General features: G+C 39.9%; 1 pseudogene; it reads right to left on the minus strand.

The window, feature by feature from the left end:
* Nucleotides 1–17351: 17351 nt before the first annotated feature.
* Nucleotides 17352–84645, minus strand: LOC129557908 (BCL-6 corepressor-like; annotated as a pseudogene).
* Between the last annotated feature and the right edge of the window lie 59534 nt (nt 84646–144179).

Consider the following 144179-nt stretch of genomic DNA (forward strand, 5'->3'; position numbering starts at 1 on the left):
AATGGGTAACCTCAGGAGAATTTAAAAGTATCTTAAGAGCATACACAAAACGCAAGCGAGAAAGGAAAAGATACATCCAACTAAATTCAGAGTTTCAACGAAGAGCAGGGAAGAGACAAGAATGACTTCTTCAATGAAGAGTGCATAAAACTAGAGGAAAATAACAGAAGGAGAAAGACTAGAGATCTCTTCAGGAAAACTGGGAATATCACGTGAACATTTTACCCAAAGATGGGAAATAAAGGACAGCAACGGTAGCAACCTAGTAGACGCTGAAGAGATCAAGAAGAGATGGAAGGAATTCAGGGAAGAACTGTTCAAACAGAGCCTAATGAACTGAATTATTATGACTGAGTTGTGAGCCAAACAGAGCCAGACATACTGGTGTGTGAATTCAAGAGGGCCTTAGGAGGTTCTGTTGTTAATAAAGCTAGTGGATGGGATGGGATGCAATTCCAGTGGAAATATTCAGAACCCTAGAGGATGATTCCATCATGATGTTGCATCCATTACATCAAGATTCTGGAAGATGCAGCAGTGGCCACAGGACTGGAAAAAGTAATCCTCATCCCAATAGCCTAGAAGGGTAGTGTTAAACCATGTGCTAACCATAGGACAATTACACTCATCTCCCATGATAGTAAGGTCATGCTTAAAAGCTTGCACGCTAGGTTTCAGCATTATAATAACCAAGAAATGCCAGATGACCAAGCTGGGTTTCAAAAAGGAAGAGGCACCAAAAATAGAATTGACAACCTTTGATGGATCACAGCGAAACCAAGGGTGTTCCACAAAATCATCTATCTCTGTTTCATTGACTACACTAAAGCTTTTGACTGTGTGGGTCCTCACAAATTGGAAAGCTGTTCAGTTCAGCTCAGTTCAGCCTCTCAGTCGTGTCCGACTCTTTGCGACCCCATGAATCACAGCACGCCAGGCCTCTCTGTCCATCACCAACTCCCGGAGTTCACTCAAACTCATGTCCATCGAGTTGGTGATGACATCCAGCCATCTCATTTTTTGTCGTCCCCTTCTCCTCCTGACCCCAATCCCTCCCAGCATCAGAGTCTTTTCCAGTGAGCCAACACTTTGCATGATGTGGCCAAAGTATTGGAGTTTCAGCTCTACCATCACTCCTTCCAATGAACACTCAGGACTGTTCTCCTTTAGAATAGACTGGTTGGATCTCCTTGCAGTCCAAGGCATTCTCAAGAGTCTTCTCCAACACCACAGTTCAAAAGCATCAATTCTTCAGAAAGTTGTTAAAGCAATAGAAATATCCGCGCATCTTACCTGGACCCTGAGAAACCTGTGTCTGGATCGAGAAGAGACAGAATCCTGAATGGTTCAATCAATAGGTTCAAGACAGAGAAAGTTGTTTAACAATGCTATCTTCAGTCACCCTGTTTATTTACACTGTACACTGAGCATATTATGAGAAATGCGGCCAGCATGATTTATAAGCTGGAATCAAGATAGGCAAGAGAGACATCTACCACCTCAGATATGCAGATACCATTCTAATGGCAGAAAGCAAAAAGGAACTAAAGAGCCTCTTGATAGTGAAAGAGAAGAGTGAAATAGTTGCCCTGAAACTAAATATGATGAAAACCAAGACTTTAGCATCTGGGCCTTACATTTCATGATAAACAGATGGGGAAAAGGGGGGAATAGTGACCAATCTTCCTTCTTGGGCTCTAGAATCACTGCAGATGTTAACAGTAGCCATAACATTAGGAGATGATTCCTTCTTGATATGGAGTTATGATAAGCAGAGACTTTAGTCTGCTGACATCTGTATAGTCAAGAGTATGGTCTTCTTAGTGGTCACACAAGTTTGTGAGAGCTGGAGAGTTAAAAGACAGAGCACCAAAGAATTGACACCTTCAACTATGGTGCTGCACAAGACTCTTGAAAGTCCCTTGGATTCCAAAGAGATGAAACCAGTCAATCTTAAGGGAGATGAATCCTGAATACTCGTTGGAAGGATTGATGCAGGATCTGAAGCTTCAGTATTTCACTCCTCTAATGTGAACAGCCAAATGTTTGGAATTCTCCCTGATGCTGGAAGGTCAGTGCAGCAGATTGACAGCAGAAGGAGATGAGGGCATCACAGGATGAGATGACTTGATGACATCACTGACACACAGGACATGAACTTTGGCAAGCTCCAGGAGATGGTGAGGGACAGGGAAACCAGAAGAGCTTCAGTCCATGGGGTTGAAAAGAATTGGGCATGACTGCCTGACCAAACAACAGCAGTGAAAGTGAGATATAGAAATGCTTTTCCTATACAGCTTTATCTCTTCTGCTTTTTCTGTGTTACCTTTGCTCACCAGCAAATCCTGTACTTCTTTATAGCACCCTTAAACTTGGACTTCCTTCGTCTCTGTTCCAAATATAGTTAGTCTATTCAGGGAGAGCTACACACCTTTCTTCTTAGGGTGTGACTCTCTCCACAGAACCTCTGTGCTCCTCCTTCAGAGATGGGACAGGAGCTTTATTCTTGCAGTGTTATTAAGATACAAGGAAGAGTCTTGGCTTGGGTGAGGAGTGGGTAGGACATCATTGATCTTCGTTCTTTTGCTCTCGCAGTATGGTATCTCTGCTCTACAGGGAATCTGGCCACGAGTATAATCAAGGCCTAGTATTCTCTGCTTACTATCCCCTAGGTAGAGTTTCTGGCCTATGAATGTGAGATGGTGAAGGGAGTCTTTGGTCTCTCTTGACCGTAAACATATTCTGCAATAGAGCTGGGAAGGATAAGTTGTGTTGGAACCAATCCCTCCTCAAAAGTAATCATTGTTTTGAACTGAAATCTGCTTTTAAAAAAAAAGCAAGTCTTATGTAATTATCTATACAAACGTGGAATAGTGATGCCGTTTTACCAAATTGGCAAAGTCAGGAATAGTCATACAGATATTTCAGTCACTCAGATGTGTCCGACTCTTTGGGACTCCATGGACTGTAGCACACCATGCTTCCCTGTCCATCACCAATACCCAGAGCTTGCTAAAACTCATGTCCATCGAGTCAGTGATGCCATCCAACCATCTCATCCTCTGTCATCCCCTTCTCCTGCCTTCAATCCTTCCCAGCATTAGGGTATTATCCAATGATTCAGGTAGTCATCTCAGTTGGCCAAAGTACTGGAGTTTCAGCTACACCATCAGTCCTTCCGATGAATATTCAGAACTGATTTACTTTAGGATTGATTTGATAGTAAAATGATCCAAAATCTTGAAAATAAAAATAGACTAGAGATAAGGATTGAGAAGATGCAAGAAATGTTTAACAAGGGCCTAAAAGTAATGAGTCAATCAATAAGGAATAGTGAAATAACCGAGATCAAAAGCATTCTGGAGGGAACCAACAGTAGAATAACAGAAGATAGGATAAGTGAGGTGGAAGATAGAACGATGGAAATAAATGAAGCTGAGAGGAAAAGAATAAAAAGAAATGATGAAAACTTCAGAGAACTCTGGGACAATGTTAATACCCCAACATTCGAATCATAGGAGTCCCAGAAGAAGAAGACAAAAAGAAAGACCATGGGAAAATACTTGAGGAGAAAATAGTTGAAAACCTCCCTAAAATGGGGAAGGAAAATAGTCACCCAAGTCCAAGAACCCCAGAGTCCCAAACAGGATAAACCCAAGGTTAAACACCCCAAGATACATATTAATCAAACTGAGATCAAACACAAAGAGCAAATATTAAAAGCAGCAAGGTAGAATCAACAAATAATACACAAGGGCATCCCCGTAAGGATAACAGTTCATCTTTAAATAGAAACTCCTCAAGCCAGAAGAGAATGGCAGGACATACTTGGAGTGATGAAAGAGAAAAACCTACAACCCAGATTACTATGCCCTTAAGGATCTCATTCAAATATGAAGGAGAAATCAAAAGCTTTACAGACAAGCAAAAGCTCAGAGAATTCAGCACCACCAAAACAGCTCTTCAAAAACTGCCAAAGAATTTTCTCCAGAAAGAAAACACAGAAAATGTTTATAACCTCAAACCCCCCAAAAAATAAAGTAAATGGCAAAGGGATCATACTTATCAGTAATTACCTTAAATGTAAATGAATTGACTGTCCCAACCAAAAAACAAAGACTGACCAAATGGATAAAAAAACAAGACCCCTATATATGCTGTTTACAAATCAGCCACCTTAAAACAAGTGACACATACAGACTGAAAGTGAATGGCAGGAAAAAGATATTTCATGCAAAAGGAAACAAAGAGAAGGCAGAAGTAGCAATACTAGTATTATATAAAATAGACTTTGAAATAAAGGCCATGAAAAGAGACAAAGAAGGATAGTAAATAATGAAAAAAGGATCAATCCAAGAAGAAGCTACAACAGTTATTAAGTATATATAATGGCAACCCACTCCAGTATTCTTGCCTGGAGAATCCCAGGGACAGAGGAGTCTGTTGGGCTGCCGTCTATGGGGTCGCACAGAGTTGGGCACGACTGACGCGACTTAGCAGCAGCAGCAGCAGCAGCAGCAGCACTGAACACAGAAGCACCACAACATGTAAGTTAAATCCTAACAAGCATGAAAGGGGAAATTAACAAGAACATAATAACAGTTTTATTATTGTAAATAAATAATAAGGGAGGAGATGAGTGGGGAGAGGAAATAAGTGGGGAGACTTTAATCCCGACTCACACCAAACATAGACCAAACAGAAAACTAGAAAGGAAACACACACTTTCAATGATACAATGGACCAGTTAGACCTAACTGATATTTATAGGACATTTCACCACAAAACAATGAAGTTCACCTTCTTCTCAAGTGCACACAGAATATTATACAGGATAGAACACATGCAGGTCCATAAACCTAGCTTGGTAAATTAAAAAATAAAATAAAAATCGTTTCAAGCATCTTTTCTGATCACAATAAGATTAGAAGTCCACTGGGGAAAAATATTAAAAACACAAACATATGGAGGCTAAACAACACGCTTCTAAATAAACAAAAAATCACAGAAGAAATTTTTAAAAGTCAATTTATGCATACAAACAAATGAAATGAAAATACAAGCCAAAACCTATGAGATTCTGTAAAAGCAGAACTAATTTTGCTTTGGAACTGCCCTTGGACTCCAAGGAGATCCAACCAATCCACTCTAAAGAAGATCAGTCCTGGGTGTACATTGGAAGGACTGATGCTAAAGCTGAAGCTCCAATACTTTGGCCACCTCATGTGAAGAGTTGACTCACTGAAAAGACTCTGATGCTGGGAGGGATTGGGGGCAGGAGGAGAACGGGATGACAGAGAATGAGATGGCTGGATGGCATCACCGACTCAATGGACATGAGTTTGAGTGAACTCCGGGAGTTGGTGATGGACAGGGAGGCCTGGCGAGCTGTGATTCATGGGGTCACAAAGAGTCGGACCCGACTGAGTGACTGAAATGAATTGAACTGAATTGAAGGCAAAGGTGCATCAGTTCAGTTCAGTTCAGTCGCTCAGCCATGTCCGACTCTCCGCAACCCCATGAATCACAGCATTTACCTCAATAAAAAAGAAGAAAATTTTTAAAAAATAACTTTACACCTAAAACAACTAGAAAAAAAAAAGAAATGAAACACCCCAGTGTTACTAGGAGGGAATAAGTCATAAAAATTCAGTTCGGTTCCATCGCTCAGTCGTGGAACCATCCAAACATCTCATCCTCTGTCATCCCCTTCTCCTCCTGCCCTCAATCTTTCCCAGCATCAGGGCCTTTTCCAATGAGTTAGCTCTTCACATCAGGTAGCCCTAGTATTAGAGTGTCAGCTTCAACATCAGTGCTACCAATGAACACCTAGGACTGATCTCCTTTAGGATGGACTGGGTGGATCTCCTTGCAGTACAAGGGACTCTCAAGAGTCTTATCCAACACAGCAGTTCAAAAGCATCAATTCTTCGACACTCAGATTTCTTTATAGTCCAACTCTCACATCCATACATGACCACGGGAAAAACTAGGGCAGAAATAAATGAAAAAGAAACAAAGGAAACAATAGTAAAAATCAACAAAACTAAAAGCTGGTTCATTGAGATGATAAAGAAAATAGACAAACCATTAGCCAGACTCATCAAGAAAAAAGGAAGAAGAATCAAATCAACAAAATTAGAAATGAAAATGGACAAATCACAACTGACAACACAGAAATACAAAGGATCATAGATAAGCAGCTATATAATGGTCAAGTTGGAAGAAACGGACAAATTCTTTAAAAAGTATAACCTTTCAAATGTCAAACAAGAAGAAACAGGAAAACTTAACAGACCCAGTACAAGCAAAGAAATAAAAACTGTAATTTTAAAAATATGTTCCAGCAAACAAAAGTCCAGGACCAGATGGCTTACAGGTGCATTCTACTAAAAATTTAGAGAAAAGTTAACAACTATCCTACTCAAACTCTTCCAGAAAATTGCAGAGGAAGGAAAATGGGCAAACTCATTCTATGAGGCCACCATCACCCTAATACCAAAATCAGACAAAGATGCCCACCCCCCACGCACACATACAAAAACAACAGCCAATATCACTGATGAACATAGAGGCAAAAATCCTCAACAAAATGCTAGAAAACACAATCCAACAACATATTGAAAATATCATACATCATGACCAAGTGGGCTTTATCCCAGGGATGCAAGGATTCTTCAATATTCACAAATCAATCAATGTGATACACTACATTAACAAGTAAAAAGAAAAAACAACTTACGAATATCTCAGTAGATGGAGAAAAAGCTTTTGACATAATTCAACATTCATTTATGATAAAAAAAAAAACCCTCCAGAAAGCAGGCATAGAAGGAACATACTTCTACATAGTAACTGCCACATATAAATCACAGTAAACATTATGCTCAATGAACAAAAATTAAAAACATCCACTCTAAAGTCAAAACAAGAGTAGGAACTTTTAAGGAACACGTCAGGAAAACACGCATCACTACTAATAAACATAGGTTTGGAAGTTTTAGCAAGAATCAGAGAAGAAAAAGAAATGAAAAGAATCCAGATTTAAAAAAAAGAAGTAAAACTCTTATTGTTGGCAGATGACATGATCCCCTACACAGAAAACACTAAAGACACCACCAGAAAATTTCAAGAGCTAATCAATGAATACAATAAACTTGAAGGATATAAAATTAACACAGAGAAATCCCTTGATTTCTCTACACTAACAAGAAAGCAGAAAGAGAAATTAAGAAAACAATTCCATTCACCACTGCAATGAAAATAATAAAATACTTAGGGATAAATCTACCTAAACAAACAAAACACCTAAATGTAGAAAACTATAAAACACTGATGAAAGAAATCAAAGATGACACAAATAGATGGAGAAATGTACCATGTTCATGGATGGAAGAATTAATACAATGAAAATGAGCATATTACTCAAAGCAATCTATAGATTCAATGCAATCACTATCAAGTAACCAAAGGTATTTCTCACAAAACTAGAAGAAATAATTTCACAATTTGTATGGAAATACAAAAAAAAAAAAAAAAAAAACCCTGGAATAGCCAAAGCAATCATGAGAAAGAAGAATAGAACTTAAAGAGTCAACTTTCCTGACTTCAGCCTATACTACAAATCAAGCCATCAAGACAGTATGGTACTGGCACAAAGACAGAAATGTAGATCAATGGGACAAAATATAAAGCCCAGAGATAAATCCACGCACCTATGGGAAATAGATGGAAAAACAGTGGAAACAGTGTCAGACTTTATTTTTTTGGGCTCGAAAATCACTGCAGATGCTGATTGCAGCCATGAAATTAAAAGACGCTTGCTCCTTGGAAGGAAAGTTATGACCAACCTTGATAGTGTATTAAAAAGCAGAGACATTACTTTGCCAACCAAGGTCCGTCTAGTCAAGGCTCTGGTTTTTCCCGTGGTCATGTACGGATGTGAGAGTTGGACTGTGAAGAAAGCTGATCGTCGAAGAATCGATGCTTTTGAACTGTGGTGTTGGAGAAGACTCTTGAGAGTCCCTTATACTACAAGGAGATCCAACCAGTCTATTCTAAAGGAGATCAATCCTGGTTGTTCATTGGAGGGACTGATGCTAAAGCTGAAACTGCAATACTTTGGCCACCTCATGAGACGAGTTGACTCACTGGAAAAGACTCTAATGCTGGGAAAGGTTGGGGGCGGGAGGAGAAGGGGACGACCGAGAATGAAATGGCTGGATGGCATCACCGACTCTGTGGACGTGGGTTTGAGTGTACTCTGGGAGTTGGTAATGGACAGGGAGGCCTGGCGTGCTGTGATTCATGGGGTCGCGGAGAGTCGGACACGACTGAGCGACTGAACTGAACTGAACTGATGGACACATTATCTTTGATAAAGGAGTCAAGAATACACAATGGAGAAAAGACAATCGCCTTAACAAGTGGTGCTGGGAAAACTGGTCAAACACCTCTAAAACACTGAAACCAGACACTTTCTAACACCAAACACAAAATACGCTCAAAATGATTAATGATCTAAATGTAAGACCACAAACTATAAGACTCCCAGAGGAAAACATAGGCAAAACACTCTCTAACATAAATCACAGCAGGATCCTCTATGACTTACTCCCAGAGTAATGGAAATAAAAGCAAAAATAAACAAATGGGAAATAATTAAACATAAAAGCTTTTGTACAATGAAGGAAACTATAAACAAGGTGAAAAGATAGCCTTCAGAATGCAGAAAATAACAGCAAATGAAGCAACTGACAAATAATTAATCTCCAAAATATACAAGCAGCTCATAAGCTCAATATCAGAAAAATAAACCACCCAATCAAAAAATGGGACAAAGAACTAAACAGAGATTTCTCCAAAGTATATACATAGATGGCTAAAAAACACATGAAAAGAGCTCAACATCATTCATTATCAGAGAAATGCAAATCAAACCACAATTAGGTATCATCTCATGCCTATCAAAATCAGTTCAGTTCAGTCACTCAGTCATGTCCAAGTCTTTGCAACCCCATGAACCATGGCATGCCAGGCCTCCCTGTCCATCACCAACTCCCGCAGTCCACCCAAACCCATGTCCATTGAGTCGGGGATGCCGTCCAAATATCTCATCCTCTGTCATCCCCTTCTCCTCCTGCCCTCAACCTTTCCCAACATCAGAATCTTTTTAAATAAGTCAGCTCTTCACATCAGGTGGCCAAAGTACTGGAGTTTCAGCTTCAACATCAGTCCTTCCAATGAACACCCAGGACTGATTTCCTTTAGGATGGACTGGTTGGATCCCCTTGCAGTCCAAGGGACTCTCAAAATTCTTCTCCAACACCACAGTTCAAAAGTATCAATTCTGCAACGATCAGCTTTCTTTATAGTCCAACTCTCGCATCCACACATGACCACTGGAAAAACATAGCCTTGACTAGATGGACCTTTGTTGACAAAGTAATATCTCTGCTTTTTAACTGTCTAGGTTGGTCTAACTTTCCTTCAAAGGAGTAAGCATCCTTTAATTTCATTGTTTCAATCACCACCTGCAGTGATTTTGGAGCCCAGAAAAAATAAAGTCAGCCACTGTTTCCTCAACTATTCACTATGAAGCGATGGGACCCGATGCCATGATCTTAGTTGGCTGCTATCAAAAAGTCAACATAAGAAAAGGGCACACTCTTATACTGTTGGTGGGAATGCTAACAATTAGTACAGCCATCATTGGGAACAGACAGTGTGGAGGTTCCTTAAGAAACTGAAAATAAAACTGCCACAATCCCACTGCTGGGCATACATACTGAGGAAACAAGAACTTAAAGAGACATGTGTACCCTAATGTTCACTGCAGCACTGTTTACAATAGCTAGGACATGGAAGCAACCTAGATATCTATGGACAGATGAAAGAATAGAAAGCCATGGCACCTATACACAATGGATTATTACTCAGCTATTAAAGAGAATGCATTTGAATCAGTTCTAATGAGGTGGATGAAACTGGAGCTTATAATAGAGAGTGAAGTAAATCAGAAGGAAAAACACCTACTTATTAATGCATATATATGGAATTTAGAAAGATGGTAATGATGACCCTATATGCAAGGCAACAAAAGAGACACAGACGTAAAGAACAGACTTTTGGACTCTGTGGGAGAAGGTGAGGGTGGGATGATTTGAGGGAATAGCACTATATAGTACCATATGTGTAACAGATCACCAGTCCAAGTTCGATGCATGAAAGAGGACACTCAAAACTGGTGCACTGGGACAACCTTAGGGATGGGATGGGGTGCGAGGTGGAAGAGGGCTTTAAGAGGGAAGACACATGTACACCCACGGCTGACTAATGTTAATGTATGGTAAAACCTACTAAAATGCTGTAATTAGCCTCCAATTAAATAAATTCTTTTTAAAAATGACAGAATGATCTCTGTTCATTTCCAAGGCAAACCATTCAATATCACATTAATCCAAGTTTATGCCACAACTAGTAACATCAACAAACCTAATTTGAATGATTCTATGAGGTCCAACATGACCTTCTAGAACTAATACCAAAAAAGATGTCCTTTTCATCATAAAGGACTGGAAGTTAAGAAATACATGAAATGAGAGGCAAACGTGGCCTTGGAGTACAAAATGAAGCAAGAAGAAGGTTACTAGAGTTTGCCAAGAGAATGCACTGCTGCTGCTGCTGCTGCTACTGCTAAGTCACTTCAGTTGTGTCTGACTCTGTGCGACCCCATAGATGGTAGCCCACCAGGCTCCTCCATCCCTGGGATTCTCCAGGCAAGAATACTGGAGTGGGTTGCCATTTCCTTCTCCAATAAATGCAGGCTACATCGCTTAAGTCATGCCTGACTCAAGAGAATGCACTAGTCGTAGAAAACATCCTCTTCCAACAATCCAAGGGACCACTCTGCACATGGACATCACTAAATGGTCAATACCAAAGTCGCCTGATTATATTCTTTGGAGCCGGAGATGGAGAGCGCTATATAGTCAGGAAAACAAGACTGGGAGCTGACTGTGCCTCATATGATGAACTCCTTTCTGCAAAATTCAGACTGAAACTAAAGTAGGAAAAAGCACTAGACCATTGAGATATGACCTGCCTTAAATCCCTTACAATGATACAGTGGAACTGACAGATAGATTCAAGGGATTAAACCTGATACGGAGGGTACCTGAAAAACTATGGATGGAGGTTTGTAACATATAACAGGAGGTGGTGATCAAAACTATCCAGAAATAAAAGAAATGCTAAAAGGCAAAAAGGTTGTCTGAGGAGACCTTATAAATAGCTGAGAAAAGAGAAGTGAACAGCAAAGGAGAAAAGGAATATATCTGTGTGCAGAGTTCCAAAGATAGCAAGAAGAGATTGAAAGCATTCCTAAGTGATCAATGCAAAGAAAGAAGAGGAAAAAAAATAGAACGGGAAATACTAGATTTCTCTTCAAGAGAGACTAAGGGAATATTACATGGGCACAATTAAGTACACAAACACTCTGAACCTAACAGAAGCAGAGGTGGCAAGAATACACAGAATAGCTACACAGAAGAGATCTTAATGACTCGGATAACCACAATGGTGTGTCACTTGCCTATAGGCAGACATTTTGGAATGTGAAGTCAAGGGGGCCTTAGGAGGCATCACTATGAACAAAACTAGTGGAGGTGATTAAATTCCAGCTGAGCTTTTACAAATCCTAAAAGATGATGCTGTGAAAGTGCTGTACTCAATATTCCAGCCAGACTGTAAATCTCACCAGTAGACACATGACTGGAATAGATTAGTTTTTATCCCCATCCCAACAAAAGGCAATTCCAGAGAATCCTCAAACTAATGCACAGTTGAACTCATTTCACACACTGGAAAATTAATGCTCAAAGTTCTCTAAGCAAGGCTTCAAGAGTACATGAACCAAGGATTTCCATATGTTCAAACTAGATTTAGAAAAGTCATAAGAACCAGAGATCAAACTGCTAACATCGTTGAACACAGACAGCAAGAGGACTACAGCAAAACATGCTTCATTGACTATGCTAAATTTAGCCTTTGACTTGTGGATCACAACCAACTCTGAAAATTATTAAAGAGATGGAAATACCAGACCACCTTATCTGCCTCCTGAGAAACCTGTATGTAGATCAAGAAGCAGCAATTAAAACCAGACACAGAACAACGGACTGGTTCCAAACTGGGTAGGAGTAAAGAGAGTGAAAAAGTTGACTTAAAGCTCAACATTCAGAAAACTAACATCCGGTCCAATCACTTCATGGCAAATAGATGGGGAAACAGTGACTGACTTTACTTTTCTGGGCTCCAAAATCACTGTAGATTGTGACTGCAGTCATGAAATTAAAAGACCCTTACTTCTTGGAAGGAAAGTTATGACCAACCTAGGTAGCATATTAAAAAGCAGATACAGTACTTTGTCAATAAAGGTCTGTCTAGTCAAGGCTATGGTTTTTCCAGTGGTCATGTATGGATGCGAGAGTTGGACTATAAAGAAAGATGAGCTTGAAGAATTGATGCGTTTGAAGTGTGGTGTTGGAGAAGATTCTTGAGAGTCCCTTGGACTGCAAGGAGATCCAACCAGTCCATCCTAAAGGAGATCAATCCTGGGTGTTCATTAGTAGGACTGATGTTGAAGCTGAAACTCCCAATACTTTGGCTACCTGATGTGAAGAGCTGACTCAGTAGAAAAGACCCTGATGCTGGGAAAGATTGAGGGCAGGAGGAGAAGGGGATGACAGAGGATGAGATGGTTGGATGGCATCACTGACTCAATGGACATGGGTTTGGGTGGACTGCAGGAGTTGGTGATGGACAGGGAGGCCTGGCATGCCATGGTTCATGGGATTGCAAAGAATTGGACACGACTGAGCGACTGAACTGAACTGAACTGATGTCAAGGCTGTGTATTGTCACTCTGCTTATTTAAACTATATGCAGAGTTCAGTTCAGTTCAGTCGCTCAGTCAAGTCCAACTCTTTGAAACTCCATGGTCTGTGGCATGCCAGGCCTCCCTGTCCGTCAAAGACTCCCAGTGCTTACTCAAACCCATGTCCATGGAGTCAGTGATGCCACCCAACCATTTCATCCTCTATTGTCCCCTTCAACCACCTTCAATCTTTCCCCAAACCAGGGTCTTATCATAGATGCAGAGTACATCATGTGAAACGCCATCCTGAATGAAGCACAAACTGGAATCAAAACTGCTGCAAGAGATATCAATAACCACGGATATGCAGATGACACCACCCTTATGACAGAAAGTGAAGAGGAACTAAAGAGCTGCTTGATGAAAGAGAAAGACGAGAGTGAAAAAGTTGGTTTAAAACTTAACACTCATAAAATGAAGATCATAGGATTCCGTCCCATCGCTTCATGAGAAACAGACAGAGAAACAATGAAATATTGACAGACTTAATTTCTGTGGCTCCAAATTCACTGCAGATGGTGACTGCATTCATTAAATTAAAAGACGCTTACTCCTTGGAAGAAAAGCTATGGCAAAACTAGAGAGAGTGTTAGAAAGCAGACACATTAATTTTCCAACAAAGGTCCATGTAGTCAAAACTATGGTTTTTCCAGTAGTCATGTTTGGATATGAGATTTGGACTATAAAGAAAGCTGAGTGCTGAAGAATTGATTTTAAACTGTGGTGTTGGAGAAGACTCTTGAGATTCCTTTGGACTGCAAGGATATCAAACCAGTCAATCCAAGAAAAATTGATCCTGAATGCCATCCAACCATCTCATCCTCTGTTGTTCCCTTCTCCTCTCACCTTCAAACTTTCCCAGCATCAGGGTCTTTCCAGTGAGCCAGTTCTTCACATCAGGTGACCAAAGTATTCAAGTTTCAGATTCAGCATCAGTCCTTTCATTGAATATTCAGGACTGAATTCCTTTAGGATTAACTGGTTTATTCTCCTTGCAGTAAAACGGACTCTCCAAGGGTCTTCTCCAACACCACTGTTCAAAGCCATCAACTCTTCATTGCTCAGCCTTCTTTATAATCCAACTCTCATACCCATACATGACTACTAGAAAAAACATGCCTTTGACTAGACAGATCCTTGTTGGAAAAGTTGTGACTCTGCTTTTTAAAATGCTGTCTAGGTTGATCATAGTTTTCCTTGCAGTCATCATCTGCAGTGATTCTGGAGCCCAAAAGGATAAAGGCTGTCATTGTTTGCCTGGTTTCTCCATCTATTCTCCATGAACTGATGGGACCAGATGCCATGAACTTAGTTTTCTGAATATTGAGCTTTAAGCCAACTTTTTCACTCTCCTCTTTCACTTTAATCAAGAGGCTTTATAGTTCTTTGTTGATTGTTGCTTCCTGCTGTTAAGTGTGGCGTCATCTGCATATCTGAGGTTATTGATATTTTTCTTGGCAATCTTGATTTCAGCTTGTGCTTCATCCAGCCTGGAGTTTTGTATGATTTACTCTGCATGTAAGTTAAATAAGCAGGGTGATAATAGACAGCCTTGACATACTCATTTCCGATTTGAAACCAGTCTGCTATTCCATGTCCAGTTCTAACTGCTGCTTCTTGACTTGCATACAGATTTCTCAGGAGACAGGTCAGGTGGTCAGGTATTCCCATCTCTTTAAGAATTTTCTACAGTTTACTGTAATCCACACAGTCAAAGTCCTAGATGGTGCTTCAGTTCAGTTCACTTGAGTCGCTCAGTCATCTCCGACTCTTTGCAACCCCATGAACCATAGCACGCCAGGACTCCCTGTCCATCAACAGCTCCTGCAATCTATCCAAACCCATGTCCATAGAGTTGGTGAAGCCATCCAACTATCTCATCCTCTGTCATCCTCTTCCCCTCCTTCCTTCAATCTTTTCCAGCATCAGGGTTTTTTCAAATGAGTCAGGTCTTCACATCAGGTGGCCAAAGTATTGGGAGTTTCAGTTTCAACATTAGTCCTTCCAACGAACACCCAGGACCGATCTCCTTTAGGAAGAACTGGTTGGATCTCCAAGGGACTCTCAACAGTCTTCTTCAACACCACGGTTCAAAAGCATCAAATCTTCTCTGCTCAGCTTTCTTCACAGTTCAACTCTCACATCCATACATGGCCCCTGGAAAAATCATAGCCTTGACTAGATGGACCTTGGTTGGCAAAGAAATGTCTCTGCTTTTTTAACATGCTGTCTGGTTGGTCATAACTTTCCTTCCAAGAAGTAAGCGTCTTTTAACTTCATGGCTGTAATCACCATCTGCTGTGATTTTGGAGCCCAGAAAAATAAAGTCAGCCACTGTTTCTACTGTTTGTTTCTCTACCTATTTCCCATGACGTAATGGGACTGGATGCCGTGATCTTAGTTTTTTGAATGTTGAGCTTTAAGCCAACTTTTTCACTCTACTCTTTCACTTTCATCAAGAGGCTCTTTCGTTCTTCTTCACTTTCTGTCAGGAGGGTGGTGTAATCTGCATATCTGAGGTTTTTGATATTTCTCCCAGCAATCTTGATTCAGCTTGTGCCTCCTCCAGCCAAGCGTTTTTCAAGATATACTCTGCATGTAAGTTAAATAAACAGGGTACTTCAGTCAGTTCAGTTCAGTTCAGTCGCTCAGTCGTGTCCGACTCTGCGACCCCATGAATCACAGCACTCCAGGCCTCCCTGTACATCACCAACTCCCGAGGTTCACTCAAACTCATGTCCATCGAGTCAGCGATGCTATCCAGCCACCTCATTCTCTGTCGTCCCCTTCTCCTCTGGCCCCCAATCCCTCCCAGCATCAGAGTCTTTTCCAATGAATCAAGTCGTCGCATGAGGTGGCCAAATTATTGGAGTTTCAGTCAGTGATGCCATACAGCACATGTATGGATGTAAGAGTTGGACTGTGAAGAAAGATGATCGCCGAAGAATTGAAGCTTTTGAACTGTGGTGCTGGAGAAGACTCTTGACAGTCCCTTGGACTCCAAGAATATACAACTAGTCTATTCTAAAGGAGTTCAATCCTGGGTGTTCATTGGAAGGACTGATGCTAAAATTGAAACTCCAGTACTTTGGCCACTTCATGCGACGAGCTGACTCACTGGAAAAGACTCTGATGCTGGGAGGGATTGGGGGCGGGAGGAGAAGGGGACGACAGAGAATGAGATGGCTGGATGGCATCACCGACTGTGTGGACATGAGTTTGAGTGTACTCCGGGAGTTGGTGATGGACAGGGAGGCCTGGCGTGCTGTGATTCATGGCGTCACAAAGAGTAGGACACGACTGAGCGACTGAACTGAACTGAACTGAGTGACAAAACAGAAACTTGTCGCTAAATGTTCCTGGAACACAACTGTCCTTTGAAGTAATTATTCTTCAAAACTAAAGAGCCTCTTGATGAGGGTGAAAGACAAGAGTGAAAAAGCTAGCTTGAAACTTTTCATTCAAAAAACCAAGATCTTTGCATTCAGTCCCATCAGTTTCTCCATCAAATAGAGGCAGAAAAGTGGAAACAGTGTCAGACTTTATTTTTTAGGCTTCAAAGTCCCAGCAAATGGTGATTTCAGCCATGAAATTAATATGCTTGCTCATTAAAAGAAAAGCTACAGCAAACCGCGACAGCATGTTAAAAAGGACAGACAGCACTTTGCCAACAAAGGTCCATGTAGTTAAAGCTATTCTGATTCCAGTAATCATGTTTAGATGTGACAGTTAGACCATAAAGAAGGCTGAATGCAAAATAACTGATACTTTGGAATTATGCTGCTGTAGAAGATTCTTGAGAGTTCCTTGGAGAGCAAGGGCCATCAACACTGTGATCCTAAAAATCCACCCTTAATATTTATTGGGAAGACTGATGCTGAATGTAAAGCTCCAATACTTGGGACACCTGATGCAAACAGACTCATTGGAAAAGGCCCTGATTTGTGAAAGATTGAGGACAGGAGGAGAAAGAGGCAGGAGAGGATGTGATGGTTACACAGCACCATGATTTTAACAAAATCCAGCCGACAGTGAAGGAAAGGAGAGCCTGGCTTGCTGCCATCCATGTGGTTACAAAGTTGGACACAATCCAGCAAGTGAAGGGCAATACTGTGATTCAGTGGGATTAATCCCAGAAATAAATTATGTTTATTGTGCATTAATAATGTATTAATACTACTAAAAAGTATCAATACTATCATATTATACAAATCAACCAGTGTGATGTGCCACATTAAGTCTGTAATTAGCTGTTTTGTTTAGGTGTAATTTTAATTTCAATTATTTTCCAGATAAAGCATATATATATTTTCATTTGTAATAATGTCTCCGCTTTAGAGAAATGGCTACACTTAAACAACTACAAACAGGATTAACAAAACAGTACACTTTGTATACAGTGAAACTATACTGTTCAGTGGTCCTCCAGGGCCATATCACTGGGATTTAACCATTCCACTGATGAGCCGAGAAAAGTTTGAAGTTCATTAGTGAATGCAACCAAATGTAGTAGCTCTTCGCTTTCAGGATTAAAGGCTTCCAGGACTTTGGAGCAAGAGAACAAGAAACTCACAGAAACTTGACGATGAAACTCTGACTCTACAATGGAAACAATTTCCAAATCTGGAAAATTGCAGCGGAATACACACAAAGACATTTTCAATTTTTTAAGCACATCTGAAAGCAATAACCAGTTTCGTGGCCTACAAAAGAAAAAAGGTAGTGTTTCAAGTTTCTGGCAAAAGTTACTGACTACTCTCCTGAATAAACCAGTCTACAGTCATAACAAGTGCCAGCTGCTTCCACTTTCACCCCAGGCCATTTTTAAGTATCCCCATCATTGACCAGTGTGCTCTTTTGAAGATAAGGGAAAGTATTTACTTCGAATATAACTCTGAACTCATCTGGCTTTAACAGAACCTTTAGAGACCAACTCGTTTTTAGATAGCAGAACATATCTTATTGAGATTCCTTAAAGGCACTCTTCATTGCTCTCCCTGCTAAAATAAACAGGTTAATTGCTATTCACTCATCTCTGATTACAACTCAAAGTTCTAATTCTCAATATGTTCCACTACATTCACTGGGCATGTATGTACCATAACCTAAGAGCACTGATTATTTTGATCCTCCTCACCTCACAACAGAACACATTTTGATATACATATTACACTGAAGTTCTTTTTATATATTTGCGCCTAAATTTTCATCTTTTGGGGGACTGATGATTTTTAGAAACAAATTATGACATTCCTTATGTGCACACTGCAATTCAACATTATGATTTCTGTGAGTAAAAAATTTCACTCATCACATGTCATTTTATCTACTAACTACCTTTGTTAACACTGTATAGCATTGGTTTTTACAGCGATATGCTACATAAAATCCCCAATAGCCATAAAAATATAACTGCTCTAATTCTACAAGAAAAATGAGACTTCCCCACAAGAAAATACTGACAGATATTTTTCAACCACATGATATCGATCCTTACCTCTGAGCAACAGACACTTGGATGTTATAACAAGGTAAAAGAGGACTGTCTGAAAATTCAAATTCAAATGCATCACTGACAATCTTATCCTCATCATCTTGGTCCTCCATTCCTGGAGGATTTGCCAAAACATTAAATCCAGCCTTAATATTTGGTTCTAATAAAAATAAAAATAAGGTGGTCAGTAAGCTCTATCAGAATTTCAGCTGTCAATAATTAAACACTTCTAAATAAAAATATAATTTCCTAATGATCCCTGCTTACAGGACCTAACCCAAACCCTCTCACCAGAGGCGAGATAAATGTTCTGTAACTCATTTACTTCCCAATGAACAAAAAAAAAAATGTTTCTTACCACATACAGAGCTACCATAGAATTCCCAAGGGTGATTGAGCTCATCATCACTGTGACCCTGTAGCACCTTTAAATAATCTACAGCGGGGAGAAAAGTAAAAAAATAAAATAAAATGTTAAATGATTTATACAGAACTGCAGGATATATAACATATAAAAATAAGTTGCAATTTTATTAACTAGGGTTTCCCTGGTGACTCAGAGGGTAAAGCACCTGCCTGCAATGCGGGAGACTTGGGTTCCATCCCTGGGTTGGGAAGATTCCCCTGGAGAAGGAAATGACAATCTACTCCAGTACTCTTGCCTGGAAAATCCCATGGACAGAGAAGCCTGGTAGGTCATGAGGTCGCAAAGAGTCGGACACGACTGAGCGACTTCACTTTATTAACTAACAAATAATTCAAAAAGAACTAAAATAATTCACAGTACTAAAGAATAGTCATAAATAAACTTAAAAACAAAAGGACAAAGACTTTTGCACTAAAAACTACAAAACTCTGCTGAAAGAAATCAAAGAAGACTCAGATAAATGGAGAGAGTCCAGATCCACAGACTAAACAGACTTTATTGTCAAAATGTTCCTATTACTCAAAACAATATACGAACTCAAGGCAATCTTTCTCAAAGTCCTAGCCTTTTTCCTTTTATTTTTTTGAAAAAATAGAAAAATCTATAGTAAAATTCACATAGACTGTTAGGGATTCTGAATTCTTGCAATCCTGAAAAAGAACAAAGTTTGTGGCCTCACTTTCCCACTTCAAAACATAACACAGAACAATATAATACTGGCATAAAGACAGAAATAAACACACAGGTGCATTTGTGCTAAGGCGCTTCAGTCATGCCTGACTCTTTGTGACCCCATGGACTAGCCCATCAGCCTCCTCTGTCCATGGAATTCTCCAAGCAAAATACTGGAGTGGGTTGCCTTGACCTCCTCCAGTGTATCTTTCTGACCCAGGGATTAAACCCATGTCTCTTAGGTCTATGGCACTGGGAAATGGGTTCTTTACCACTAGCACCAGCTGAGAAACTCAAAATGCACTGTTAAATAATACACAATATTTCAAAATATACTGTTAAATAATCTTTCACAAGGGTGCAAAGGCAACACATGAAGAAAGACAGAATCTTCAACAAATAGTGCTGGGAAAATTCCTGGGCCCTAGTGGTTTTGATTTTATGATTTACTGCCATACAGGTTAAATCCCTGGTCTGGAGACATATTTCAGAACACAGGGTGTGGTCAAAATAAAAACAAATGATGTTGGAAAAACTGTATACAGATAGGAAACACAGAGATCACAAGAGATTACAAGAAGAAACTATATGCCAATAAAATTGATAACTTGGAAGAAGTGGACAAATTCTTGGAAAAGTATAACCTTCTGAAACTGCACCAGGAAGAAATAAAATATCTTAACAGATTCACCACAAGCACAGAAAGTAAAACTATCAATAATCTTCCAACAAACAAAAAGCTCAGGGCCAGATGGCTTCACAGGTGAATTCTTCCAAAAATTGAGAGAAGAGCTAACACCTATTCTACTCAAACTCTTCCAGAAAATTGCAGAGAAAGATAAACTCCCAAACTCATTCTATGAGGCTGCCATACGCTTATACCAAAATCAGACAAAGATGTCACAAAGAAGAAAACTATAGGCCTATATCACTGATGAAGATAGATGCAAAAATCCTCAAAAAAAAAAAATTATAGCCAACAGATTCCAAAAACATATTTAAAAGATCATATATCATGACTAAGTTGGCTTTATCCGAGGGATGCAAGGATTCTTCAGTATTAGCAAATCAACCAATGTGATACACCGTATTAACAAATTGAAAGGTAAAAACCACATGATTATCTCAATAAAAGCAGAGAAAGACATTGAAAAAAATTCAACACCCGTTTATGGTGAAAATTCTCCAGAAAACAGGCATAGAAGGAACATATCACAATATAATAACAGTCATATACGACAAATCCACAGCAAACATTATCCTCAATGAAGAAAATTGAAAGAATTTCCTCTAAAAACAGGAATAAAAGAACAGTGCTGACTTTCACCACTACTATTTAACATAGTTTTGGAAGTCCTAGTCACAAGTAATCAAAGAACAAAAAGAAATAAAAGGAATCCAGGTTGGAAAAGAAGTAAAACTCTCACTCTTTGCAGATGACATGATCCTCCACAGAGAAAACCATAAAGATATCGCCAGAAAATTAATAGAGCTAACCAGTGAATATAGTAAAGTTGCATATTATAAAATTAACACATAGAAATCCCTTGCATTCCTATACATTAACAATGAAAAAATAGAGAAATGAAGGAAACAACCCTTGTTGCAGTGGTCAGGACAACATAAAGAATAAAATACATAGGATATATTTGCCTAAAGAAACCAAACACCTATATACAGAAAACTACCGAACACTGATGAAAGAAATCAAAGATGAGACAAGCATTTGAAGAAATATACCATGTTCATAAATCATAAGTATCAATATAGTGAAAATGAGTATACTACCCAAAGCAATTTACACATTCAACACAATTCCTATCAAGCCACCAATGGTATTTTTCACAGAACTAGAACAAATAATTTCACAATTTGTACGGAAACACACAAAAAAACTGGAATAGCCAAAGCAATCTTGAGAAAGAAGAATGGAACTGGAGGAATCAACCTTCCTGATTTTAGACTATACTACAAAGCAACAGTCATCAACACATTATGGTACTGTTCCAAATAAAGAAATATAGACCAGTGGAACAAAACAGAAAGCCCAGAGATAAATCCACACACCTATGAACACATTATCTTTGACAAAGGAGGTAAAAAGATGCAATGGAGAAAGGCAGTCTCTTCCACAAGAGGTGGTGCTGGGAAAACTGGTCAACCATATGTAAAATAATGAATCTAAAATACTTTTTAATACCATACACAAAAATAAAATCAAAATGGATTAAAGATCTAAATTTGAGACCAGAAACTATAAAACTCTTAGAAGAAAACATAGGCAGAACACTCTCTGACATAAGTCACAGCAAGATCCTCTATGACCCACCTCCCCGAGTAACAGAAATAGAAACAAAAGTAGACAAATGGGGCCTAATTCAACTTAAAAGCTTTGGCACAATAAAAGAAATCACAAGAAAGGTTAAAAGGCAGCGTTCAGAATGGGGCAAAATAATAGCAAATGAAACAATTGACAAAGGATTAATCTCCAAAATATACAAGCAGCTAAGGCAGCTCAGTATTAGAAATATAAATGATCCAATCAAAAGTGTACCAACGAACTAAACAGACATTTCCCCAAAGAAGATATAAAGAGGTCTAATAAACACATGGAAAGATGCTTAACATCACTTATTAATAGAGAAATGCAAATCAAAACCACAATGATGTTTAGTGATTCACATGTCTGTCAGAAATGCCGCCATCAAAAAGTCTACAAAAATAAAGGCTGGAGAGGGTTTAAAGAAAAGGGAACCCTCTTACACTATTGGTGGGAATGCAAACTGGCAAAGCCACTGTGGAGAACAGTGTGAAGACTCCTTTAAAAAACTGGAAACAGAACTGCCATACAACCCAGCAATCCCACTGCTGGGCATACACACCAAAGAAATCAGAATTGAAAGAGACACATGTACCCAGTGTTCATTGCAGCACGGAAGCAACCTAGATGTCCCTTGACAGATGAATGGATAAGGAAATTATGGCATATATACAGAACAGAATATTACTCAGTTATAGAAAAGAATGCATTGAGTCAATTCTAATGAGGTGGATAAAACTGGAGCCTATTATACAGAGTGAAGTAAGTCAGAAAGAGAAACACTATACAGTATATTAATGGACCCATACGTGTGTCTCTTTTGCTGCCTTGCATATAGGGTCGCTGTTACCATCTTTCTAACATATATTAACACATATATGCATTAATATTCGGTATGGTGTTTCTCTTTCTGATTTCCTTCACTCTATATAACAGGCTACAGTTTCATCCACCTCATTATAATTGACTCAATGAGAATAGCATTGAAACGTGTATATTACCATATGTAAAACAGATGACTAGTGCAAGTACAATACATGAAGCAGGGCACTCAAACCCGGTGCTCTGGGACAATTCAGAGGGATGGGTGGACACACCCGTGGGATCACCCGTGGCTGATTCCTGTCAAGGTATAACAAAACCATCCCAATATTGTAAAATAATTATCCTATTAAAATAAATTAATTTTTAAAAAGAATTACTTTTGGATCTTCTAATCCAAATATTAAAATAGACACCAATTTGACAAGCATTTTCCTAAACCACTGTTAAAGCAGCACCTATGTGAATTAGTCATGGGAAGATGTTGAATGATCACAAATATTAAATCTAGTTTTAACGTAAAAGTAAGAGAAAACAGTGGAAAGACAATGTACAAAAGTATGGTAGAAAATGCTGCAAGTCGTATATCTCATAGGGGTTTTTAACAAGGAGAATATAAGGAACTTCTGCAACTAAATATAAAAGAAATTTAATTTTAAAATGAGCAAAGAATTTGAATAAACATTTTTCCAAAAATCTAAAAATGGCCAGTGAGCATATTTTTCATTAGTTAGCACAATGCAAACATAAGCTATAAGATATCACATCAATTAGAACAACAACAAAATGCTAGTGAGGATCTAGACAAATTGGAAATGTTGCAAATTACCAACAAATTTTTAATTTAAAATGTTTAAAAAGATCCTTGAACTTTGTCATTATCATTCCTTCAAGTTACCTACCTGACAGAAACATTTCCATAAGCTTGCTCTGTGTCATATTCATGATGGTTCTACCTGAGTAAGTATTCAAAGTGGGGTCAGTACCATAGGAGAGAAGCAGTCGAACAAGCTTCAAGTAATCATTCACAACTGCATCATGAAGAGGCCTAGGAAGAGATGTAGAGTGGAATTAAAGTATCTGTGTGTAGATACTTATTTTTGAAGCAGTTTAACAAGAAAGTATGCAATTTCAAACCATTCTACATCAGATAGTGAAAGTGAGGCACGACGACTGAGCCAAGATGAAATAAATTATTCTTAGTTCTATACCAGTGATTTATAGGACAGAAGAATGAACAATTTCAGAAATAATTCTCAAATGAAAATCTATTTTAAACTAAGGTTTCACTGAAGACAATGATGAGAATATTTTCAAAGAACTTAACCAGTGACAATACTGATTAAAGATGAGTTCAGTAGGAAAAAAGAAATTCCAACATTCAGTTCAGTTCAGTCACTCAGTCGTGTCCGACTCTCTGCAACCCCATGAATCACAGCACGCCAGGCGTCCCTGTCCATCACCAACTCCTGGAGGTCACTCAAACTCGTCCATCGAGTCGGTGATGCCATCACATTATGGAATCCCAATACAGGTATTAATTGTTGCAAAAACTACTCCATTTTTAGAAGAACCAGGATACAAAATTGAGGGAGAGGTAGAAATTTGTCCTGGAACCTGGATCCTAGGAATTTAAGATTAACAATGAAAATTCTGCTTCAGAAACTCAGTAAGTGATAGGCAGAAAAGAAGTAGGATCGAAAATCAGCCCAGAAGCGGAGACAGTAAGGTGAGTTTTCATGAAGATTCAGAGTCTTCATATCCATTTCCACAAGAGGATAAAATACTACACGCATTCCAACCCGAATGAGTACTATTTTGAAACTATAAAATACCATACACATTTCAGTTTTGCTGTCAGAACAGTCCTAGTACACTGCCTCTTGATAGTGTTTCATGCACCTAAGCACAGGCTTGGACCTCAGGCCAATAAATTGTGATCATGTTGGGCATGGGGCCAACTCTGAAGATGGGGTTTTGAATATGTATTTTGAAAGCAGTGATTTAAAATTTAATATCACTATTTATTCATATAACACTTGGGATTATTTCAGGGACTAACCTAGAGGGCATCACTCACATGGCCAATATTTCTTTCCTTGACTCTATTAGCCGGTTAAGGAGGAGAAACAACCACACAGAGAATTAGGAAGAAGGAATACTGCAACTGGCCAATAAATGTCCAGGGTCTAGCCCCAAAATAAAGGCTGAGTGAGAGCTTGAAAATACTGAGAGACCACACATAAAGCCAGCCAAGTCTGACGGATTAGGGAGTTGCTTCTGCTGGACACAAAGGAAAGTCAAGCAAATTCAGGACGAAAAAGTGGCCAAGATAATGTCCCATTGTCCTGTATCTTTTTTATTGGTTTTGAATACGAGAATACCTTAATTACTGATTTTTGGAACGAAAAATATGGAAAGACCAAGAGATACAGGAAAAAAAAATCAAGGTTTTTAAAAACAATAAACAACAACTTGTAGAAAGGGAACAATAAAATAAGTTCAAGTCCATCACTGCAACATACCAAACTAGGCTGAACATGCTTGTGTGTGCACATACACGAATTTATCAACCTAGAAACTATAATCAATTTTATGAAGGTATTTATGTTTTTATAGAATCATTTTTATTAACTCCTGGTTACATACAAATTTTCAAATAATTTCACACATTCTCTTTACACTTCTTGATGTTATCTTTTGAAAAACAGACATAGTCCTATTTATATATTTTTCCTTTTATTGATTATGCTTTTGATGTCATATCCAAAAAATCAGTACTGAGGCAAATATCATAAAGTTTTATTCTTAAGTTTTCATCTTGAACATTGGTCTCCTGCATCGCAGGCAGATGCTTTACCATATGAACACCAGGGAAGCCTATTTGGTCTTCTAAAATTCATGCTAATTTAATCTTTGTATACAATGTAAGGTACAGATACACCTTCATTTTTTTGCATACGGATTAGCAAGTATCCTTCTACGTATGCTGAAGAAATGTCTATCACATAAATGACCTGGCACACTTGTAGAGGGTCATCTGATGATGTATGCAATGCTTTATTTATCTACTTTATTCCATAAAATATGGACAATATATTTTAATATATGCTGGTCACATGCTGCTTTCCTTACTATGGCTTTATACTAAATTCTGAAATCAGGACAAATGCAGTACATTGGGATTTCATATAAATTTTAGGATGGATTTTTTTTCTCTCCTCAATAAATACTGGTGGTACTATCATAAGGGGCTTCCCTGGTGGCTCAGAGGTTAAAGCGTCTGCCTCCAATGCGGGAGACCCGGGTTCGATCCCTGGTTCGGGAAGATCCCCTGGAGAAGGAGATAGTAACCCACTCCAGTATTCTTGCCTGGAGAATCCCATGGATGGAGAAGCCTGGTAGGCTACAGTCCACGGGGTCGCGAAGAGTCGGACACCACTGAGCGATGGAACGGAACGGAACTATCATAAGACTGCATTACAATTACAGAACTAAGTAACATCAACAAGACACGAGGAATCAGAAGCTTAGGCCATAACTCTCCGTACCCAGAGATACTGACTTAATAATAGACAGACTAACTTGTCTTTATGATAACATCAGAAGTCAATTAATAGAGGTATTATTTGGATGCTGTATTAATCTGTTCAGGCTCTTCAAACGAATAATGTGAAATTGGTGCTTTAAATAAGAAAAATTGAACTTCTGGAAGTTAGCAAGTACAAGAATAAGGTTCCAGTTGACTTACTTCTGGTGAAGAAATTTCTGATTTGCAGGTTGCTTCCTTCTCATTTGGGCACGAGTTTAAGCACACTACCAGAGATACTGAAGGACAGGGAAGCCCGGCATGCTGCATTGCACAGGGTCTCAAAGAATCAGACATGACTGAGTGACTAAATAACAAACTTTTCACTAGTTTCTCATTAATTAATCTCTTTCAATCTTTCAAAAGACTCCCCTTTTAATAAGCCCACAGGCCTAGTGTATTAGACCCATTCTCTTCCTTTTATTCATCTATTGTTTTTCAGTGCTTGATTCTCATGGCAATTATTATTTACATCTTCAAGTTTTACCATATCAAAAATGGATAATTTCTTAAATATCAAAAAAACTGAGAAATCTTTAATCAAAATAAAAATAAGAAAATATTACAACTGATGCTACAGAAATTAAAAATAAAAAGAAACAATTTTCTCTACAATTATTTAATATAAACATCCACAAATAGAATAGTCCAGAAAAAAGATAAACTCCTAGAAACATGCAATAGGAAATTTGAACAACAAATAATGAATAATCAAAAGTCTCCCATGATATAAAACCCCACGGTCAGATGATGTCACTGGAGAATATCAAACATTTAACACAATACTCAAACTATTTCCAAAAAATAATGGAAAAGAGGAGTCTGTTTCAAACTCCAAGGCCCAGCTCTGCAGAATTAAGAGAATAAAAACAAGCTTAAGAGTTCTTGCATGAGACAAAGGTTTATCTTATTCATTCAAGGTTAAAAAAGGCCTCAGAATCTATAGCAGGATAGACTACAATTTTCCAATGGTTTCCAACATGAAAACCACAACACAAATTTCCAAGTAACATGAAATCTCAATGATCTCACCAATCTTCTAAGTAACCAACCTGAAGACAAAAAACCTACTATGAATTAAAGAATTCAAATGAGCTAATTAAGGAAACTCAGTAAACTATAAGAAAATACAGAAAACAATTAAATAAAATAATAAAAGAAAACACAAAAGTGTGAAATATGTAAGACAGAAATCATAAAAAGAATCACAGTTCTGCATCTGAAAAATTCAATAAAGGAAATGAAAAATGCAATACAAAGTATCAAACTCAAAACAGACCAAAGAGAACAGAAAGTCAGAACAACTCAGTGAAAGGAAAAAAAAAAAAGTGACAAACACTAACATGATCAAAGGGACACTATAAAAATACCACCAACAACAATATTCAATTCACTGAAAAAATAGAAATCTTACTATTGAATCACTATGCTGTATATCTGAAACTTATAGTATAAATTAATTATGATTCAAGGAATAAATGAAAGGCCAAGTACATCCCAAAGTTTGGCTTGGGGGAAATTTGAAATCCAAAATCATGAAGACAAACATCACCCTATTATTTCAGTTCAAATCATCTTATCTGAGAAACATTCTGGTAAACAGTGAAGAGTCAAAAACAGATTCTAAAGAAAGCATGCATGTGCTTTCAGCAAGCCAGGGTTCCCTGTCCTTTATCAATTCCCAGAGCCTACTCAAACTCATATCCTTTGAGTTGGTGATACCACCCAACCATTTCATCCTCTGTCCTCCCCTTCTCTTCCTGGCTTCAATCTTTCTCAGCATCAGGGTTTTTTCAAATGAGTCAGTTCTTTGCATTTGGTGGCCAAAGTATTAGAGCTTCAGCTTCAGCATCAATCCTTCCAATGAACATTTAGGACTGATTTCCTTTTGAATTGACTGGTTCAATTTCCAGGCAGTGTAAGGGACTCTCAACAGTCTTTTCCAACACCACAGTTCAAAAGCATCAATTTTTTCAGAGCTCAGCCCTCTTTATGTCTAAGTCTCACATTCATACCTGACTAATGGAAAAACCATAGCTTTGACTAGATGGATCCTTGTTGGCAATGTAATGTCTCTTTTAATACACACTAGATTTGTCAAAGCTTTTCTTCCAAGGAACATGCTTTTATTTTAAAAAAATTTCACGGCCGCAGCCACCATTTGAAATGATTATGGAGCCCAAGAAAATAAAATCTGTCACTGTTTCTACTGTTTCCCCATCTATTTGCCATGAAGTGATCAGACTGGATGCCATGATCTTAATTTTCCGAATGTTGAGTTTTAAACCAGTTTTTTCACTCTCTTCTCTCACTTTCATCAAGAGGATCTTTAGCTCCTCTTTGCCTTATGCCATTAGGGTGGAGTCATCTGCACATCTGAGATTACTGACACTTAACCCAGGAATCTTGTGCTTCATCCAGTCCAGCATGTCACATGATGTACTCTGCATGTAAATTAAATAAGCAGGGTGACAATACAAAGCCTTGACATATTCCTTTTCCAGGCAGTTTTTTTCATGTCTGGTTCCAACTGCTGCTTCTTGACCTGAATACAGGTTTCTCATAGGTGAGATGGTCGGTTATTCCCATCTCTGTAAGAATTTTTCAGTTTGTTATGATCCAGACGTCAAAGGCCTTAGCATAGTCAGTGAAGCAAAAGTAGATGGTTTTCTGGAATTTCTTTGGTTTTTCTATGATCCAAAGGATGTTGACAATTTGATCTTTTGTTCCTCTGCCTTTTCTAAATCCAGCTTCAACATCTAGAAGTCCTCGGTTCATGTCCTGTTGCATCCTAGCTTTGAGGATTTTTAGCATTACTTTGCTAGAAAGAAGACTTCAGCTCTGCAGTTGTTTGAACATTCTTTGACATTCCTTTCTTTGGGATTGGGATGAAAGCTGACATTTTCCAGTCCTGTGGCCACTGTTACATTTTAAAGTTTTCCTGGCATACTGAGTGCAGCACTTTCACAGCATCATCTTTCAGGATCTGAAATAGCTCAGCTAGAATTCTATCACTTCCACTAGCTTTATTCACAATAATCCTTCTTCCTAAGGCTGACTTGACTTTGCACTCCAAGATGTCTGGCTCTAGGTGAGTGATCACACCAGAGTGGTTATCTGAGTCATTAAGATCTTTTTTGTACAGTTCTGTGTATTCTTGCCACCTCTTCTTAATATCTTCTGCTTCCGTTGGGTCCATACTTTTTCTGTCCTTGATTGTATTCACTGTTGCATGAAATACTCCCTTGGTATCTCTAATTTTCTTGAAGTTCTAATGTCGCTAAATTTCTAGTTTTCTCTTGTCTTTTCCATTCTAAAGTTTTCCTGTACTTCTTCTCATCACTTAAGAAGCCTTTCTTATCTCTCTTTACTTTCAGGACTCTGCATTCAGATGGGTATATCTTTACTTCTATCCTTTGCTTGTCACTTTTCTTCTTTTCTCATCTATCTGGAAGACCTCCTCAGACAACAATTTTGCCTTTTTGCACTTCTTATTCTTTGGGATGGTCTTGACCATTGCCTCCTATGCAATGCTACAAACCTCCACCCACAGTTGTTTAGGTCTATCAGATCTAATTCCTTGAATCTATTTGTCACTTCGACTGTATAATCGTAAGAGATTTGATTTAGTTCATACGTTAATGGTCTAGTGGTTTTTCCTACTTTCTTCAATTTAAGTGTGAATTTGGCAATAAAGAGTTCATGATCTGAGCCACAACAGCTGCAAGACTTTTTTTTTTTTTTTTTGACTGACTGACTGTATAGAACTTCTCCATCTTTGGCTGCAAAGAATATAATCAGTCTGATTTTGGAATTGACCACCTGGTGATGCTCATGTGTAGAGTCTTCTCTTGTGTTGTTGGAAGATGATGTTTGCTATGCCCATGAGTTCTCTTGGCAGAACTGTTAGCCTTTGCCATGCTGCAATTTTTACTCCAAGGCCAAACTTCCCTGTTACTCCAGGTATCTCTTAACTTCCTACTTTTGCATTCCAGTCCCCTATAATGAAAAAGCCAGGGCCTTTTTTGGTGTTAGTTGTAGAAGGTCTTGTAGGTCCACATAGAATCGTCCAACTTCAGGTACTTCAGCATTCTTTGCTGTGGCACAGACTTGGATTACCATGATACTGAATGGTGTACTTTGGAAGCAAAACAAGATCATTCTGTTGCTTTTGAGACTGCACCCAAGTACTGCACTTCACAGATCCCTTTGTTGACCATGAGGGCTACTACATTTCTCCTATGGGATACCTGCCCACAATGGTAGACATAATGATCATCCGAATTAAATTCACCCATTCTGGTCCATTTTAGTTCACTACTTCCTCAAATGTCTATGTCTTGCAGTCTCCTATTTGATCATTTCCAATTTACCTTGAGTCATAGACCTAACAATCCAGGTTCCAATGCCATATTGTTCTTTTTCTTCTTCTTCTTCATTAGTTTATTTAATTGGAGGCTAATTACTTTAAACATTGTAGTGGCTTTCACCATACATTGACATGAATCAACCAGGGGTGTACACGTACCCCATTCTTAACACCCCCCATCATCCCATCCCTCAGTGCACACCAGCCCTGAGCACCCTGTCTCATGCTTCGAACCTGGACTGGCAATTTATTTCACACTTCTTTACAGCATTGGACTTTACTTTCACCAAGAGACACAGGGAAAACTGGGCACTGTATCCACTTTGGCTCAGTCTCTTCATTCCTTCTGGTGCTATTTCTCCACTCTTCTCTAGTAGCATATTGGGCACCTGCCAAACTGTGGAGTTCACCTTTCAGGGGCATATATTTTTGCCTTTTCATTCTGCTCATGGGAGTCTCAAGGCAAGAATGGTGAAGTAGTCTGCCATTCCTTTCTGTTGATTACACTTTGTCAGAACTCTCCATCATGACAAATCCATGTTTGGTGGTCCCACATGCTATGGATTGTGGGTTCATTGAAGTATACAAGGCAAACCACTTAGCTATATTTAAAAAGTTAAAGATATCAAAAAATACCTAAAGCTAGTACATTTTTTTTTTTTAGTTCAACTCACTTCACTTCTGTCATACAGTCGTCTCTGACTCTTCGTGACCACTTGAACTGCTACACGCCAGGCTTCCCTGTCCGTCACCAACTTCCACAGTCCAGCCAAACCCATGTCATTCAATAGGTGATTCCATCCAACATCTCATCCTCTGTCATCTGCTTCTCCTCCTGCACTAAATCTTTCCCAGCATCAGGGTCTTTTCAAATGAGTCAGTTCTTCGCATCAGGTGGCCAAAATATTAGAGCTTCAACTTCAATATCAGTCTTTCCAATGAACACCCAGGACTGATCACTTTTAGGATGGACTGGTTGGATCTCCTTGCACTTTAAGAGACGTGCAAGAGTGCTTTCCAACACCACGACTCAAAAGCATCAATTCTTCTGTGCTCAGCTTTTATTATACTCCAACTCTCACATCCATACATGACTATTAGAAAAACAATAACCTTGACCAGATGGACCTATGTTGACAAAATAATGTCTCTGCTTTTTAATATGCTGTCTAGATTGGTCATAACTTTCCTTAAAAGGAGTAAGCGCCTTTTAATTTCATGGCTGTGCTCACCATCTGCAATGATGTAATGAGCAACAACCTCATTCAAATATGAAAGAGAAATCAAAAGCTTTACAGACACGCAAAAGATGAGAGAATTCAGCATCACCAAACCAGCTCTCTAACAAATGCTAAAGAAGCTTCTCTAGACAGGAAACACAGAAAGAGTGTATAAACTTGAACCCAAAACAATAAAGTATATGTCAATGGGATAATACGTAACAATAATTACCTTGAAAGTAAATGGGTTTAATGTCCCAACCAAAAGACAAAGACTGTCTGAATGGATACAAAAACAAGACCCCTATATATGTTGTCTATAAGAGAAACACCTCAAAATGAGGGACACATGCGGATTGAAAGTGAAGGGCTGGAAAAAGATATTTCACGAAAATAGAGACCAAAAGAAAGAAGGAGTAGCAATACTTATATCAGATAAAATTGACTTTAAAACAAAGGCTTTGAAAAGAGACAAAGAAGGACACTACACAATGATCAAACGATCAATCCAAGAAGAAGACATAACAATTATAAATATATATGCACCCAATATAGGAGCACCACAATATGTAAGAAAATTGCTAACAAGTATGAAAGGGGAAATTAACAATAATGCAATAATAGTGGGAGACTTTAATACCCTACTCACACCTATGGAGAAATCAACTAAACAGAAAATTAACAAGGAAACACAAACGTTAAATGATACAATAGACTAGTTAGACATAATTGATATCAATAGGACATTTTGCCCCCCAAAAATTAATTTCACCTTCTTCTCAAATGCACACGGAACCTTTTCCAGGATAGATCGCATCCTGGGCCATAAATCCAGCCTTGATAAATACAGAAAAAAAAAAAAAATTGAAATCATTTCAAGCATCTTTTCTGACCACAATGCAGTAAGATTAGATCTCAATTACAGGAGAAAAACTATTAAAAATTCCAAAATGTGGAGGCTGAACAACACGCTGCTAAAGCCCAGGTCAAGTGCAACTCAACTCCAACCCCTCCCCCACCCTGCCACAGGACTTCACTACCAGGAAGCCCAGCTCTTTACATAAAGCACGTGGCCCATTTTACAGAAGAGGAAACCAAGTCACTTGGAAAAGATGAACCTCACCCAAGGTCATGCACAGTTAATGGTGGGGCCAGTTCTGTGACGCAGCAGACAGAGAGACGCCCAGTAGGGAACAGAATTCCAAATCCCAGAAGGTAGGGACAATCCCTGAAGACTAAATGGGAGGGAATATCAGAGCCCTGCAGGCAAGGGTAGTCTTTGAACCCTGAGGGAATGACAGAAGCAATGTTTTCAGCACCCTAGGCTTATCCCTGCCATTGGCCCTCCAAAGAGAGCTGGCTGCGGGGATCACAGGCACTTCATTACCACATGAGACCAGGCCTCCCTGCTTGCTGGGAATAAGGTTGCGGTGAAACCATTTACCAGACTGGGACTTGAACCCATGTGCTGGAACTCGAACCCAGTCAAAACCCAGTTTGAGAAGCAGAAGAGAAGGTCCATCTTCTGTAATTCTGGATACCTAATCTAGGGGCCCCAGGGAAAAAGGAAGGTCCAAAATATACATAGAAATGAATGAAAATGAAAACAAAACAACTCAAAAATTCTGGGACACTGTAAAAGCAGTGCTAAGGGGAAGGTTCTTAGCAATACAGGCAAACCTGTATTGAAACAAGAAAACAAGTCTACTAAATAAACTAACTCTACACCTAAAGCAACTAGAAGAGGAAGAAATGAAGAACACCATGGTGAGTAGAAGGAAAGAAATCTTTAAAATTAGGGCAGAAATAAATGCAAAAGAAGCAAAGAGACCATAGCAAAATTCAACAAAGCCAAAAGCTGGCTGTTTGAGAGGCTAAATAAAACTGACAAACCACTAGCCAGACTCATCAGAAACAAACGGAAAAAAAAAAAAAAATCAATAAAATTAGAAATGAAAATGGAGAGATCACAAAAGACAACACAGAAATACAAAGGATCATAAGAAACTAATATTAGCAATTATATGCCAATAAAAAGGACAACTTGGAAAAAATGGACAAATTCTTAGAAAGTTCAGTTCAGTTCAGTTCAGTCGCTCAGTAGTGTCCGACTCTCCACGACTCCATGAATCAAAGCACGCCAGGTCTCCCTGTCCATCACCAACTTCTGGAGTTCACTCAAACTCATGTCCACAGAGGCGGTGATGCCATCCAGCCATCTCATTCTCGGTCGTCCCCTTCTCCTCCCGCCCACAACCCCTCCCAGAATCAGAGTCTTCTCCAGTGAGTCAACTCGTTGCATGAGGTGGCCAAAGTATTGTAGTTTCAGTTTTAGCATCAGTCTTTCCAATGAGCACCCAGGATTGATCTCCTTTACAATGAACTGGTTGGATCTCCTTACAGTACAAGAGACTCTCAAGAGTCTTCTAAAACACCACAGTTCAAAAGCATCAGTTCTTCGGCGATAAGCTTTCTTCACAGTCCAACTCTCACATCCATACATGACCACGGGAAAAACCATAGCCTTGACTAGACGGACTTTGGTTGGCAAAGTAATGTCTCTGCTTTTTAATATACTATCAAGGTTGGTCATAACTTTCCTTCCAAGGAGTAAGCGTCTTTTAATTTCATGGCTGCAATCAGCATATGCAGTGATTTTGGAGCCCCAAAAAATAAAGTCTGACACTGTTTCCACTGTTTTTCCATCTATTTCCCATGAAGTGATGGGACCAGATGCCATGATCTTCGTTTTCTGAATGTTGAGCTTCAAGCCAACCTTTTCACTCTCCTCTTTCACTTTCATCAAGAGGCTTTTGAGTTCCTCTTTACTTTCTGCCATAGGTGTAGTGTCATCTGCATATCTGAGGTTATTGATATTTCTCTCGGCAATCTTGATTCCAGCTTGTGCTTTTTCCAGCCCAGCGTTCCTCATGATGTACTCTGCATATAAGTTAAATAAGCTAGGTGACAATATACAGCCTTGACATACTCCTTTTCCTATTTGGAAACAGTCTGTTGTTCCATGTACAGTTCTGACTGTTGCTTCCTGACCTGCATACAGGTTTCTCAGGAGGCAGGTCAGGTGGTCTGGTATTCCCATCTCTTTCAGAATGTTCCACAGTTTATTGTGATCCACACAGACAAAGGCTTTGGCATAGTCATTGAAGCGAAAATAGATGTTTTTCTGGAACTCTCTTGCTTTCTCCATGATCCAGTAGATGTTGGTGATTTGATTTCTGGTGCCTCTGCCTTTTCTAAAACCTGCTTGAACATCTGGGAGTTCACAGTTAACATATTGCTGAAGCCTGGCTTGGATAATTTTGAGCATGACTTTACTCCACAACCAAGGTAAGAGAAACCCAAATAAGAGGGTAGGCATTGGGAGAGGGCATTAGAGGGAAGAAACATTGAAATCATAATCACAAAAACTAGTTGATCTGATCATATGGACCAAAGCCCTAACTTAATGAAGCTAAGCCATGCCGTGTGGGGCCACCCAAGATGGACAGGTCATGGTGGAGAGGTCTGACAGAATGTGGACTACTGGAGAAGGGAATGGCAAACCACTTCAGTATACTTGCCTTGAGAACCCCAAGAACAGTATCAAAACGCAAAATGATAGGATAGTGAATGAGGAATTCCCTAGGTCGGTAGATGCCCAGTATGCTACTGGAGATCAGTGGAGAAATAACTCCAGAAAGAATGAAGGGATGGAGCGAAAACAAAACAAATACCCAGTTGTGGATGTGACTGATGCTAGAAGCAAGGTCCGATGCTGTAAAGAGCAATATTGCATAAGAACCTGGAATGTTAGGTCCATGAATCAAGGCAAGTTGGAAGTGGTCAAACAAGAGATGGCAAGAGTGAACGTCGACATTGTAGGAATCAGTGAACTAAAATGAACTGGAATGGGTGAAATTAACTCAGATGACCACCATATCTACTAATGTGGGCAGGAATCCCTTAGAAGAAATGGAGTAGCCATCACGGTCAACAAAAGAGTCCGAAATGCAGTACTTGGATGCAATCTTAAAAACGACAGAATGATTTCTGTTCGTTTCCAAGGCAAACCATTCAATATCACAGTAATCCAAGTCTATGCCCCAACCAGTAATGCTGAAGAGGCCGAAATTGAACAGTTTTATGAAGACCTACAAGACCTTTTAGAACTAACACCCAAAAAAGATGTCCTTTTCATTATAGGGGACTGGAATGCAAAACTAGGAAGTCAAGAAAAACCTGGACTAACAGGCAAATTTGGCCTTGGATCACGAAATGAAGCAGGGCAAAGGCTAGTAGACTTTTGCCAAGAGAACACACTGGTCATAGCAAATACCCTTTTCCAACAACACAAGTGAAGACTCTACACATGGACATCACCAGATGGTCAACACCAAAATCAGATTGATTATATTCTTTGCAGCCAAAGATGGAGAATCTGTATACAGTTATCAAAAACAAGACCAGGAGCTGACTGTGGTTCAGATCATGAAATCCTTATTGCCAAATTCAGACTTAAATTGAAGAAAGTAGGGAAAACAACTAGACCATTCAGATATGACCTAAATCTAATCCCTTATGATTATACAGTGGAAGTGAGAAATAGATTTAAGGGTCTAGATCTGATAGATAGAGTGCCTGATGAACTCTGGACAGAGTTCATGACATTGTACAGGAGACAGGGACCGAGACCATCCCCATGGAAAAGAAATGCAAAAAGGCAAAATGGCTGTCTGAGGAGGCCTTATAAATAGCTGTGAAAAGAAGAGAAGCGAAAAGCAAAGGAGAAAAGGAAAGATATAAGCATATGAATGCAGAGTTTCAAAGAATAGCAAGGAGAGATAAGAAAGCCTTCCTCAGCGATCAATGCAAAGAAATAGAGGAAAACAACAGAATAGGGAAAACAAGAGATCTTTTCAAAGAAAATTAGAGATATCAAGGGAACATTTCATGCAAAGATGGGCTCAATAAAGGACAGAAATGGTATGGACCTAACAGAAGCTGTAGATATTAAGAAGAGGTGGCAAGAATACACAGAAGAACTGTACAAAAAAGATATTCACGACGAAGATAATCACGATGGCGTGATCACTAACCTGGAACCAGACATCTTGGAATGTGAAGTCAAGTGGGCCTTAGAGAGCATCACTATGAACAAAGCTAGTAGAGGTGATGGAATTCCAATTGAGCTATTTCAAATCCTGAAAGATGATGCTGTGAAAGCGCTGCACTCAATATGCCAGCAAATTGGAATATTCAACAATGGCCACAGGACTGGAAAAGGTCAGTCTTCATTTCAATCCCAAAGAAAGGGAATGCCAAAGAATGCTCAAACTACCGCACAATTGCACTCATCTCACACGCTAGTAAAGTCATGGTCAAAGTTCTCCAAGCTAGGCTTCAACAATATGTGAATCGTGAACTTCCAGATATTCAAGCAGGTTTTAGAAAAGGCAGAGGAACCAGAGATCAAATTGCCAACATCCGCTGGATTATGGAGAAAGCAAGAGAGTTCCAGAAAAACGTCTACTTCTGCTTCATTGACTAGGCCAGATTCTTTGACTGTGTGGATCACAATAAACTGTGGGAAATTCTGAAACAGATCGGAATACCAGACCACCTGACCTGTCTCTTGAGAAACCTGTATGTAGGTCAGGAAGCAACAGTTAGAACTGGACATGGAAAAACAGACTGGCTCCAAATAGTAAAAGGAGTACGTAAAGGTTGTATATTGTCACCCTGCTTATTTAACTTATATGCAGAGTACATCATGAGGAACGTTGGGCTGGAAAAAGCACAAGCTGGAATCAAGATTGCCGAGAGAAATATCAATAAACTCAGATACCCAGATGACACCACCCTTATGGCAGAAAGTGAAGAGGAACTCAAAGGCCTCTTGATGAAAGTGAAAGAGGAGAGTGAAAAAGTTGGCTTGAAGCTCAACATTCAGCAGACGAAGATCATGGCATCTGGTCCCATCACTTCATGGGAAATAGATGTGGAAACAGTGGAAACCATGTCAGACTTTATTTTTTGGGCTCCAAAATCACTGCAGATGCTGACTGCAGCCATGAAATTAAAAGACGCTTACTCCTTGGAAGGAAAGTTATGACCAACCTAGATAGTATATTGAAAAGCAGAGACATTACTTTGCCAACCAAAGTCCGTCTAGTCAAGGCTATGGTTTTTCCCGTGGTCATGTATGGATGTGAGAGTTGGACTATGAAGAAAGCTGATCGCCGAAGAACTGATGCTTTTGAACTGTGGTGCTGGAGAAGACTCTTGAGAGTCCCTTGGACTGCAAGGAGATCCAACCAGTCCATTCTAAAGGAGATCAATCCTGGGTGTTCATTGAAAGGACTTATGCTGAAGCTGAAACTCCGATACTTTGGCCACTTCATGCGACGAGGTGACTCACTGGAAAAGACTCTGATGCTGGGAGCGATTGAGGGTAGGAGAAGACGGGGATGACAGAGAATGAGATGGCTGGATGGTATCACCGACTCGATGGACATATATTTGAGTGAACTCCGGGAGTTGGTGATGGACAGGAGTCCTGGCGTGCTGTGGTTCATGGGGTCGCTAAGATTTGGACACGATTAAGCGACTGAACTGACTTAACTTACTAGCGTGTGAGATAAGTGCAATTGTATGTTCGTTTGAGCATTTTTGGCATTGTCTTTCTTTGGGATTGGAAGGAAGACTGACCTCTTCCAGTCCTGTGGCCACTGCTGAGTATTCCAATTCTGCTGGCATATTGAGTGCAGCACTTTCACAGCATCATCTTTCAAGTCTTGAAATAGCTCAATTGGAATTCCATCACCTCCACTAGCTTTGTTCGTAGTGATGCTTTCTAAGGCCCACTTGACTTCACATTCCAAAATGTCTGGCTCTAGGTCAGTGATCACGTTATTGTGACTATCTTAGTCGTGAAGATCTTTTTTGTACAGTTCTTCTGTGTATTCTTGCCACCTCTTCTTAATATCTTCTTCTTCTGTTAGGTCCATACCATTTCTGTCCTTTATTGAGCCCATCTTTGCATGAAATCTTCCCTTGGAATCGCTAATTTTCTTGAAGAGGTCTCTTATTTTTCCTATTCTGTTGTTTTCCTCTATTTCTTTGCATTGCTCATTGAAGAAAGGTTTCTTATCTCTCCTTGCTATTCTTTGGAACTCTGCATTCAGATGCTTATAGCTTTCCTTTTCTCCTTTGCTTTTCGCTTCTCTTCTTTTCACAGCTATTTGTAAGGCCTCCTCAGACAGCCATTTCGCTTTTCTGCATTTCTTTCCATTGGAGATGGTCTTGGTCCCTGTGTCCCGTACAATGTCACGAAACTCTGTCCAGAGTTCATCAGGCACTCTATCTATCAGATCTAGACCCTTAAATCTATTTCTCACTTCCACTGTATAATCATAAGGGATTTTACTTAGGTCATAACTGAATGGTCTAGTGGTTTTCCCTACTTTCTTCAATTTAAGTCTGAATTTGGCAATAAGGAGTTCATGATCTGAGCCACAATCAGCTCCTGGTCTTGTTTTTGATAACTGTATTCAGCTTCTCCATCTTTGGTTGCAAAGAATATAATCAATCTGATTTTGGTGCTGACCATCTGGTGATGTCCATGTGTAGTGTCTTCTATTGTGTTTTTGGAAGTGGATGTTTGCGATGACCAGTGCATTCTCTTGGCAAAACTCTATTAGCCTTTGCCCTGCTTCATTTCCTGATCCAAGGCCAAATTTGCCTGTTACTCCAGGTTTTTCTTGACTTCCTACTTTTGCATTCCAGTCCCCTATAATGAAAAGGACGTCTTTTTTGGGTGTTAGTTCTAAAAGGTCTTGTACGTCTTCATAGAACCATTCAACTTCGGCTTCTTCAGCGTTACTAGTTGGAGCATAGGCCTGGATTACTGTAATACTGAATGGTTTGCCTTGGAAACGAACAGAAATCATTCTGTCGTTTTTAAGATTGCATCCAAGTACTGTATTTTGGACTCTTTTGTTGACCATGATGGCTACTCCATTTCTTCTAAGGGATTCCTGCCCACAGTAGTAGATATAATGGTCATCTGAGTTAATTTCACCCATTCCACTTCATTTTAGTTCACTGATTCCTAGAATGTCGACGTTCACTCTTGCCATCTCCGGTTTGACCACTTCCAATTAGCCTTGATTCATGGACCTAACATTCCAGGTTCCTATGCAACATTGCTCTTTATAGCACCGGTCCTTGCTTCTGTCACTGGTCACATCCACAACAGGGTATTGGTTTTGCTTTTGCTCCATCTCTTCATTCCTTCTAGAGTTATTTCTCCGCTGATCTCCAGTAGCATACTCGGCACCTATCGACCTGGGGAATACCTCATTTAGTATCCTATCATTTTGCCCTTTGATACTGTTCATGGGCTTCTCAAGGCAAGTATACAGACGCGAGAGACGCCGGCCCTGGCGGCGGAGATGCGAGAGACGCCAGCCCCGGCGCAACCGACCACGCAAAGAAGCGCGGCTGACAGGAGCTTCCCCACGCCTAAGGCCAGGGCTGGCGGCCGAGAGGAGATACCCCACGTCCAACACGTCTTTGCGGGCGCAAGATGGCCGAGAGTAGCTACTCCACATTCAATGTCAGGAGGGGCAGCCTTGAGGAGATACCACTCGTCCAAGGTAAGGTACAGCGGCTGCGCTTTCTTGGAGCAGCTGTGAAGAGATAGCCCATGCCCAAGGTAAGAGAAACCCAAATAAGACGGTAGGTATTGTGAGGGGGCATCAGAGGGCAGACACATTGAAATCATAATCACAGGAAACTAGTTGATCTGATCACATGGACCACAGCTGAATGTGGTCCACTGGAGAAGGGAATGGCAAACCACTTCAGTATACTTGCCTTGAGAACCCCATGAACAGTATCTTAGAAAGTTATAACTTTCCAAACCTGGACCAGGAAGAAATAGAAAATCTTAAAAGACCCATCACAAGCACGGAAATTGAAACTGTAATCAGAAATCTTCCAGGAAACAAAAGCCCAGGTCCAGACGGCTTCACAGCTGAATTCGACCAAAAATTTAGAGAAGAGCTAATACCTATCCTACTCAACCTGTTCCAGAAAATTGCAGAGGAATGTAAACTTCCAAACTCATTCTATGAGGCCACCATCACCCTAATACCAAATCCTGTCAAAGATGCCACAAAAAGGAAAACTACAGGCCAATATCACTGATGAACATAGATGCAAAGATCCTTAACAAAATTCTAGCAATCAGAATCCAACAACACATTTAAAAGATCATACATCATGACCAAGTGGGCTTTATCCCAGGGATGCAAGAATACTTCAGTATCTGTAAATCAATCAATGTAATACACCACATTAACAAAACGAAAAATATAAAATCATATAATTATCTCCATAAATGCAGTGAAAGCCTTTGACAAAATTAACATCCATTTATGATAAAAAAAAAAAACAACCCTCCAGAAGAGGGGAAGAGAAGGAACATTCCTCAACATAATAAAACCTATATGTGACAAACCCTCAGCAACCATTATCCTCTTGGTGAAAAATTGAAAGCATTCCCTGTAAAGGCAGGAACAAGACAAAGGTACCAATTCTCACCACTACTATTCAACATAGTTTTGGAAGTTTTAGTCACAGGAATCAGAGCAGAAAAAGAAAAGGAATCCAAATGGGAAAAGAAGAAATAAAACTCTCACTGTTTGCAGATGACATGATCCTCTACAGGGAAAACCCTAAAGATGCCACCAGAAAATTACTAGAGCCAATCAATGAATATAGTAAATTTGCAATAATAAATCAACACAATGAAATCCCTTGCATTCTTATACACTAATAATGAAAAAACACAAAGAGAAATTAAGGAAACAATTCCATTCGCTGTTGCAACGAAAAGAGTAAAATACTTAGGAATACATCTATCTAAAGAAACAAAGAGTCAGACACGACTGAGCGGCTGAACTGAACTGAACTGAAAGAAACAAAAGACCTACATATAGAAACCGTAAAACACTGGTGAAAGAAATCAAAGAGGACACAAATAGATGGAGAAATATACCGTGTCATGAATCAGAAGAATCAATATATTGAAAATGAGTATTGGGAAAGAAGAATGGAGCTGGATGAATCAACCTGTTGACTTCAGGCTATACCACAAAGCAACAGTCATGAAGCCAGTTTGACACTGGTTCAAAGACAGAAACACAGATCAAAGGAGCAAAACAGAAAGCCCAGAGATAAATCCACTCACCTATGGACACCTTATCTTTGACAAAGGAGGCAAAATATATAATAGACAAAAGACAATCTCTTTAACTAGTAGAGATGGGGAAAATGGTAAACCACTTGTAAAAGAATGAAACTAGAACACTTTCTAAGATGATACACAAAAATAAAATCAAAATGGATGAAAGATCTAAATGTAAGACCAGAAACTATAAATCTTTTAGAGGAAAACATAGGCAAAACACTCTCTGACATAAATCATAGCAGGATCCTCTATGACCCACCTCACAAAGTAATGGAAATAAAAGCAAAAATAAACAAGTTGGACATAGTTGAAATTAAAAGTTTTTGCACAATGAAGGATACCATGCTGCTGCTGCTGCTGCTAAATCGCTTCAGTCGTGTCCGACTCTGTGCGACCCCATAGACGTCAGCCCACCAGGTTCTGCCATCCCTGGGATTCTCCAGGAAAGAACACTGAAGTGGGTTGCCATTTCCTTCTCCAATGTGTGAAAGTGAAAAGTGAAAGTGAAGTCGCTCAGTCTTGTCTGACTAGTAGCGACCCCATGGACTGTAGCCCACCGGGCTCCTCTGTCCATGGGATTTTCTAGGCAAGAGTACTGGAATGGCTTACCATTGCTTTCTCCAGAAGGATACTATAGGCAAGGTGAAAAGATAGCCTTCAATATGGGAGAAAATAACAGCAAATGAAGCAACTGACAAAGAATTAATCTCCAAAATATACAAGCATAAGCAATCCCTGCAGCTCAATTCCAGGAAAATAAGCAACCCAATCAAAAAATGGGTCAAAGAGCTAAACAGACATTTCTCCAAGGAAGACATACAGATCGCTAACAAACACATGAAGAGATGCTCAACATTATTCAGAATCAGAGAAATGCAAATCAAAACCACAATGAGGTACCATCTCATGCCAGTCAGAATGGCTGCTATCAAAAAATCTAAAACAATAAATGCTGGAGAGGATGTGGAGAAAAGGGAACGTCTTACACTGTTGGTGGGAATGCAAACAGTACAACCACTATGGAGAACAGTGTGTAGATTCCTTAAAAAACTGGAAATACAGCTGCCATACGACCCAGCAATTGCAGTCCTGGGCATACACACCGAAGAAACCAGAACTGAAAGAGACACATGTACTCCAATGTTCATCACAGCACTGTTTATAATACCCAGGACATGGGGGTAATCTAGATGCCCATCTACAGACGAATGGATAAGAAAGCTGTGGTACATATACACAGTGGAATATTACTCAATTATTAAAAAGAATGCATTTGAATCAGTTCTAATGAGGTGGGTGAAACTGGAGCCTATTATCCAGAGTGAAGTAAGCCAGAAATAAAAACATCAATACAGTATATTAACACACATAAATAGAATTTAGAAAGACAGTAATGACGATCCTATATGTGAGACAGCAAAAGAGACACAGGTATATAGAACAGTCTTTTGGACTCTGTGGGAGAAGGCGAGGGTGGGATGATTTGAGAGAAAAACGTTGAAACATGTATATTATCATATGTGAAATAGATCACCAGCCCAGGTTTAATGCATAAGGCAGGGTGCTCAGGGCTGTTGCACTGTGATGACCCTGAGGGATGGGATGGGTAGGGAGGTGGGAGGGAGGTTCACAATGCAGAAGACATGTACACACATGGCTGATTCATGTGAATGCATGGCAAAAACAACCACAATATTGTAAAGTAATTAGCCTCCAATTACAATTTTTAAAAAAGACTATATAATACAAAAGGCAAGTTGAAACTGCAAACACATAAAGCAGGGCATTAAAGGATAAGTATTTTAGGGGATATATATGATGCTGTTGTCAGCATGAAGTTAGACTGCTGTATCTGTAAGATGATTAAGGCAAGAGTCATTGTAATTATAAAGAAGAGACTAACTATAGGATCGAAAAAACAAAGACAAGAAAGCTTACCACCACAGGAAATCAACAGTTCACAAAAACACATACTAAAATACTAAGAAAGGAACATCAGAGCTAGAAAACAGTCTAAAACAGAGACAAGGCAATATTAAGCCCCTCAGTTCAGTTCAGTATGGTCGCTCAGTCATGTCTGACTCTTTGCAACACCCTGAATCACAGCAGGCCCGGCCTCCCTGTCCATCACCAGCTCCCAGAATTCACTCAAACTCATGTCCCTTGAATCGGTGATGCCATCCAGCCATCTCATTCTCCGTCATCCCCTTCTCCTCCTGCACCCAATCTCTCCCAGCATCAGAGTCTTTCCAATCAGTCAGCTCTTAACATGAGGTGGCCAAAGTACTGGAGTTTCAGCTTTAGCATCAGTTCTTCCAATGAACACCCAGGACTGATCTCCTTTAGAACGGACTGGGTGGATCTCCTTGCAGTCCAAAGGATTCTCAAGAGTCTTCTCCAACACCATAGTTCAAAAGCTTCAATTCTTCAGCGCTCAGGTTTCTTCACAGTTCAATTCTCACTTCCATACATGACCACTGAAAAAACCATAGCCTTGAAAAGGCATATCAATAAATATTTTAAATGCATATGTAATAAATTGTCAGATCAGAAGATAATAGTGGCTAGATGCATTAAAAAAAAATAAGACTCAATGAAACACTGTTATGAAAAAAAGAAATTTCCATTTTAAAGACACAGACAGGCTCCCAATGAAGGAACTAAAACAGAAATCCCACACAAATGAAAACAAAAGGGGGTAGTAAACCCAGGATTGATCTCCTTTAGAATGGACTGGTTGGATCTCCTTGCAGTCCAAGGGACTCTCAAGAGTCTTCTCCAACACCACAGTTCAAAAGCATCAATTCTTCGGCGATCAGCTTTCTTCACAGTCCAACTCTCACATCCACACATGACCACTGGAAAAATCATAGCCTTGACTAGACGGACCTTTGTTGGCAAAATAATGTCTCTGTTGTTTAATATACTATCTAGGTTGTCCATAACTTTCCTTCCAAGGAGTAAGCGTCTTTTAATTTCATGGCTGCAATCAGCATCCAGGACTGATGCTAAAGCTGAAACTCTAATACATTGGCCACCTCATGTGACGAGTTGACTCACTGGAAAATACTCTGATGCTGGGAAGGATTGGGGCGGGAGGAGAAGGGGAAGACAGAGAATGAGATGGCTGGATGGAATCACTGACTCTATGGACATGAGTTTGAGTGCACTCCGGGAGTTGGTGATGGACAGGGAGGCCTGGCATGCTGTGATTCATGGGGTCACAAGGAGTCGGACACGACTGAGAGACTGAACTGAACTGAACTGAATAGCTATACTCAAATTGCAAAAAAAAAAAAAACAGACAAGGAGAGGCGTTACCCAACATCTGAGGCCAAGAGTGGTGGCCGAAAGGAGCTACCCCTAGCCCGAGGTCAGCAGCAGCGGCCAAAAGGAGATAACCCACGTCCGAAGCCAGGGGCGGTGGCCAAGAGGAGCTACCCATCACCCGAGGTCAGGGGCAGAAGCAGAGAGGAGCTAACCCACGCCCGAGGTCAGGGGAGGCGGCTGAGAGGAGCTACCCAACGCCTGAGGCCTGGAACGCCAGCCTGGAGGAGCAACCCCAAGTCCAGGTGGAGGCAGCTGCGCCAGAGCAGGAGGGATGAGATGAGCTATTTCACGTTCAAGGTCAGGAGGGGTGGCAGAGAGGAGATACCCCTCATCCAAGACAAGGAGCAGCGGCTGCACTTTCCTGGAGCAGCTGTGAAGAGATACCCCAAGACCAAGGTAAGAGAAACCCAAATAAGACACTAGTAGAGGTGATGGAATTCCAGTTGAGCTATTTAAAATCCTGGAAGATGATGTTGTGAAACTGCTGCACTCAATATAACAGCAAATTTGGAAAAATCAGCAGTGGTCACAGGACTGGAAAAGGTCAGTCTTCATTCCAATCCCAAAGAAAGGTAAAGACAAAATATGCTCAAACGACCACACAATTGCACTCATCTCACCGCAGGCAATGGCAAGCCACTCCAGTTCTATTGCCTGGAAAATCCCATGGATGGAGGAGCCTGGTATGCTGCAGTCCGAGGGGTCGCTAAGGGTCGGACACGACGGAGCGACTTCACTTTCACTTTTCACTTTCACACATTGGAGAAAGAAATGGCAACCCCCTCCAGTGTTCTTGCCTGGAGAATCCCAGGGACGGGGGAGCTTAGTGGGCTTTCGTCTATGGGGTCACACAGAGTCAGACACGACTGAAGTGACTTAGCAGCAGCAGTACACGTTAGAAAATCATGCTCAAAATTCTCCAAGCCAGTCTTCAGCAATATGTGAACGGTGAACTTCCAGATGTTCAAGCAGGTTTTAGAAAAGTCAGAGGAACCAGATATCAAATTGCCAACATACGCTGGATCACGGAGAAAGCAAGAGAATTCCAGAAAGACATCTAATTCTGCTTTATTGACTATGCCATAACCTTTGACTATGTGGATCACAATAAACTGTGGAAAATTCTGAAATGATGGGAATACCAGACCACCTGACCTACCTCTTGAGAAACCTATATGCAGGTCAGGAAGCAACAGTTAGAACTGTACATGGAACAACAGACTGGTTCCAAATAGGAAAAGGTGTACGTCAAGGTTGTATATTGTCACCTTGCTTATTTAACTTATATGCAGAGTACATCATGAGGAACGCTGGGCTGGAAGAAGCACAACCTGGAATCAAGATGGCTGGGAGAAATATCAATAACCTCAGATATGCAGATGACACCACCCTTATGGCAGAAAGTGAAGAGGAACTAAAAAGCATCTTGATGAAAATTAAAGAGGAGAGTGAAAAGGTTGGCTTGAAGCTCAACATGCAGAAAACAAAGATCTTGGCATCTTGTCCCATCACTTCATGGGAAATAGATGAGGGAACAGTGGAAACAGTGTCAGACTTTATTTTTTGGGCTCCAAAATCACCGCAGGTGCTGATTTTCACCAGGAAATTAAAACACCCTTACTCCTTGGAAGGAAAGTTCTAAGCAACCTAGGTATTTTGTTAAAAAGCAGAGACATTATTTTGCCAACCAAGGTCCGTCTAGTCAAGGCTATGGTTTTTCCAGTGGTCAGTGAGAGTTGGACTGTGAAGAACCTGATCGCCAAAGAATTGATGCTTTTGAACTGTGGTGCTGGAGAAGACTCTTGATAGTCCCTTGGACTGCAAGGAAATCCAGCCAGTCCATTCTAGAGGAGATCAATCCTGGGTGTTCATTGGAAAGACTGATGCTAAAGCTGAAACTCCAATACTCTGGGCACCTCATGCGACGAGTTGACTCCCTGGATAAGACTTTGATGCTGGGAGGGATTGGGTGCGGGAAGAGAAGGGGACGACAGAGAATGAAATGGCTGGATGGCATCACTGACTCGATGGCGGTGAGTTTGAATGAACTCCAGGAGTTTGGTGATGGACAGGGAGGCCTGGTGTGCTGTGATTCATGGGGTCGAGAACAGTCGGACACGACTGAGCGACTGGACTGAACTGAACTGAAATACATTAGACAAATAGTAACACATCTGAAAGAAGAAAGGGAAAACACTAAAGTATGAGCAAGGGTTCTATGAAGACCTATAATACCTTTTATAACTAACACCCCAACATATGTCCTTTACATTAGAGTGGACTGGAATGCAAAAGTAGGAAGTCAGGAAATACCTGGCGTAATAGGCAAATTTGGCCTTGGAGTACAGAATGAAGCAGGGCAAAGGCTAATAAGAGTTTTGCCAAAAGAACACACTGGTCATAGTAAACACCCTCTTCCAACAACACTGGATAAGACTATACACATGGACATCACCAGATGGTCAATATCAATATCAGACTGATTACATTCTTTGCAGCCAAAGATGATAAAGCTCTATACAGTCAGCCAGAACAAGACTGGGAGCTGACAGTGGCTCAGATAATGAACTCCTTAGAACCAAATTCAGACTTAAATTGAAGAAAGTAGGGAAAACCACTAGACAGATCATGTATGATTGCAATCAAATCCCTTAAGATTATACATTGGAAGTGAGAAATAGATGAAGGGACTAGATCTGATGGAGTGCCTGATGAACTATGGATGGAAGTTCATGACATTGTATAGGAGACAGGGATCAAGATCATCCCCATGGAAAAGATGCCAAAAAAAAAAGCAATATGGCTGTCTGAGGAGGCCTTATAAAGAGCTGTGATGAGAAAGGAAAAGCAAACGAGAAAAGAAAAGATATATCCATTTGAATGCAGAGTTTCAAAGAATAGCAAGGAAAGATAAGAAAGCTTTCCTCGGTGATCAGTGGAAAGAAACAGAGGGGAACAATAGAATGGGAAACACTAGAGATCTCTTTAAGAAAATCAGAATACCAAGGGAACATTTCATGAAAAGATGGGCTTAATAAAGTTCAGAAATGTTTTGTACCTAACAGAAGCAGAAGATATTAAGAAGAGGTGGCAACAATACACAGAAAATCTATACAAAAAAAGGTCTTCATGATGCAGATAATCAGGATGTTGTGACCACTCACCTAGAGACAGACATCCTGTAATGAGAAGTCAAGTGGGCCTGAGGAAGCATAATTATGAACGAAGCTAGTGGAGGTGATGGAATTGTAGCTGAGCTATTTCAAACCCTAAAAAACGATGCTGTGAAAGTGCTGCACTCAATATGTCAGCAAATTTGGAAAACTCAGCAGTGGTCACAGGACTGGAAACAATCAGTTTTCATTCCAATCCCAAAGAAAGGCAAAGCCAAAGACTGCTTAGACTACCACAAAATTGTACTCATCTCACATGCTAACAGTGCTCAAAATTTCCCATGCCAGGCTTCAGCAATATGTGAACCGTGACCTTCCAGATGTTCAAGCATTTTTTAGAAAAGGCAGAGGAACCAGAGATCAAATTGCCAACATCTGCTGGATCGTCAAAAAAACAAGAGAGTTCCAGGAAAACATCTATTTCTGCTTTATTGACGCCGCCAAAGCCTTTAACTGTTTTGATCACAATAAACTGTGGAAAATTCTGAAAGAGAAGGGAATACCAGACCTCCTGCCATGCCTCTTTAGAAATCTGTATGCAGGTCAGGAAGCAAGTTAGAACTGGACATGGAACAACAGACTGGTTCCAAACAGGAAAAGGAGTACATCAAGGCTGTATATTGTCACCCTGCTTTTTTAACTTATATGCAGAGTACATCATGAGAAATACTGGACTGGAGGAAGCACAAGTTTGAATCAAGATTGCTGGGAGAAATACCAGTTACTTCAGAAACGTAGATGACACCATCCTTATGTCAGAAATCAAAGAAGAATTAAAGAGCCTCTTGATGAAAATGAAAAGTGAAAAAAATGTTGACTTAAAACTCAACATTCAGAAAACAAAGATCATGGCATCCATTCCCATCACTTTATGGCAAATAAATGGGGAAACAGTGGAAACAGTGGCTGAATTTATTTATTTATTGTGTGCTCCAAAATCACTGCAGATGGTGACTGCAGTCATGAAATTAAAAGACACTTACTCCTTGAAAGGAAAGTTGTGGCCAACCTAGATAGCATATTAAAAAGCAGAGATATTACTTTGCAACAAAGGTCCATCTAGTCAAGACTATCGTTTTACCTATAGTCATGTATGGATGTGAGATTTGGACTATGAAGAAAGATGACTGCTGAAGAATTTCATCTTTCGAACTGTGGTATTGGATAAGACTCTTGAGAGTCCCTTGGACTGTAACGAGATCCAACCAGTCCATCCTAAAGGAGATCAGTTCTGAGCCTTCACTGGAAGGACTGATGTTGAAGCTGAAACTCCCAATACTTTGGCCACCTGATGGAAAGAGCTGACTCATCTGTAAAGACCCTGGTGTTGGAAAAGACTGAAGGCAGGAAGAGAATGGGATGACAGAGGATGAGTTGTTTGGATGGCATCACTGACTCAGTGGATACGAGCTTGAATAAACTCGGGGAGTTGGTGATGGACAGGGAGGCCTGGTATGCTGCAGCCCATGGGTTCGCAAAAGAGTCAGCCATGACTGAGCGACTGAACTGAAGAGCAAGGGACTTCAAAACTCCATGTTCAGCAAAGGCCTGAAATCCAGAGAGAAATATCAACAAGCAAAGAGTGACTTGATTCAGACATTAGATGAAATGAACCTAACAAATATATATATACATAACCCAAAGCCACAAAATACTCTGCAAAAAAGTGACAAGTGTTACCCCCTTTGTCTTGCTCCTGATCTTACAGGAAATGCTTTCAGCTTTTCATCACTCAGTGTGATGTTTCTGTGGATCTGTCATACAGGCCTTTATTATGTTGGTAAAATTTCAGGCTACAAAACTAATACACAGGAATCCCTTGCATTCCCATTCACTAACAATTTAAAAATTAAGAAAGAAAAGAAAATAATCCCATTCACCACTGCAAAATAAGAATAAAATACCTATTAATAAAACTATCCAGAGAGACAAAAGCCCCTTATGCAGAAAACTTTAAGAAAGAAATCAAAGGTGGCACAAACAGATGGAGAGATATAGCACATTTTTGGACTGGAAGAATCAATACTCTGAAAGTGACTATACTACCCAAAGCCATCTACAGATTCAGGGCAATCTCTATCAAACTACCAACTATGTTTTTCATAGAACTAGACCAAAAAGAATATGGTGTTGGTACAAAAACAGAATAAGAAATCAACAGAACAGGGCATAAAGTTCAGAAACAAACCCATGCTCTTTTGATCAATTAGTCTATAACAAAGGAGGCAAAAATACACAATGTTGGAAGAATAGTCTCTCAATAATTAGTGCTGGACAGCTACATGTAAAAGAACATAATTAGAACATTATCTATCACCATATACAACATAGACTCAAAATGGATTAAACAGCTATATATAAGGCTTCATACTATACAACTCACAGAGGAAAATGTAGACAGAACACTCTTTGACATAAATTGCAGCAACTGTAAGCAATATCTTTAGGATCTCTCTCCTAAAGTAAGGAAACAAAGACAAAAATCAACAAATGGAAGCTAATTGAGTTAAAACATTTAGCAAAGCAGATGAAAGCCATACACAAAATGAAAAGACACCTTTTGTGCATATTGGTGGGTATGTAAATTGGTATAGGCAGTGTCAAAAACAATATGGAAACTTATTTAAAAGGTTAAAAATTGAATTATCATATGATCCAGGGTAATTATATAATTCCTCTCCGGGGTATATATAGAGAGAGAGAGAGAAAAAAAAAAACTGTAATCAGAAACAACACATGCATCCCAGAGTTTGCAGCATTATTTGTAATAGCCAGGACATGAAATCAACCTAAATGTCCATTGAAAGAGAAATGGATAAAGAAGTTTTGGTACATATAAAAAGTGGAATATTACTCTGCTATAAAAAGGAATGAAATCAGACCATTTGCAAAGATGTGAATGGATGTAGAGATTATCAAACTAAGTGAAGTAACTCAGAAGGACAAATACTATAGGATATAATTGATGTGTGGATCTAAACAAAAATTATACAATGAACTTATCAGCAAAAGAGGAACAGACTTACAGACATAGAAACAAACTTACAGTCAACAAAGGGGAGAGGGGTAAGCAAAGCATAAATTGTGAGTGTGACACTGACATATTCATGCAACTATACACAAAACAAATAATCCACAGGGATTTATAGCAAGATTGTTCGACACAGGGGAGTATGTGTCTAGTAATAATGGACCACAGCCTTGTCTAACTCAATGAAATTAAGCCATGCCATGTGGGGCCATGCAAGGTGCACGGGTCATGGTGGAGAGGTCTGACAGAATGTGGTCCACTGGAGAAGGGAATGGCAAACCAATTCAGTACTCTTTCCTTGAGAACCCCACGAACAGTATGAAAAGGCAAGAAGATAGGACACTGAAAGATGTGCTATTGGAGATCAGTGGAGAAATAACTCCAGAAAGAATGAAGGGATGGAGCCAAAACAAAAACAATTCCCAGCTGTGGATGGGACGGGTGAAAAAAAGCAAAGTTTAATGCGATAAAGAGCAATATTGCATAGGAACCTGGTATACTAGGTCCATGAATCAAGGCAAACTGGAAGTGGTCAAGCAGGAAATGGCAAGAGTGAACGTGGACATTCTAGGAATCAGCGAACTAAGATGGTTTGGAATGGGTGATTTAACTCAGGTCACCAGTATATCTACTACTGTGGGCAGGAATCCCTTAGAAGAAATGGAGTAGCCATCATGGTCAACAAAAGAGTCTGAAATAAAGTACTTGGATGCAATCTCAAAAACGACCGTGTGATCTCTGTTCGTTTCCAAGATAAACCATTCAATACCATGGTAATCCAAGTCCATGAACCGACCAGTAATGCTTAAGAAGCTGAAGTTGAATGGTTCTGTGAAGAACTACAAGACCTTTTAGAACTAACACGCAAAAAAGATGTCCTTTTCATTATAGGGGATGGCAATGCAAAAGTAGGAAATCAAGAAACACCTGGAGTAACAGGTAAACTTGGCCTTGGAGTACAAAATAAAGTAGGGCAAAGGCTAATAGAGTTTTGTCAAGAGAATGCACTGGTCATAGCAAACACCCTCTTCCAACAACACAAGAGAAGACTCTACACATGGACATCACTAGATGGTTGACACTGAAATCAGATTGGTTATATTCTTTGCAGCCAAAGATGGAGAAATGCTGTACAGTCAGCAAAAACAAGACTGGGAGATGCCTGTGGCTCAGATCATGAACTCCTTACTGCCAAATTCTGACTTAAATTGAAGAAAGTGGAGAAAACCACTAGACCATTGTGGTATGATCTAAATCAAATCCCTTATGACTATACAGTGGAAGTGAGAAATAAATTTAAGGAACTAGATCTGATAGATAGAGTGCCTGATGAACTATGGACAGATATTTGTGACACTGTACAGGAGACAGGGAGCCAGACCATCCCCATAGAAAAGAAATGCAGAAAAGCAAAATGGCTGTCTGAGGAGGCCTTACAAAGAGCTGTGAAAAGAAGAGAAGTGAAAAGCAAAGGAGAAAAGGAAAGATATACCCATGTGAATGAAGAGTTCCAAAGAATAGCAAGGAGAGATAAGAAAGCCTTCCTCAGCAATCAATGGGAAGAAATAGAGGAATACAATAGAATGGGAAAGACTAGAGATTCCTTCAAGAAAATTAGAGATTCCAAGGGAACATTTTATGCAAAAATGGGCTCAATAAAGGGAAGAAATGCTAGGGACCAAACAGAAGCAGGAGATATTAAGAAGAGGTGGCAATAATATGCAGAACTGTACAAAAAAAGACCTTCAGGACCCAGATAATCACGATGGTGTGATCACTCACACATACCTACAACCAGACATCCTGGAATGTGAAGTCAAGTGGGCATTAGGAAGAAACACTACGAACAAAGCTAGAGGAGGTGATGGAATTCCAGTTGAGTTGTTTCAAATCCTGAAAGATGATGCTGTGAAAGTGCTGAACTCAATATGCCAGCAAATTTGGAAAATTCAGCAGTGGTCACAGGACTAGAAAAAGTCAGTTTTCATTCCAATCCCAGAAGGCAATGCCAAAGAATGTTCAAACGACTGCACAATTGTACTCATCTCACATGCTACTAAAGTCATGCTTAAAATTCTCCAAGCCAGGTTTCAGCAATACATGAACTGTGAACTTCCAGATGTTCAAGCTTGTTTTAGAAAAGGCAGAGGAACCAGAGATCAAATTGCCAACATCCGCTGGCTCATGAAAAAAAGCAACAGAGTTCCAGAAAAACATCTATTTCTGCTTTATTGACTATGCCAAAGCCTTTGAATGTGTAGATCTCAATAAACTGTGGAAAATTCTGAAAGAGATGGGACTACCAGACCACCTGACCTACCTCTTGCCTCTTCCTGCAGGTCAAGAAGCAACAGTCAGAACTGGACATGGAACAACAGACTGGTTCCAAATGGGAAAAGGAGTATGTCAAGGCTGCATACTGTCATCCTACTTATTTAACTTAATGGCAACCCATTCCAGTGTTCTTGCCTGGAAATCCCAGTGGCGGCGTAGCCTGGTGGACTGCCATCTATGGGGTTACACAGAGTTGGACATAGCTGAAGTGACGCAGCAGCAGCAGCAGCAGCAGCAGAGTACATCATGAGAAACGCTGGGCTTAAGGAAGCACAAGCTGCAATCAAGACTGCCAGGAGAAATATAAATAACCTCAATATGCAGATAACATCATCCTTATGGCAGAAAGTGAAGAAGAACTAAAGAGCCTCTTGAAAGTGAAAGAGGAGAGTAAAAAGGTTGGCTTAACGCTCAACATTCAGAAAACTAAGATCATGGCATCCAGTTCCATCACTTCCTGGCAATTAATGGGGAAACAGTGGAAACAGCGGCTGACTCTATTTATTTGGCTCCAAAATCACTGAAAATGGTGATTGTAGCCATGAAATTAAGAGATGCTTACTCCTTGGAAGGAAGGTTTTGACCAACCTACACAGCATATTATAAAGCAGATATATTACTTTGCCAACAAAGGTCCATCTGGTCAGGGCTATGGTTTTTCCAGTGGCCATGTACAGATGTGAGAGTTGGACTATAAAGAAAGCTGAGTGAAGGAGAATTGATGATTTTCAAATGTGGTGTTGGCGAGGACTCTTGAGAGTCCCTTGTACTGTAAGGAGATCCAACCAGTCCATCCTAAAGGAGATCAGTCCTAGGTGTTCACTGGAAGGGTTGATGTTGAAGCTCAAAAACCAATACTTTGGCCACCTGATGCAAAGAGCTGACTCATTTTAAAAGACCCTGATGCTGGGAAAGATTGAAGGCAGGGGAAGGGGACAACAGAAGATGAGATTGTTTGATGTCATCACCAACACAATGTACATGGGTTTGTGTGGACTCCAGTAGTTGGTGATGGACAGGGAGGCATGGCGTGCTGTAGTTCATGGGGTCGCAAAGAGTCGGACACGACTGAGCGAATGAAATGAACTGAATAATCTGAAATGGAAAATATATATATTATATATATATATATATATATATATATATATATATATATATATATATAATGTGTTGTGTGTGTGAATCACTGTGATGTATAAACTAACACAACATTTGAAATCACTTATATTTCAATTAAAATCTGAAAAAAATAAATGTCTACTTTGCCATAGTACGTGTGACTCAAATCCAGAGCATTTTGCTATCTATGTGGTTACTCACTGTTCCTGAAGCACTTCCCACTTATCTGAGGGCCACATCTAGTACCCAAGCAAGATAAGCCACTAACCTGGTTCCATCCTGGGCACTACAATTGACATTAGCACCATATATAAGAAGGTGTTCAGTAATTTGGAGCCATCCTCCTGCACAAGCTTCATGAAGGGCACAGTAACCTGCATTATCTTGATAATTCACATCACAAATCTTATTTTCCAGGCAATACAAGACCAATTCCTGTGTAGAGAAGAAAGGATATGATCAGATCACACATAGTGAACCTCAAAGATATCTATACTCAGGCCTAACTGCACTATAGCATAAGTAAGCAATATCCACCCTGTGAAAGGGTAAGAGCATATGTGAAAGTCTTGATGATGACAATAGTATTGTATTGATAAATACAAAACCATGCCCATTTGATGGTCGTACTCAACAGGTGGTAGGGGGATATGACAGTACAAGTTTAGATAAAAGTATGAAAAACAATAAATAAGAATAGATTAGATGAGCTAAAGAACAACCCTAAACTTAAGGAGGGAGGGACATACACAGGAGATTAGCCAGGCCATCAATCTGTAAGATCAGAATGCAGGAAGAAAACACTTATGGTTTTATATAAAAGAAGTATGTCCCTATATTCTACATACAAAATTTCAAATAACCTCAGCCTCTAATTGCTTCAGGCTCCATCCTAGTTCAGGCTTAATCCACATAATAATTTCTTATTTATGAAGGTTAATGATACATTAAGTAACACTGATGATACTAACATTAGTGCATATGTCAAGGCTGTATTTTGTCATCCGGTTTATTTAACATACATGCAGGGTACATCATGTGAAATGCCAGGCTGGATGAAGCACAAGCTGGAAACATGACAGCCGTGAGAAATACCGATAACCTCAGATATACAGATGGCACCACCCTAATGGCAAAAAGTGAAGAGGAACTAAATAGCCTCTTGATGAAAGTGAAAAAGAAGAGAAAAAATTTGGCTTAAAATTCAACATTAAAAAATTAAAAACATGGCGTCAGATTCTATCAGTTCATGGCAAATAGTTGGGGAAACAATGGAAACTGTGACAGACTTTATTTTCTTGGGCTCCAAAATCACTGCAGATGGTGACTGCAGCCATGAAATTAAAAGATGCTTGCTCCTTGGATGAAAAGCTATGACCAATTTAGCAGTATTTAAAAGCAGAAACGCTACTTTGCCAACAAAGATCTGGGTAGTCAAAGCTATGGTTTTTCCAGTAGTCACATATAGATGTGAGAACTGGACCATAAAGAAAGCTGAGCGCTGAAGAATTGATGCTTTTGAACTGTGGGACTGGAGAAGACTCGGGAGAGTCCTTTGCCCTGCAAGGAGATCAAGCCAATCAATCCTAAAGAAAATCAGTCCTGAATATTCACTGGAAGGACTGACCCTGAACCTGAAGCTCCAATACTTTGGCAACATGATATGAAGAACTAACTTCTTAGAAAAGACCCTGATACTGGGAAAGACTGAAGGAAGGAGAAGGGGACGACAGAGAATGAGATAGTTGGATACATCACTGACTAACTCAATGGATGTGAGTTTGAGCGAACTCTGGGAGTTGGTAATGGATAGGGAAGCCTTGTGTTTGGCAGTCCATGGGGTGGAAAAGAGTCAAACATGATTGAGCAACTGAACTGAATATTAATGACAGGGCTTCAAGTATGAAATAAAAGTGTACCCCTAATTTTTCTGTTCTATGTAAACTGTTTGCATTAAATCTCTGTTATCAATTTTATTTCTTTGGTATGTTAAAATATCCGTATTAAAATATTAATCATTTTTTTTATTTGGTATATTAAAATATCTGTATCTGTTAATTAAAACCAGAGGCTGCAAAAAGTTAAGAGTGAAGTTTAACAAAAACTATAAACTTTAGTTACTAATAACATATAATGTTCAAATGTCAATCATAACAAAACATTCATAATAGGAATTTTGGAAGGAAAAGATTGTATGGGAACTCTGTATTTATCCTCAATTCTATAAAGTTAAAACTCCTAAAAAATATCAATGGCTTATTAAAAATATAAATATATTTACACACATTCTTCCAGTACTCAGGGCAGCAACTTATTCACTGTTTTATTACCTTGGTTAAAGTTTCAATAGAACAACATCTGCCATCAGAAAACAAGTGAGTGTTTTCCTTCAAGTCAAACTCAGATCTGTCTGTCTGGTTCTGCAAATGGTGATGCAAACAACATAGACAGAGGGTACAAGGTACCCAACACTTGGTAAGGTGGAGCTGTAAGGGGTCACAGGAAGACACCCTATGACAACTGTTAAATAACTCACTTACAACATGTAAAACAGGGGATGGTTCTAGGCATTCACAGTTTTGAGTTATGTTGTGAGAAGTTTTTTTTTGACCTTTGAAAGACACATCAGCTAAAGAGGACCCCTCAGCTGGTAAGTAACAAGAATGTTCCATTTGTTCAAGTTGTGAATATAATGTGTCATGCTGGTAAACCTGGCTACTGGCATACTGTTACTTCAGGTGACTGTGGCAGTTCCTTTCCAAAACAAGAGGAGGAAGTATGGTGGCAACTCCAGTATGACCCAGTCCTTGGAAAGATGGGGGATGGCAATGAAACAATACTGGTGAAATGGGCAAGAAATTTGGGACAAACTCTTAGTCCTTGTCTCATCTGCCCTTGGTTTCCCCTGTGCTCTTAGAAACAGAGGTCTGGCCACCACCATTTCCACAACCCTGCTGCCTTACGGCCTACCTGGCAGACAAGATGCACAGCTCACCCCAATATCTAGATATTCACAAGCAAGCCAAAACAGGGCTAATAACTTCTCTCGCCTTGCTAATGAGAATTCAAAAGGGCTCATTTCCACACACCCTTGGTTAGGTCAAATTTTGCAGCAGAGATAAGCCAGCACGAGAAGAGGATGCCAAAGCAACCGACATAGTTAAACAAAGTGAATTTTCATGATAAGGCTTTCTTTTGATCCTTAAAAGAAGTCACCAACAGAAGCATAGCACAGCACAGTTATTACTGATACAAGTATTGTGGTAGAATACCCAGCTTAGTTTGTAACATGAGGCGGTTTTGTTTTGAATTTCATCTCCTCCACTATCCTGGTCCAGCCAGGCACCCTCCCACCCCATGTCAAGTAGCAGCTGCAAGTAATTTCTGAATTGAAATGCCCACAAGTACACCCACCTCATAGCCAAGTCGGGCAGCCCGCTGCAGGAGGGTCTCTCCAGCATTCTTATTAACACTAAGTCTCCGTGCTTCCGGTGGTAGATGGCGAGACTGGGTCACCAGTGGAAGTAAACCCGAAAGTAGTGGTTGCAAAGACTGGTCCTGTTTGGCTGGCGACTGATCATAGTTAGATGTGAGCTTGGGCTGATTTCTGAATCTCTGGATGGTTACCTATCATAAAACCAGTCAGTGCAAACATTTAAGGCCATCTTCCAACACTTGCATTTTTCCCTTCTTCCTGACATATAAAACTAATATAAAGTACTTTTCCTTTTCACTTGTTTGGATGAAAGACAGATGTCAAAAGAGTGTAAGGGAAAGAGATCTGTCTGAGTTTGAAACTTCATCACCACCTAGGAGACATGGTCCTTTGAATGAATGACTGAACTTGGAAAAGGAGGTCAGAAAAAGGAAAGTTTTTTTTTTTTTTTTTTCCTGAGAAGCAAGAATAGGTGGGCAAACAATGATCTGTGGAATGCCTACACAACCATTATTTAGTAGAGGATATCAAAACGTACCTCGTCATCTGCATTGTCCCTTGTCATTGAAGTGCACTGTCTGGGCCCCTGAGGAATTAGGTGTTTGGTTTTGCATAGTCTCTTCCCAGATGGTTTCTCAATGTCATCTGTGTATCCATGGCAATCCTCTTGTTCATTTATGTGCAGTATATCTGGCTTCTTGCTTTCTTCAATTCTCTGCTGTTTGGTATGCTTTGTCAAGCCTGACGTAAAGTTTGTCTGAGTCTGAACTTGGTTGCCTGTAATGGTGGATTAAACGGTTCTTTATGGGTAGGGAGTCAAGAGAATACAGGAAAGCCTAAAAAGGGGTGAAGGAGTGTTTCTAGGGAAAGGAGAAAAACGTATTTCAAGTTTTAGCTGGTACAGAAAATAAGCCTTCTGTAAACACTGATCACTTCAGTTTTCAAAGACATAGTAATTTTGCTTCAAAACCTTAATGTTTTAATTAGTTGACATTCAAACAGCAAACAAGTTAATCCACAGAATGCCAAATGTCAACACTGTTCAAAGGAGTCAGCTATGCACACTTTTCCAATCCCAATTAGTGGGCTCAAATGCAAGACAGTCCCAGACAAGGACAATCAGTCTACATTATCAGGAAGTAGGAAATTAATTCAGTAAGAAGGTGAAATAAGGGTTCTGTCAAGCCACAGGGCTTAAAAAGACATCTTGCTCAGCAGAGGTTGTCTGGGTAAAGAAAGGACTAAGAAATAAAGCTCCCTCCTTTCAAACGAGCTTCTCAGTAAACATTCCAGAGGGAAGTATGGAGGCTAGTAGGATCTCATGGGAAAAATACCCACCTAACCACATGCTACTCAATCAACTTCAGTGTCATTCAGGTTCCTCCAACACCCCCCGGCCACAGAGGGTAGGTGACCCACCCTCCGGGAGTGGCTCCCTCATACCTTGTTCATCATCATTGGATTTGACAGAATTTTCCAACCAACTTTTGTTGCATCTGGCCTCTTCCCTCTTTCCACTGGGTTTCCCCTCAGAAATTTTACTGCCCTGGGCAATGACCTGAGGCTTGACCCCCTGGGTTACTTTCTTTCTGCCTTGCTGGCCATGTTTGCTCTCTGCTGCCAACGTCTTTTGCTCGCCAAGTTGCAAGTGGTGTTGCTTTGGGTGACAGGGCCCTGTTAAGTCAATGCGCAGCTTCAGGTTAGTCATCTCACTGTACTGTTGGTCTTCTAAGTGGTTATAGGCACTGCTTGTTATTTCCCTCTAAGGTCAGTCATCCATTGGAGAAATAACTACAAAGTAATCAAAAAGTACCCTAGCAGTAAGGGTCAGACCGCCATACATCTGTCCAGGAGACCCTGGTGGCTTAGACAGTAAAGAATTTGCCTGCAATGCGGGACACCCAGGTTGGATCATTGGGTCAGGAAGAGCCCCTAGAGAAAGAAATGGCAACCCACTCCAGTATTCTTGCCTGGAGAATCCTATGGATGGAGGAGCCTGGCAGGCTACAGTCCAAGGTGTCACAAAGAGTCAGACACAACTGAGTGACTTGACATCATTTTCACCATATATCTGTAATGGGAGTACAGTAAAGGAGGGAGATCTGATCACTATTTTTGCTACAGGTTACAAAGTCTTGGGACATTTTGAATATTCTCTTTGGCTATCTTTCAGCCTGAGCATCTGATGAGGTGTAAAAGGAGGTATGAGCAGGATACCCAGAGCCTGTGGGTTGTATGCAATCACATACCATATGGCCCTGGAGTTGGCATGAGAACAGAGCCCTTCAGTTCTCTATCCCAAGACTTCGCCTGGACATTGAGAGGCTAGGGTGAGCACCATGCCTTTTTTCAGTTCAGTTTTGGCCTCTTGCAACTAACCTTTTGAGACTCGTTTCCTCTTGGCTTTCAGCAAAGGGTCTTCTGGAAGCTCTTCCACAGTGTCACCTGAGACACTGTGCTTTCCATCCAGCAAGTGAGTAAGGTTATGAGGCATCTCCAAGTCCACCTGGTGGGATGGAATCTCACTTTCAGGCTGCCTGTCCATCACGTCTTCTCCACATGAAGATCTCTGTCCTGAGGGACCTTGAAGGGATCCTGTTTTTTTTCTAGTGCTACACTCCCCTGGAGAAGGGAGATAATAATACAAAAGTGAAGGCCCAAAGGACACCATGAGAATGGAAGTCCTGGGGAGCAGGTGAAAGACCCCATACTCAATGACAAGGCCTTATATCCTATACTGACCAAATCTGTAACTATCTTTTTATAGCTGGGGCATGAAAACAAGAAAGACCATGAAGTGTTAATTATATTTGGTCCTTTCCTTTCACAGCAAAATCCAACAAAGTCTATACTGATCTAAAAATCTCTATGAAAACTTATGCTGAACTTCACATTTTGCAATGAGTGAAGGCTGATGTAATAAAGAGGCCAAATATTTACCAAATATGAGCTACAGAAAGAAAACCGGTAACTTACTTGCTTCAACAGTGCAAATTATGAAGAAAAAAATCATGAATGGAACTCTTTAGAAAAGTTTCTAATTGTATCTCCGAAGTTCACAGGAAACTTCACATAATTCAATCTGGTTACGGTGAAATCCTCTGTCCACTTTTCTCTCTCACTTGTAGGGAAAATTTTTATTACTGACACAATGTAACTCCTCCCACTTCCTGTCCAAGAGGAATTTCCTTCATACCTATACATGTAACACTACGCCAGGCATTCTTTCCATATTCCTTCACATGCAACTACTGAAACGTATCACAAAGACAAATTTCCATCATTTCATTGTCACATATGACCTCTGACTCAACGCAGTTTCAGATTCCAAGTCCACATTTTACATTTCAACTTCAAGTGTGATGTAGTTACCTATCATATAGTTACTGCTATCTCTGTTAGCAGTTTCAACCATGTCTAAATAGCCTTTATTCTCAAAGAGAATGTTGTCTCCTTAAGGTTTCACTTTCATTCAAACTTAGTAAAACTGAAATTAGTTTATATTTCACCTGCCTGACTTTTTCACTAGCGTCTTTCCCCACAGAAAATATCCAGGGGATTTGTGATGACTTATTTCATACATGTTGGCAAACACACATTCACTGAGGGAACTCTCATCTTCCTGTTCCTCACTAAAGAATGCCGCTGCTGCTGCTAAGTCACTTCAGTCGTGTCCGACTCTGTGTGACCCCACAGACGGAAGCCCACCAGGCTCCCCCGTCCCTGGGATTCTCCAGGCAAGAACACTGGAGTGGGTTGCCATTTCCTTCTCCAATGTGTGAAAAGTGAAAGTGAAGTCGCTTGCCATTGAATAGCACGTCAAAAAAGTGAGCCCTTTCCCTGTCTTCTTCAGGCTTCCCATCTGGTAAAAACTGCAGGAATGTAGATGGTGCTTTGTCATCCTTTAGGTCTGGGAGTATGCAGCACGTGTCACCATTTTCACTCAGCCAGATAAGGAACTCCTGTGCCTGCATTTCGTCACCTCCTGCCTTATCCTCAAGGACCCAAAAGTACGAAATCCATGCTTCCTCATTCTGAACTATGATCAAAAAACCTGTACCACTAAAGTCATGGTGTACTGAAACAACAAAGCCATACCCGTAATTTGTGCTTTGTGCTTAATTGCTTAGTTGTGTCCAACTCTACTACCCCATGAACTGTAGCCACCAGGCTCCTCTGTCCATGGGGATTCTCCAGGCAAGAATGCTGGGGTGGGTTGTTGTGCTTTCCTCCAGGGAATCATCCCAAGCCAGGGATCAAACCCAGATCTCCCTCACTGCAGGCAGATTATTTACTGTTTGAGCCACCTGGGAAGCCCACCCATAGTTAGCTGTTTCCTTTGTTTCACAGGAGGATCTTTTCGCAAACTAGATCCATCCACCCTTTCACCCAATGCAATGCATTATGAGAAACAAATATATAATAAAATATCTGACACCTTTTCAGTACTGCCTTTCAGAAAAAAAAAGATTCAGATTCTCTTAAATGAAGCTTCCCAAGGTATTTATCATTATCCTCCTGAAGAACACATCTGAGTATCAAGTTACACAGGCTATCTGAACTACATGGAAGAGAATCTGCACAGCACATTTCTACAGATCTCAATTTGGACTTTTGTAAATGAGGTCATTTCAACCACTATCCAAATGACTATAGTTGAGAACAAAGAGATAGACAAAGAGATATGCAGGAGTACTGACCATGACAATCCGTCATTGTTGCTACTTTTCTAAGTATAGAAAATCACATCTCCTTTGCCTTGCAGTCTAGGCTGCGGTGACCATGTCTATGTTTTAAAACTTGCTTTCTGCAGCACAGTCATATGACTCACAGCACATATGTCCCATAATTCATCAAGTACCATAATTCATCATGTTGTACCATACAATTACCTCACAAAAGGATCACCGTGGCGACAGTTATAATTCTTCATAGCAACAAGCCAGCACAGCAACCTCTCTACTGTTGAGCCATACCCAGTTAGATGTAAACAAAATGGAAAAGTACTGATTAAGACTACCCAATGATTTAAAATCCCAACAATGCAGGTAATTTTAGAAACCACAGCAAAACCTAACTTTGTTAAAAATTTATATCCTTTACAAAAGCGGATTTACAAAATCTGTTCAAAACTCAAAGTAAAGTACAAAACATACACATGTTCTTATGGAAGAGAGGCTTCCTGGCCTAAAAGTTTCATGAAGCTCTCTGACTTAGACTTTTTTCAACTCCTGCAACAAGCACTTCTGTTGAGCAGGTCCTAGGTTTGCTCAAGCAAAAGAGTGGGCAAAGGAGACCCTAACTGCATTTTTCAGGAAAGAATTTATGAATCTCCTTTGGCATTTCAGTTAATGGTTCCTATTTGTGCATTTACTAGTTTAATTAACATAATTCATTTCCTGACTTCTAAAGTGAAAATTTTATTCAACTGCCAGTATGCAGGAAGTCAGGCTTCACTGGTGGCTTGGATGCTGAAGAATTTGCCTGCAATGCAGGAGACCGGGGTTTGATCCCTGAGTTTGGAAAATCCCATGTAGAAACGCATAGCAACCCACTTCAGCATTCTTGTCTGAAGAATCCCCATGGACAGAGAAGCCCGGCAGGCTACCATCTGAGGGGTTGCAAAGAGTCAAACACAACTGAGCGATTAAGCACGCCTATAAACTCACTCACAGAGTAAATGAAAATCTTCAGCACTGTAATTTCAAGTTAATATATATATTTTTCCTTAGGCCCCTGACACAGATATACCTGGAGATATACTATGCAAATTTTTTGTAACTTCAGAGTCATTGCTTCCCTGAAAAAGGATGTGTCTCAAGAACCTCTTTTGGGGGCACAATAAATTTCAAAAAGACAATCGGTCCTTCATTCTGCTAACTGAAAGAGCAGGTTATTTTCCCCTGCAGGCACTAAACTGAACACTGAATTTATTTCTCTCACTTCTCTCAACTCTGAGAATAGAGTCAACCCTGTTCTCATAGATGTGGTATCACAAAGTACTTATATCTCTCTGCATCATGCTGGCCAGCAATGACCTCCAGGGCTACCAAATTCAGCTTTTTATTCTGATTTTCTTTCACCCTTTCCCAGTCAACAGGGCTGAACTTACACATCTCAGAATCTCTAGTTTCAGGCTGGCCATACTCTCTCATCTCCAACTGTGGGAACTGCAACATCTCATGCTCAAAAGAAAATGAATACAGAACCCCCCCACAAAAAAAAAAAAAAATCACATAAGCAGCAAAGCTATTTTAGGTGTCTTATACTTAACGGTTCAGTTCAGTTCAGTTGCTCAGTCATGACTCTTTGCGACCCCATGAATCACAGCATGCCATGACTCCCTGTCCATCACCAACTCCTGGAGTTCACTCAAACTCATATCCATCGAGTTGGTGATGCCATCCAGCCATCTCATTTTCCGTCGTCCCCATCTCCTGCAGGCACTCAATCCCGCCCAGCATCAGAGTCTTTTCCAGTGAGTCAACTCGTCACATGAGGTGGCCAAAGTATATCAGTTTCAGCTTTAGTATCAGTCCCTCCAATGGACACACAGGATTGATCTCCTTTGGAATGGACTGGTTGGATTTCCTTGCAGTCCAAGGGACTCTCAAAAGTCTTCTCCAGCACCACAGTTCAAAAGCATCAATTCTTCGGCGATGAGCTTTCTTCACAGTCCAACTCTCACATCCATACATGACCACCGGAAAAACCATAGTCTTGACTAGACGGACCTTTGTTGGCAAAGTAATGTCTCTGCTTTTTAACATGCTATCTAGGTGGGTCGTAAGTTTCCTTCCAAGGAGTAAGCGTCTTTTAATTTCCTGGCTGTCTTCCAAAACATATTTGCCTGAAACCAACAATGAATTATGAAATAAAGCTGTGCTACCATATAGTATGAAGATATATATTCTGTGTGAATGTGATACAGTGAATACACTTGCAAAAATATTCTGTTTTTCAGATAGACAAAAACAAATAAATATAAAAGAGAGTAGTAAGAAGAGATGCACAATGAAGGAAGATGAGCATAGGGTATAAAATTCCCTTCAACTATTTGGCAATAAAATTTAACCCTAAAGGTTTATGTAATATACTAGTAAAAATAATTTGTAAGAATAAATTTGCAAAACTAATTGATGATAAGCAGCAGGTAGACATAAAATACTGTCCTTCTGTAATCCTTATGTAATTAAGGGTCAGGTATATAATTTTCAAATTTCATAAATATGAGCTAATATTTTTTCATGACATTACAAAAATAATTTGGCTTTATTCATTTTTCAGATAATGATAAAAGTCTTGATAAATTTCTGCATGAATCATAATTCACTACTATATAAGAGGTGTGTTCTTATGTGGATGTGGGAATCCTGCATAAATATCAGACACGTGGCCGCTACACCTTCTCATCAAATATCACATGACACATTCTGAACATGAATGTTAACATACACTAACAGCATAGAAAGTAAAATAACTGATAAGCATCATGCAACCTTTAAATATCCTCTGCAATTATTAAAACTTCTGGTATCAGCATTTGAGTGAAGTTTTTTTTAACCTGAAGGAACTAAATGCTACTATGCAGTTTCCCTTATTGGACACAATAATAATTTCTAGAATTTAAATTACTATAAGCTTCAATAACCAAATCTCCCTGGTGTCTGAGCATACAATAATCCCCCAGTCCTCTTCAGCATTTAAAAAACTAACAACTGATCAATTTGCTGCAAATCAGGTAGAAGGCTCAGCTACAATGCCTGATGTTCCTGGCTGAGCAGACTGGAATCCGCATACAGCTCTGTAGTGACACACACTTGAACCAGTCACCCACGTAACCAGCAGAGTTAGCGATTCATTTTGACAACTTAGAAAGCTTTGGTTTCAGAACTTTGCAACTCGTTGATTCTGCCTCATGAGCTCAATCGTTGGTATTGATAGAGGTGATATCGAAACTTGGTGGGGCACCAACTATGCAAAACGGTTTGGGTACATTTCTTGCCAGAAGTTACAGCAAGGCAATATTTCCCAGAATTGGCTGCAGGAACAGAGTCAAGACTGGCATTTCTCAGTTCCCTGTTGGGTCCCACTGGAACATTATCTTTCCTTTAGCTAAAGACTGAGGGGTCTGGAGGGTTTTGAAAGCCTAGGCTTCATCACTGATGCACCCCAACCCCTCTCTCAGGGTAAACAAATCCCGGTAGGGCTGCAGCACCAGGTCAGTCAGGGGTTTGGTGCCCTCAGCTGAGAGTCTCTGGCTGAGACTCTCAATTGTAAAGCTGGCTATATGTCTGCATTACATTTTGCACCTGGCTCTTCCAGTTGAGCTATTTCAAATCTTGAAAGATGATGCTATGAATGTGCTGCACTCAATATGCCAGCAAATTTGGAAAACTCAGCAGTGGCCACAGGACTGGAAAAGGTCAGTCTTCATTTCAATCCCAAAGAAAGGGAATGGCAAAGAATGCTCAAATGACTGCACAATTGCACTCAACTCACACGCTAGTAAAGTCATGCTCAAAATTCTCCAATCCAGGCTTCAGCAATATGTGAACCGTGCACTCCCAGATGTTCAAGCAGGTTTTGGAAAAGGCAGAGGAACCAGAGATCAAACTGCCAACATCCGCTGGATCATGGAGAAAGAAAGAGAGTTCCAGAAGAGCATCTATTTCTGCTTCACTGACTATGCCAAAGCCTTTGACTGTGTGGATCACAAAAACTGTGGAACATTCTGAAAGAGATGGGAATACCAGACCACCTGACCTGCATCTTGAGAAACCTGTACGCAGGTCAGGAAGTAACAGTCAGAACTGTACATGAAACAACAGACTGGTTCCAAATAGGAAAAGGAGTGCGTCAAGGCTGTATATTGTCACCTTGCTTATTTAACTGTAACTTCTATGCAGAGTACATCATGAGGAACGCTGGGCTGGAAGAAGCACAAGCCGGAATCAAGATTGCTGGGAGAAATATCAACAATCTCAGATATGCACATGACACTACCCTTATGGCAGAAAGTGAAGAGGAACTCAAAAGCCCCTTGATGAAAGTGAAAAGGTTGGCTTGAAGCTCAACATTCAGAAAACAAAGATCATGGTATCTGGTCCCATCACTTCATGGGAAATAGATGGAAAAACAGTGGAACCTGTGTCAGACTTTATATTTTGGGGCTCCAAAATCACTGCAGATGCTGATTGCAGCCATGAAATTAAAAGACGCTTACTCCTTGGAAGGAAAGTTATGACCAACCTTGATAGTATATTAAAAAGCAGAGACATTACTTTGCCAACAAAGGTCTGTCTAGTCAAGGCTATGGTTTTTCCCGTGGTCATGTATGGATGTGAGAGTTGGACTGTGAAGAAAGCTGATCGCCTAAGAATTGATGCTTTTGAACTGTGGTGTTGGAGAAGACTCTTGAGAGTCCCTTGGACTGCAAGGAGATCAAACCAGTCCATTCTAAAGGAGATCAATCCTGGGTGTTCATTGGAAGGACTGACGCTAAAGCTGAAACTGCAATACTTTGGCCACCTCATGCGACAAGTTGACTCACTGGAAAAGACTCTGATGCTGGGAAAGGTTGGGGGTGGGAGGAGAAGGGGACGACAGAGATTGAGATGGCTGGATGGCATCACCGACTCTGTGGACATGAGTTTGAGTGAACTCCGGGAGTTGGTGATGGACAGGGAGGCCTGGCGTGCTGTGATTCATGGGGTCGCAGCGAGTAGGATACGACTGAGAGACTGAACTGAACTGAACTTCCTGTGGAAGAGCAACATATAGAAGGCTGTCATTTCGGATGACAGTTTTCCCTTGTTTCTAGATGCAGGGCTTGCATTTGGGTTCTTGTCGCTGTAGATCTCTGAATGTAACTTGGTTCTGTTAGCTTCAATCATCTCAGAAAGTGTATTTTGAAGACTTGGGTCCTCATATGACGATCTGTCATCAGAGCAGAATAACTTCTCTGTTTTTTTTTTCTTTAGTGATCTCTACAGGGAGTCCAACCAATGTGCCTTCATTTGTCACAAACTCTGGCAAGTCCATGGGTACCTCGTAGGGGAACTGAGGCTTTGGAGCAAGATGCCTGAGAAAGAGAGTACTGTTTAGCAACAAAACTGGGTGAGGGTGCACAGGTTTCTTGATATGATATTAGAGAGGATTTAGAGGCATGGTTTCATGTACTGAGTAAGGAAGGTAACTCCAATGGTAGAAAATTTGTGGGGACTTGAACATCTCACCTGGAGACAGAAATGCCAAATTTGATGGAAGATCATCCTCATTTGCTTTGAAATTCGGCTCTGGGTTACTGGCTTTGATGTCCTAGATGTTAGTGTCATTGCTTTGTTTGATAGGTGTGATCAACACCCAACCCATATGTTGATTAACAAATTCCACTGAATCCATTGGGCTCCTACTAGTTTTGGTGACATCCACACTGCCATTTGGGACTGACAACACAAAGGATGGGTGGCCCATACTTAACTTTGACCCCAACACATCAGTGACCATGGCAACTATATTTCTCACTCAGGAACAAAATGAACTGCACTGCTGTGGGATGGCCCAGTCCAAACACTTGTTCTTCAGAAGCAAGCCTCTACCACTGTTCTCTTCATTAGAATTTGGTCCATGCACCAACGAGAATGAGGGGGCTCTGCTAAATGATGTCAGATCTACAGACAACACAATTTCCTGGAGGAAATAGAGTTTCTTCTAGAATCTCACTTCTGGAAAACACTAAGCCACTTCCAGCTCTGCTGTGAACCAAGACTTCAGGAGCCATCTTCTTCATGTGGTAAGCTTAGGAAGCATTGACATCCACCATTTCAGAAGACAAGTCTAGTGGCTTACTGGTGACGTCTTTGGTAACCATGCACTTCTCCAACAAAGGAGGTGAGCTGCCATCCTTTTTGTCCTGACCCACCTTTTTCCAAGTGTGACCAGGAACTGACTGAGTGCCTTCAGCTCCCTCTGGATACTTGCTGCTGCAGAGCCTGGCCATGAGGCACTTGCTGCTGATCTTCATGCATGGCTTCAACATGGTGATGGAGGGTAAGGTGGAAATCCTGGCACAATGCTTAATGATCTCAGAGCAGAAGTTTGCAGTGGGCTGGGAAGGAAAAATGAGTCTTGGTAAAGACCAGGGTGACAGTGGTAGAAGACCTGTGTCCCCCAGAAGGCCAGTGGCGACTGTTTCTGCAGAAGCTCCCTAGGCTGCTCATTATTCTGGAAGTGTATTTAACCAGGTTCCCATGATTGACGCCAATCTTCCAGTACCAGCTTTTGTCAGCACAGAGCACATGTGGGGTGCCTGGGGATGATGAAGGTATTGAGAGCCTCAGAGGTGAAGCAAGATATGATACCATGTGGGGATTCACAGACTGAGGTGGTGGCAGTCAGAAAAAGTGCTCCTCATTTGTACAGACTGGGGACTACATCAGCTGAGCTAACCTGTAGGACGGAGGTGGCAATGTCCTGTATATGTTCACTGACACATATTTGGAAAGCTTCAGGAAGGGGAGATGTCTAGCATGGTTCCCTCTATGTAAAGACAGACCCAGGGAAACTGAAAGTAATTAGCACCACTACGTTGAGATGGCTTCATTTGTCACTGGCAGACCTGTCTGAGCCCAATGCTGCTGCTGTAGGGACAGCACTTTTCTGTGTTCCAAGTGGTGTTTTGTACATAGCACTGAAGTTATCTGGAAGTTTTCCAGACACAGTGGAAGCCTCCACTGTTTCGGGTATCTTCAGTTTGAACTCCATCTCTGGGTTTCATGCTGAAGACTCAGAATGTTGAAGACTCAGCTCCAACTAAAGAGCTCATGCCAGCCTCCTGACCTTTCTCTGAGGCCAGTACACACCAGCTAGAAGAGACAATATCTTCAAGGACACAGATGTCCCTCTGGATGAAGCCAGTGCACTCCATGGTCAGCTCTGCAATGCCATCAATCGAGTGGACAGCAGCCACATCCAAATTTACAAAGAAAGAACATGACTTGTATGTTACTTATCATGCTTTCAAAGCAGAAGTATTTATCCCAAAGAAAGCCCATATATTAATTTTCCATGACAGCAGATTAACGTTAGAGCAAACATGGTTAAAGATGAAATAAAAATAAAATATACATTGGTCTTCATTATTCCATTTCCCTTCTCCACTTTTATATACTTTTACTACTATCTCATAGTAATTAAATGTGCTTCGTGCATTTCTTCACCAATCAATCACCTAGCATTCTAAAAACATGTAAAATTTTGTATCATTTTAGAGTTAATATATATTAATTATTAAATGACTGAGAAAAGATAATATACAACACTTAATAATTTACATTAACCCTCCCCAGACGTGTCAGCGTTGTATTTGGATTCTTTCTTGGACACAGAAAGGGAAGATTTAATGTAACCAAAAACAATCTTCCACAAACAACTGAAAATGAAACTTAATTTCTAAATCAACAGAGCATCTAAGGGACAAACTGCTGTTGCATCTTTCTCTTCATCTCCTGGTATCTGATGACAGAACATTAATCGATAGAAGCCCATCAAACATATCCATACCTACACTGAAACCAAGCACCACCCAAGGGTCAACAAGTTCCAGAGCAAGAAATACCAACCAAATTCTCCAGCAACACAAGAACACAGTCCTGAGCTTCAATATACAGGCTGAGCAAAGTCACTCCAAACCCACTGACTTCTCATAACTCATTACTGGACACTTCATTGCACTCCAGAGAGAATAAATCCAGCTCTACCCACCAGAACACTGACACAAGTTTCCCTAACCAGGAAACCTTGACAAGCCACCCGTCCAACCCCACCCACAGAGAGGAAACTCGACAATAAACAGAATTCCACAAATGGCCAGAAGACGGAAAGGCCACCCCAAACACAGCAATATAAGAAAGATGAAGAGGCAGAGAAATGCCCAGAAAGTAAAGGAAGAGGATAAATGCCCACCAACCCACACAAAAGAGGAAGAGACAGGGTATCTACCTGATAAAGAATTCCGAATAATGCTAGTGATACTGATCCAAAATCTTAAAAATAAATTGGAGTTACAGTTAAATAACCTGGAGACAAGGATTGAGAAGATGAAAGAAAGCCTTAACAAGGATTTAGAAGAAATAAAAAAAGAGTCAATATACAATGAATAAGGCAATAGATTAGATTAAAAAAACACTCTGGAGGGAACCAACAGTAGAATAACGGAGGCAGAAGACAGAATAAGTGAGCTAGAAGATAGAATTGTAGAAATAAATGAAACAGAGATGGAAAAAGAAAAAAGAATTAAAAGAAATGTGGACAATATTAGAGACATTTGGGACAATACTCAACGCCCCAACATTTGAATCATAGGAGTCCCAGAAGAAGAAGATAAAAAGAAAGACCATGAGAAAATACTTGAGGAGATAACAGTTGAAAACTTCCCTAAAATGGAGAAGGAAATAATCACCCAAATCCAAGAAACCCAGAGAGTCCCAAACAGGATAAACCCAAGGCAAAATACACCAAGACACATATTAATCAAATTAACAAAGATGAAACACAAAGAACTAATATTAAAAGCAGTGAGGGAAAAACAACAAACAACACACAAGGGGATTCCCATAAAATAACAGCTGATCTTTCAACAGTAATTCTGCAGGCTAGTAAGGAATGGCAGGGGCATACTGAAAGTGATGAAAGAAAATAACTTACAGCCCAGATTACTGTATCCAGCAAGGATTTAATTCAAATATGAAGGAGAAATCAAAAGTTTTACAGACAAGCAAAAGCTGATAAAATTCAGCATCACCAAACCAGCTCTCCAATAAATGCTAAAGAACGTTCTCTAGACAAGAAACAGAGAAAGGATGCATACGCTCAAAGCCAAAACAAAAAAGTAAATGGGAACAGGATCATACTTATCAATAATTACCTTAAAGTAAATGAGATGAATGCCCCTTCCAAAAGACAAAGACTGGCTGAATGGATACAAAAACAAGACCCCTATATATGTTGTCTACAAGAGACCCACCTCGAAACGAGGGACACATACAGACCAAAAGTGAAGGGCTGGAAAAAGATACTCCATGCAAATAGAGACCAAAAGAAAGCAGGGGTAGCAATACTCATGTCAGATAAAATAGACTTAAGACAAGAGCTATGAAAAGAGACAAAGAAGGACACTACATAATGATCAAAGGATCAATCCAAAAAGAAGATATCACAATTATAAATATATATGCAACCAACATAGAAGCACCTCAATAAGTAAGACAAATGCTAATAAGTATGAAAGGGGAAATTAACAATAAAACAATAATAGGGGGAGACTTTAATTCCCCACTCACACCTAGGTATAGATTAACTAAACAGAAAACTAACAAGGAAACACAAATGCTAAATGATAAATAGACCAGTTACACATAATTGACATCTATAGGACATTTCACCCCAAAACAATGAACTTCACCTTCTTCTCAAGCGCACACAGAAAGTGCTCCAGGACAGATCACATCCTGGGCCATATATCTAGCATTGGTAAATACAAAAAAATTGAAATCATTCCAAGCATCTTTTCTGACCACAATGCAGTAAGATTGGATCTTAATTACAGGAGAAAAACTATGAAAAATTGCAACATGTGGACGCTGAACAACATGCTGCTGAATAACAAACAAATCATAGAAGAAATCAAAATATGCATAGAAATGAATGAAAATGAAAACACCACAACCCAAACATCTGGGACACTGTAAAAGCAGTGCTAAGGGGAAGGTTCATAGCAGTACAGGCATACGTCAAGAAACAAGAAAACAGTCAACTAAATAACCTAATTCTACACCTCAAGCAACTAGAAAAGGAAGAAATGAAGAACCCCAGGGTTAGTAGAAGGAAAGAAATCTTAAAAATTAGGGCAGAAATAAATGCAAAAGAAATAAAAGAGAACATAGCAAAAACCAACAAAGGCAAAAGCTGGTTCTTTGATAGAGGAAATAAAACTGACAGTCCAATAGCCAGATTCATCAAGAAACAAAGGGAGAAAATTCAATTCAATAAAATTAGAAATGAAAATGGAGAGATCACAAGAGACAACACAGAAATACAAAGGACAATAATAGACTGCTATCAGCAATTATATGCCAATAAAATGGACAACTTGGAAGAAACAGACAAATTCTTAGAAAAGTACAACTTTCCACAACTGAACCAGGAAGAAATAGAAAATCATAACAGATCCATCACAAGCACGGAAATTGAAACTGTATTCAGAAATCTTCCAGCAAACAAAAGCCTGGGTCCAGATGACTTCACAGCTGAAATCTACCAAAAATTTAGAGAAGAGCTAACAGCTATCCTACGCAAACTCTTCCAGAAACTTGCAGAGGAATGTAAACTTCCAAACTCATTCTATGAGACCACCCTCATCCTAATATCAAACCTGACAAATATGCCACAATAAAAGCAAACTACAGACCAATATCACTGAGGAACATAGATGCAAAAATCCTTACCAAAGTTCTAGCAATCAGAATCCAACAACACATTAAGATCATACATCATGACCAAGTGGGCTTTATCCCAGGGATGCAAGGATTCTTCAATATCCACAAATCAATCAATGTAATACACCACATTAACAAATTAAAAAATAAAAGACATGTGATTATCTCAATAGATGCAGGGAAGGTTTTTGACAAAATTCAACATCCATTTATTATTTAAAAATACCCTCCAGAAACCAGGAATAGAAGGAAAATACCTCAACATAACAAAAGCTACATATGACAAAGCCTCAGCAAACTTTATCCTCAGTGGTGAAATATTGAAAGCATTTCCCCTAAAGTCAGGAAGAAGACAAGAGTGCCCACTCTTACCATACTATTCAACATAGTTTTGGAAGTTTTGGCCACAGCGATCAGAGCAGAAAAAGACATAAAAGGAATCCAAATTGGAAAGGAAGAAGTAAAACTCTGTTTGCAGATGACAAGATACTTACAGGGAAAACCCTAAAGACTCCACCAGAAAATTACTATGGGTACTCAATGAATACAGTAAAGTTGCAGTATATAAAATCAACACAGAAATCCCTTGCATTCTTATACACTAATAATGAGAAAATAGAGAAATTAAGGAAAAAATTTCATTCACCATTGCAACAAAAAGAATAAAATACTTAGGAATATATCTATCTAAAGAAACAAAAGACCTATATATAGACAACTATAAAACTGGTGAAAGGAATCAAAGAGGACACTAATAGATGAAGAAATATACCGTGTTAATGGATCAGAAGAATCAATATCATGAAAATGAGTACTACCCAAAGTAATCTATAGATTGAATGCAATCCCTATCAAGCTACCAACAGTATTTTTCTCAAAGCTAGAACAAATAATTTCACAATTTGTATGGAAATACAAAAAACCTCGAATAGACAAAGCAATCTTGACAAAGAATAATGGAATTGGGGGAATCAACCTGCCGGACTTCAGGCTCTACTACAAAGCCACAGTTATCAAGACAGTATGATATTGGGTCAAAGACAGAAATACAGATCATTGGAACACAATAGAAAGCCTAGAGATAAATCCATGCACCTATGAACACCTTATCTTTGACAAAGGAGGCAAGAGTATAAAATGGAGACAAGACAGTCTCTTTCACAAGTGGTCCTGGGAAAACTGGTCAACCACTTGAAAAGAATGAAACTAGAAAACTCGCCAACAACATACAGAAAAATAAACTCAAAATGGATTAAAGATCTCAACGTAAGACCAGAAACTATAAAACTCCTAAAGGAGAAAATACGCAAAACAGTCTCCAACAGAAATCATAGCAGTATCCTCCAGGACCCACCTCCCAGAATATTGGAAATAAAAGCAAAAATAAGCAAATGGGACCTAACTAAAAGTTTCTGCATACAAAAGAAACTATAAACAAGGTGAAAAGACAGCCTTCAGAATGGGAGAAAATAATAGGAAAGGAAACAACTGACAAAAACATTAATATCTAAAATACACAAGCAACTCCTGCAGCTCAATTCCAGAAAAATAAATGACCCAATCAAAAAATTGGCCAAAGAACTAAGCAGACATTTCTCCAAAGAAGACATACAGATGGCTAACAAACACATGAAAAGAAGCACAACATCACTTACTATCAGTTCAGTTCAGTTCAGTTCAGTCGCTCAGTCGTGTCCGACTCTCCGCGACCCCATGAATCACAGCACGCCAGGCCTCCCTGTCCATCAACAACTCCTGGAGTTCACTCAAACTCATGTCCACAGAGTCGGTGATGCCATCCAGCCATCTCATTCTCTGTCGTCCCCTTCTCCTCCCCCCACAACCTTTCCCAGCATCAGAGTCTTTTCCAGTGAGTCAACTCGTCGCATGAGGTGGCCAAAGTATTGCAGCTTCAGCTTTAGCATCAGTCCCTCCAATGAACATCCAGGATTGATCTCCTCTAGAATGGACTGGTTGGATCTCCTTGCAGTAAAAGGGACTCTCAAGAGTCTTCTCCAACACCACAGTTCAAAAGCATCAATTCTTAGGCGATCAGCTTTCTTCACAGTCCAACTCTCACATCCATACATGACCACGGGAAAAACCATTGCCTTGACTAGACGGACCTTGGTTGGCAAAGTAATGTCTCTGCTTTTTAATATACTATTAAGGTTGGTCATAACTTTCCTTCCAAGGAGCAAGCGTCTTTTAATTTCATGGCTGCAATCAGCATCTGCAGTGATTTTGGAGCCCAAAAAAATAAAGTCTGACACTGTTTCCACTGTTTTTCCATCTATTTCCCATGAAGTGATGGTCACTTACTATCAGAGATGTGCAAATCAAAACCTCAATGAGGTACCATTTCACGCCTGTCAGAATGACTGCTATCCAAAAGTCTACAAGCAATATTTCACGCCTGTCAGAATGACTGCTATCCAAAAGTCTACAAGCAATAAATGCCAGAGAGGGTGTAGAGAAAAGGGAACCCTCTTACACTGCTGGTGGAATGAAAACTAGTAGGGCCACTAAAGAGAACTGTGTGAGATTCTTTAAAAAACTGGAAACAGAACTGCCAGACGAGCCAGCAATTCCACTTCTGGGCATACACACCAAGGAAACCAGAATTGAAATAGACACGTGTACTCCAGTGTTCATTGCAGCACTGTTTATCATAGCCAGGACATGGAAGGAACCTAGATGTCCATCTGCAGACGAATGGATAAGAAAGCTATGGTACATATACACAATAGAGTATTACACTGCCATTAAAAGAACACATGTGAATCAGTTCTAATGAGGTGGATGATACTGGAGCCTATTATACAGAGTGAAGTAAGCCAGAAAGAAAAACACCAATACAGTATACTAATGCATATATATGGAATTTAGTAAGATGCTAATAAAGTCATGCTCAGATTCTCCAGGCTTCAGCAATAGGTGAACAGTGAATTTCCAGATGTTCAAGCTTGTTTTAGAAAAGGCAGAGGAACCAGAGGTCAAATTGCCAACATCTGCTGGAATATTGAAGAAGCAAGAGAGTTCCAGAAAACCATCTATTTCCACTTTACTGACTATGCCAAAGTCTTTGACTGTGTGGATCACAACAAACTGTGGAACATTCTGAAAGAGATGGGAATACCAGATCATCTGACCTGCCTCTTGAGAAACCTATATGCAGATCAGGAAGCAACAGTTAGAACTGGACATGAACAACAGACTGATTCCAAATAGGGAAAGCACTACCTCAAGGCTGTATACTGTCACCCTGCTTATGTAACTTATATGCAGAGTACATCATGAGAAACACTGGGCTGGAAGAAGCACAAGCTGGAATCAACATTGCTGGGAGAAATATCAATAACCTCAGATATGCACATGACACCACCCTTAGGGCAGAAAGTGAAGATTAACTAAAAAGCTTCTTGAAAGAGGAGAGTGAAAAGGTTGGCTTAAAGCTCAACATTCAGAAAACAAAGATTACGGCATCTGGTCCCATCACTTCATCAGAAATAGATGAGGAAACAGTGGGAACAGTGTCAGGCTTTATTTTTTGGGGGCTCCAAGATCACTGAAGATTGTGATTGCAGACATGAAAATAAAAGACACTTACTCCTTGGAAGGAAAGTTATGACCAGCCTAGACAGCATATTAAAAAGCAGAGACATTACTTTGTCAACAAATGTCCATCTAGTCAAGGCTATGGTTTTCCCAGCGGTCATGTATGAATGTGAGTGTTGGACGGTGAAGAAAGCTGAATGCCGAGGAATTGATTCTTTTAACTGTGGTGTTGGAGAAGACTCTTAAGAGTCCCTTGTACTGCAAGGAGATCCAACCAGTCCATTCTAAAGGAGATCAGTTCTGGGGGTTCATTGGAAGGACTGATGTTGTAGATGAAACTCCAATACTTTGGCCACCTCTTGTGAAGAGTTGACTCATTTGAAAAGATTCTGATACTGGGAGGGATTGGGGGCAGGAGGAGAAGGGGATGACAGAGGATGAGATGGTGGGATGGCATCACCGTCTCAATGGACATGAGTTTGAGTGAACTCCAGGAGTTGTTGATGGACAGGGAGGACTGGTGTGCTGTGATTCATGGGGTCGCAAAGAGTCGGACACGACTGAGTGACTGAACTGAACTGAACAATAACCCTGTATATGAGACAGCAAAAGAGATACGTGTGGAACATCTTTTTGACTCTGTGGGAGAGGACGAGAGTGGGATGATTTGGGAGAACGGCACTGAAACATGTATATTACCATATGTGAAATGAATCACCAGTCCAGGTTTGATGCATGATACAGGATGCTTGGCGCTGGTGCATTGGGATGAACCAGAGGGATGGTATGCGGAGGGAGGTGGGAGCGTGGTTCAAGATGGGCAACACATGTACACCCGGGGCACATTCATGTCAATGTATGGCAAAACTAATACAATATTTTAAAGTAATTAGCCTCCGATTAAAATTAAAAAGAAAAATAAATTATTCATTATTTTATGCTGAAAAAAAATTCTGGAATATACTCATAATAACTATATTTTATCTTAATATTGTTGTGATCATATTCTGCTGTGCAGTGTTTTCACAATAAAATCTAATTTACGTTTATAGAAAATATTTCCCATTCAAGTAACTACAAAGAGACTGACATTCAGAATACACAAATGAACTCTTACAACTCAACAACAACAAAACTACACCATTTAAAAATGGGCAAAATTTTAAGACGTTAACTTAAACACACCATGTTTACAAATACATAAAATACATGGATATTTCATTGAGCCATAAATCAAAAATTATCGTAAATATACAAAAGAAAAGGACAAAGACACACAGGTGACCAATAGTCACATGAAAAGATGCTCAAAACTGCTAATTATTAGGGATATGCAAATAAAAACTATCGTCAAATAAGAGATATTGCCACTTTCTAATGACCATAATTAGAAAGTCTACAAATAATAAATGCTGGAGAGGGTGTGGAGAGAAAGGAACTCTCTTACACTACTTGTGGGAATGTAAACCTATACAGCCATTTGGAGAACAGTTCAGAGAAAACGTAGGAATAAAAAGCTACTATACAACCAGCAATCCCACTAGTAGGCATATACCCCAAGGAAACAAGGACTAAAAGAAACATATTTACCCCAGTGTTCACCAAAGCACTCTTTACAATAGTTAAGACATGGAAGCAACCTAGATGTCTAACAGAAGATGAATGGATAAAGAAACTGTGGTTCACATGTACAATGAAATTTTATTTAGTCATTAAAAAGAATGAAATAATGTAATTTGCAGCAATATGGATGGACCTAGAGAGGGTCATACTGAGTGAAGCAAGTCAGAGAAGGAGAAATATCCTATGATACAATATCCTAAATATCCATATCCATTATATGAAGAATCTAAAAAGAAATGATACATCTTACCTACAAGATGAGGAGAGACTCACAGACTTAGAGAAAGTGGGGGAAAAGACCAAGGGAATGGATAGTTATTGAGTTTGGGATGGACATGTACACATACTATGATGTCCAGATAGCACCAAAATAACGGAAAAAAGTTCACATGGCCACTCAGTATCATACAAATGAAAGTCATTAAATTCTCTACACAAGTGTCAACTTGACTAATCATAAAGTGGGACAGTATCAGAAGGAAAACCACTCAAATATGGGCCATTCTGCATAATTCCAAAGTGCAAGGTTGTCTGTCAGGTGCAAAGACACAGAAGTGTCACTAAAGAAAATTGTCAAGAAAAGTCTCTACATAGCTTGCCAATAACACCAACGAATGGGTTCCTACCACAAGTTGTGCAAATGTAATTGACTGAGAAGTAGAGGAGGTGGCCAGGTAAAAGACAAGGGTTGGTCTGTCCTACTCTTTCTGCTTCTCTCCTACTCCTCTTCCCCTAATCAGGTCTAGTTTCCCCTACACCTATTACATCCCAACTAGCTTCTAATCAAACTCAGGTCTGGAATGCAGAAAAGACCCAACAGCTGCTTTAATTTTTTCATTTTGAAATCGCTATCATGTTCTTTTAATACAAGGCTGGAAGACCTCCATAGTTATACTGCCTAAATGCAAGGTTAAAAGATACACTGAGACTATTAACTCAGTCTTTCCAGGTAGGTCAGAGTTTAAAAAAAAATAATCCTGCATTGCAGGGGACCCAGGTTTGATCATTGGGTTGGGAAGATCACCTGGAGAAGCAAACAGCAACATACCCCAGTATTTCTGCCTGAAGAATTCCATGGACAGAGAAACTTGGTGGGCTACAGTTCATAGGTCACAAAGAGTTAGTCACACCTGAGTAACTAAACAACAACAAACATCATGATGAAATCTTCTCAGTGTTAAAAAACTGAGAACTCAGTGCTACAGAACTTGTCAGTCCACAAGAAGTCTTAAATGTACTTTCTTCTATATCCAGTAAACTTTTGGTCCATTTTAAAGCTTTCCACAATTTTCCCTTCCATGATAAAGTGTCCTTAAGGTGAAATACACAGGAGGAAACGCAATGGTCCTAATAAAACTCCAGTTTCCCCTACAAGAAAAACACAGATTAGACATGGGGGAGGTGAGACAGCTATTTTCAGATCTTCAGCTCCTAAACATGCTTGCTTTGCCACCCTAGCTTTGGCACATAAAATAATAAATTATTTACATATGGCAGTAAAACCGTTTGCAAGAGATTCCATACCTGCCTAAGACTCAAAACAAAGGGAGAAGGTAAGAAATATGTACATAATTAAGGAGTAATGATTTGCAACATGTTTGGAACTACTGGATCTTTGTGTGTCCACATAAAAAGTCAAGTCATGAAAGAACGGGTAATATCCTTTCTTTTCCACAACCTTGCTTTCCCAGGCAGCAAATCTCAGTGCCCAAACTCCTCTCCCCAGTTCAGTTCATTTGTTCAGTCGTATCCAACTCTTTGTGACCCCATGAATCACAGCAGTACTGGAATTTCAGCTTTAGCATCAGTCCTTCCAATGAACACCCAAGACTGATCTCCTTTAGAATGGACTGGTTGGATCTCCTTGCAGTCCAAAGGACTCTCAAGAGTCTTCTCCAGCACCATAGTTCAAAAGTATCAATTCTTCAGTCATCAGCTTTCTTCACAGTCCAACTCTCACATCCTCTCCCCATGCTATCCCTAATTTTCCAGATTTTTGTGATACTTAGCAAAGTACCCACACCCAGTGCTGAATACTCCACAACCCAGGGCTGTCTCAAACTGGGCTCATGAAGTACCAGTAGAGATACTTCTCAGCATCTACTGCTCCTCAGGATGCCAAGGTTAGAGATGTGAGAAATGGCTCCATGGCACTACCAGGTCGGAAAGGGAATCTTTGGCCAGAGTTGTATCAATTTAAATAAAACCAAGGCAGAAGGTGAAGACAGTAGGCCTGAGCACTGTCTCAAAACCAGATGGCCTCTAACATCAGTTTTTTTCTTTTAAACATTGCATATTTGTCAATTCAAGGGCACCTTCTAGCTTCCTACACCCATTCTATCACTCCTTGAAGGTCCTTTCAATCTTGGGAGTGATGATTAGCTGCCCCAGCACCACACATCAGCAATCCCCCACTCTGAATCTTATGTGGGTGAGCTGGAGACAGTGGCTTCCTAAATCTATCTCCATCCAGCCTAGCCTAGGATAGTTGCTTCTGGGGAAGAACTCTCCCAGCCAGGACAGGTTCAAGCCTTCTTCCACCCTTAGAATACTGTGCTCTCTATAGATCTCATGCAAGGGAGGGAAGAGGGTGGTGAAACAGGAAGACGAAGCAGCAGCTTTTAAAAAATTTATGTCTTCGGATCCACATTGTTGGTCTCCTCGCCATACTGTGAACAGAACAATAGAAATTAGGTTGCACAAGGGGATTGTCAGAAATGGTGTAGAAGGGAGTCTCTATCTCTGTTTTAGCTAGTCTTTTAGGAGATTTTTACACCAACAATACCCTCAAGGGAACAGGGCTGCTCACTTCAGATAGAACTCAGCCAGCATGAGGACACCTGAGTCGTGGCAGGTGAGTACACATACATGCACTTGCAGCCACTAGTGGATAGGTGTTCCTTCCCAGGCCAGTCTAACTGCCTGCGTAAATACTGTGACATGTTCTGGTGTACACATACACACAAACATAAGTATTCTATATACAAATTTTGTCTAATCCACGATTGCAGCCACAAAATTAAAAGACGTTTACTCCTTGACCAACCTAGACAGGATATTAGAAAGCAGAGACATTACTTTGCCAACAAAGATCCGTCAAGTCAAGGCTATGGTTTTTCCAGTAGTCATGTATGGTTGTGAGAGTTGGACGGTGAAGAAAGCTAAGCACCAAAGAATTAATGCTTCTGAACTGTGGTGTTGGAGAAGACTCTTGAGAGTCCCATGGATTGTAAGGAAATCCAACCAGTTCAACCTAAAGGCAATCAGTCATGGGTGTTCATTGGAAGGACTAATGTTGAAGCTGAAACTCCAATACTTTGGCTACCTGATGTGAAGAGCTGACTCATTGGAAAAGACCCTGATTCTGGGAAAGGTTGAGGGCAGGAGGAGAAGGGGACGACAGAGGAGAAGGGGACGACAGAGGATAAGATGGTTGGATGACATCACTGACTCAATGGAAATGAGTTTGGGTGGACTTCAGGTGTTGGTGATGGACAGGGAAGCCTGGTGTGCAGCAGTTCATGGGGTCACAAAGAGTCGGACACAACTAAGCGACTGAACTGAATCCCTAAAATGGCAAAGAGTAAGACCAGCGCTTAAAGAACAAGATATTAGTAAGTCAGGAGAGGAGTAGCAGCTGGCAGCAATGTGGAGCCACACCACAGTCTTCCTTGCTAATCCCCTCTAACCCTGTTATGTCCCTTCCCAGTAAAGCTTTCCAGAACAGCATCCTTTGCGGTTCAGTCCAGGAGGTACAAACCTGACTTACCCTTCAAAAGTGTAGAGAGAACAGCCAATGATTCATCACAACAGGTAATAATTAATTCTCAGGTACCCAGCACCTCAAAGGACCGCACTATGCCTCACTTGTCCCAAACAGGGACTTCCCAGAGCACCAAAATTTCAGGACCTCTTTTTCAACCCAGGTAATCCCGTTGCAGGATGGCGTATAGTTACAGAGACCACTCAAGCAATAAACGCGTATCATATTAACAACTGCCATTTCCTACCCTCCTCTAATCAGTGAAATTATTGTCCAAAGTAAAAAAGAGAAGTGCAAAAACCCAGACGGCAAAATGGATGCAAAGTGGAATGAGAACGATGGAGAAGTGAGATGCAATTGAAATACCCAAGTATGCTGCTGCTGCTGCCTTTCACACACTGAAATTTGTCACAATAAAACTAATTCAACAGCTCCAGTGTCGATATTCAGAAGTGGAGGAAATGCCAGATGACCAGAAATACTCAATTATCTATGCTGGTCATTTTTCATCATTTTTACCTTTATGCCACCTCATGCGATGAGTTGACTCACTGGAAAAAACTCTGATGCTGGGAAAGGTTGGGGGCAGGAGGAGAAGGGGACGATCGAGAATGAGATGGCTGGATGGCGTCACCGACTCTGTGGACATGAGTTTGAGTGAACTCCGGGAGTTGGTGATGGACAGGGAGGCCTGGCGTGCTGTGATTCATGTGGTCGTAAAGAGTTGGACACGACTGAGAGACTGAACTGAACTGAACTGAACATTTATGCCAAGAAGTTTCACCGGGCACCCAATACCACTTCCCCTAACCTACCCTCATCTCCCAAAAGCAGCAAAAGTGATTATAACAGAGTTGTCTCGTTTATACTATTGTTTACAAATACCTACTTGAAACGTGATTTCTTTCCAAGGTTTATTTTAAATTACATTCCTCACATATAAACATACCGCTTTAAATAATTCTCCTTTTGCTTTCCCTTCCCCCGCTCATCCATTTTGCATGTTACACGCTTCAGACGCCACTGAATGCAGATACTACATTGAGCATCCAGTTGCAGGTCACGAACTTTCTGGAATGATAAATTAAGTCTTGTCAGACCCAAGTTTATAAACCAGGGAAGGTGGCTGTCTCCAGAACCCCATAATGCAGCTTCTAACAAGAGAAAGGCGGGAAGACAAAACAATGCTCGCCTACAGTCATACAATCTACACACCGAGAAAGACCCATGCGGTGCCTGCTGACCTCTCCCTGCACACCCAGTTGTTCCTCCAGCCCTAGGAACTTACAACGGAAAATTCAAAACAGCAACGGCTGAAGGTAGAAACCATCTTAAAGAAGTATGTATTTATCAGTGCGTCTCACTACTGAGGCACTGAACTGAACTGAACTGAACCTGATGGTGGATCAACCAAATGAGAACCTCTTACTTTGTTCTGTTTCTTGGCAGTTCCTTTATCTTCAGGAAATTAACGTATCGGAGTCAGTTGAGAAAACGTTGACGAGGCGCCACTTCAAGCCTAGCTTCTCCAATGTCTGGACACTCACAGCACCCTCTTAAGCACCCAGGCGTCGTACCACTAACTCTTGCGCCGTACCACTAACTCTCGCGAGGTACCACTAACCTCTCGCGCAGTACCACCAACTCTCGCGCCTTACCACCAACTCTCGCGCCATTGATCTAAGGAACTATCCATCTGCAGAGACTCAGCAAGTGGCATATTTTCACATAACTACCCAAATCCAAAAAGAATGCGGTAGTAACCGCCACCTTCTTCTCAGTGCTCCCAACCAAACTGAGCATAGCTTCTAGCTAAGCTGTCTCCTCTTAGTCACGCAACAGCGTCACCAGTAAAAATGTGGGGTCCATATTGTACACGCCTGTCCTCCCTCGGTACCTCTGCAACACTCCTTACGTTCATTACATTATAAATTATTTATAGCTGTTAAGTAAAAACAAAAGTGAAAAATGCACCGTTTTCCTGGGGACTTTTAACTTTTCCGAAGAGCTGACACATGGTGAAAAGTGGGCAACTGCGTAACGGACCTGAGGTGTTAGACAGGGAAAGCAGTGTTAGGAAGAGAAGAGGTTGGGATGAGGAAACGTCTGAAGTAGCAAACCTTCCCATCTCCGGGGACCCAACTTGCATTCACCCTTGTTCACTCAGTAGAGACCTGGGCTTTGCCAGACTTGGAGATGGCAGGCTTGGACCTTGTAGACAACACTTTGCGACCCTGCCCACTACAATGGGGCAGGGCCACAACAGACTTAACAGTTTTCTCCCAGACCTCTAACTCGTTCTGGCTCTAGGCAGCTGTCCTAGCCCCAGAGCTTTTTTCCCGAAGCCTCGAAGCTCCACCTGCATCCAACGAGGAAAGCATCTCTGCATCATCTTTTTGATAATGTACCAAGTTCAGCTGTCGGCAGCTAGTTGCGCACTGCGATCCTAATGCCACACTGTTGCCTGTTCACCACTTTACTTCCATCTTTCCTCCTTCCCACGAGCCCCCGGCACGCCACTAGGGCAGGTTTTGCCCTGTAGTTACAAATGCCTTCCACCACCGCCTCCAATTCCAGTTCAGACTTAGCTCACCTCGGCCTCCTCGGCCGTCAGATTTTCTGGACGGGTGAGTCTGCACCGAAGGTCTACTTGAGTTTCCCAGGAGGTAAGCGGACTCCTTATAACTTCTGTGATCACTATCCCTGGCCACTATGGGATTTTCCTCCACTTAGCCCGAGTTCTCCCCTCCCCCCACAAGGGCGGTGTTAACTGCACGAGCAGGCAGACTGTCCTGAGCAACCGTGGCCACCACTGCCATTCGGAGTCTAAGCTGTGGGCCTAGAGGGTAGCATTTCTAGCTATGTTCCACGACTCCTGTCGCTATTCACGAGACCTGTAAAGTAGTATCGCTACCATAGTCCCATACTGGTACTGTCCTATCAAGTACTTCACTCATCCACATTTCTTAAATAACAACAGAAAAGTCTTTTCTGCTCTGCTCCACCCTTTCCATCAGTTGAAACTCCTCTGGGACTATCCAAAGTTGGCGAGTAGTCATCAAGGCCTACCTGCACTTTGTTTCTCAGTTTCCTCCCAGGGGAGCCCGTTCATATTTCCCGCATAAGAATCCCAATGAAATAGAACCTAGAAAATTGTAGACGGTTCACCCGAACTCAGTGCCCAAGTTTCTGGGTATTTTACCACTCACTAATTGTTTAAAGTGTTGGGGAGGAGAACGGTAAACACCTTGGGGCAGAAGGTGAGAGGATGACAGAGTAACAGACATCTGCCTTAGTTTCTCACTATTAGCAGGAACCTCCTCACATACTTAGCAGATTTCTTCTGGTTTTTATCTCCAGCCTTGGGACCTGATCTTCAGGGTTTTATTTTTCTTGACACAGATCAACTTTTGGCTTCCACGGTTCTGCAATAGTTTTCATCTCGTGGGTGGCGGAGATGGTTTCTGTTTGACCTCTGCCTGTAACCTGCACTATCTGCGGATTAATTTTATTGGCACATATTGAGCCCTCTGGCGAACAAGGGGCGGAGCAGGGATGGGAACCCGCAGCAGGCAGCAAAAACCCAGAAGCATGGTTTCAATCACCACCTGAGTGGTCCGACTTACTAAATGTACACAAAAAGGTAGGGATGGAGAAAGACGACTGTAGTATAAGCCACAAAGAGTTCAGGAGAGCAGGGGATTGCTGAGAAGAATGTCCCAGTAATTTCTTCGTTGAAGTCTTCATACTGGGGTTGGGAACTTTCTTCTTCTCAAGAACAAAATTAAGCTGCGTCAATGAACTCAATCAAAAATGGAAGGATTGTAAATCACACAGAAAGAAAGTGTTAAAATATCCTGGAATGTCCTTGTTCTAAAAATAATCAGTAGCAAATTGTTTCCTAAAACCGAAACCATCTAAACCCAGCAGGGCTTAGGTTCGACTGTATCCATACTGTTCACTTCTCAGTACAGGAGAATAACAAATATTTTAGAACAGAAGTGAAGCTTACCTATTTGCTGAAACTCTAAACTTAAGGCACAAGACAACTTCAGAGTCCAAAACTGCTTATAACTACTGATGCAACGTATAATTTGGCAGTTGGCATCAGATCGGTACCTAACTTGGGCTGTGCTTTCAGTGCAGGCAACTGTGCACAGTTTCATCTGGAAGGCAAAAGAAAGTATCCACTTTTTTCTTTCCTTTTAGAGGATAGATGTCTCTGAAAGGTAATCCACATTTTTTTAACCCCTGAGAATAAGCAAATAGAGTTCATCTTTAAAAGGCTGCTGCTGCTGCTGCTGCTAAGTCTCTTCAGTCGTGTCCGACTCTGTGCGACTTCATAGACGGCAGCCCACTAGGCTCCTCAGCCCCTGGGATTCTCCAGGAAAGAATGCTGGAGTGGGTTGCCATTTCCTTCTCCAATGCATGAAAGTAAAAAGTGAAAGTGAAGTCGCTCAGTTGTGCCCAACTCTCAGCGACTCCATGGACTGCAGCCTACCGGGCTCCTCCGTCCATGGCATTTTCCAGGCAAGAGCCATTGCCTTTTCCATTTTAAAAGGCATTTGTGTGCAAATGTCAAAAGTTGTTAGACTGAATGCAAGTGAGTTACAGAGACAGAAAAAGTCATTGTAGTAATTTATGTATATTTATATTCAAGTGTCTCTTTTTGTTCAAAACAAGCCTAAAATAATCAGATAACCAGTTGTAAATTTATGAAGAAACGCTTTGAAGGTGTTTCCAGCTAAGGAGGTCCTCTGTGAGATACAGGGGAGTGCAGACCTGGGTGAGCAAAGATTTTGCTTTTGCCAGCCTCTTTGTACTAGATTAGTCTGCAGGTTTTTTACTGAGTCACCAGGGAAGCCTCAATAAACTCCTCAATAAACTCAAATCCTCCTCAATAAAGACTATCCCAGAAAATACAAGTCACAGGAAGAAGAAATAACTGACCAAGAGCAAAAGACTGCTGCTCCTCTGAATCTGGGAGCTTCTTGGTTGGGGCTGACAAACAGGCCTGTCTGTATAACTTTCAAAGCCCTGGAGTTAACAAGTGAAAAGAAGGGGAGAATTATAAAGGGCACAACACTTTGAGGAGGGCTGACTATTGGGAAAAAATTGTTGCCACAGATAAGCCAGAAAATTAACCTCTGATATAAGTTACTCTTTAAGCCATCCTCCTTTTTAAAAGTAATCTTGGCTCCATTGTATTCTGCATAGATTGATGGAGAAAAAAGTGTTTCATTTTCATCTCTAGAAATTAATTTTCCAATTGCATTGACTTTAAAAATACCATTTTAAGAAAATCCAAATGTATCCTAAAATAGAGTTTTGAATGATTTCAGAGAAATTTTAAATAGGATTGAATGGGCTTTAATAGAAGAGAAGAAAGTGAGCTTTTCTTTATTTCCTTCCCCTGTTAAATGAAATAATATCTGAGGATCTCTTACCCAGGAATTTCTATATTAGGAAACATTTAACATAAGTCTTTTGATGGGAAACATCATCTAGAGCTTTGATCGTAGGCCCAGAGGATGAAACTGTTAGGGGTCAGGGGAGCATTAGGGAGAAGATGGCTGGTTAAATCACCCTTTATTATTCATTTTTGAATGACTATTGAGTATTTTAGCAAAGAAGACCGAAAGAACAGACCCAACATGGTATCTATAATATTGTCTAAGAATTTGTCAGTTCAATTGAGTTCAGTCGCTCAGTCGTGACCGACTCTTTGCGACCCCGTGAATCACAGTACGCCAGGCCTCCCTGTCCATCACCAACTCCTGGAGTTCACTCAAGCTCATGTCCATCAAGTCAGTGATGACATCCAGCCATCTCATTCTCTGTCGTCTCCTTCTCCTCCCGCCCCCAATCCCTCCCAGCATCAGAGTCTTTTCCAGTGAGTCAACTCGTCCCATGAGGTTGCCAAAGTATTGCAGTTTCAGCTTTAGCATCAGTCCTTCCAGTGAACACCCAGGATCGACCTCCTTTAGAATGGACTGGTTGGAACTCCTTGCAGTCCAAGGGACTCTCAAGAGTCTTCTCCAGCACCACAGTTCAAAAGCATCAATTCTTCGGCGATCAGTTTTCTTCACAGTCCAACTCTCACATCCATACATGACCACGGGAAAAACCAAAGCCTTGACTAGACGGACCTTTGTTGGCAAAGTAATGTCTCTGCTTTTTAATATATTATCTAGGTTGGGCATAACTCTCCTTCCAAGGAGTAAGCGTCTTTTAATTTCATAGCTGCAATCAGCATCGACAGTGACTTTGGAGCCCCCAAAAATAAAGTCTGACACTGTTTCCCCATCTATTTCTCATGAAGTGGTAGGACCAGATGCCATGATCTTCGTTTTCTGAATGTTGAGCTTCAAGCCAACCTTTTCACTCTCCTCTTTCACTTTCATCAAGAAGCTTTTGAGTTCCTCTTCACTTTCTGTCATCTGCATATCTGAGGTTATTGATATTTCTCCCGGTAATCTTGATTCCAGCTTGTGCTTCTTCCAGCCCAGTGTTCCTCATGATGTACTCTGCATATAAGTTAAATAAACAGGATGACAATACACAACCTTGACGTACTCCGTTTCCTATTTGGAACCAGCCTGTTTTTCCATGTCCAGTTCTAACTGTTGCTTCCTGACCTGCATACAGGTTTCTCAGGAGGCAGGTCAGGTGGTCTGGTATTCCCATCTCTTTCAGAATGTTACACAGTTTATTGTGATCCACACATTCAAAGGCATTGGCATAGTCAATGAAACAGAAATAGATGTTTTTCTGGAACTCTCTTGCTTTCTCCATGATCCAGCAGATGTTGGCGATTTGATCTCTGGTGCCTCTGCCTTTTCCAAAACCTGCTTGAACATCTGGACTTTCATGGTTCACATATTGCTGAAGCCTGGCTTGGAGAATTTTGAAAATGACTTTACTAGCATGTGAGATGAGTGCAGTTGTGCGGTGCCTAACATAAAATTCACAGCACCTGGAAGGTTGGCCATTTGAGGCTTGTTGCTGACACAGAAAAACAACTGAGTGGGAAGAAATCCACTTTACTTTGGTGTTTAAAATTTACCACTGTGGAGGGGAAACATCATTTAAAAGTGCTTGCATATAGCAGAGGGGCCTGTATAATATAACATATATTGGAAAAAAAAAAACTGAAAAGTAATCACTGTATATTATATGTAACTAACCTTGGTGTGTACCGAAAACTAACATGACATTCAAAATCAACTATATGCCAAAATAAAATTTAATTTTTTAAAGGTATTCATTTTTTTTTAAATTTTATTTATTTATTTGCATTACAATAGTTTAATATGAACAATCAGAACTAATTAACAGTATAACAATATTTTACAACTGAAATAATTAAAATAAACTATAAAATTACTACATAAAACAGGTCTGATCTAGCTTATTTACTTTCTATAATCTCTTCAGTGCTGCAAAATCATTTATTTCTTTTTTTTTTTCATGTTTTAATAAACACTTCGTCTTTTTGTATTGCTTTTTTTTTCATCACAATAATAGAAATATAACATCATATATCACTGTAAAACACGTTTCCACATAAATGCTGATAAGCACAAAATATTTTTCATCATTTACATTTTAACTGTAATAATATATGGCAGAAGTAAAGCTGCATCCGTCATGTGTCTAACTCACCTTGCTGTAATGAATTTTTAAATGTAATGGTTTCTGTCGCAAAGTAAAATCGTACATAATGTCTAGTGACACAGTACGCTGGTGGATGGGTGGATTTGGAAAATGGAAATGCAACTTCATTTTTAATTAGATTTATAAACTTCACCACCTCCACCTCCAGCCAGCTTCCCAACCCTCCCTCCCACCACCATTATTTATTTATTTATTTAAAATGAGGCTTTTAATTAATGTTTGACAGAGCTGATTCAGGTTGAATAGACTAAATTTCTTTAAACAAACTTACTTATACTCCAGAGTCCTTTAAAAACTTAATAGCATTTATACATTGAAGGTATTTGATTTTCTTGTAACTAGCACTTCAAATGCAACAAGCATTTGAAGCAACAAGCATTTGACCCAACAAGTAAAACTTTCTACAGTTCATAACTTTTATAAATAAAATAAATTAAATGTACAGTGAATAAATTCTCTGAAATATTTCAATATTTCTGCAGGTTTAGTAACATCGTAAAATACATTTCAACTAAAATTCACAAATCTAAAAACCTGTTAGGCATTTTTAGGCGTTTTAAGTTGGAAGTGAAGACCAATGTTACATTGTAATATGCCAATTACAAATAGTACTTCAAATAGCAAATACTACAGTTTGTCCCAAACTTTAAAAACTATTCATGAACTCAACACTGAACTATTGATGGCTATGAGAATTGTTTCCTAGCCTTTTTGAAAATTTCAACCCATTTACGTTTAAGGTAATTATTGATAAGTACGATCCCGTAGCCATTTTCTTTATTACTTTGGGTTCAAGTTTATACACTCTTTCTGTGTTTCCTGTCTAGAGAAGATCCTTTAGCATTTGTTGGAGAGCTGGTTTGGTGATGCTGAATTCCCTCAGCTTCTGCTTGTCTGTAAAGCTTTTGATTTCTCCTTCATATTTGAATGAGACTCTTGATGGGTATAGTAATCTGGGCTGTAGGGTATTTTCTTTCATCACTTTAAGTATGTCTTGCCACTCCCTTCTGGCCTGAAGAGTTTCTGTTGAAAGATCAGCTGTTATCCTTATGGGAATGCCCTTATGTGTTATTTGCTGCTTTTCCCTTGCTGCTTTTAATATTTGTTCTTTGTGTTTGATCTTTGTTAATTTGATTAATATGTGTCTTGGAGTATTTTGCCTTGGGTTTATCCTGTTGGGGACTCTCTGGGTTTCTTGGACTTGGGTGATTATTTCTTTCCCCATTTTAGGGAAGTTTTCAACTATTATCTCCTCAAGTATTCTCTCATGGTCTTTCTTTTTGTCTTCTTCTTCTGGGACTCCTATGATTCGAATGTTGGAGCGTTTAACATTGTCCCAGAGGTCTCTAATATTGTCCTCATTTCTTTTAATTCGTTTTTCTTTTTTCCTGTTTCATTTATTTCTACAATTTTATCTTCTAGTTCGCAATTCCTGTCTTCTGCCTCTGTCATTGAATCATTTTCACCATCAAAATTTGAAATTCTTTATCAGGTAGATTCCCTATATCTTCTTCTTTTGTTTGTGTTGGTGGGCAATTATCTTGTTCCTTTACTTGCTGGGTATTTCTCTGCCTCTTCATCTTGCTTATATTGCTTTGCTTGGGGTGGCCTTTCCCTCTTCTTGCAGTTTGTGGAGTTCTCTTTATTATGTAGTTTCTTCGCTGTGTGTGGGGTTGGACGGGTGACTTGTCCAGGTTCCCTGGTTAGGGAGGCATGTGTCAGTGTTCTGGTGGGTGGAGCTTGATTTCTTCTCTTTCCTTTAGAAGACAATGGCTGCTTTTCTGGGAGCCTGATGTCCTCTGCCAGTATTCAGATGTTGTTTTGTGGACTTTACTCCGCATTCAAATGTTCTTTTGATGAATTTGTGGGGAAGAAAGTGGTCTCGCCGTCTTATCCCTCCGCCATCTTGTTCCTTCCTCCCCAGAACACTGGATTCTTATGTTCCACTTGATCGTGGAGTACCTCTTCCCAGCTGCTCCAGCAAGGCGCAGCCGCTGTACCTTACCTTGGACTAGGGGTATCTCCTCAAGGCCGCCTCTCCTGCTTTGAATGTGGATCAGCTCCTCTCGGCCCTCCGGTGCCCAAGCAGCCACCGCCTCCTGGACGTGGTACAGCTCCTCTCGGCCACCGCCCTAACCCTGGGTGCGGGGCAGCTCCTCTCAGCCACGATTCTGCACGTGGTCGGTTGCGCCGGGAGCCGGGCGTCTCTCGCGTCTGCGCCGCTGGGAGCTGGGCGTCTCTCACGTCTGTGCCGCCGGGAGCCGGGCGTCTCTCAAAGGTGTTCATTTTTTAAAAAATTTAATGAAAGTGTTTGCAGACACTTCTATATATCTTTATTTCTTACAGCAGGTCATGTCTCCCAGCCTTGCTTAGAAATGATATGTTTGGGGAGAGGGAATGAAATCAAACTCCATCTGGTACTTCAGCAATAGGACTTTGGTTTTCGGATGTTCTTAATGGGGGTGTGGGGGATGCTGGAATAAGACTGCTGTTTATTTAAGCTGAATGAAACCAGGGGTGTGCCTGAGGGGGATTTGTCCTTCACCCAGTGGTAAGTATGGGTTTTCTTTCTCTTAAATGTTGGTATTTTTGTTTTACCATCAGACTGTGTTTTGGAACTGGAAAGTATGTTCACATGAGATGTTTTATACCATAATAATCAGAAATTCCTTGCTTTTATAGACCCATGTCAATACAGAATAAGGCATCACACCCTATTCCAGGGGACCCCAACTCAAAAGTGTTATGTTCCTCCAAACAAGAAATTCCAAGAGAGATTGCTGAGAGACCTTGTATTTATTGAAGATTTTGGTATTGAGCTTAAGGTCTACAAGGTAGACTGTAAATTTCTGCTAGCCTAGCAGCTTGCCCAAGATGATAAACATCAAGACTGGCTCCCAGTAGCAATGCAGCAGTGATAAAGCGAGCAGACCAGGACAGATGCAGTGTGATCTTCAGCTCTCACTTCCCCTACACTGCTGAGGATTTGTCTGAGACCACCCCACAGCTCCTCCACCTTGGGTCTTTTTCTTTTTTAATCTCCTAATCAGCAGATCTAAGTGCTGCCAGTCAGTTCTGTTCCCACATACCCCAAGAGATGTGTAGTGTGTGCAGCCAAGAGAGGACCCTAGTTTCAGTAACCCCAAGAAATTCCAGGCCTCGGGAACTCTCTAAAGAAAACTACAAGCCCTCTTGTCACCAGGAGCTGGCCCCTTAGTTGGCCATACAGCACCTTCTTCTTGGCCTCAGGTGACGGCCCAATTCCCATTAAACTATCAAAGCTGAGAAAATCCTTCTGCTGTTGGACCAAACATCTTCTATATCTTAACCCGTTCCTCCACGCCCCAACATACACCCTGCCCACTATGCTCCATGGCCAGGAGGTGAGTGTTTCAGAGCTGCTGCATTTACATCCTAGAACATTAGCTCCTAAGCAATGCCTATGGTGACATCGAGCCAGGAGAAATTGCACAGATGTGGAAGAGAAAATTGGGCTCTGAAGCTCTCATTGAAGGGCAGCACAACGCACCTAAGCATCTAAAGTCAGCATGCTGCTGTAGCTAAGTTGCTTCAGTCGTGTCCGACTCTGTGTGACCCCATAGACAGCAACCCACCAGGCTCCTCCTTCCCTGGGGTTCTCCAAGCAAGAATACTGGAGTGGGTTGCCATTTTCTTCTCCAATGCATGAATGCATGCTAAGTCACTTCAGTCATATCCGACTCTGTGGGATATAACTACTGATGCAACGTATAATTTGCGTTGCATAGCCCACCAGGCTACTCCATCCATGGGACTCTGAAGGCTAGAATACTGGAGTGGGTTGCCATTTCCTTCTCCAGAAGCCAGCATGAAAGCTGACTATTTCTGGGCAGGTGAGATGCTGCCAGATAACAGTGGCAACTCCCTGCTACCAGTCCAACTGAGCTTTTCAATTTCAGCTCTGTGCTTTGGACTTTTCCACAGCTTTGAACAATCTTTTTGTTACTCTGCACAAAACATCTGTCTTTGTCATGATCTCAGCTAAATCTAAGTTTTCTTAGGGAAACTAATGGAAACCATTAACCAGTCCTCCTACTTGCTATCTATCTTCAATTCTTCTTTCAACCAACCTACCCTCACTTCCTTTCTCTTTTCCTCTCTTCCCTAGAAGTCTTAGAGGTCCACTATAATAATTCTGTGGAAGTGTGACTGGATCCTCTGTCACTCAGCATCCAGTTTTGGGCACAAAGTGTCTTCAATGTTTGCAGCTGGTACCCACCAATTTTTGCCACACATTTTCTCTGTGTTTCTTTTACTTGTTTCTTTCTTCAAAGCATAATAAAATATACTATCTAAAGCATTTGTGCAATCAGAACAAATTGGAAACACTAGAGGGATTAAACTCAGAATATGTAGTAGAATCATGTCCTAAAATCTCAACTCTTATATGTGTATACATACACATGTAGTTTATATAAATGTTTATTTATCCATAAATTAGTTGGATAACATGCATAACATTTAAAATCAACAGTTAAGAAGTATTAAATATATTCATAATGAGCTACCATACCACTATGCAACTCCAGAACTCTTCCATCTTTCAAAATAGAAACTCCATACCCTCTAAATCATAACTCCTTATTTTCCCTCTTCTTCACCGTCTGATAGTGGCCTATTCTACTTTCTGCCTTGACGGTTTTAACTTAATCAATAAATTTAATCATTGATTAAATTTAATCAGCTTCAAGAGGAATAATAGAGTTGTGTATGTGTGTGATGGAAATGTTTCACTTAGCATAAAGAACTCAGTGCTACGGACAATGTCCATGCTGCAGCTTATTGCAGAATATCCTTCCATTTTGGAGGATGAATAATGCTGCCTTGTATGTATGTATAAAACACACTTTGTTTATCCATTCATTGTTCAATTTATGCCAAGTTGCTTCCATATTTTGGCCATTTGAATAATAGTGCAATGGACATGGCTGTACAAATATCTCCCTGAAACTTGTTTTCAATTATTTCAGATATGTATGCAAAAGTGGAATTGCTATACCATATGATAATTCAACTTTTATTTTCTTGATGAACTGCCATATTGTTTTCTACTTAGTTCCTGAACAAGGGATTAAACCCAGTCCTCCTGGAGTAGAAGCACAGAGTCTTAACCCCTGGACCACCAGAGAATTTCTCACGCTCTTTTCTGTAACAGCTGCAGCAATTTACATTCTCATCAACAGTGCAAAAGGGTTCCAGTTTATTTATTTATTTATTTATTTGGTAGCCATCCTAATGTGAGGGGATATCTCATTATACTTTTGATTTACATTTCACTTATCTTTTCATATATAGATTCTTTACATATTATTTGGGAAATATGTCTGTTTACATATTTATAATTCTTTGTTTTGATGGTTGTTTATTGTGGTTGAACAATAGAACTTCTTATATATTCTGGACATTAACCACTTATCAGATACATGATTTCCATGTATTTTTTTTTCCTATTTCATGACTTGTCTTTTCACATGTTTGTTGTGGGTTTTTAATGCACAAAATTTTTAAGTGTAATATAGTAATATTTGTGTATTTGCTTTGACAATGCTTTTGGTGTCATATATCAAAATCCTTGCAAACCAGTATCATAAATATTTTCACCTACTTTCTCCTAGGATTTTTATGGTTTCATCTTATACATCTTTGATACCATTTGAGTTAATTTTTCACATAGTATAAGGTAAAGGTCCAGTGTAATTCTTTTTCACATAGATATCTAGTTTCCACAACACATTTTCTTGAATGGACTGTCTCTTCTTCATAAAGTGGGTTTTACTACCCTTAAACACATTTGTGAGAGTTTAATTCTAGATTTCATATTCTGAAAATCTAGTGTCTGTCTTTATGTCAGAAAATCTCTTTTATGTTTACAGTATCTGTTGAAATCATTAAGTGTGAAAGTAAGTGTGAAACCTCCAACTTTGTTATTTTTGAAGATATGCTGACTATTCAGGGTAACTGGCCATTCTAGTTTTGTGTTTGCCAGTGGAGAAGGAATAGTTTCAGGTAGCTGATTTTCAGGCTTTGTTAACATTCCTCATCCCCAGCTGCCCTTGCCTTCTTTGTAGTATCCAGAGAGGGTAAAGAGAACTTAGGGGAGTAAGAAGCTGAAAGCTTGTTTTCAGAGCTGGATTACATTCAGCAGACGTTGCGGGGGTGGGGTGACTCTGCAGAGTGGGGGAAATGACAACAAGGCTCCCCATCTAGGAAATGTAAAACTCCTATCCAAGGATTACATGTAGACTCCTCTGGTGGTGTTCTTCTCTGACACACACTATGCTATTCAAGAAGTGCCTTTTCCTCTGCTAATAAGGATCTTGGCCATGGCATATGGTCTTGGTACTCCAGTTTTAAGTCGCTTAACTTCACCAGTTCCTCTGGTGGCAGCAAGAGGTACACCACTTTGACTGTGTTGATGGGGAAATACCATGCAACAGACCTAACCAGTGCCAAATGATTTTTGTTGTTCTGCACCAGAGGCAAAGAGGGTCTCTGAGTGTGGGTTTGCTTACCATCCCCATCATTTAGAGCTGGAGCATCAGTTTGTCTAACTCCCCGCCTCAGTCTTCACCACCTGTGAGATCATTTTGGTGGCATTATCTGCTTAGAAATAAAACAAGTGTTTAGTGCATTTCAAAGAGAATTCCTCAGTGATGCCTCCTGTTTAGAGCTTTAGGTTGTAGGCAAGAGTTCAACATTTGTATTGCCTCTGGTAAGAAATGAGAGAAGTGCAACTACCCCAGGACATCTCCCCACCTCTGCTACAGGGAACTGGAAATGTCCTCCACAGGGAACAAGTGTCCATCGAGAGGTGCATTGTGACTCATAAATCCTAAAACTCATAAATAGCCTAATTGCCAGATGCCAACACCTGTGATGCTTCATAGGACTCCCTTTTCCTGGTCTGGGTCTCCCACACGTTCATGCCCACAGTTAGCAACTGGCAAGCTCATTTTCATCCGTATCATTGCTTCCTTCCCTGAGCAACCCTCCTGGCCTTTTTGCAGCTGGCCAGCAACTCCTCTGCTTAGAGAAATAGCTACGATGGTGCTGGCAACTTGGAGTCAGTAAATCAATTGTTAATCCCAGGGAAGATCTTCACAGGGGAGATGCAATCAAAGCCAAGTCATCGGAGCCAGACCAATGCCTGCAGTCTAGGTTGGATCCGAACCCAGGAACAAGTATTCTTCTATGGTTTTTCAAGCATATTCCTTGATTTGCTTGGCCAGTCAGTTATTGTGATGACTCAGGCTGCTTGAATATTAATTAACTGATGCTGCATTTTCAGTCTACTGTCCCAGGGGAGATGACTACTTTACTTCCTCTGCTGCTGCTAAGTCACTTCAGTCGTGTCCGACTCTGTGCGACCCCATAGACGGCAGCTGACCAGGCTCCACCGTCCCTGGGATTCTCCAGGCAAGAACACTGGAGTGGGTTGCCATTTCCTTCTCCAATGTGTGAAAGTGAAAAGTGAAAGTGAAGTCGGTCAGTCATGTCTGACTCATAGCGACCCCATGGACTGCAGCCCACCAGGCTCCTCTGTCCATGCGATTTTCTAGGCAAGAGTATTGCAGTGGCTTGCCATTTACTTCCTCTACTTCTAAATAAAAGTTTTTCTGAGATTTTCCCATAACTTTATTTAGGGGAGATTTTTGTGCATAAAATCAGAAACAACAATCATGTCCAGTAATGACTTTGATGATGTATTTATACAGTGGAGTATTGCCTAGCTCTTTCTTCTCTGATTAAATACATTTTCCCAGTAGCCCAGTAGTAAATAATCTGAATGCAGGAGACACAGGAGACAGGGGTTCAACCCCTGGATAGAGAAGATCCCCTGGAGAAGGAGTTGTCAGTCCACTCTAGTATTCTTGCCAAGAGAATGGACTGCAGCTCATCAGGCTCCTCTGTCCATGGGGTTGCAAAGAGTCAGACGCAACTTAGTGACTAAACAACAACAACATTTCCTCGCTTTTCTTTAAAGTGACTTCAGGACAATTATCCCAAGGACTCTTATTAAAGGAGAAAAGGTTAGAGCAGAGCAGTCTGTACAAAATCTCATTTAAACATCTTACTGGAATAAGCAAGAAATTTGGTTTGAAAGGTCCTGCAGCTTGAATAGGACGTAGATTCAATTTCTCAACAGTTTCCCTGTAGTGTTCTTTTGATTGTCAGTGTACATACAAGCCAGAAGGCATGTTTGGGCCCCTATTTTCATAAATGACATACAGCTACTGCTGTTTTATACTCCCTTCATGGATTTTGTGGAAATATCTTAGAGCATACCTTAGCTAATGATAAAAGAATTTTGTAGTGATACACATACATCAACATCAACCAACTCCTCCAACTTACTAATCCATCCACCACAAGGTACTCAGGATCATTATACACTTCCTTATTCCAAAAAATGGTAGGCATTTGTCTTTGCCTTTATTTAGCCTTTTAGGAACACTTAGTATGCATGACTACTACTTCTATAAATTACGTGATTCTCAGCAGACGTAGCCCTGGCCTGATAGAGAAGCATATATAGTCTGTTTTTTTTTTTTTTAATTTATTTATTTTAATTGGAGACTAATTACATTATTGTATTGGTTTTGCATACATTGACATGAATCTGACCCCAGTGTACATGTGTTCCTCATCTTGAACCCCCCTCCCACCTCCCTCCCCATTCCATCCTTCTGATTCAACCCAGTACACCAGCCCTGAGCATCCTGTATCATGCATTGAACCTGGACTGGTGATTCGTTTCACATATGATAATATACAGGTTTCAATGTCATTCTCCCAAATTATCCCACCCTTGCCCTCTCCCACAGAGTCCAAAAGACTGTTCTATACATCTGTGTCTCTTTTGCTATCTCATATACAGGGTTATCGTTATCTTCTTTCTAAATTCCATACGTATGCATTAGTATACTGTATTGGTGTTTTTCTTTCTGTCTTACTTCACTCTGTATAATAGGTTCCAGTTTTACCCAACTGAAGTACCATTTCATGCCAATCAGAATGGCTGCTATCAAAAAGTCTACAAGCAATCAATGCTGGAGAGGGTGTGGAGAAAAGGGAACCCTCTTACACTGTTGGTGGGAATGCAAACTAGTACAACCACTATGGAGAACAGTGTGGAGATTCCTTAAAAATCTGGAAATAAAACTGCCATACAACCCAGCAATCGCACTCCTAGGCATACATATTGAGGAAACCAGAATTGAAAGAGGCACGTGTACTCCAATGTTCATCACAGCACTGTTTATAATAGCCAGGACATGGAAGCAATCTAGATGTCCATCTGCAGACGAATGGATGAGAAAGCTGTGGTACATATGTATAATGGAGTATTACTGAGCAATTAAAAAGAATGCATATATAGTCTTATTGGTGAGATGACTACCCAAGGAGGAACTCAGAACCTGTTAAGGAACTGACCTATACTGACCTGTCTCAGAACCTATTAAGGAATCCTTAGAACCTATTAAGAAACTGGCTTGGGTGGTTAGTCCTCAAAGAGTGAGGTAAACAGTAAAAAGCAGTGAAGTGGCATGGACTGTAAGCTTTGCTAAAGATTTTGTATTTTACTCCTAATACAGTGGGAACTAGTGGGAGAGTGACATTTGACATGTTTTCAAAAGATCTTTCTAGTTTCCTGGTGGAGTATGGTCTGGAAGAGGGTGAAGCAGACAATAACTGGAATAATAATCCTAGAAAATAAATGTGGACATGAGACAAGAGAAGGAAGCTTATTACAAAATTTGAAAGTAGGATTAAATGTTCTCTTCCCTTTCTGAACTTTTCCATCTCTTTTTTCCTCTTCTCTGAACTTTAGCCATTCACGTGGGCCTCAGGCCTCCCACTCTCTCCACCACCATTGCATCAAAGCCCATGATTTTAAATATTATCTGTAGCTGATTAATAGATAGAGAAGGAACTGCATTTCAGAGATTAACTTAGTTGTCGTTATGTTTTATAGGGAAAGGGGAGTGCCTGAACTTTCAGATAGAGGATTTGTAGTTTCAGTGAGGATTCAAATAGAAAATAAGAAAGAAAATCAGAACGTTTGAGGCTAGGGTAAACTTTACCCATTGGGGAATGCCCAGGGGACACCCAGGGGGACATGAGATGCCTTGTGAATCTTATCTTGACTAAGAGATGAAAGAAGGACATACTGGCTAAGAGCAAGATGAAGCCAAAAATAAAAGCCTTTTTGCCTGATGCCTAGCATGGGGTGCTTACTTGACAGCAGAAGAGTGCAACTGTCCTTTGCTTGTGACTTTGTGAGACCAGAAGAGTGAATTGTGATCACAGTTGACGTTAGGGTGTTGGGAATGCTTTTAATTTATGCCATTGTACCTCTAACAGTAACAGTGTAATTCATTTGATAGTAAAACAAGTCTTCTTACTTATCATGAAGGCTTCACTGTTACATGTCATATTATTTTTAGGAATTATCTTGTTATCTCATTTAATCCTCAAAGTAACCCTGTTTGAAATATATTATTACTGACATAACGGGGAAAAAAACTGAGGTCTTTGGGTCACCAGCCACCCTCAAACACGTAGAGCTCCTGCAGTACTCTATTTGATTCCAAGTCTAGGATGTCTCCAGTAGAGTATACTGTTTACTCCCCCCAAAATTAAACTCTTTGGAGGATTTGACATTATGTAATTTCACCAACTACATACTTTCATATCATCCTGGCAACTTGCTAACTGTAGCGAATACTACAAAAGAAGTCCAATTCTTTCTGAGATCAGCAGGTGTCAGATACTCTCTTCGGTTTGCCATAGGATGTAAGAATATATAGAATCTATTATGCAAGTAAAGAGTTTCTTTCCCCAGAGGATTCTGGGAATTGCAGAAGACAAAACCCAGAAATCTCACACATAGACAACTAGAGAACTGGCAGAGGGTCTGTTAAAACTATTTTGGAAATCTAAACTGAATTGATGTTTTTAATTTCCAGAAAACTATTATGATAAAGTGCAGCTAAATTTGGTCAGTTTGTGTTCTTAGAATAGCAGCAACCCCCAGTCCACACCCTGGTGTCAGGAAGCTTCCTGTGTTGCTTACAACTTGCAGGAGCAGAATAAGCAAAAAGGACCTTGTCTGTAAATAATAGGTATCTGTGTTCTGGTTGATGTCTATTTTTAGTTCGTTTAATAACAAAGGTACAAAGAAGCTGGCAGCCATTGTTGTTTTTATTACTCCCATTGGTATAGGACAGTCACTTTGTACCTAAAATGACTTTCAGAAGACTTTAAAACCCGTGTCTTTTTATCTCCTTTTCTTTCTATTTTCTACTATTGGAAGCCAGACTTAAAAGACTATGACTTGAAAAAAGCAACTGCATAAATTAGAAAACAGGAAAGTAACATACATGCCCAGGGAAAGATTCAGAAAAGACCCTAAAATTATACCTTAGGTTGATCCTTGGGAAAAGAGACATACATACTACAACAAGCAAAATAAGGAATAAATAAGTATTTTGCCTAAAAAGCAATAAGCAATAGTGCTTAAAATGCAGTAAGAAAATATAGTTAACCTTTGAATAATCAGGTATTAGAAGTACCAACTTGTAAACAGGTATTAGAAACTTCATAGTCAGCCTCCATATCCATGGTTCTGTTTCCACAGATTCAACCAAGTCCAGAGTATGTAGTACAGTGGTACATGTTTGTTCAAAGAAATATTTATATTTTTTGTATATATATATATATATATATACATACACACACACACGTTTGTTCAAAGAAATATATACATGGTACATGTTTGTTCAAAGAAATATATATATATTTCTGTATATAAATCTATATATAAGCAGACCCATGCAGTTAAAACTATTTTTGAGCATTGTTCAAAAGTTGACTGAAGAACAAGCCTTGCTAAGAGAAGAATATAGTTTCAAAAGGTACCGGTTAATTAGATATAACTGTCCAGTTTTCAAAATCAAACAAAAAAAAATTCACAAGTTATACAAAGAAGAAGGAAATATGACCCATTCTAAGAGAAAAAAAAAAAAAAACAATCAATCAAATCTACTCTTGAATGTTATCTAGTGGCAGATGTAATAAAGATTGTAAAGTAACAATCTTAAATAGTTCAATGAACTGTAAATAAAAATGTGCAGAAAATCACAAAAATATAAATGAACAAAGTAGCAAATCAACAAAGAGAGAGAAGCCTAAAAGGAAACAAACAAAACAGCTCTGGAACTGAAAAACACAGTAGCAGGAAGAAAATTAGAATGTTACAATTTTCAGGTGTTAAATATAATTTCCATAGTAACCAGAAAGAAAACAGTAAATAATACATAAAAAGGGGAAAGGAATTAAAACATTTAAGCATAAAGTAACAATTAAATTTTTAAAAATTGCAGTGTAATTGTTTTATCATGTTTTGTTAATTCCTGCTATAAAACAACATGAATCAACTCTATGTATACAGATATCCCTTCCCTCTTAAGCCTTCCTCCAGTCTCTCATCACACTCCTTAAGATCATAGCTTCAAACTGAGGTCCCTGTGCAATGCAGCAGCTTTTCACTAGCTTTATACTTTACACATGGTTGTGTCAGGACTGGAAAAGATCAGTTTTCATTCCAATACCAAAGAACAATACCAAAGAATGTTCAAATGAGTTGCACTCATTTCACCTGCTAGCAAGGTAATGTTCAAAATCCTTCAAGCTACACTTCAATAACATGTGAACTGCAAACTTCCAGATGTACAGGCTGGATTTAGAAATGGCATTCTTGCCCCTTCTTATACAGTGTAGGTGATGAATAGATTAAAGGGATTAAATCTTCTAAACAGAGTGCCTGAGGAACGATGGGCAAAGTTTCATAATATTGTACAGAAGGTGATAACCAAAACCATCCCAAAGATAAACAAATGTAAGTGGGCAAAGTGGTCATCTGAAGAGGCTTTACAAATAGCTGAGGAAAGAAGAGAAGTGAAAAATAAGGAATAAAGAGAAACGGATGCAGAGTTACAGGGAGTAAGCAGGAGAGAAGAGAAGGTCTTCTTCAATGAATAATGTGAAGAAATAGAAGAAAAACATAGAATGGAAAACACTAGAGATCTCTTAAAGGAAACTAGAAATGACAAGGGAACACCTCATGCACTGATGGGAACAATAAAGGACAGAATTCGTGAAGACATAGTAGAAGCAGAATAGATCAAGAAGAGATGACAAGATTACACAGAAGAGCTCTACAAAAAAAGATCTTAATGACCTCGATAATCGCAATGGTGTGATCACACACCTGAAGCCAGACATCCTGGAGTGTGAAGTCAAGTTGGTCTTAGGAAGCACTACGACCAACAAAGCTAATGGAAGTGATGACATTCCAGCTGAGCTTTTTTCACATCCTAAAATATGATGCTATGAAAGCGCTGGACTCAATATAACAGCAATTTTGGAAAAACCCATCAGTGGCCACAGAATTTGAAAAAGTCAATCCTCATCCCAATTCCCAAAATAGTACTAAAGAATGTTCAAACTACCACATAATTGTCCTCACGTCCCATGCTATTAAGAGTGTGCTAAAAATCCTTCAAGATAGACTTCAGCAGTACTTGAATTGAGAACTTTCAAATGTATGAGCTGGGTTTAGAAATGGCAGTGGAAACAGATCAAATTGACAACATTCACTGGATCATAGAGAAAGCAAGAGAATTCCAGAAAAGCAGCTGCTTTTCATTGACTACAATAAAGCCTTTGACTGTGGATCATAGCAAACTGGAAAACTCTTAAAGAGATGGGAATACCAGACCACCTTACCTGTCTCCTTAGGAACCTGCACACAGATCAAGAAGCAACAGTTAGAACCAGACATGGAAAAATGGTCTGATTGAAAATTGGGAAAGGAGACTGTCAAGGCTGTATGTTGTCTTCCTGCTTATTTAACTTATATGTGGATTACATCATGCAAAATCCCAGGCTGGAATATAATCTTGAATCAAGATTGCCAGGAGAAATATCAACAACCTTATAAATGCAGATGATACCATTTTAATGTCAGAAAGTGAAGAGAAGCTAAAGAGCCTCTTGATGAGGCATGAAAGAGGAAAGTGAAAAAACTGGCTTATAACTCAAAGAAACTACAATAAAGGCATCTGGCGCCCTGGTTTCATGGCAAAGATGGGAAAATACAGAAGCAGTGACAGATTTCCTCTTCTTGGGCTCAAAAAATCACTGCAGATAGTGACTGCAGCCATGAAATTAGGAGACAATTGCTCCTTGGAAGGAAAGTTATGACAAACATAGACAGTATATTAAAAAACAAAGACATCTCTTTGCCACCAATATCTGTATAATCAAAGCTACGGTAGTCAGGTATGGATCTGAGAGCTGGACAACAAAGGAGGCTGAGCATCAAAGAACGGATGTTTTTGAACTGTGGTGCTGGAGAAAACTCTTAAGAGTCTCTTGTAACCCAAATAAATCAAAAGAGTCAATCTTAAAAGAAATAAACCCTAAATACTCATTGGAAGGACAGATGCTGAAGCTGATGAAAATACTTTGGCCAGCACTTTGGCCACCTGATGCAAAGAGCCAACTCATTGAAAAAGACCCTGATCCTGGGAAAGATTGAAGGCAGAGAAGGAAAAAAGGGTGACAGAGGATGAGATCTTTGGATGGCATCACCCACTCAACATGAACTTGGGCCAATTCTTGGAAATGGTGAGGGACAGGGAAGCCTGGTGAGCTGCAGTCCATTGTGTCAGAAAGAGTCAGACATGACTTGGTGACTGAACAACAACAACTAACTACTCAAATGATGATTGAACCAGTAATCAAAAATCTCTTAACAGAGATAAACCCTGTCCCTAATGGCTTCATTTCTTGAATTTCATAAACATTTTAAAAAGGACTAATACCAATTCTCTCAAATTTTTCCAGTTGAAGAGGGGAAAACATTTCCTAATTGATTCAACGAGACTTGATACCAAAGTCAGATGAAGACATCAGATGAAGTCAGATGGAAACAAAGATCACGATATTTATAAATCTTGATGCAAATGTCTTCAACAAAATACTAGAAAACCAAATTCAGCAGTATATGAAAAAGGCTTATACAGCCTGATCAAAAAGGTTTATTCTCAGATTACAGAAATGGTTCTGCATAAGGGAATCAATCAGTGTAATACACCACATTATCAGAATGATGAGACAAACACACACACTCAACTGATGCAGAAAAGCATTTCACAAAATTTAATTCTGTTTAGTGTAGGGGAAAAATCAAGAAACTGGGAATAAAAGAAAACTACAGCATATAATAAAAGCCATTCACAGTGAATATTCATAGTGAAATTCTGAAAGCTTTCCTCTATCAGGAAAGGGCAAAGATACCTGCTTTCAACAGTTCAATTCAATATATTATTGGAAATTATAAACAGAACAATTAAACACAAAAAAAGATATAAATGCACAGAGATGAAAAGGAAAGAAAAGGAAAGAACTGCTTGGACTTCCCTGGTGGTCCAGTGATTAAGATTACTTGTTTCTTCTGCAGGGCTTCAATCCCTGATCATGGAACTAAGAGGCTCCATACCATGTAGTAAGAAAAAAAAATAAAATAAAATAAAAAGGAGAAGACAGAATTGAGAACATAGAAGTAATCCCACACATCTTTGACCAATTAATTTATAACCAAGGAGCTAAGAATATAAAATAGGGGAAATCTCTTCAATAAATGGTGTTGAGAAAATTGGAAAGGTATATGTAAACAATGAAACTGGATGCGATCTTTACCGTTTACAAAATCCAACTAAAAATTAATGAAAGAGCTAAAACCATATTGCTCCTGAAGAAAACATAGTTGGTAGTCTGTTTGACACTTGTCTTAAAGATCATTTTTTTAGAATTGACATCAAAAGCAAAGATAGCAAAAGCAAAAATAAACAGTGGGACCACAAACAAAGAAGTTTCTGCACAGAAAGGAAGCCATGAAGAAGATTAAAAGACAATCTATGAATTGAGACAAAATAGTTTGAAACTATCACACTTGATAAGAACTTAATATTTAAAAATATACATTAAGAATTCATACAAATCAATAGCAAAATAATAAATATTCTGATTTAAAGTGGGCAGAGGATTTGACAGAGTAACGCTGAAACAAATACATTACCAGGTGTAAAATAAATAGCCAGTGGGGCTCTGCTGTGTGATGCAGGAAGTTCAACCTGGTTATCTGTGACAACCTAAAGGGGTAGCATGTGAGGGATGAGAGAGAGGTTCAAGAGGGATGGGACATATATATACCTGCAGCTGATCCATGTCGATGTATGAGAGAAACCACTATAAAAGAATTATCCTTCAATTAAAAATAAAATTTTAAAACTCATTAAAGCAAAAGAGACACAGATGTATAGAACAGTCTTTTGGACTCTGTGCGAGAGGGCGAGGGTGGGATGATTTGGGAGAATGCTAATGAAACATGTATATGTGAAACGAATCACCAGTCCAAGTTAAATGCATGATACAGGATGCTTGGGGCTGGTGTACTGGGATGAACCAGAGGGATGGGATGGGGAGGGAAGTGTAAGGGGGGTTCAAGATGGGCAATACATGTACACCGGGGGCAGATTCATGTCAATGTATGGCAAAACCAATACAACAATGTAAAGAAAAAAATTTAAAAAGATAAAACTCATCAAAAAGTTCTTAGAACAACAACGACAACAAAAAGCAGAGAATCTGAGCACGCATTTTTCCAAAGAAGTCATGCCGATGACCAAAAGACATTTGCAAAGGTATTCAACATCACTGCTGTTGCTGCTGCTAAGTCACTTCAGTCATGTCCGACTCTGTGCGACCCCATAGACGGAAGCCCACCAGCCTCCCCCATCCCTGGGATTCTCCAGGCAAGAACACTGTAGTGGTTTGCCATTTCCTTCTTCAATGTGTGAAAGTGAAAGTGAAGAAGCTCAGTCGTGTCCGACCCTTAGCAACCCCAAGGACTGTAGCCCATCAGGCTCCTCCATCCATGGGATTTTCTAGGCAAGAGTACTGGAGTGGCTTGCATTGCCTTCTCCTCAATATCACTGAGTATGTGTATATTCAGTAGCTTCAGTCATTTCTGACTATTCGCACTTCATGTACTGGAGCCCACCCGGCTCCTCTGTCCATGGAATTCTCCAGGCAAGATTACTGGAGTGGGTTGCCATGCCCTCATCCAAGGAATTTTCCTGACCCAGGGAATGAACCCAGGTCTCCTGCTTTGGCAGACAGTTTCTTTACTTCCAAGTCACTGAGGAAGCCCCTTCAATATCATTGATCATCAGGAAAATCCTCTTTGGAGAGCAGTAGAGATGTCTCTCAAAACAAAAATCACAAACTTGAACAGATATCTGTATGCCTGTGCTAATTACAGTGTTATATACAATAACTCAGACATGAAAACAACCTGGTTGTCCACTGATGGTTGAATCAATAAAGAAAAATGTGATGTATGTGTGTAAATATAGAGGAATATTTAACCACACAAAAAGTGCAACATGGATTCTGACAACAAGAATGGACCTTTAGGGCATTAAGTAAAATAAATCATAGAGGCAAATACTGGCTGATATCTCTTAAGCATGTAACCAAAAGAGAAAGCAAGCAAGCACTAAACAGAAAGAAAGACAACCCCATCCAACTATATATATGAAAACAGATTTGTGGTTACCAGAGCTGGGATTGAGGGGTGACTGAAATGGATGTAGATGATATAAAGTTACCAAAATTTCACTGTAAAATAAAGAAATCCTGGATTGAAAAGTATAACCTCTGACCATACTATTTTTTTGTTTTTTTTTCAGTTGCTCAGTTGTGTCCAACTCTTTGCAATCCTATGGACTGCAGCACACCAAGCTTCCCTGTCCTTCACTATCTCCTGGAGTTTGCTCAAACTCATGTCCACTGAGTCAGTGATGCCATCCAACCATCTTGTCCTCTGTTGTCCCCTTCTGTTGCCTTCAATATTTCCTAGGATCAGGGTCTTTTCCAATGGGTTAGTTCTTTTTATTAGGTATTCAAAGTTTTGAACCTTCAGTCTCAGCATCAGTCTTTCCAGTGAATTTTCAGGATTGGTTTCCTCTAGGGCTGACTGGTTTGATCTCCTTGTAGTCCAAGGGACTCTCAAGATTCTTCTGCAACACCACAGTTTTGTTGCAGGAAGGGGGACCCCTTCCAGGGCCCAAAACTGGGCTCTTGCCTAACACTTGGAAATGAATTCTCCGAGGAGACACATGCTCTGACAAAGCAAGAGATTTTATTGGGAAAGAGCACCTGGGTGGAAAGCAGTAGGGTAAGGGAACCCAGGAGAACCACGTGGCTCTGAAGTCTCAGGTTTTATGGTGATGGGACAAGTTTCAGGTTGTCTTTAGCCAATCATTCTGACTCAGAGTCCTTCCTGGTGGTACATGCCTTGTTCAGTCAAGATGGATTCCAGAGAGAAGGATTCTGGGAGGTGGTCGAACCTGTGTTATCTCCTTTTGACTTTTCTCCAAGTCTTCCAGTTGGTGGAGGCTTATTAGTTCTGTGTTCCTTATCAGGACCTCCTGTTGTAAAACAACTTATGCACATGGTTACTATGATGCTTGGCCAGGGTGGAAGGTTTCAATCAGTGTGCTTCCCCTAACAGTTTGAAAGCCTCAATTCTTTGGCACTCAGCTTTCTTCATGACCCATCCCTGACATCCATACATGACTACTGGAAAAACCACAGCTTTGACCTTACAGATATTTGTCATCAAAGTGATGTCTATGTTTTTTAATACACTGTCTATGTTTGTCATAGTTTACCTTCCAAGGAGCAAGTGTCTTTCAAGTTTATGGCTACAGTCACCACCTTCAGTGATTTTGGAGTCCAAGACAATAAAGTCTGTCACTGTTAGTACAGTACAACTATACTGTATTATATATTTGGAAGTTGTTGAGAGAGTAAATCTCAAATTTTCTCATCAAAAAACATTTATAGTTATATAGTAATTGTTGTTAGCTAGACTTTTTGTGATCATTTCACAATACATGTATGAAACTGAGAGAGTTAGAGGCAAGAAGGCTGGCTAGGTATCCCCCAGCAGAGGAAACAGACTGCAAGTGTCAGGTGTTTTTTTCCCTTCTCTATACAAAATTAAAAGGAGGTTTCTTTTAAAATTCTGTGTTGTCACAACAATACCTGGTTCCATCTGAACTTAACTTTTCTTAAACCTTGAGTTAACAAATTCATTTTTCTTATGGAAATATTTTTTCTTAAGCTATGGTCATGAACTATGTATTTACCTAAACTTCTGTCTTTCTTCAATTCAATTCCACCTAAGACTCAGAACCAATAATGACTCAACAAACCAGTATGATTTACTCATGGAAATTTCTTTTAAGCTATGTTAATGAAACTATGTATTTGTTTGGAAACCTGCCTGTCTTCAAGATTCATGTCAATTGTTTGATGGCCCAGGAAGACTCACCTCGTACAAATGCTATCTCAAAATGCAAGTTGCAGGTGAGGCGCCTGGTACAACTCTCTCAGCTTTGAAGCATTTTCTTTCTCTAATTTGCATCTTGCTAATACTGATGAACGTGAGTTTGAGTGAACTCCAGGAGTTGGTGATGGACAGGAAGGCCTGGCGTGCTGTGATTCATGGGGTCGCAAAGAGTTGGACACGACTGAGCGACTGAACTGAACTGAATAGACATATTACATAACGTATACTGTAACAGGTATATAAGTTCTTGCTATTAAACTAGAAAGGGGACACTCTTTCTGTCCCCTTCTGATGTCTATGTCAAACTTTCTCTACCTTTTTTATACTTAAAACTTTATTACAACAAAGTTCTGCATGATCAAGCCTTGTCACTGGCTCCATTCTAATTCCTCTCCTTCAGAGGCCAAAAATTCTGGAGTCATTCAAGGCTTATAGCCACAACATTTCAAAATCATTATGATGTACACATGAAACTAATATGTTGTATCTCAATTATATCTCAATAAAAAGAAATATTGTTCATCCAAATTGGAAAGAAGTAAAGTTCTCTCTGATCATGTATCTCTAATCTTATATACAGAAAGATAATGATTGCACAATAAGATGCTATTAGGACTAATAAATGAACTCAGCAAATTAGTAAGATACAAAATCAAAGAAATGCAAAAACAATTGCATTTCTATACATGAACAATATGAAAAAAAAATTGCCAAATCATTATATTTATAGTCATAGCTTAAAAATAAAGTACCTCAGATTAAATTTAACCAAGGATGTGTAAACTTGTAGAAAGAAAAGTACAAAATATTACTAAGAGAAATTTAAGAAGAAATTAATAAATAAAAACACACCCTGTGTTCTGAATTTGAAGATTTAATATTGTTAAAATTTTCATTTTATGTTGAAAGCCCACTGATAAAGCCCAAAGAGGACTTCCCCAATGACTCAGCACTAAAGAATCCACCTGCAATGCAGGAGATGCAGGAGACATGAGTTTGAGCCCTGGGTTGGGAAGATCCCCTGGAGGAGGGTAAAATGGCAATCCACTCCAGTATTCTTGCCTCGAGAGTCCTGTGGACAGAAGATCAGCAGGATACAGCCCATGATGTCACAAAGAGTTGTACACAACTGAAGCAACTGAACATGCATACCCAAAGCAATTTTTAAATTCAATTCACTCCCTTCTAAAATCTTTATAATATTTTTTGCAGAAACAGGGAACTCATTTTAACATTCATATGAAATCTCTAGTGATTGCAAACAGCCAAAACAATATTGAAAATGAATAACAAAACCTAAGGATTTGTGCTTCCAAATTTAAAACTTTCTGCAAAGCCACAGTATTCAGACAGTATGTTACTGGCATAAAAACAGACATATAAACAAACTTAGTAAAATAAAAGTCTCAACTATATGCCAATAAAACAGAAAACCTAAAAGAAATGGAGAAATTCTTAGAACTATACAATCTCAAAAGACTGAACCAAGAAGAAATAGATAATACTCTGCTGCTACAAGAAACGCTATGACAAACCCAGACAGGATATTAAAAAGGAGAGGAATCACTTTGCTGACAAAGGTCCATTTAGGCAAAGCTATGGTTTTTCCAGTAGTCATGTAGGGATGTGAGTGTTGGGCCATAAAGAAAGCTGAGTGCCAAAGAATTGATGCTTTTAAACTGTGGTGTTGGAGAGGACTCTTGAGAATCCCTTGGACTGCAAGGAGATCCAACAAGTCAATCCTAAAGGAAATCAGTCCTGAATATTCACTGGGAAGACTGATGGTGAAGTTGAAGCACCAGTACTTTGGCCACCTGATGCAAAGAACTGACTCCTTAGAAAAGACCATGATGCTGAGAAAGATTGAAGGCAGGAGGAGAAGGGGATGACAGAGGATAAGATGGTTCAATAACATCACCAACTCAAAGGACATATATCAGAAGACTCATACACCATAATCAATTGATCATAATCAGTTTATTCCATGGATGCAAGGATTCTTCAATATACGGAAATAAGTCAATGTGATATACCATATTAACAGAAAGATAAAAAACATATAATACGTCAATGGACGCATAAAAAACTTTTGAAAATATTCACACCCATTTATGATAAAACATTTCCAGAAAATGGGCTTATAGGGAACCTACCTCAACATAGTTAAGACCATATATGAAAAGCCCACAGCAAACATGAACGTCAATGGTGAGAAACTGAAAGCACCTCCTCTAAGATATGGAACAAGATAAGGGTGCCCAGTCTCACCGGTACTATTCAACATAGTTTCAGAAAGTCTAGCCACAGCAGTCAGAGTCCTGCCAGCTTTTCAAATGAAAATATCAACAGAACTGCAAAGCTGATTTGCCCTACTTGCTAAATATATGGTAATTTAAAGCTTCTCTTCACACTTTCTATTGTTTCTTATTCAGAAGTTAAGCATTTTGTCTGCAAAATAAATGATCATGGTTTGTGAGTCTCACCCGGAACTAATAAGAGAGAATGCAAGTCACTGGAAAGTTTACAGAGCAGGATTGCCAAGGGTCAGTCTCCAAGCACTGAGAGCACATAATGGCACACTTAAAATGCAGTTGGAACCAACACTTTAGCTGCTCCCCAAAAAGGCACACCAGAAAGGTTAGGAGTGCAACCCCAACCTGTGCTCTTGCCAGTCAGTTCCTCCAGAGGTTTATGCAGAGTCTGCGTTATCTTGACCTAGGACTGGGCTACTCAAAATTCCAGGGAGGATCCATTGTCTAATACGGCAGTGTCACATCTGTCCTACCAGCACTAGCCCTGCACTTGAATTTGGCACAAACTTCAAAGCTATCATTATTTGGAGTTGGGAGTCCTACACTAACTCTCCCTGTGTTCTTGCAGCCTTCTTTGTTGTACCCTTTAAAAGCTACTTTCAGATTCAGCCAGGATTTAGGAATCCCTTTCTCTTCAAAGATTAACTCTAAAATAGGACATCACACTCTCTGGATCTCCCAGGGAGCTGTGTGGCATGTACAGAGGGCTCTAGGTTTTGTCAGTGCTGTTTGTCAGTGCTTGTCTGCAGCAAGATCATTGTCACCCAACACGTCACCCTTCCCAGGTCCTTCGTGCCTAGCCAGTGACAGGTAGTGTCATCAGTGGTTGAAACTCGACAGAAGCCTTTCCAGCTTCCGCAGGCAGACACTCTGATCCATTGTGTTCCCTGTCTTCGCGTGAGGTTTACTTTAAAAATTTGGACCACGATTCTGTCAGGAAAGCTGACTGTGAGGCCGACAGTGAAGGAAAGAACAACTGGCAGACCGGAAAGTGTGTCTTCACGAACCCAGCAGTCCAGCGGGTGTTTCCAGGGCTCAGACTGGACTCTACCCAGAATTTAAGAGGCTAGAGAATCTCCCCCACCCCTGAGATCTTTTACGTATGTGAGCCCAACCACATGCACCACTATCACGCCTACCCAGGTCAGTAATTTCCACTGGGTTTCAGGTCAGATGCCGGAATTCTCTACAGAGAGACATCTCCATGTGCTTACCAGGCAGGAAGTCGATGCTGAACAGAAGCCACACATGCTGTTAACAGTAAGCAAGGGTAAAATGGAAGACACAGTAGTAGAACCAAAGCATTGCAGGTCGACATCAGACTCTGGTAAAGTAGGCCAGGGCCTGGCAACAGTACAAAGTCAATGGACAGAGCCAAGCACAGTTTAAACTGAGAGCAGCAAACGGAAAAAGCAGCAACCCGGAAAGCTTAGATGCCACAGCTGCAGAGACTGACTAGCTTGCTCCGCTTACTGCCCAGAAGGGTCAGGACACCAACTCTCCATCAATATGTTCCAGAAATGGCAGCTACTGATCTATCCAACTGTTACTCTTTCTGCTCCCTGAACAAAGGGTAAACCATAATGCTATTGTAGGCATGAGCTTCTTGCTAGAGTGTTTGAGTTAAGATCTCACCTCACCTCCCCACCCACCACATCTCCCCATTAGATTTAATATACAACTTAGCTAACTCTACACTTCAAAGCATCTACCCTCCAATTTCTGTTTGTGGGCCCCTTGAGAGTGGAAAGAGACCTGTACTGCACCAGTCTGCTTAAGGATGAGCCATATAAATAAATGGACGAAGAATCGTCCAATCAGCCCCTCCTAACTATACCTTCTCAAGAGTCTGTGCAACCTGGGATGAAACCTGCAGCTTTCCCTTTTGACTTCCAAACATCTGCAGCTAACACATATACACATTATTCTGACACACACACAACAAAATCTTTCTTCCAAGATACTAGGACACCACACACACTCTCCTAGGATATGCTGATAGCTGAAAATAACACAAGGCAAAGAAGAAACTCTAGTGGTTAGGCACTCCCACCATAAGAAAATCCATGAGAAAAGCTAGTTTGCAGAGAAAAGACTATAATTGCACTTGCAGATAACTACATAGAAATACAAATTACTTTCTTCCTATTAAAAGCATAAAAATCCACTTTCTTTCCTCTTAAACAGAAGCAAGATTCTCATATACTCACGAAAAACAACCAGATTAGAATAAACACATTTGAAACACTGATTTGTTGTTGTTGTTATTGTAGAAGAAAAGAGAAACTGAGGATTCTAGATGTTAAAAAAAAATAAAAGTATTATGTGATTGATTTTATATACTCTATTCTTTTATCATAGCTTGAAAGCAGTGTAGGTTGACTTGGAAATTTTGCCCCAATATAACAGATTGAAAAATCACCTCAGAAACATGTGGTAATAGTGTGAGAAATGTTAAATATTAGGTAAAAGGGAAGAAGTATTGGAAAATAACGGCTGACACACCTGTGACAATTTGTCGTGTGATGTCTGAAAACTACCAAAGAGAATGAACATGTTCGTTTTCTCTGAACACAAGCAAGTAAAGTCAATGCTCCCAGACTGCTACAGTTGCCTTTCTGACTTATTCTTATGCCTGGCAGCCTGTAAGTGTTTAAGCATTTTAAGTCTGGGGTTTACCTACTTTGTAAAGTTCTTTTCTGGTACCAATCATAACCTCTGAAGACAATTATATTACAGATATTGCTATATTGTAACTGTTCTTTCATTACCAGTAGCCTTGAGCAGGTGCCACTGCTAAGCTCTGAGACTTCCTACAGATGATTTCCTTCTCCATATCCCATATTCACAATGAAAGCAAAGTAAGCAAAATGTCTTACATAGTTGGCATGAGAAACACATCTTCTATAATATACCCAAATATGTTGATTTGTTCCAGATAGTTTGAAACAATGAAAGAAAAATTTTGAAAGCAAATTTTGTTTGAGAAGCTAGGAAATGTTCAGAGAGTTTATCTTAGCAAAGTCTGTAAAGTTTGATGGGTTCATTTCCTTGTCTTTTGTTCAAACTCAACAATGACAGAAAGGTTATCAAATCAGAAGAGATATGCAACCAAAACTGTGTTAAATTTGAATAGGGAAATGTTAATAATATTAATGGTTCAGAGCTTGTATACTTTACACGAAGTTGCAAGACATTTGATCATGTTCTTTGTGTAATATTAGACAAAACAGTGCAATATTAGCTGTCATATTCTGTTATTTTTAGAAATCTCGGTGTTAACTTGATCACAGCACTTCTTCTTTAATTGAATACACCATGCTTTAAGCCAGTGGTTTTCAACTGGGATGCTTGTTAGATTTACCTATTGAATTTTATCTATTTACAGATGATTATGACCTTTTTCAGACTTACTGATTTTCTTAATTTGATACAGAATATACTTTTTTATATCTTAATATATGTTTGGTATATCATAATTACAATCAACTATTGGACTGCAAGGAGAGTCAACAAGTCCATTCTAAAGGAGAACAGTCCTGGGTGTTCATTGGAAGGACTGATGCTAAAGCTGAAACTCCAATATTTTGGCCACCTCATGTGAAGAGTTGACTCACTGGAAAAGACTCTGATACTGGGAGGGATTGGGGGCAGGAGGAGAAATGGACGACAGAGAATGAGATGGCTGGATGGCATCACCAACTTGATGGAGGTGAGTTTGAGTGAGCTCCAGGAGTTGGTGATGGACAGGGAGGCCTGGCGTGCTGTGATTCATGTGGTCGTAAAGAGTCGGACACGACTGAGAGACTGAACTGAACTGAGTTGATTAATCAGATTGGTTCTTCCCTGGTGGCTCAGGTGGTAAAGAATCTGCCTGCAATGTGGGCGACCAGGGTTTGATCCCCTGGAGTAGGGGGAATTCTACTCTAGATTTCTTGCCTGGAGAATCCTCATGGACAGAAGAGCCTGGTGCACTATAGTCCATGTGGTCACAAATAGTCAGACATAACTGAACAGCTGAGAACAGCATATCACATAGGTCAGATTACTTAATCTCCCACAGAAAATGATTGTCTCAGACCCCAAAACTGTTCAAACTATTTCTACTTCATTGTCAATTACAGGCTTCTGTCAATATGGTTAGACAACATTACAGCCATATTGATGAACAGAATCAAGATTTCCGGAATTCTTCCTAATAGAGAAAACTGTTCATAATAAAACGAAACCAGGATCTGACAGAACATGAACTAAATCCACAAGACTAAATGACCTGATATAGAGATAATGTTGCTATTGTTTTGATGCTCTGCTTTTGTTTATGAAAGAAACTCTTTTCTTTCTTTCCAAGCTTTAATTCAAAGCAATTTAGTAGATTCATTTTGATTTGGTAAACTCAAGTGAAATCCTTTGAAGAATATTTTATTCTCCTTGCATAATCTTTCTGAAGGGTCAGAAATTGAAATATCTTATTGTGCGTTCTTATTTTCATGGCAATGTAGGTATTCACATAAGGTTGGTAAAGACTCTGTCGTACTTGTTAACGGGATATAATTGGAAACACTGGTTATATTTGGTATATACTTGGTAATATATGGGTTAAGCATTTTTTTGAAAGGAGCTTCCATTAATCTGTCCTCCTTTAACCTTCAAACACATAGCTTTCTTAAAAAAAAAAAAGAAGAAGAAGAAGAAAGGAAACTCTGAATTTAACTTATGCTTCCAGAACTGTTATTGTCAGAGAACCATGACAGTAGCCTGTAGTGGTGCACACACATAAACACAAACCAATCATGCAACAGGCCTAATATTTTCAGGAAAATTTTGAGTATGCTCTTTCTGTAATCTTTCCCTTTGAAAAATAAAAAGGAAAGCCATTTTAGTTGCCTTGCTGGCCCTCTGTGAAGAGCATTTCTACATTTACATGCTGCTCATGCCACTTAAGTTTAACTTTCTGACATCTCTGGAGGCATAGGACATTGACTACAAACCCAGGTCACTAAGTCGTGTCCGACTCTCCACGACCCCATGAATCACAGCACGCCAGGCCTCCCTGTCCATCACCAACTCCCGGAGTTCATTCAAACTCATGTCCACAGAGTCGGTGATGCCATCCAGCCATCTCATTCTCTGTCGTCCCCTTCTCCTCCCCCCACAACCTTTCCCAGCATCAGAGTCTTTTCCAATGAGTCAACTCGTCTCATGAGGTGGCCAAAGTATTGCAACTTCAGCTTTAGCATCAGTCCCTCCAAGGAACATCCAGGATTGATCTCCTCTAGAATGGACTGGTTGGATCTCCTTTCAGTATAAGGGACTCTCAAGAGTCTTCTCCAACACCACAGTTCAAAAGCATCAATTCTTCGGCGATCAGCCTTCTTCACAGTCCAACTCTCACATCCATACATGACCACGGGAAAAACCATTGCCTTGACTAGATGGACCTTGGTTGGCAAAGTAATGTCTCTGCTTTTTAATACACTATCAAGGTTGGTCATAACTTTCCGTCCAAGGAGCAAGCGTCTTTTAATTTCATGGCTGCAATCAGCATCTGCAGTGATTTTGGAGCCCCAGAAAATAAAGTCTGACACTGTTTCCACTGTTTTTCCATCTATTTCCCATGAAGTGATGGGACCAGATGCCATGATCTTTGTTTTCTGAATGTTGAGCTTCAAGCCAACCTTTTCACTCTCCTCTTTCACTTTCATCAAGAGGCTTTTGAGTTCCTCTTCATTTCCTGCCATAAGGGTAGTGTCATCTGCATATCTGAGGTTATTGATATTTCTCCCAGCAATCTTGATTCCAGCTTGTGCTTCTTCCAGCCCAGCATTCCTCATGATGTACTCTGCATATAAGTTAAATAAGCAAGGTAACAATATACAACCTTGACGTATACCTTTTCCTATTTGGAACCAGTCTGTTGTTCCATTTCCAGTTCTAACTGTTGCTTCCTGACCTGCATACAGGTTTCTCAAGAGGCAGGTCAGGTGGTCTGGAATTCCCATCTCTTTCAGAATGTTCCACAGTTTATTGTGATCGACACAGTCAAAGGCTTTGGCATAGTCAATGAAGCAGAAATAGATGTTTTTCTGAAACTCTCTTGCTTTCTCCATGATCCAGCGGATGTTGGCAATTTGATCTCTGGTGCCTCTGCTTGAACATCTGGGAGTTCACGGTTTACATACTGTTGAAGCCTGGCTTGGAGAATTTTGAGCATGACTTTACTAGCGTGTGAGATAAGTGCAATTGTGCGGTAGTTTGAGCATTCTTTGGTATTGCCTTTCTTTGGGATTGGAATGAAGATTGACCTCTTCCCGTCCTGTGGTCACTGCTGAGTTTTCCAAATCTGCTGGCATATTGAGTGTAGCACTTTCACAGCATCATCTTTCAAGACTTGAAATAACTCAACTGGAATTCCATCACCTCCACTAGCTTTGTTCGTAGTGATGCTTTCTAAGGCCCACTTGACTTCACATTCCAAGATGTCTGGCTCTAGGTCAGTGATCACGTTATCGTGACTATCTTGATTGTGAAGATCTTTTTTGTACAGTTCTTCTGTGTATTCCTGCCACCTCTTCTTAATATCTTCTGCTTCTGTTAGGTCCATACCATTTATGTCCTTTATCGAGCCCATCTTTGCATGAAATGTTCGCTTGGAATCTCTAATTTTCTTGAAGAGGTCTCTTGTATTTCCTATTCTGTTGTTTTCCTTTATTTCTTTGCATTGATCACTGAGGAAGGCTTTCTTATCTCTCCTTGCTATTCTTTGGAACTCTGCATTCAGATGCTTATATCTTTCCTTTTCTCCTTCGCTTTTCGCCTCTCTTCTTTTCACAGCTATTTGTAAGGCCTCCTCAGACAGCCATTTCGCTCTTTTGCATTTCTTTTTTTTAAATATCCAGAAAAAAAGCAAACACTGGCACTGCAGAATCCTGAGAATGACATTGAGGATACCAGCCAGATAAAGAAATACCTAGAACTGAGGTACAGCAGCCATTCTGAGGATTCCATTATTCAAACTTAGCACCACCAGCAAAAAAGAGTGAGTTTTAAATTGCACTGTGGGGTGGTAATGGGTGGAGAGGGAGTTAACACTCCCTACTTCCTTATTGAACATCCTTTTCTTTTTGTTTCTCCCAACCCTCTGCCCAAACCATACCAGGACAAACAAAAGAAGAGTTTGGCTGTTATCCTTGGGGAAAGTGGAAATGTTAAATGTCAGGAAAGTGATTGACTGTGACATAAAGGTACGGAGGAGGCCTTGTAGGAGGAAAGCTTTGAGGGAGACCCTGAGATTGACCAACAGGTTGGAGGGGAAAGTGGTAAGATTATTTGGACTGGACACCTAGCAGCTTGACTGAGCATGAAGATATCAGATAACTTCAAAATAGGAGTATTTGTAAGCCAGTGGAGCCTATAGCACTCAATTTCTCCTTAGTATCTAGTAGTGACAGAAGTTTGCACTGCTGGAAGAAGTGATGAGGCACTGCAGAGGAAGCCAAATGTAATCTTTGAGTATTGTTTTCTGCATAACCCTCCTCAGAGACACAGACACCTTAAGAATGACCTAGAATCAGACTTCATGCTGAAAATTGGAAGATGGCTACATGTTTTGATATTTCATTGTTTTAAACATACTTTATTGTTTTGGAAAAGTGTACTTAAAGATAAAAATGTTAAATAAATTTGATTTATCAAAGTCATGAATGGTTATTCTGTTGAGGCATCAGAGAACTATTTATATCCCCCAATTCTGCTTCAATGGCCTCCCTGAAAATTTTTCAATTCTAGTACTTATTAATGCTATAGAATGTTAAGATATTTACTGCTTCCTAACAATACGAAGAAAGCTGGCGTTGGAAGTCCAGTTGAGCTATTTCAAATCCTAAAAGATAATGCTGTGAAAGTGATGTACTTAATATGTCAGCAAATTTGGAAAACTCAGCAGTGGACACAGGACTGGAAAAGATCAGGTTTTATTCCAGTCCCAAAGAAAGGAAATGCCGAAGAATGCTAAAACTACCACACAATTGCACTCATCTCACATGCTAGTAAAGTCATGCTCAAAATTCTCCAAGCCAGCTTTCAACATTACGTGAACTTCCAGATGTTCAAGCTAGTTTTAGAAAACGCAGAGGAACCAGAGATCAAATTGCCAACATCTGCTGAATCAACAAAAAAAGCAAGAACGTTCCAGAAAAATATCTATTTCTGCTTTATTGACTATGCCAAAGCCTTTGACTGTGTGGATCACAACAAACTGTGGAAAACTCTGAAAGAGACAGAAACCTGTCTGACCTGCCTCTTGAGAAATCTGTATGCAGGTCAGGAAGCAACAGTTAGAAGTGCACATGGAACAACAAACTGGTTCCAAATAGGAAAAGAAGTACATTATGGCTGTCTATTGTCACCCTGATTATTTAACTTATTTTCAGAGTACGTCATAAGAAACGCTGGGCTGGATGAAGCACAAGTTGGAATCAAGATTGCTGGGAGAAATATAAATAACCTCAGATATGCAGATGACACCACCTTTATGGAAGAAAGTGAAGAAGAATTAAAGAGCCTCTTGATGACAGTGAGAGAGGAGAGTGAAAAAGTTGGCTTAAAGCTCAACATTCAGAAAACTAAGATCATGGCATTCAGTCCCATCACTTCATGGCAAATAGATGGGGAAAGAGTGGAAACAGTGACTGACTATATTGAGGGGCTCCAAAATCACTGCAGATGGTGATTGCAGCCATGAAATTAAAAGACACTTGCTTCTTGGAAGGAAAGTTATGACCAAGTTATGACCAACCAATAGATAGTATATTAAAAAGCAGATGATAAAGGATTAATCTCCAAAATATACAAGCAGCTCCTGCAGCTCAGTTACAGAAAACTAAGTGACCCTATCAAAAAATGGGCCAAAGAACTAAACAGACATTTCTCCAAAGAAGTCATAAAGATGGCTAACAAACAGAAGAAAAAATGCTCAACATCCTCCATAATCAGAGAAATGCAAATCAAAGCCAGAATGAGATACCATTTCACACCAGTCAGAATGGCTGCTATCCAAAAGTCTACATGCAGTAAATGCTGGAGAGGGTGTGGAGAGAAGGGAACTCTCTTATACTGTTGGTGGGAATGCCAACTAGTACAGCCACTATGGAGAACAGTGTGGAGATTCCTCAAAAAACTGGAAATAGAACTGCCATATGATCCAGCAATCGCACTCCTGGGCATACACACCAAGGAAACCAGAATTGAAAGAGACACATGTACTCCAATGTTCATTGCAGCACTGTTTATAATAGCCAGGACATGGAAGCCACCTAGATGTCCATCTGCAGATGAATGGATAAGAAAACTTTGGTACATATACACAATGGAGTATTTTTCAGCCATCAAAAAGAATGCATTTGAATCAGTTTTAATGAGGTGGATGAAAGTGGAGCCAATTATACAGAGTGAAGTAAGCCAGAAAGAAAAACATCAATACAGTATACTAATTCATATATATGGAATTTCGAAAGATGGTAACTTGAACCCTGTATACGAGACTGCAAAAGAGACATAGTCATATAGAACAGTCTTTGGGACTCTGTGGGAGAGGGTGAACGTGGGATGATTGGGGAGAACAGCATTGTAGCATGTATATTATCATAAGTGACCAGTCCAGATTCGACGCATGATACAGAATGCTTGGGGCTGGTGCACGGGGATGACATGGAGTGAGGATATGGGGAAAAGCGAGGTGGGAAGGGGGTTCCAGAAAGAGAACACATGTACACCCGGGGAGGATTCATGTCAATATATGGCAAAACCAACCAATATATTAATGTAAGGTAATTTGCCTCCAATAAAATAAATTTAAAGAAATTAAAAAATAAAAAGCAGAGACATTACTTTGCCAACAGAGGTCCTCTATTCAAGGCTATGGTTTTTCCAGTAGTCAAGGCTATAGTTTTTCCAGGAGTAATGTGTGGATGTGACAGTTAGACTATAAAGAAAGCTGAGCATCGAAGAATTGATGCTTTTGAACTGTGATGTTGGAGAAGACTCTTGAGAGTCCCTTGGACTGCTAGGAGAGCCAACCCATCCATCCTAAAGGAGATCAGTTCTGGGTGTTCATTGGAAGGACTGATGATGAAGCTGAAACTCCAATACTTTGGCCACCTGATGGGACTAGCTGACTCATTTGAAAAGACCCTGATGCTGGGAAAGACTGAAGGCAGGAGGAGAAGGGGAGGACAGAGGATAAGATGGTTGGATGGCATCACCGACTCAATGTACAGGAGTTTGAGTGAACTCTGGGAGTTGGTGATGGACAGGGAGGCCTGGAGTTTTGTGGTCCATGGGGTGGCAAAGCGTCAGACACGACTAAGTGACTAAACCGAACTGAACTGCACTATTAGATTAAATTTCAACCAACGAAGTACCCCGTACTTCCAGCTGAAAAACCATTGCTAATTTATGGGTCAAAGTTTTAAGAATATAAATCAGTTTTGTACTCTCCGAGCCCGTTTACTTCCTCATAATACTTAAGGACCTGTTGAGATAGTCATCTGTTCTCACGCTAATAATGAAAGTAAGCTTTTGTTTCTTCAAAGGGTGTTTAGACTGCATTTTCTTGTGGACAACATTTAATCGTTTTGAACCTTCAGGAGCGGAGGACCATGGTGTAAGCAAAGGTCCGTGGTGCTTACCTATACAGCAAGGCAGGTTGGTGGCGGGGAGTGGGTGGACAGTCCAAGATTTGAGAGTTGTTTGGTCTCTTTGGGGGATTAACAGTGAATCAAGTAAGTTCTCTTGTGCGGTGGCGCTCAGCCTTTCCAAGAGAACCAGTCACTTTTACCATAGCTAGTAGGAATCAGCCAGTAGTGGTCTGGCGAAAGCAAACCTGAAACCCTTGCTCTCCAGTTCCCTGTCTTCCACCAGTGGGCATCCCTCAGCTTCCCTAATGAAAGGGAGAGCACCCAGGCTCTGTGACACCCTGCACAAAGGTCTCCTGTCTATCTCTGAATCTGAGAACTAGTCTGATGTTTCCCCCGTTTCACTTGTGTTTCCAAATTCCTGTAAAACTCCCTTCTACCTCTGAAAACCCCGAAGAGAGATTTCAGGGTGCTGGAGTGTTAAATGAAGGACTTCAGAAGCAGGCATCCTTAAGAGTGCCTGGTGTGACGAGGTGAAAGCCCTTTACCAACTGCTCAAAACTCCAGAATCTCAAGCAAAAAGCAGGGAAGATGCTATGCTGGCTTAGTAAGGGCCTTAGAGAGTAATCATGGAGGAGGAACGCATTCTCCGGCTGGAGGTGGTAGGGAACACAGCCCTGGCTCCCTAAACTGACGCCACAGAAGACCCAAGAGCAGATATTACTTTCCTGAATTTTCAGGGAGTGGAGTAAGAGGGGTTCCTGTGCTGTGCGTCTGAAAATCCAAGACTTGGGTTATTTCAGGGTCAACAGGTCCTGTAAAGCTGAAATGGAATAATTTACCCTTTACCAAAAGTCTTCCTTTTAGTATTTCAAATCAATCACTACAGTCACTGACTCGTTAACCTACGCTCAGGTTTCCACCTATCAGAGACAAAGAGCTTCACGTTTCATTGGGAAACCACCTCCAGCAACAGAAGGAGAAAATAGGCAGCAAGCACAAAAATGGAAGGAAAGCAGAAATGTACTGTTGGTCCATTTCAATTTTCTATACTGCGTACAGTTCTAAAAAGTTCACTGACGATAAAGTGCAGCATAATTCTGAAGCTTGCCACACAAGACAACGTTAATTTCATATAATGTCCTCAAAAGGACGTCTAGTGGTGGACACAGTTTCTTTAAACACAAGAGGCTCAACTCTTTCCTTTGATTGTTGATTTGTAGACAGTTATCATCATTCTTTAATTTGTAGATAGTTATCATCTACTTGCCCAAACCTTTCTGAAAGTCACATTTACACCATCCTTTAAAAGTAGTTTTCAAAACAATTTTAGAGTTTTCCTGGATATTGTGCAATGGCTTTATACTTGACAGAGAAGATAAACTCAATTGCATCATAGATGGACATTTCAACCCCACACACATCCTTTATTAGCTCCCAGAGGTATATTTTAGCCTGTAACAAGAGTTTAATTCTGTGTGCTCTCAGTTTATTTTTCTCTTTTTGATTGCATTTTATTTCATTTATAGATAATAAAAGTATTTCTTACTGGGGTAGTAATGACTGGGAATTTAATTGTATCCTCTGATCAAAGGCTAGTCTCTGTAAAACGCTTATCAGTTTATGGAAATTTGGTTATATGAAAGAAAATCAGGTTGTTAATCTCTGTGTCTACTTTATTTCAAACAACTAAGAATTGTTCATCCTATGAACTAAGAAAACAGATCTTTGATATTTGTAATAATGAGGATTTTGCCAATTATTTCCAATGTTTAGCTTTTTAAAAACTTGGAATAGTTTAGTTGAAGATTCAGACTTTAGTTTTCCTCTCCCAGTGCTTCTCTGTAATTCTCAAGGTACCTCCCATTTTCTGTTTGTAATGTTTTAGAGCATAAAGAATCTGAATTAAGTATTTCTAAATATCCAGAAAATGCAAATAAGTTCCTTAAGTTTTAACTGTGCATGGGGGGAAAAAAACTTATTCTTGCAGGAAATAACTCAGAAAAGTTTCAAAAATCCAACTTTATGCATTTAGGTTATATTTTTTTCAAATTAGGCTAGCCATTTTGATTTAATAAGACAATTTTATCTTCTCTTGTTAATCGTTGTTAAGCATACATTTAATAATGTATGTTGTTACATACATAATGTTGTTAAGCAATGTTGACAAGCATACATTTTATCCTTCTTAAGAATGTTTTTTCCAAATTTACTGATAAAAAAGCTAATGTTATTTCCATTTAATATTTATGATTACAGAAAACGTAAACCTACCTCAATTTTAACTTAATTGAAACATTTTTCTGACAAACTGATTTCAACAGTAATTATATTTTGTAATTTGTAAGTTTGATTATTACTTTCCAAGATATTTAATTATGTTAAGCTATTGAATTGATAGCAAATTGAGATTAATGATTATTTATTGAATTAATAGATTATTTTTAAGTAAAATAGAATATGAATACACAAATTACCAAGCATGATTTTAATAGTATACACTTTCACTTCTAATTTTTATAAATTCTATGCTGCTGCTGCTGCTAAGTCGCTTCAGTCGTGTCCGACTCTGTGCGACCCAATAGATGGAAACCCACCAGGCTCCCCCGTCCCTGGGATTATCCAGGCAAGAACACTGGAGTGGGTTGCCATTTCCTTCTCCAATGCATGAAAGTGAAAAGTGAAAGTGAAGTCGTTCAGTCGTGTCCGACTCTTAGCTACCCCATGGATTGCAGCCTACCAGGCTCCTCCATCCATGGGATTTTCCAGGCAAATTCTGTGCTGCTGCTGCGTCACTTCAGTCGTGTCCGACTCTGTGTGACCCCATAGACGGAAGCCCACCAGGCTCCCCCATCCCTGGGATTCTCCAGGCAAGAATACGGGAGTGGGTTGCCAGAGGTAATATATGAGGTCTGTTATTGATCATTTTCATGGCACTTTGCGAAGCTGTAAAAGAGATGTGTGTAGCTGCAGGAAACTGTGTTCTCTGTTTTAATGTCCTCTGAAAAAATCCTGGTATGTGACAGTGGACAATTATGCATTCCTCTGAAAAACAGAAGATTTATTAGTCAAAAGTTATAATTAATGGTTGGGATGATATATTCAGAGCAATATTGATAGGGAAGTAAATTGTACATGTTTCTGCTTTTCAAGGCAAAATAATTGTTCCATTGTTACAAAAAGTAACTCAGATTTTCAAAGGTTTATTATTGTTATTATTTTGTTGTTAGTGGTGTCCAGACCTCATTACACACCGAAGTTTTACTGAAGACACCAAAATGTTTTCCTTTATGTGATGTAAAACTTTGAAAAAAATTGTAATTTTATTGCTGACTCAGTTTTAAAATTATCATTATTATTATTTCAGCCATGTCATTTTACCTTTTTTTTTTTTTTTTTTGGCTGCAATCCATGGGGCACATGGGATCTTAGTTCCCTAACCAGGGCTCCAATCCCTCTATCCCTACCCCTTCGTTTTTAACTACTGGACAGCGAGAGAAGTCCCTTCTGATTCATTTTTAAAGTAAGCACATTATGTGGGCTAACATATGTAAAATATTATGTAAATAATATCTTGAAACAAAGTATTTTGAACTCCAGTATCAATTGATAGTTCAGCAGTAAAGAATCTGCGTGCTGTTGCAGGAGACACAGGAGATGTGGGTTCTATGATTGGGTCGAGAAGACTCTTTGGAGGAGGAGTGGAAACCCACTTCAGTAATTTTGCCTGAAAAATCCCATGGACAGAAGAGTCTGTTGGGCTATACTCCATATGGTCATGAAGAGTTGGACACAACTGATGTGACTTAGCATGCACACCTAGTGAGGAAAAAACAAAAAACGTTTCAAGAAACATTTTTGGGAAATTTTCATTTTTCCAAGGATACAGAAAAGGTACATTTGCAAACAGGTTTGGAAAGTGAATTTTACATGATTTATACTTTCTGAATGGGAAAAGAAGTGTTAACTTTTAGGGGCAATATTTGTTATGTCCTCATGGGGTTCCTTTTCTTGTCATACTGATTAATGTATTTGCCTACAGTATGAAGGAATTTTCTTAACTTTCTGTGTTATTTGAATACATTGTAAAGATTTGCAGCTTAAAAGAATAATTATTGGGCTTTAGGTTGATTGATTTATTTTTATTATTTAGGAAAACAGATACAGAGAAAACATATTCATCACTTATAAAAGAGCTTGTTTTATTTACAGCGATGTTACTTCTACGTTTATTTTTTAAAAATTTTTATTTAATATCAATTTAATTACATAAGCAAAAAGCATTTATTATCAGATATCAATAATTCTGGAAAAATTACTTTTCAGATAACGTTTCTGACTTTTGCCTTCAAAAGATATCTTAACTATAGAAATAAATTGAGAATATAATTTAACAGCTAAAACTATTTTTGAGATACTGAATGTCTCTTTAAACATTATGAAGATTTGTTCTTCCATATTTTAGAGAGGTGCTAGAAATATATGTTTATTTTATAAGTTCAGTTCAGTCGCTCAGTCGTGTCTGACTCTCCGCGACCCCATGAATCACAGCATGCCAGGCCTCCCTGTCCATCACCAACTCCCGGAGCTCACTCAAACTCATGTCCACAGAGTTGGTGATGCCATCCAGCCATCTCACTCTCGGTGGTCCCCTTCTCCTCCCCCTCCCCCAACCCTTCCCAGCATCAGAGTCTTTTCCAGTGAGTCAACTCGTCGCATGAGGTGGCCAAAGTATTTTATGTTACCATTATAGAATTGCACAGGAAAAAATTCAAGTCATACGAGACAGTTTTCACTATCTTAAATTTATTTCTATAAGTGCAGTTAAATCCTTTAGTTTTTGTGAAGAAAATTGTATACTTTTTAGTTTCAGAAATTGTATACTTCACCCAGTTATACAAAGAAGTTCTAGAGTTTAGTCAGTGTCATCACTTTCTATAGTTTTACTTTCAAAGAAAACCCTGGTTAAATTGACTTTGAGTTAATTTCTGCAGCATTTGTCTCTGTTCTATGGTGTTTTGCTAGATGATATTGTGTGTGTGTTCAGTTCTAACTCTTTATAACCTGATAAATTGCAGTCCATCAGGCTCTTCTGTCCATGGGATTCTCCAGACAAGAATACTGAAGTAGGTTGTCATTCACTTCATAGCAAATAAATGGGGAAAATGTGGAAACAGTGTCAGATTTCATTTTCTTGGGCTCCAAAATCAATGTGGATCGTGACCGCAGTCAGGATATTAAAAGACTCTTGTTCCTTGGAAGAATAGCTAGGACAAACCTAGACAGTGTACGAAAAAGCAGAGACATCACTTTGCTGACAAAGTTCTATATAGTCAAAGCTATGGTTTTTCCAGTTGTCACGTATAGATCTGAGAGTTGGATCATAAAGAAGGCTGAACACCAAAGGATAAATGTTTTCAGACTGTGGTGTTGAGGAAGATGCTTGACAACCCTTTGGACAGCAAGGAGATCAAACCAGTAAGCCGTAGAAAAAATCAACGCTGAAGATTCATGGGAAGGACTGATGCTAAAGGTGAAGTCCCACCTGATAAGAAGAGCTGACTCATTGGAAAAGACCATGATGCTAGGAAAAGTGGAGAACAAGAGGAGAAGGGGGCGACAGAGGATGAGATGGTTGGATGGTATCACTCACTCTATGGATGTGAGTTTGAGCAAACTCAGGGAGTTAGTGAAGGACAAGGAAGCCTAGCATGCTGAATTTCACGGGATCACAAAGAGTTGGACATGATTTAGCAACTGAATAAAAACATAATGAAAACAGTAGGGAATTAAGACTCCATTTTCATTCCTAAGGAAACACAGGACTTTAATAAGATTAAATGACATGTTAGACAAGATGGGTATCTAGAGAACATTCTTTCCAAAAGCAGGAAAGTACAGATGCTTAAGGACACTTAGAATATCCACCAGGATACTTGATATGTTGTCTTTAAATAAGTCCAATTTATGATAATGCAAATAAGTTTAGGCATCTCTTTCAGTCATTGTGGTCTGAAACTAGAAATCAGTTATAAAAGGAAACCAACAGAGTGAAATAAGCCAGAAAGAAAAACACCAATACAGTATACTAAAGCATACATATGGAATTTAGAAAGATGCAAATTATAACCCTGTATACGAGACAGCAAAAGAGACACAGATGAATAGAACAGTCTTTGGGACACTGTGGGAGAGGGTGAGGGTGGGATGATTTGGTAGAATGCCATTGAAACATGTATGTTTTCATATGTGAAACGAATCACCAGTTCAGGGTCGATGCATGTTACAGAATGCTCGGGGCTGGTATGCGGGGATGATCCAGAGGGAGGATAAAGGGAGGAGGGAGGTTGGAAGGGGGTTCAGGAGAGGGAACTCATGTACACCCGGGGTGGATTCATGTCAATGTAGCAAAATAATAATAATAATAATTAAAAAAGAAAAAGAAATAATAATAAAAAAAAAGGAAAACAAAAATTTCAAATTTGTGGCAATTAAGCAACATTACTACTAAAGAAAAATTGTGAAAGAGGAATTCAAAAGTGAAAACAAAAAATATCTTGAGGCAAGTGAAAATTAAAATGCAGCATATTATAACTTGGAGTTGTAGAGAAATGACTCAAACATGGGCATTCATAATAATAAATCTCTTCATGAAGAAACAAGAAAAATCTAAAATAAACAGCCTAATTTTCTAGTGCTAATTTCTTAGCACTAGAAAAATAAAACTAGAGTGCCAAATTAATAGAAGAAAAGAAATAAAAATATCTGAGCAGAAACGAGTGAAACGGAAGCTAAAAAGGGGAACTGTAATGATCAATGAAGTTGTGAGTTGTTTTTTTTTAAAGATAAAGAAAAAAGACAAAACTTTAGTGAGGTGTATCAAGAAAAAAAGAAGACTCATAAAAATAAAGCTAAAAACGAAAGGAAAAGCATTAAAATGTATCCCATAGACTACAGGAAATTCTAAGAGAGTACTATAGACAATAATACATCCAAAAAATGGATAACCTGGAATAAAAGAATAAATTTCTAGAGCTGTGCAACCTTGCAAGACTGAATTATGTGGAACTAGAAAACTGAAGATGACTGAATCCATAATCTTTAGACAAACAAAAATTCAATACTAGATGCCTTAATTGGTGAATTCTACCAAGCATTCAAAGAGAAATCAATACCAATTCTTCTCAAGCTCAGGCAAATAACAGAAGAGGAGAGAGTACTTCTAAATTCATTTTACAAGGCCAGCATTATCCTAGTATTATAACAACATGGGGACAACACAAGAAAAGATTTGAGTCCAATAAGCTTGATTAACATAAGTGCAGCAATTCTAAACAAAATATTAACGAATTGAATTAAACAATACATGAAAAGGATTATGCACGATTTAGTCCAAGGATGAAAGAATGACTCAATATTTGCTGTTAATCACTGTGATATGCCACATTAAGAAAATGAAGAATAAGATTTCTATTATAATCTTAAACATAGAGATAGAGGCAAACTGAGTATGGTAGGAACACATCTCAGCATATAATGACAAGTTCATAGCTAATGTGATATCCAATAGTGAAAAACACTATTTTAATACCAGGAGCAATACAATGAAGCCCACTCTAACAACTATTTAACAGAGTACTGAAAGTCCTAGCCAGAGGAAATAGGGAAGAAATGGTAATAAAGGACACCCATATCTCAAGTCAACAACATAATTTAAAATTTTAAAGAACTAGAAAAGGGACAAACTAAACCCAGCAGAGAAAAGAGTAAATATACTATGAAGATGGAAGAATTGTAAGACAATTAGTATAACTGAATCTGTTCTCTGAAAAAGTCAAAAATGGACAAACTTTTAGTTAGACAGACAAAGAAAAGAACAGTTCAGTTCAGTCACTCAGTTTTGTCTGACTCTTTTTGACCCCATGGACTGCAGCACGCCAGGCCTCCCTGTCCATTACCTACTTCCGGAGTTTCCCAAGCTTATGTCCATTGAATCAATATTTCCATCCAACCATCTCATCCTCTGTTGTCCCTTTCTTCTCCTGCCCTCAATCTTTTCCAGCATCAGGGCCTTTATTACTACTTTTATTCAACACAGTGTTAGAAGTCTTAGCCAGAGCAATTAGGCAAGTAAAATAAGTAAAAGTCATCTATAAACAGGGAGTATGATCTTAAAGAAATAAGAAAGAATCCACACACAAAAAAAATATTAAATTAAGAAATGATTTTAGTGGAGGAACAAGATGGCGGAGGAATAGGATGGCGAGACCACTCTCTCCCCCACAAATTCATCAAAAGAACATTTGAACGTGGAGTAAAGTCCACAAAACAGCTTCTGAATGCTGGCAGAGGACATCAGGCACCCAGAAAAGCAGCCCATTATCTTCGAAAAGAGGTAGGAAAAAACATAAAAGATAAAAAGAGAGACAAAAGAGGTAAGGATGGAGATGTCCCAGGAAGGGAGGCTTTAAAAAGAGAGACGTTTCCAAACACCAGGAAACACTCTCACTGATGAATCTGTGGTGAGCCTTGGAACTTCAGTTCAGCAGCATAACTGGGAGGAAAAAGAAAGAAACAACTAAAACCCACAGATTACCAACCAAATGGTAACTCCCAGTGGAGAAGCAGTGCAGACGCCTACATATGCCATTAGCAAGTGGGGGCTGGGCAGGGAGGAGCCGGCTGAACTGTTTAGAGAGAGGACGGGGCTTGAATGCCACGAGGGAAATCTGAGAGAATTGGGGATAGCAAAGCAGACTGTGGGATAGCTTCCCCGCAAAAAGGTGGAAAGCTCTAACCTTAGACTTCACCAGCGCGTCTCGCAGAACAAAGGACTGAGCAGAACGAGCTGGTTGTGGTCAGCCCATCCCCCATCCCCTGCTGAGAGAGGCAGGGAGGCCAACCAGAACCGGAGGGGGCAACTGCGGCCCCAGAAAGGCATCCGATACAAACTGCAGGCAGGCTTCTTGCTAATCAAGACTTCTTGGGCTCGGGCCGGTAGATATCTGCTTGAGAAGGTGCTCCAATTGTACACCCAGAAAACCGAGTGACAGAGACTGGGGAGGTGATAAGTCTCAGCCACCGCGCTTGCCAAACACCTGGTCACCTGAGCTGCTCGGACTGGGGAAGGCACAAAACGCAAGCCCAACCAAGTCTGTGGCTTTGTGGAGTACCCGAGAAACTGAACTTGAGCTGCTCAGACCTGGAAAGTGCATACAACCCAGCGCTGGCCTCGGACAGTTCCCGGCAGAGCAACCTAGAGCCTGTGCAGTATACACTGGGACAGCACATGCGCTGTGAGTGGGGGCAAACCCAGTGTGGCCGAGATGCTGCGAGCATTCCCCACATGCCAGAGATATTTGTCTGCAGCGTTCCTCCCTTCCCAGAAAAGGACTGAACAACTGAGCCTTAAAAAGTGTCCACCTGCCCCCTAGTGCCAGGGCGGAAATTAGACACTGAACAGACCAGCAAACAGAAGCTAAAACAGAGGTACCCACCTTGGAAATGACAGATAGAGAAGTCTAGAGACTACTCCAAGAATAAGACCAAAAACCAGAGGCAAGAGGCTTAAGCACAAATCCTGGGAACACCGGAGAACTCCTGACTCCAGGGAACATTAATCGATAGGAGGTCATCAAACACCTCCTTACCTACACTAAAACCAAGCACGACCCAAGGGTCAACAAATTCCAGAGCAAGACATACCACACAAACTCTCCAGCAACACAGGAAAATAGCCCTGAGCTTCAATATACAGGCTTCCCAAACTCACTCCAAACCAACTGACATCTCATAACTCATTACTAGACACTTCATTGCACTCCAAAGAGAAGAAATCCAAGAAATCCAGCTCCAGCCAACAGAACACCGACACAAGCTTCCCTAACCAGGGAACCTTGACAAGTCACCCGCCCAACCCCACACAGAGCAAGGAAACTACATAATAAAGAGAATTCCACAAACTGCCAGAAGAGGAAAAGTCCACCCCAAGCAAAGCAATATAAGCAAGATGAAGAGGCAGAGAAATACCCAGCAAGTAAAGGAACAAGATAAATGCCCACCAACTAAAACAAAAGAGGAAGATATAGGGAATCTACCTGATAAAGAATTTCGAATTTTGATGGTGAAAATGATTCAAAATCTTGAAAGCAAAATGGAGTTACAGATAAATAACCTGGAGAGAAGGACTGAGAAGAAGGAAGAAAGGTTTAATAAGGACTTAGAGGAAATAAAGAGTTAATATACAATGAATAATGCAATACATGAGATCAGAAACACTCTGGAGGGAAAAAAAAACAGTAGAATATCAGAGGCAGAAGACAAGATAAGCGAGCTAGAAGGTAGAATTGTAGAAATAAATGAAACAGAAAGGAAAAAAGAAAAAAAAATTAAAAGAAATGAGGACAATATTAGAGACCTCTGGGACAATGTGAAACGCTCCAACATTCGAATCATAGGAGTCCCAGAAGAAGAAGACAAAAAGAAAGACCTTGAGAAAATACTTGAGGAGATAATAGTTGAAAATTCCCTAAAATGGGGAAAGAAATAATCACCCAAGTCCAAGAAACCCAGAGAGTCCCCAACAGGATAAAACCAAGGCGAAATACTCCAAGACACATATTAATCAAATTAACAAAGATCAAACACAAAGAACAAATATTAAAAGCAGCAAGGGAAAAGCACCAAATAACACAGAAGGGGATTCCCATAAGGATAACAGCTGATCTTTCAACAGAAACTCTTCAGGCCAGGAGAGAATGGCAAGACATACTTAGAGTGGTGAAAGAAAATAACCTACAGCCCAGATTACTGTACTCAGCAAGGATCTCATTCAAATATGAAGGAGAAATCAAAAGCTTTACAGACAAGCAAAAGCTGAGAGAATTCAGCATCACCAAACCAGCTCTCCAACAAATACTAAAGGATCTTCTCTAGAGAGGAAACAGAGAAAGGGTGTATAAACTTGAATACAAAGCAAAAAAAAAAAAAAAAAAAAGGCAATGGGAACATACTTATCAATAATTACTTTAAACGAAAATGGGTTGAATGTCCAACCAAAAGACAAAGGCTAGCTGAATGGATACAAAAACAAGACCATATATCTTGTCTACAAGAGGCCCACCTGAAAACAAGGGACACATACAGACTGAAAGTGAAGGGCTGGAAAAAGATATTCCATGCAAACAGAGACCAAAAGAAAACAGGAGTAGCAATACTCATATCAGATAAAATAGACTTTAAGAAAAAAGGCTGTGAAAAGAGACAAAGGAAGAAACTACATAATGATCAAAGGCTCAATCCAAGAAGAAGATATAACAATTATAAATATTTATGCACCCAACATAGGAGCACCGCAATATGTAAGACAATTACTAACAAGTATGAAAGGGGAAATTAAAAACAAATCAATAATAATGGGAAATTTTAATACCCCACTTAACTCTATGTATAGATCAACTAAACAGAAAATTAACAAGGAAAAACAAACTTTAAAAGATACAATAGACCAGTTCAGTTCAGTTTAGTTCAGTTACTCACTCGTGTCTGACTCTCCGCGACCCCATGAATCACAACATGCCAGGCCTCCCTGTCCATCACCAACTCCCGGAGTACACTCAAACTCATGTCCACCCACAGAGTTGGTGATGCGATCCAGCCATCTCATTCTCCGTCGTCCCCTTCTCCTCCCGCCCCCAATCTTTCCCAGCATCAGAGTCTTTTCCAGGGAGTCAACTCATCGCATGAGGTGGCCAAAGTATTGCAGTTTCAGCTTTAGCATCAGTCCCTCCAATGAACACCCAGGATCGATCTCCTTTAGAATGGACTGGTTGGATCTCCTTGCAGTATAAGAGACTCTCAAGAGTCTTCTCCAACACCAAAGTTCAAAAGCATCGATTCTTCTGCGATCAGCCTTCTTCACAGTCCAACTCTCATATCCATACGTGACCAAGGGAAAAACCATTGCCTGGACTAGACGGACCTTTTTGGGCAAAATAATGTCTCTGCTTTTTAGTACACTATCAAGTTTAAACGTAACTTTCCTTCCAAGGAGCAAGTGTCTTTTAATTTCATGGCTGCAATCAACATCTGCAGTGATTTTGGCGCCCCAAAAAATAAAGTCTGACACTGTTTCCACTGTTTTTCCATTTTCCATGAAGTGATGGGACCAGATGCCATGATCTTTTTGTTCTGAATGTTGAGCTTCAAGCCAACTTTTTCACTCTCTTCTTTCACTTTCATCAAGAGGTTTTGAGTTCCTCTTCACTTTCTGCCATAAGGGTAGTGTCATCTACATATCTGAGATTATTGATATTTCTCCTGACAATCTTGATTCCAGCTTGTGCTTCTTCCAGCCCAGCGTTCCTCATGATGTACTCTGCATATAAGTTAAATAAGCAAGGTGACAATATACAACCTTGACGTACACATTTTCCTATTTGGAACCAGTCTGTTGTTCCATGTACAGTTCTGACTGTTGCTTCCTGACCTGCTATGACCTCAATCAAATCCCTTATGATTATACAGTGGGGTAAGAAATAGATTTAAGGGACTAGATCTGATTGATAGAGTGCCTGATGAACTCTGGACGGAGGTTCGTGACATTGTGCAGGAGACAGGGACCAAGACCATCCCCATGAAAAAGAAATGCAAAAGAGCGAAATGGCTGTCTGAGGAGGCCTTACAAATAGCTGTGAAAAGAAGAGAGGCGAAAATCAAAGGCGAAAAGGAAAGATGTAAGGATATGAATTCAGACTTCCAAAGAATAGCAAAGAGAGATAAGAAAGCATTCCTCAGTGATCAACACAAAGAAATAGAGGAAAACAACAGAATAGGAAAAACAATAGACCTCTTCAAGAAAATTAGAGATTCCAAGGGAACATTTCATGCAAAGATGGTCTCAATAAAGGACAGAAATGGTATGGACCTAACAGAAGAAGAAGATATTAAGAAGAGGTGGCAGGAATACACAGAAGAACTGTACAAAAATGATCTTCACAACCACGATAGTCACGATAACGTGATCACTGACCTAGAGCCAGACATCTTGTAATGTGAAGTCAAGTGGGCCTTAGAAAGCATCACTATGAACAAAGCTAGTGAAGGTGATGGAATTCCAGTTGAGCTATTTCAAATCTTGAAAGATGATGCTGTGAAAGTGCTGCACTCAATATGCCAGCAGATTTGGAAAACTCAGCAGTGGCCACAGGATGGGAAGAGGTCAGTCTTCATTCCAATCCCAAAGAAAGGCAATGCCAAAGAATGCTCAAACGACCGCACAATTGCACTCGTCTCACACGCTAGTAAAGTCATGCTCAAAATTCTCCAAGCCAGGCTTTAGCAGTATGTGAACCGTGAACTCCCAGATGTTCAAGCAGGTTTTAGAAAAGGCAGAGGCAGCAGAGATCAAATTGCCAACATCCGCTGGATCATGGAGAAAGCAAGAGAGTTTCAGAAAAACATCTATTTCTGCTTCATTGACTGTGCCAAAGCCTTTGACTGTGTCGATCACAATAAACAATAGATCAGTTAGACCTAATAGATATCTATAGGACATATCAACCCAAAACAATGAATTTCACCTTTTTCTCAAGTGCACCTGGAACCTTTTTCAGGATAGGTCATATCCTGGGACATTAGTCTAGCCTTGGTAAATTAAAAAAAAAAAAAAATGAAATCATTTCAAGCATCTTTTCTGACCACAATACAGTAAGATTAGATCTCAATTATGGGAGGAAAACAATTAAAAATGCCAACATATGGAGGCTGAACAACACGCTGCTGAATAATGAACAAATCATAGAAGAAATCAAAAGAGAAATAAAAATATGCATAGAAATGAGTGAAAACACAACACCCTCTGGGACAGTGTAAAAGCAGTGCTAAGGGGGAAGTTCATAGCAATACAGTCACACCTCAAGAAACAAGAAAATAGTCAATTAAATAACCTAACTCTACATGTAAAGAAACTAGAAAAGAAAGAAATGAAGAACCCCAGGGTCAGTAGAAGAAATCGTAAAACTTAGGGCAGAGATAAATGCAAAAGAAACAAAAGAGACCATAGCAAAAATCAACAAAGCCAAAAGCTGGTTCTTTGAGAAGGTAAATGAAATTGACAAACCACCATCCAGACTCATCAAGAAGCAAAGGGAGAAGAAAGAAATCAATAAAATTAGAAATGAAAATGGAGAGATCACAACCGACAACACAGAAATACAAAGGATTATTAGAGAATACTATCAGCAATTATATGGCAATAAAATGAATAACCTGGAAGAAATGGACAAATTCCTAGGAAAGTACACCTTTCCAAAACTGAACCAGGAATAAATAGAAAATCTGAACAGACCCATCACAAACACGGAACTAAAGGATGTAATCAGAAATCTTCCAGCAAACAAACGCCCAGGTCCAGACATCTTCACAGCTGAATTCTACCAAAAATTTAGAGAAGAGCTAACATTTATTCTCCTCAAACTCTTCCAGAAAATTGCTGAGAAAGGGAAACTTCCAAACTCATTCTATGAGGCCAATATCACCCCAATCCCAAAACCCGGTAAATATCCCACAAAAAAAAAAAAAAAAAACTACAGGACAATATCACTGATGAACATAGATGCAGAAATCCTTAACAAAAGTCTAGCAATCAGAATCCAACAACATATTAAGATCATACATAATGACCAAGTGGGCTTTATCCCAGGAATGCAAGGATTCTTCAATATCTACAAATCAATCAATGTAATACACCACATTAACAATCTGAAAAATAAAAATCATATGATTATCTCAATAGATGCAGAGACAAAATTCAACATCCATTTATGATAAAAACCCTCCAGAAACTGGAAATAGAAGGGACATATCTCAACATAATAAAAGGTATATATGACAAACCCACAGCAAACATCATCCTCAATGGTGAAAAACGGAAAGCATTTCCCCTAAAGTCATGAACAAGACAAGGGTGCCTGCTCTCACAACTACTATTCAACATAGTTCTGGAAGTTTTGGCTACAACAATTAGAGCAGAAAATGACATAAAAGGAATACAAATGGGAAAAGAAGAAGTAAAACTTTCACTGTTTGCTGACGACATGATCCTCTACACAGAAAACCCTAATGACTCTACCTGAAAACTACTAGAGTTAATCCATGAATACAGTAATTTTGCAGGATATAAAATCAACACACAGAAATCCCTTGCATTCCTATACACTAATAATGAGAAAGTAGGAAGAGAAATTAAGGAAACTATTCCAATCACTGTTGCAACGAAAAGAAGTAAATACTTAGGAATATATCTACCTAAGGAAACAAAAGACTTGTACATAGAAAACTATAAAGCAGTAGTGAAAGTAATCAAAGAGGACACTAATATTTGGAGACATATACCGTTTTTGTGGATTGGAAGAATTAATATTGTAAAAATTAGTATACTACCAAAGTAATTTATACATTCAATGCAATACCTATCAAGCTACCAATGATATTTTTCACAGAACTAGAACAAATAATTTATATAGACATACAAAAAAACCTCTAATAGCCAAAGCAATCTTGAGGAATAAAAATGGAACTGGGGAAATCAACCTGCCGGACTTCAGGCTCTACTACAAATCCACAGTCATCAAGACACTATGGTACTGGCATTAAGACAGAAATATAGATCAATGAACAAAATAGAAAGCCCAGAGATAAATCCATGCACCTATGGACACCTTATCTTTGACAAAGGAGGCAAGAATATAAAATGGAGAAAAGACAGTCTCTTTAAACAAATGGTGCTGGGAAAACTGGTCAGCCACATGTAAAAGAATGAAACTAGAACACTTCCTAACAGCATACACCAAAATAAACTCAAAATTGATTAGAGAGCTAAATGTAAGACCAGAAACTATAAAACTCCTAGAGGAGAACGTAGGCAAAACACTTTCTGACATAAATCAAAGCAGGATCTTCCAAGATCCACCTCCCAGAATACTGGAAATAAAAGTAAAAATAAACAAAAGACCTAATTAAAATCAAAAGCTTCTGCACAACAAAGGAAACTATAAGCATGGTGAAAAGACAGCATTCAGAATGGGAGAAAATAATAGCAAATGAAGCAAATGATAAAGGTGTCATCTCCAAAATATACAAGCAGCTCCTGCAGCTCAATTCCAGAAAAATAAATGACCCAATCAAAAAATGGGCCAAAGAACTAAACAGACATTTCTCCAAAGAAGTCATAAAGATGGCTAACAAACAGAAGGAAAAATGCTCAACATCCTCCGTAATCAGAGAAATGCAAATCAAAACCACAATGAGATACCATTTCACACCAGTCAGAATGGCTACAATCCAAAAGTCTACATGCAATAAATTCTGGAGAGGGTGTGGAGAGAAGGGAACCCTCTTATACTGTTGGTGGGAATGCAAACTAGTACAGCCACTATGGAGAACAGTGTGGAGATTCCTCAAAAAACTGGAAATAGAGCTGCCATATGATCCAGCAATCGCACTCCTGGGCATACACACCGAGGCGACCAGAGTTGAAAGAGACACATGTAATCCAATGTTCATTGCAGCACTGTTTATAATAGCCAGGACATGGAAGCAACCTAGATGTCCATCTACAGATGAATGGATAAGAAAGTTTTGGTACATATACACATTGGAGAATTTTTCAGCCATCAAAAAGAATGCATTTGAATCAGTTCTAATGAGGTGGATGAAACTAGAGCCTATTATACAGAGTGACGTAAGCCAGAAAGAAAAACACCAATAAAATATACTAACACGTACATATGGAATTTAGAAAGATGCAAATGATAACCCTGTATACACAACAGCAAAAGAGACACAGATGTATAGAACAGTCTTTGGAACTCTTTGGGAGAGGGTGAGGGTGGGATGATTTGGGAGAATGACATTGAAACATGTATATTATCATATGTGAAACGAATCTCCAGTTCAGGGTTATGCATGTTACAGGAGGGTCGGGGCTGGTATGCGGGGATGACCCAAAGGGAGAATAAAGGGAGGAGGGAGGTGGGAGGCGGTTTCGGGAGGGGGAACTCAGGTACACCCGGGGTGGATTCATGTCATTTTATGGCAAAGCCAACCAATATAATATTGTATAATAAAAATAAAAAATAAACAATAAAATTAAAAAAAAAGAAGAAATTATTTCAGCAAATAGGCGGATATAAAGCAGTATAAAAATTAATTGCATTTCTATAACCTAGTAATGAACAATTAGAAAAGAAAACAACAACAACAAAAAAAACTTAGCACATTTGTATAGTTATAAACTATCACTCATAATCATCTCTGCAACTCATAAATCTCTGCTAGATTTATGGCCCAGAATGTGATCTATCCGGGAGAATGTCCCGTGTGCACTTGAGAAAAAGGTGAAATTCTTTGTTTTGGGATGAAATGTCGTATGGACATCAATTAGGTCTAAGTGGTCTATTGTATCCCATTGGTGTGAGTGGGGTATTAAAATCTCCCACTATTATTGTGTTATTGTTAAATTGTTAGCATTTCACACTTGTTAGCATTTGCCTTACATATTGAGGTGCTCTTATTTTGTTGATGGACAGGGAGGCCTGGCGTGCTGTGATTCATGGGGTCACAAAGAGTCGGACACAACTGAGCGACTGAACTGAACTGAACTGATGTTGGTTGCATATATATTTATAATTGTTATATCTTCTTGGATTGATCCTTTGATCATTATGTAGTGTCCTTCTTTGTCTCTTTTCATAGCCTTTGTGTTAAAGTCTATTTTATCTGATATGAGTATTGCTACTCCTGCTTTCTTTTGGCCTCTATTTGCATGGAATAACTTTTTCCAACCCTTCACTTTCAATCTACATGTGTCCCTCGTTTTGAGGTGGGTCTCTTGTAGACAACATATATAGGGGTCTTCTTTTTGTATCCATTCAGCCAGTCTTTGTCTTTTGGTTGGGATATTCAACCCATTCACATTTAATTATTGATAAGTATGATCCCGTTGCCATTTACTTTATAGTTTTGGGTTCAAGTGTATACACCTTTCTATGTTTCCTGTGTATAGAAAATCCTTTAGCATTTGTTGGAGAGCTGGTTTGGTGATGTTGAATTCTCTCAGCTTTTGCTTGTCTGTAAAGCTTTTGATTTCTCCTTCATATTTGAATGAGATTCTTGCTGCGTACAGTAATCTTAGCTGTAGGTTATTTTCTTTCATCACTTTCAGTATGTCCGGACATTCATTCCTGGCCTGAAGAGTTTGTGTTGAAAGATCAGCTGTTATCCTTATGGGAATCTCCTTGTGTGTTATTTGTTGTTTTTCACTTGCTGCTTTTAATATTTGTTCTTTGTGTTTCATCTTTGTTAATTTGATTAATATGTGTCTTGAGGTATTTTGCATTGGGTTTATCCTGCTGGGGACTCTCTGAGTTTCTTGGACTTGGGTGATTATTTCCTTCTCAATTTTAGGGAAGTTTTCAACTATTATCTCCTCAAGTATTTTCTCATAGTCTTTCTTTTTGTCTTCTTCTGGGACTCTTACCATTTGAATGTTGGGGCATTTAACATTTTTCCAGAGGTCTCTGATATCTCATTTCTATTAATTCATTTTTCTTTTTTCCTGTTTCATTTATTTCTACCATTCTATCTTCTAGCTCACTTAGCCTATTTTCTGCCTCCATTATTCTACTGTCGTTTCCCTCCAGAGTGTTTTTTATCTCATTTATTGCATTATTCAGTATATATCGACTCTTTTTTTATTTCTTCTAGGTCTTTGTTTAACCTTTCTTATATCTTCTCGATCCTTGTCTTCAGAATATTTATCTGTAACTCCATTTTGTTTTCAAGATTTTGGATCATTTTCACTATCATTATTTGGAATTCTTTATCAGGTAGATTCCCTATCTTTTCCTCTTTTGTTTTGGTTGGTGGGCATTTTTCCTGTTCCTTTATTTGCTGGGTATTTCTCTGCCTTTTCATCTTGCTACTATTGCTGTGTTTCGGGTGGCCTTTCTGTATTCCGGCAGTATGTCGTGTTCTCTTTAATGTGGAGTTTCCTTCCTGTGGGTGGGGTTGGATGGGTGGCTTATCAAGGTTTCCTGGTTAGAGAAGTTTGTTTCAGTGTTCTGGTGGGTGGAGCTGGATTTCTTCTCTCTGGAGTTCAATGAAGTGTCCAGTAATGTGTTATGAGATGTTAATGGGTTTGGAGTGACTTCAGGAGCCTGTATTTTGGAGCTCAGGGCTATGTTCCTGTGTTGCTAGAGAATTTGTGTGGTATGTCTTGCTCTGTAACTTGTTGGCCCTTTGGTGGTGCTTGGTTTGAGTGCAGGTAACGAAGCTTTTGATGAGCTCCTATTGATTAATATTCCCTGGAGTCAGGAGTTCTCTGGTGATCTCAGGATTAGGACTTAAGCCTCCTGCCTCTGGTTTTCAGTCTTATTCTTGCAGTAGCCTCAAGACTTCTCTATCTGTCACTTCCAAGGTGGTTCCCTCTGTTTTAACTTCTTCTGTTAGCTGGTGTCTTCAGTGTCTAATTTCTGCCCTGACACTATGGGGCGGTGATGGACACTTTTTCTGTCGTGCTATGGGGAGGGAGGAGCGGTGCAAACAAATATCACTGGCGTCTGTGGGGAGTGCTCTCAGTGTCCCGGCCACACTGGGATTGCCCCCGCTCACAGCGTGTGTGCTTTCCCTGTCTATACTGCTCAAGTTCTAGGCTGCTCTTCTGGGAACACTCTGAGGAGGGCACTGGGTTGCGTGCATTTCCCAGGTCAAAGCTGATCAGGCTCACGTACTCAGGTACTCCACAAAGGTGCAGACTTGTTTGGGCCTGAGTTTCGTGCCCTTCCCCAGTCCAAACAGCTCAGGTGACCAGGTGTTTGGCAAGTGGGGTCTATGCAACTTTTCACCTCCCCAGTCCCTGCCTCTGGTTTTCTGGTTGTACAACAGGTACACCTTCTCAGGAGGATGTCTACCGTCCAGAATCCCAAGAAGTCTAGGTTAGCAACTTAGCCTATTTGCAGTTTGGTTGATGATGCCTCTCTGGGGCCGTGATTGCCACATTCTGTCTCTGGCTGCCCTCCCCTGCCTGTCTCGGTGGGGGATGGGCTGTTCTTAGGTGGCTAGATGTAGTCAGTCCTTTGTTCTGTGAGCTGGCCTGGCGGTTTCTTAGGTTAGGGTTTTTCGCCTTTTCGTGGGGTAGCTATCCCACAGTCTGCTTTGCTATCTCAAGTTAGTTCTCTCAGATTACCCTCGGGGAATTCAGGCCCCATCCTTTCTCTAAGCAATGCAGCCTGCTTGCTAGTAGCGGATGCAGGCTTCTGCACTGCTTCTCTGCTGGGATTTGCCATTGGGCGCATAAGCTGTGGGTTTTAATTATTTATTTGTTTTTGCTCCTGGTTATGTTGCCCTCTGATGTTCCTACTCTCGCCACACACTTGCCAGTGACAATGTTTCCTGGTGTTTGAAAACTTCGCTCTTTTTTAAGACTCCTTTCCCGGAACGGATCTCCATCCCTACCTTTTTGTCTCTCTTTTTATCTTTTATGTTTTTTCCTACCTCCTTTCAAAGACAATGGACTGCTTTTCTGGGTTCCTGATGTCCTCTGCCAGCATTCAAAAGTTGTTTTGTGGAATTTATTCAGCATTCAAATATTCTTTTGATGAATTTGTTTGGGAGAAAGCGCACTCCCCGTCCTATTCTTCCACCATCTTAGGACCGCCCCAACCTCCGCTTATATATTTTGAAGACAAATTCTCTCCACTTGTTTCGTTTGTTATTATTGACTCCCATTACTCCATTTAACCTTCAAGTTTTCTTCCTTGTGCAAAAGCTTGGGACAGGTAACTATCAACACTGTTGCTGTGTTCTCAACTGAGAATCAAAGGATAGTTAGTTCAATTCAGTTCAATCGCTCAGTGAGGTCTGACTCTTTGGAACCCCATGGACTGCAGCAGGACAGGCCTCCCTGTCCATCACCAAATCCCAGAATTTACAGACTCCTGTCCATTGAGTCGGTGATGCTATCCAACCATCTCATCCTATAGTCTCCTTCTCCTCCTGCC

Source organism: Moschus berezovskii, chromosome Y (assembly GCF_049115385.1).
Source record: "Moschus berezovskii isolate FMDL1 chromosome Y, NW_MosBer_1.0, whole genome shotgun sequence".
In the NCBI taxonomy this organism is placed as follows: domain Eukaryota; kingdom Metazoa; phylum Chordata; class Mammalia; order Artiodactyla; family Moschidae; genus Moschus; species Moschus berezovskii.